The sequence below is a fragment of the Molossus molossus genome, unplaced genomic scaffold (genome assembly GCF_014108415.1).
Source record: "Molossus molossus isolate mMolMol1 unplaced genomic scaffold, mMolMol1.p scaffold_m16_p_21, whole genome shotgun sequence".
NCBI classification, from domain to species: domain Eukaryota; kingdom Metazoa; phylum Chordata; class Mammalia; order Chiroptera; family Molossidae; genus Molossus; species Molossus molossus.
This window is the reverse complement of record NW_023425357.1, coordinates 18019004-18157444: the sequence shown is the minus strand read 5'-3', so window position 1 is coordinate 18157444 and position 138441 is coordinate 18019004. Positions and strand designations below refer to the sequence as shown.

The window sequence follows — 138441 nt, the reverse complement described above, 5'->3', positions numbered from 1 at the left end:
GTCAGAGGTCCAGACCCCGGCTCTGCTCCATGGGTCATTCACTCTCCCAAATTACTGAGGACCCCTCAGGGCTTTTGTTGATGTGGGTTATATCTATCAATATTTATTATATTAGAAATTAAAACTAAGGCTTTAAAAACATTTATGTATTAAGTCATTAAAAATAGCAATAATAAACCCTTAACACTTTTTTAAAATCCTCATCTGCGGATATTTTTCCATTTATTTTCAGACAGAATGTGAAGGAGAGAGAGAGAGAGAGAAACATCACTGTGAGAGAGACACATCGAATGGTTGCTTCCCACATGACCCCAACCAGGGCCAGGGACCCGACCGCAACCAAGGTTCATGCCCTTGACTGGAATTGAACCCGTGACTCTTTGGTCCATGGGCCGATGCTCTAACTGCTGAACCAAACTGGCCAGGGACCATAACATATATTTTTTAAATGAAAACGGAATGCTGCTCCAACCAACTGAGCCACGCTGGCTGGGAATCCAAGACAAAAATTTTAGTGAAAAGAGGGGCATTCTTTTATTTTTTGCCAACCCCTTTAATGTCTGACCTCATAGGAGACAGCTGGATTCTCCCAGCTGCTCTCTGTCACAGCCCCTGACTGTGATGAGCTGATCTGGTCAAAGCATCTGAAAAAAATCTGGCCTCACACAGGGAAGTAGCTGAAAAGGGAAGGAGTATCTCAATAGCCTCTCCAGATAATTAGAAAATTCTTCTTGGATAAGTTTATGAAAAGTTTTGACCTCATGAGCCCACTTTGTGAACCGCTCAACTGTACATACGTGCTTCTGCATTTACAGACACAATCTGTGAGTGTAGCAGACATTTGTGGTACTTCACCCCCGTTCCCTCGGTAAGAATCGGAGGGTCACATGTAGGCAGTTTTCCTCCATTCAAACAGCTTTCCAGGTCTCTCTGCCTAAAGGTGGAGCAGCCCAGACATGCAGAGTGGGCACGAAGGGCTGGCTGAGACCCCTGGAGCGGCCCTCACCCAGTGAGGACAGGGTCTGTACAAACACCCAGCCTCCTTGGTCCCAGGTGGGATGAAGCCGAGTGTTCCACAGCGTCTTCCGGAGAAGCCTGAGGAAACGGAGCCCCAGCCATCCTCAGCGGTCGTTCTCAGCAATCGCCTGCTCAGGATCACACCCTGTATGGGTTCCTTCCCTGTGTCACTTCTCCAGTCCCTACTTTCTGGGACCATCTCCCAACTAATTGATTTGCCCCCAGATTCTTGAGTCAGGGTCTGCTTCTGGGGGAGTGCAAATGAACACTGAGTTCTTCCTGTGTGTATATTTCACAGTAAGGACACCTCAATGAATGCTCTCTAAAACTACAGATTCTCTAATTAGGGCTGAGCCCAGTGCGGTGGCCACAGGGACACAGTGAGGAGCGACTGCAGATGTCCAGGTGGGAGAGGACATTGGCTGGGACCAGGGTGTAGCAACAGAACAAGTGAGAAGCACCAGATTTAGGTGCTTAGGTACTAGGTCTTTAGGTACAGCTGCTTATTGATGCAAGACCGAATCCAGGGCTGAGGAATACTGCAAGAAAAGCAAACTAGAGACCATGGCAGTCCTCTGGGCCAAACTGTGAGTCAACAGTTTAGCTCATCCTACAGCTGCTGAATGCCAACTATATGCCAGACCCAGAACGGGCCATGATGGCAAAGAAATGAAGCTGACAGGCCTTTCCCGGAGCTGTAGGGGAAAGACCCAGGCTGCTGCAGTCTAGGATGGGAACCACCTGGATAGGCAGATGGGCTCTGGCTCGGCCCGGGGGGAGTGGCCCAGCCAGGTGGGGACTAAGTCTGAGCCTTAGCCCTGATACCTGCGGGCTGTGTGGCCTGAAACAAGTGGCTCAACCTCTCTGGCCTCGATTTCCTCATCCATGAAATGGGTGCATTTGTAGCATCCACATCCGAAAGTGGCTTTTGTGAATCAAGCATTCACGGCTTGGCGGTTAGCATTCCGTGCTTGAATGCCTTCTCCTGGAACTTCATCGACAGAGCTCACTGCTTCCCCGCTGGACAGCTCCTCCTGCAGTGTGACCAGGATCTTGCTCCATCAAGAGGCGAGGCCGATGTTCCCTCCGCTGGAGCCTGGGCAGACCTTTGCAACCCTTTCAACCTGCAGGAGGGTCAGAAGTGGAACTGCGTTCGTAAAAGGGGGTACAGCCTGGTTGGTCTCATGGTAGTGGATTATCAGAACCCATTAACATTAGTGTCGCTGAAGTTGATATACAACCCCCCCAAAATTAAATTGCATTGGTTTAAGAAAAAGGGATGGGGGGCCCTGGCCGGTTTGGTTCAGCGGTTAGAGCATTGGCCTGCGGTCCAGAGAGACCCAGGTTCAGTTCCCGCTAGGGGCATGTACCTTGGTTGCAGTCTGTCCCTGGCCCTGGTTGGGTCATGCGGGTGGCAACAACACGATGTGTCCCTTTCACGTCGATGTTTCTCTCTCTCTCTCTCTCTCCCTCACACTCTATTTGAACAAAAAATGGAAAAATGTCCTCGGGTGAGGATATTAAAAAAAAAAAAAAAAAAAGGATGGGGAGAGCCCAGGCTGGATGGTTCAGTTGATTAGAGCGTTGTCCTGATATGCCAAGGTAGCAGGTTCGATCTCCTGTCAGGGTACATACAAGAATCAACCAATAGCCTGGGCCAGTTTGGCGCCATGGTTAGAGTGTCGGCCCACGGACCGAAGAGTCTCGGGTTTGATTCCTGTCAAGGGCACATATCTCGGTTGTGGTTCAGTCCCTGGTCCTGGTTGGAATCATGCAGGGGGCAACCAATCGATGTTTCTCTCTCTCTCCCTTTCACTCTGTCTGAAGATAAATGAAAAAATATCCTCGGGTGAGGATTAAAAAAAAGAAGAATTGCCCTGGCTGGTTTGGCTCAGCGGTTAGAGCATCGGCCTGCGGACCAGAGAGTCCTGGGTTTGGTTCCCGCTAAGGGCATGTACCTCGGTTGCAGTTTGTCCCCGGCCCCTGTTGGGGTTGTGTGGGTGGCAACCAGTCGATGTGTCTCTCTCACATCGATGTTTCTCTCTCTCTCTCCCTCCCTCTCTCCCTCCTGCTCTATCTGAAGATAAATGCAAAAACGTCCTTGGGTGAGGATAAAAAAAATCAACCAATAAATGCATTAAAAAAGTGGAATAAATTGATCTTTCTCTCTTAAATCAATCATAAAAAACAAATAAAAATTTAAATGTTGGGGGGGCGGGTATGGCCTGCAGGCTCTCTCATTGTTCCACCTGAGGTAGCCCAGAGGGTGCTACCCTGAGGGTGCCATGCTGAAGACCAGGAGGAGAGACCCAAAGGAGAGAGGAACCCACACAGTTCCCATTCTTCCAGCCAGGAGCTGGACTCTTCCTGTGTGCCACACACGTGAGGGAGGGAGCCTTCTAGGCATCTCCAGCCTCAGTCACCATCTGACTGCAGCGACATGAGACCCTGAGTCAGAACCACCCAGCCAAGCCTCTCCTGAATTTCTGACTCACAGAAACCATGTGAGATAACACATGATTATTTTAAGCTGCTAAGTTTGGGGCAATTTGTTATGCAGCAGTAGAGAACCAGTGTGCCTTCTTTGGGGCCATATATTCAGCACACATTTGGGTGCCTGCTATGTGCCAGAAATAAGTTAAATCAAAGCACAGCCCTGATTCTTCATTCATTGGTTTAATATTTTCTACTAGGTGTTGGCACTATGGAGTAAAACTATACTCCTCTCTGTTTCTGGAGACACACATGGTGGAAGATGGTATCCTACTCCATCTCATTTTCCTAAAAAAAAAATTCTTATTGATTTTCAAGAGAGAGAGAGAGGAAGGGAGAGAAAAAAAATTATTTGTTGTTCTACTTATTATGCATTCATTGGTTGATTCTTTTTTTTAATGTTTTTACTGATTTTTTTTTTAGAGAGGAAGGGAGAGAGGGATAGAGACATCGATGTGAGAGAGAAAAAATGATCGACTGCCTCCTGCACGCCCCCTACTGGGGATCGAGCCAACAACCCAGGCATGTGCTCTGACCTGGAATTGAACTGGGATCTCTCAGTCCATGGGAGGACACTCAGTCCACTGAGCCACACAAGCCAGGCTATTGGTTGAATCTTGCATGTGCCCTGACCGGAGATTGAACCCGAAACCTTGGCATATCAAGATGATGTTCTAACCAACAGATCTACCCAGCCAGGCCTCTTCTCACTAAAAAAAAAAAATTTTTTTTCTTTATTGATTTTAGAGAGAGAGGGAGAGGGAGAGAGAGATAGAAACATGGATGAGAGCGAACATCAATTGGCCACCTCCTACATGCCCCCCACTGGGATTGGGCCCACAACCTGGGCATGTGCCCTGACCGGGAATCAAACCGGTGACCTCTTGGTGCATGGAATGACGCTCAACCAGTGAGCCGCACTGGCTGGGCTCCATATCACTTTTTAAAACAATGTATTTTTATTTATTTATTTTTTTCTTTTAGAGAGAGAGGGAGAAGGAGAGCAAGACAAATCAATGAGAGAGAAACATCAATCAGCTGCCTCTTGCACACCCCTTACTGGGGATTGAGCCTGCAACCCAGGCATGTGCCCTGACCAGGACTCAACCAGTGACCTCTTGGTGCAAGGGACAATGCTCAACCAACTAGGCTACATCGGCCACAGTCCATCTCACTTCTTGAAGTTGTAGGAGAGAGAGGGGTGATTCCAGCTCTAGAATCTCAGGTTCCAGGAGAGAATCTGATTGGCTGGCTTCACACCTCTCATCCAATCAGTTGTGACCGTGAAGCTAGGGTCACACAGTTCATATTCCATCATTGCTGGGCTGACAATTTTCTGATGCACTGCCCCCCGAGGGCTTACTCCCTAAAGATAACATTAAAAATGTGTAACAGGCCGTGACCTGATAGCTCAGTTACTTAGAGCATCATCTTTTTTGTGTGTGTGTGTGGTATGTGCCCCTAGCGGGAACTGAACCCAGGACTCTCTGGTTCACAGGCCAACGTTCAAGTGCTGAGCCAAACTGGCCAGGGCAGAGAGTTTTTTTTTTTTCAATGGGAGGTAGAGGAACTCCCAGAGCTTGGGGTCAGGACATCAAACCCCTGCAAGTCTTGGGAACAAGGGACCTTCCAGGCTAGCTCAGAGGCTGCAAGTATCACTGTCTTCCCAAATTTTGCCCCTTCATAAGCCACGCCCACATTAACTACTTCTCAGTAATGAGCGACTAAAGTTTAGTCCTCTGGGCTGTGAATGCCAGCTCATCCCCCTTCCCAGGAGTCCAGCCAGTGCTCAGCACTGCTCCACCCCCACAGGTTGAAGACTCCAGAGCATCATCTTGATACACCAAAATTTTTGGTTTGATCCCTGGTCAGGGCTCATACAAGAGTCAACCAATGAATGCATAAATAAGAACAACAAACAAGTCCCCCCCCCTTCTAAAATCAATTTTTAAAAAAATCAAATTTTAAACAGTGTAACAGTGGCCCAGCCAGACCCTATGCCAGGGCATGGATACTGACCATAGCACTGGAGAGGGTCCTGAGGCCCCTGTTGTATGGAATGCCCCCTTCCTACTGGCTGGTTGTGAGGGGTCAATGCAGACCACACTGTTTAAGTCCCCCAGCTACCACATGGGACAGACTCATTTTACAATCATGTTCTGGACTCTACAAGACCCCTCTGGATTCAGCTCATCCCTAGAGCCATTGGTGGTTGCTAGGGCCCACCTCTGCCTTTAGGCTCCTGCCCCGAGTCTGGACAAAATGATAGCAATGCTGTGCATGACTCTTTCCCCGTACGGTGGATATGCCTGGCACTGCATGCCTAAGTCACACTGCTTCGTGGCGGCCAGGTGGGAAGGGAGCCCCCTCCTGAGGTGGTCTCCTGGATTCTCACAACCCTGGGACCTGCCTCCAGCCCCTTCACACACAACCGGACGACATGAGCCCAGGACAGCACTCTGTGATTCCACCACTCTGTGGGTGGGCAGGTGGCAAGACAAATGAAATGTTGGTGGACCCTGCTCAGCGTTTTGGAGGCCCTGGGGAGGCCTACTGGCTGCATCCTGACCATCAACTTATCTTCAGAGGGTAGGGGCTGGGCCAAACTGCCAGCAGCCAAATATTGACAAGGCACTTGTGGTTAGATCCAGCTGCCACTACTTTTTCAAGACCAGGTGCTTCTTTATTTTCTAAATGTGAAACAGAGTGGGGAAACACCATGTTCCTGGGAGAGAAGATAACTCCCTCTCTCCTGATGAGCAGCTGTGAGCCAAAAGTTTAGGCTCCCAGTTCTAGAATCCTGCAAACTTTCCCTCTTGGGCGCCCAGCAGGCTTAAATTTGAAGTGCTCCCCTATGAATCAAGTCAATTCCTGCCTCCAACCCCCAACCACTGTTTTAAGAAATACAATTTAAGTGGTGGCCCACAGCATACATACCAAAACAAAACAATAACAAAAATGTAGCTTTAAATATATTGGCTGCAACCTTCCACATTGATTCTTGTCCTGCTAATAATTTGCTACTGGATGTTTACAAAGTAAGGGTCTAGTTGCTGGCTCCTCTTATATATCTGGGAAACTCAATGCTTCACCCACCTGTTGCACCAACCCCCAACTTTCTCACTCTTGTCATTTTGCAAGCACTGATGGCATCATCTGACGTTTCTGTTTCTTTAACCTTTTTTTATAGGCACAATTCATGCTCTTTACAGAACACCTGCAAAAGTAAAGCCCTTCTCTCAGCCTTCACCCCCTCCCAAAGACAACCCTTGTGGTTTCTTTTTCTCCCAGATCTGCAGACCCACTTTAGGACTGGAGGAACAGCATTTTTCTGTGATGGGAATCACACCGGCATTGAGCCTTGCTTATCTGGCTGGCATCAGGCGCTCAAGTTTTCCAGATAACCTAAGCATCAGGTTCTAAGACCTAAGACTTCTTTTCAACTCAGCTATTTTGAAAGCAACTCTTAAAAAAAAAAATTGAGATATGAGTCACATCACGACGTCCACCCATTTAGAAAGTAGTATCTGTATTATTTCTCCACAACATCTTTCTTCCTGAGGCGTACTCTCCCCCCACGTTCTCTCCGGTTGTGGGGGACAAGTCGCCCACGACCTGGGCCTGGCTCCTTGTTTGGAGTAGGGGGAGCCCAGGCCCCTGGTTGTGCTACGGGTGCTCTGAGGCCGGGACCGACCCCACTATGTGCGAAGCTAGGTCACGTGCACAGCCAGGTGACAGCGCAGTTGCCTAGTCCAGCGCCCCTGCCCAGAGCAGTTACTGGTTTAGTGCACTGTATTTTATTTCATTATCTTTATTCCTCACCTGAGGATATTTTTCTACTTATCAGATGAGTGGGAGGGAGGGAGAGACAGAAAAATCGATAGGATAGAGCCACATCGACAGGTTGCCCCCCGCAGGGACCCCAGGGCCCACCAGGGCCAGGACAGATACGTGCCTTTGACGAGAATGGAACCCGCGACTCATTGGTCCGCGAGCCGAAGCTTTAACCGCTGAGCCAAAGGGGCCAGGGCCTTGTTTTATTGCACTGTAATTAAAGATAAGCTGTAAATAGCGTAGCATTTTTCGTTAAACACACTGTGTCGCTTTCCAGCACTGCACCGGCTTGGTGCCCACGCAGACCCCACGAAGGCCCTGAAACTGAACAGAAACCGCAAATACCTCCAAACCCTGGAGAGGGCCTCGCTGCGACGCATGCGTGCGGCCGGCCAGCCTGGGAGCACCAGCGCGCATGTGCCTGGGCGCGTCCATTTCCTATCCCCCCCCACGCCGATGGTTCCGCCTGCGGAGGGGGCGGGGCCACGCGTGGCGCGAAAATCGCCCTACTTCCGTCCGCTACCAGGTTCCCAAAGGTGAGCAGGTTCCCGCTGCTCGGCTCCAGCTTCTCCTGGGCTTCAGCCTCGCCATGGCGCAGCGCCGCCTCACCGACTTCTTCGCGCGGCGTCGCCCTGGACTCCGCGCCGCGTCGACGAGGGCCAAGCCGACCTGGCGCACCCCGAGTCCCGCCAAGCCCGCGCCCCGCGTCTCGGCTCCCACCTCGGGCGGCAGCCGCAAGCGCGCCCGCCCGCCCTCCGAGCCCGCGTGCGACGAGCCCTCGCGCCGCAAGCCCGCGCCGCCCGCGCGCAGGAGGTTGAAACTGCAAGCTGATGCGGTGAGGGTGCGGGGCGGCCGGGGCTGGGCGGGGCGGGGGCAGGCTAGGGAGGGCTTGTGCAGAGACCCGCCTCGGCGGGAGGACACAGACCTGGGGGCTGGTTGCAGAGGGTACACAGGCCCCAAGGGGGAGAACTGGGCGGAGGGAACCGGCTGAGAGTCATTGCAGGAGCTAAGTCTGAGCTGCCAGGTCGGCGTCCTCTGGCCACCGTAAGGATTCAGCGTGGAGAGGACTTGCATTGAGAGGGAAGAAGCTTTGCGCAGGTGGAGGGGAGTCCGTGAAACTGACTGATGCTGGGGGCCGGCCAGAGCTGGGTGTGCTGGTAAATGCCAGGCCCATCTGCAAGGCTGGATTAGGGGGGGAAGCCTTGGTAACTGTCCTGAGAAGAACGAACAGGTGGTGGGCCAGGCCCCTCTCTTAGTGGGGTGCTTCCAAGAGGCTGGACTGAATGCAACAGAAAACCCTCTTTTTGTAAAGTCAGTACACTACAGGGTCTTGTCATCTGTTCACCTTTGGGGCCCTTTTCTCCAGGTCCCAGGCCCTGGCTCCCCAGCTGCGTCTGGCTCTCTGGAGTACCCCTCTCCAAGCAAGAAGACAAAGAAGGCCACCCTCTCAGCAGGTCAGCCGCCCGGATTGGCACCCGAGGAGGACAAGGTGAGGAGGCTGGATCAGGGGTTTGGGAGGGGGATATGGGGTTGAATGGGCTGGTTGACAGCACTCTGTGTCTACAGGTTCCCACGAAAGTTACCTTCTCTGAACTCAAGTCATGTCTGCAGCGAGCCCGGGAGCTGGGGGCCCGGGTCCAGGAGCTGAGAGCAAGTGCTCAGAGGAATGATGAGGAGGAATCAAGTGTACGGGAGGAAAAGGGGTCATGGTGAGTTTTAGGTGGGTGGTCAGGCACCCTAGGAAAGGGTAGGCTGGTGGGAGGCCTGGTACGGGCAGGGCTGGGGCTGATCTATCAGGGAGCTAGCACAGTCGTTAGAGCACTCAGATCTCAGTGCCAATCACTAGCTCTTCACCCTCCATCTGAAAGAGGGTGCCAGTTCCTGCCTCACTGGCCCTTAATGAATTTCAAATGGTATCGACAACCAGTAGTTATTGGGTATCTGTTTTCAGTCTTCGTGTTCATTCTCCTCCGGTCCTGTGGGTGTCATGTGCCTCTTGAAGATAAGGAAACCAGAGCTGGGGGTGGCCAGGGACCTCCCTGGGTCATGGGGCAGGACATGGCAGAGCTGGGCGTACAAGAAATTTGTAAACTGGTATGCAGTATGCCATGGGGGCAATTTTGCAAGCCCCAGTTCTGGGGTATCCCCAGCTGCTTTGCCAGCCATTGGGTCCTAGAGGGAGTGTGGGTTTGATGGGCTTCTTTGAACGCCTGATTTCCTCCCTGGCAGTGGAGAGAAGGTACCTGCCTATCAGCGCTTCCATGCCCTGGCCCAGCCAGGGCCTCCTGGCCTTGTGCTGCCCTACAAGTACCAGGTGTTGGCTGAGATGTTCCGCAGCATGGACACCATCGTGGGCATGCTCTACAACCGCTCGGAGACTGTGACCTTTGCCAAGGTCAAGCAGGGAGTACAGGACATGATGCGCAAGTGAGCAGGGTGCCTTGGAGGGTGTGGGCCTTGTTCTGCATTGGAAGCAGACCGCCTCTCTGACCCCTGGCACCCTTATCCCATAGGCGCTTTGAGGAGCGCAACGTGGGCCAGATCAAAACAGTGTATCCTACTTCCTACCGCTTCCGCCAGGAGCGCAATGTCCCCACCTTCAGGGATGGTGTCAAGAGGTCCGATTACCAGCTCACCATTGAACCGCTGTTGGACCAGGGTGAGTGTGCTGTGGCTGAGTCCACACATCTCTGAGCCTTGGTTTCCCCACCTGTGACGCTGCAGTTTGGAGCACGGGTGTGAGGCATTGGGCACTGGTCCCCTCGTCTGAGAACTGTGTTATGGGGCTTGGTGACTGGGTGGTTCTGGCCCAGGGGCTCAGGCTTGGACTCTCCCTGCAGAAGTTGGTAACATGGGCCCCCAGCTCACAGCCTCACACCTCCTGCAGCGGCGACAGGTCTTCAGCCAGAACCTGGTGGAGCGCGTCCGGGAGCACCACAGGGTGAGCCGACAACCCCAAGATGACTAGCTCAGTCCTTGTTGTATGAGGTGTCTCCTGTGCTAGGCCTTGTGCTTTGTCCCCTTCTTCAGTGCTTATCGCCACAGCCTTGTCTTAACCAGAAGGAAATGGGCCCTCTTGAGAGGCTGTGTTCTAGAGTTCTCCTTTTAAACCACTTACCTAAACTGGCTGTCATCTCATATGGATGAGGTGGGCATGGGCTGGATGGGGTTTCTGGTCTCTGTGGGGACTCTGGCCCTGGATTCCAGGTGAGGGGGTTCTACCCTGAACACAGGATCGAGGAGCTCAGGGGTGCAGCCTCAAGCCTTGGGAGGCTTGTGATAACTACAGTGGGTCCTCTACTTGTGCCTGAGGGTGCTTGGACAGCCCTGCTCCACTCCAGCCAGATGTGCCCAGGGTCATCAGGTGCCTTCCTTTCTTGGACAGGTCTTCCTGGCCTCCCTGAATCCCCCCATGGTGGTGCCAGAGGACCGACTGACACGTTGGCACCCCCGCTTCAACGTGGATGAAGTACCTGACATCGAGCCTGCTGAGCTGCCTCAGCCACCCACCACGGAGAAGCTGGCCACTGCTCAGGACGTGCTGGCCCGAGCCCGAAGCCTGATGTCACCCAAGGTGAGGCTGGCCTCGTCTCTCAGGGAAGGTAGCCCGACTCCAAGCGTGGCCATGGCCTCGTGGGTAGTGGTATGTACCCTCCCTCTGTTCAGAGCACCACCCGCTGGCGGGCTTTACCCAGAGGTGCCCAGCACAGGCCTCTGATGTGCTGGGGTGAACTTGGGCTGGACATACAGGGGCCTCCTGGGCAGGAGGGTGTCCATGCAAATGGGATGTGAAGGGCCTCCCCTGTGGCTGTGCCAGGGGAAACTTCTGACCTCTCCTCTCTGACCTGCCCCAGATGGAGAAGGCGCTGAGTGACTTAGCCCTGCGCACAGCGGAGCCCAGCAGCCTTGGGTCCTCCAGCTTGGTATTGCCAGCCACCCCTCCGGCCACTCCACCTGCTCCCCTGAAGGGGGTGTCCCAGGACCTGCTGGAGCGGGTGAGTGTTTGGGGTCCAGGGATGGGGTAGAGTGGGGCAAGCTGTCTACTGACCACTCCCCATGCCAACTGCAGATCCGGGCCAAGGAGGTGCAGAAGCAGCTGGCACAGATGACGCGGCGCCCAGAACAGGAGCAGAGGTTGCAGCGGCTCGAGCGGCTGCCTGAGCTGGCCCGGGTGCTGCGTAGCATCTTTGTGTCTGAGCGCAAGCCAGCACTGACCATGGAGGTGGCCTGTGCCAGGATGGTGGGCAGCTACCGCACGGCCATGAGCCCAGGTGCGGGCAGGGGCCACAGACACTCCTTATGTCCGAGTCCCAGATGAGGGTGGGCACCATGAATTTGCACCCTTCTCCACACCTGCTTGTGTGCATTGGGTGGGCACAGCGCTCCTGAGGCCAGCCGAGTCTCCACCCGGCCCCTTTAACCGTGCAGTCTTTTGAGGCTGTCTCCCTCACAAACCTGGCATTTGCCCTTGTAATCCCTCAATTGTCCTTGTCCCATGGGACCACCCTGTCCTGTCACTATTTATTACTTTGCTTCTGGGCACGTGGATTTGTCCAGCCTTGGGGGTGGAAGAGGGCGCAGGCAGGGGCTGAAACTTGGGGGCAAGCCCCCACCTCACAAGGCCCCTTTTTCTACAGAGGAGATGGAGAAGCATGTTCAGCTCCTCTCTGAGCTGCTGCCCGACTGGCTCAGCCTCCACCGCATCCGCACTGACACCTATGTGAAGCTGGACAAGGCTGCTGACCTGGCAGGTGTCACTGCACAGCTGGCCCGCCTTGCTCGTGCTGAGGAGGTGCTGTGAGCCTGATGACTGCACCAACACACAAATATGGGCCCAAGGCCCCGGCCTGGTCCACTGTGTTGTTTTATTAAGAGCGTGATGCACTTTGCTCTCCCAGCTGCACTGGGCTCTGGCTACAGGGCCTGGGGGGAATTCTCTGGCCATTGTGGGTGGTAAACCCACCTCATACAGCATGTTGTCATTAAACTGATTTCTCTTAGCCAGGCCAGTGTGGCTCAGTGGTTGAGCATCGACCCATGCACCAAGAGGTCGCTGGTTCGATTCCTGGTCAGGGAACATTGCCCAGGTTGTGGGCCAAACCCCCAATGGGGGGCGTGCAGGAGGTGCCAATCGATGTTCTCTCTCATTGATGTTCCTATCTCTCCCTCTTCCTTCCTCTAAAATCAATAAAGGAAAACAAAACTTATTTCTCTTAGATTTGTCTTTGCTGCACAGGAGGTGTGTGCTGGTGGGGTGATTTTTTCTGCCAGCATGGATTTGGGCTGTGTAGTTGGCAGAATTACCTCCCCCCCACACACAGGGATCTTGAGAGTTGATCCTATATTACCTGGTGGGCCCAGTGCCATCGCAGCAGAGGTTGGAGGATGGGGCTATGAGCCAAGGAATGGAGGACCAGCCCTGTCTTCACTTTGGTTTTTAGGCTAGTTGGCCCTCTATCTGCCAATCAACTGACCCAAGCAAAGGGGAAAAGTTATGTTGTTGTGCACTACTAGTTGGGCCCAGGATGGTTGCTTTGTACTGAACATTTATAGACTAGTAATTATTCCCTAAATAATACAACTATTTACATAGTGCTAAGTATTATAAACATAAAGTATACAGGAGGATGTGCAGAGATTATGCCAGCTTATGTAAGGGACCTGAGCATCTTCATATCTTGTTACTGGGGAGAGTATCCTAGAACAAATACCCATGTGGACACAGAGGGACAACCAGAAGATAAAGTTTTAAACCACTATGTTTGCGTCTTCTGACATAGCAGCAATGGGAAACCACACCATTTTGGGCAGCACCCGCTTCCTAAGTCTGTCTGCTCCTCCACCAGAGAACCACAGGTGGTTAAAAATGCTCTGAATGCATGCCACACACCCCCAGGCCAGCCATGGGGCCCCTGCACTACCCCCTCCCCTTGGTCCTAAGGCCCAGATGCCACCCTGGACACGTGAAGAAACACCACTCTAGCAAGTTGATTATTCATGTTCTTATTTCACTGTAAATGAACCTGAGCAGCTTGGGCTTGGCTTTGCCCTGGGCTACCGACTTCAGGCCTTTGCACTTCCAGAACCTGCAGGAAGGTCCCTGTGGATAAGTCACTCAACCACAGAAATGGATAGAAAAGTCCAGGTGGGCAGCGAGTTCTCCCTGGCAGCCAACGGAGATCACTGTAGCCACTGAAGCCGGACTTCTCCTCTTTCTAGTTGGGTGGGGCAGGGTTATCGAGGTCACTCATACTGCAGGAGGGAGAAAAAGGGCACAGCCCCCAGCCTCTCCCGGCCCTTCAGCGAGGTCAGCTCCACTAAGCTCACGCATTCCAACACCTCGGCTCGCAGCTGGTCCAGCAGCTCACAGGCTGCACGCATGGTTCCTGGTGGAAGTGGAGGGGAGAAGGGAGCAGAGTGAGCCCCCGTGCCACCCAGAGGGTTGGGGGAGGAAGGAGATGGCAGTGCAACAGGCTCCCATTGGCTAGCAGGCAAATGAGTCAAGGACCTAATCCACTTCTCACATAGCAAGGCCCTTCCACCCTCACAAACTCCCCCAGTACCAAGCCCTCTGTTGGGGGAAACCCTCACCACCAGTGGCCAGCAGATCATCCACGACTACCACCTTCTGCCCTGGCTCCAGGGCATCTCTTTGGATTTCCAGGCCAGCCTGTGGATGGGAAAGAGCACGTGGTTGGCATATATCTGAGAACAGCCTTGGTGTGCAGGGCCCAGGAGCTGGCAAGGGGCTGCCACCTGGGCCCCAGTTTCAACACTCCTGGTTGTGTGAGCCTGGCCCAGTGTCTCAGCCTCTGAGCATCCACATCCACTCCAACCATGGCAGCCGCCCCCAGCCCTCTCACCTTCCCATATTCCAATGTGTAGGAGGTGGACACAGTGGGGCCCGGCAGCTTTCCTTGCTTTCGGATGAGCACGAAGCCCAAGCCAAGTTCCTGGGCCAGGGAGGGACCAAACAGAAAGCCTCGAGAGTCTAGGCCTGTTGGTGAGAGCTGGAGTGTTGGGAGACAGCCGTGTGGCACAGTAGAATGGGGATTCCCATGGGTCAGGGCTGGATAATGACAAATAATCACTACAAACACACGGTGCCTTGTTGATGCCAGCTAAAAGGCCAATGACATCCGTCTACCGAGGGAACGCTGACGTACCATGCGTAGGGACTTGGGTGCTGAAGGGTGGAGGTTAGAACCTGGGACCAAGGACAAAGTACATTCTACACGGTTGAGTAAGTAAATAACCCGGTAGTGTCAGGGAAGTCACCTGACCTCTTTCCAAAGATCAGCTGTCTGTCTCACTGGGCTGATAGTAACTATGAGACATGTTCAGCACAGTGCTCTTGTCTTTAAAATCAGCGTCTGCCCCAGGAGCTTCTCCAGCGGTAGAGGCAGGGACAGGAAATGTGGTGAAGAAGGAATACTCTGAAAGAATACTCTGGGGGACACACCCCACTGAAGAGGGGAACAGCACTGCCGCCCTCCAAGCGGTGGGGGGGAGGGGATCAATGGGAGGGTCAGGGGGTGGGGCTCTCACAGGGAGACAAGACCCCAAGGTAATAATCCCTGATCTCTGCTAGCCTTCTGGAAGCCCCGCCTTGGGTCAAGGGCCTGGCACTCGGCGGGCGCTCCAGACAAGCCTGTAGAAAGGGAACTAGAAGGCTTGCCCGGCTCAGTGGATTCTGGTCGGACACTCCCCGGCGCTGGAGACCAGGAACCGGGTAGGGCTTGGGCTGCCCTCAGCCCCACAGCCGGAAAAGCAGTACCACCCAGCAGAAGACATTCCCCAGGCCGCTGGCGGAGCCTTTCACCCCGCTCAGGGCTGCAAAGCAGGGGGCGGCGGGCAGAGCCTTACGGCCCACGCTAGAGTTATCAACCAAGCACCGTGCAGCTGGGTCCCCTGAAGTGCCCCCACCGAAGGACCTCTCCCAAGCGGGGGTGGAGCCGTCCTTCCTCCCGCTGCCTGACTCGGGAAAGGAAGCTCCCCCAATCTGCCTCCTGGGCCTGGCCGGACCCCGTGACCCCCTCCACCTCACGACCCCGAGGCGGCAGGGCCCCCTCGCCCCGGACCCTCCACTCGCCCGCGATGTAGTCGATCTTGCCGCCGTGGGTCTTCTTCAGGTGGTTCGCCAGGAGGCTGATGGAAGCGCGGAAGGAGACGGGGTCCTTCAGGAGGGGCGAGATGTCCCTGGCGCGCAAGCACAGGCCGGGTGACTCCGGGGTCGAGTCTCGGCGTGGGCGTGGCGGTTCCCAGGGGCAGAGCCCCCAGGCACCCCGACGGCACCACTCTCCGCGCGGGACAACGCCCCAGGCCAGCGGGTCCCAACGCCCAGCGGGGCCCTCGAGTCGCCCGGCCCCATGTGGCCTGCCCGCGCCCGCCCGCGTGCGCACCTGAACAGCACGCCCGGGGTGGGGAAGTCCGGGAAGCTGCGGATGCGCCGCGCCACCAGCTGCAGCTGGGGGTCCGCCATTGCTACACCCGCACGTGCCCGCGGGTGGGCCAGCTCGGCGGCCCGCGCCTGCGCGGGGACACGCCTGGGGGCGGGGCGTCTGCGTGGCGGGAAGACGGGCGGGACGCCGGGGGCGGGGCTGGGCGGCCCCTGGAGCAAGTCCCGTATTTCATCGAATGTTAGGTGCGGTCGATTTTAAGACGCCTGCTTATTTTTTTGTACCCTGAACATACACGTCTCCGCCACAGGGACGGTCGCGTGGGGCCGAGGTGCGAGTCAAGGTCGATGGAATATAGTGTCTGCGCAGGACCGGCCGGGTTTTGGGGGAGATCTTCGCGCGGTGTTGTTCCGCCCCAGGGCGCCTGGCAGGTCCTCAGGAAAGCTTTGGCTGGGACCTCCCAGGCCGTGGGCGGTGCGTGCTGGCCCCGCCAGTCCCTGGCACGCCCTGTCTTGCCGCAGCTTCCCCCATCTTCCTGACACCCCGGGGGGGTGTCTCCGCTGAGCTCCTGCTGCACCGTGCCAGGGGTTGGACACACAAGAGCAAGCGGACACGCGCGCAGACACGTGCGGGCGCGGCCCTCCCCTCCAGGAACTTTCGGGGTGAATGAGGACGTGAGCAAGGAGGTTCCGAGTAGGAGTGCAGTGCAGTAGCTGGAGGGGAGGGCCAGAGTTGGGGGGCAGGTTCAGGGAGGACCAGGGAGCTTGCGATGGCCTGGCTAGGAGAGGGGTCGAACCAGAGGAGGAAGCCTGGGCATATGGTGCTTGGCTTGGAGTGGAGGTTTGCAGAGGGAGGAAGCCCCTCTCAGCCTTTCTTGACTGGGACGCGGGGAGGAGGGCGGCTGGAATGCTTGGCCTGGCTGGAGGCCACCTTGAGAGCACAGCCACTTGTGTTTGTGGAGGAAGCTGAGGGGGACACTCCACTGCAGCCCCCCACCAGGGTACCCAGGAGGGACAACTTACCCCAAACATAAACTCATTTTATTTGTAAAAAATGTTTTTATTGATTTTTTTTTTTAGAGAGAGAGGAAAGGAGAGTGAGAGAGAGAGATGGAAACATCTATGATGAGAGAAACATCAGGATCGCCTCCTGCACAGCCCCTACTGGATTCCTTGACCAGGAATCCAACCCATGACCACTGAGCCACAGCAGCCGGGCTATAAACTCATTCTAAAATACAAGAGCTAAAATGCCTGTTACTTTATTCTAAAACCGTTTTTTCTTAATTTCCCAACTTCCAGCAATAGAGCTTTGGCAAGATAATCGCGGTTGACGTGAAGAAAACCCCTCAGTGGAGGAAGTGCCCCATGCCTTCCTGGGCAAGGACCTTGGAGTCCTCGCTTGGTTGCTCAGGCTCTGATTTGGGCCAGTGAAAGGGCTCTTCATGCTTTGCCACACCAGGTGCCAAGGGGAGGAGGGTGGCTGGGATGGCTGTGAGGTGCAGACATCATGTGCTAGGGTTAGGGGTGTAGATCCCTAAGAAAAGTGGAAAACTGAGGATGCTGACGTCCTCATGTCCCAGAGAAGCAGCAGCATTAGCTGTCCCCACTGGAGTTGGGGGGATTGGCTATGGAGGATCCAGGTCAGGGAGGCCCTCTGCCTCCTTCCCCTTCCATGTGGTGTGCAGGGAGGTGGGGCCGGGGTGTCCCCTCTGTGCAGTACCAAGGGGCTCAACACAGGATTGGCACAGCCTCTGCTGATACTGGGGCTGAAGGCATCCGTGGCGAGTCACACCCTCCAGCCCTGGGATGGAGGCCAGGCCCTGAACAAGGCCAGTCTGCAGATGGTAAGAGCCAAGTGGGAGGATGAGACAGGTGGGAGGACTGAGACCTGCACGCGGGGCTGACGAGGACCTCAGGCTCAAGGCAGCAGTATCAGGTGGGCTGAGAAGAGGGCTGAGGAGTGACTCCGGGGCCAGGTGGTATAGCCTTGCAGGTCGTGCTGCTGCCTGCAGGTGACATCCCTCTGCTGGTGGGCAGGACACAGGGCAGTTGAAGCTCTTCCAACGCGGGAGCGAGACCCTTCCTACCCCCAGGCAGGTGCAGGGCCAGTGAGAGGGCCTGGGCCTGGTCTAGGCCTGAGCGGGTGCTAGTGGGGCCAGGAGCACTTCTCAGGAACAGACTCTGGAGGCGTCAGACACTTCCCTAACTTTTCACAGCCCGGAGGCGCCCAGTTCTGGAAAATGAAAATTCAGAAAAAGAATGTGCTGTTATTCTAAACACTTCTGTACTCAGCAGTTTCTAGACTCCTCCCCTGCCCAGGCCCTGGCCTGAGCCCTCTGGTATCTGAGGGGACCATTTGCTAACTGCCCCAATCCCCTGGCCATGTTCCAAGTAGAGCAAACGTCAAGGCCTGCACACGCCCCGCTGTGATAGAGAGCAGCTCCACACTCCAGCGAGGGCGGACAGGCTTCACATCTCTCACCATTTCCCAGGGAGAGAGAGAGAAACATCTCTGTGAGAGAGACACATTGATTGGTAGCCTCCCACACAACCCTGACCAGGGCTGGGGACCAAACTGAGGTACATGCCCTTAACCAGAATCGAACCTGAGACTGTTTGGTCCGCAGGCCAACGCTCTAACCGGTGAGCCAAACCTGCCAGGGCGAGCTGGCCTGTTTCAGTGCAGCCCTAGCCCAGCTGTGTAATGAATGTGCATACTTCCTTTATGTGGCCGTTTTTCCTGGCAACAGAAAGGGAGACCCATGACCCTAAACCAAAACCTTCCTGTTTTTGCCATGTTCCTCTAATATCCAGGGGGTGTCTCTGTGCCACAGTCGGGAGACTCAGAATCACTTGGGGGGCAGGACCTGGGACAGGAAAGCCCTCTCCCACCCTGGCTGCCCGTGTCAGGAGGGTCTGGCCACCTGTGTCTGGCAGGTTTCGATAAGGAAGCTGTTTTGTTCCCAATCTTTGAGACTAAGCAGAGAGAGCAGCAAGTGCCTACAGAACAGATTCTGGGTCCAGCCTGTGAGTCTGGGGGTTCAGGAAGGCCAGTGCCTTGGGTGTCTGATGCTCAGCAGGACAGCCAACTACTGCTCGAGGTCCGCAGTGGGTCTGATCTTGTCAGACAGACTAGAGGACACCACACTGAGTCCTCACCTGGGCTAACCTGGAAGTTCAGGGAGCCCGGAGGTGAGCTGGGGTCTGGAAGGGGGGTGTCCAGGGCTGAGCTGGGGGCTGGATGTACAGGGGCCAGGGCTCAGCCTGAAGGAGGGGCCAAGAACTGAGAGTGGAACCTTTCCTCCATCCAGGGATTGAGGGGCCAGGGGTATGGAGAAGAGTAGGGGACCCCTCAGGCTTTGCACGCACTCACACATACCCACATGTGCTCACACACATGTAATGCACACACCTATCCAGTGACTGCTCACTTTAAGTCCAGAAGCTGAGCCACACTGTTCCTGCCTGACTTCAGTGCGGGGTCCCCCACTTTCTCCAATTCCAGGCGTGGCCAGGCTGCAGCAGTTCCCACAGGGCCCAGGAGATGGCAGCAGTGCCCTGGCCAGGTCAGCCGCCTCCCCCCTCCTCCCGTCGCTAAGACTGTCTTCTCAAAGAAGCTGGGGCTCTGCCTGCACCCATGCAGCAGTCACCAATGGGAGATGGCGTGCTGGGGGCGAGGACAGCATCCCTTTCACAGAAGAACGAGCCAGGGCATGCAGACCCCACAGCACTCCTGGTCCTGGGGACGTCCCCCACAGGAATGGCATCCTCCCCGCACGGACAACCACGTACGCGGAAACCACTCACCATGACTGCCTGGTTGCACACATTGAGCTGGGGCTGCCCGGGGACTAGGGCCTCCTGGTGCTGCTGAACAACCGGGGTGATCCTGCGAAGGGCGCTCAGGTACTCAGTGCTGGCAAAGCTAAGGTGAGAGAGCATCAGGTCACCGAGGTGAGGACACCCAGGCAGGCTGGCAGGCCCGGATGTGTTGCTCTCAGGCGTGGCTGGCCTTGCTGCGACTGCCCGTCTCGGGCCGTCTGCACGTCACCCCCAGGTCAGCCCTGCTCCTCAGGCCTCCACTCCCCCACACACAGCCCCTAAGCCATTCAGAGCAGGTCTCGGCACGGACAACCACGTGTGTGGACACCATTTACCATGACTGCAGTTTTGGGACAGGCTTCTTGAAATGAGCACAGGTGGGAAACCCCAGGAGGCCCTGCACTCAGCCCTGAATAGTTCTGGTCCAGGCGGCGGCTCCAGGGTCTTCTTGCCCAGACCTGTGCCCCCTAAGTGACCCTGGGCAGGTCACGTCCCCACCCAGGTCCCAGCCTCCTCTTCTGGAACCCACACATGAGGAGCTGTGGGGCTTGTGAGTAGGGGTGTGGGTAGGTGCCCAAGGGGGGCCTCCAGCTGGGGCAGTGACCCTGAACACTGCAGTACCCCCAAATAGACACAACACGGACCTAAGGGGGCACTCCCAGGTGGGTGTGTCCGCACATCTCTGCTCTGAGCAGCAGCCCCATGACCTCACATTCCGGGGAACGCGGGGCAGTGGTGCCATCAGGCCACTCTCCAGTGAGCTGCAGGGGCAGGACCTGTACCAAGCCTCTTCCACCGCAGCCAGCGCACTGCGTCAGCCTTCCTGTGCACATCTGAGTCTGAGAAGCCACCCCGTGTGGGCGGGTTATCAAGACTCAGCCACCATCTCTGCCCTGAGGAGCCACCACGAGGGAACCCGAGCCTGGGAGCCTGCGTCTGCTCCAGCTGTGGAAGAATCAGCAAGATGAGCCGAAGGCCTGGCGGCTGTGGGGCGGGACTGCGCCCTGACCACAGTCTGCCTATAAAGAAGCCGTGCTGGAAAGCACTGGGGGGGGCTATTTCACCCCTGGGATCGGCTCTCCACATCCTCACAGTTCCGGGCCTCTGAGCTCGAGAAAGCTCCAGTAAAGCGAGGTGCCGCTGAGGAAGCCCCCAGGGCTCCCCGACAGGGTGGAGAGGCCCCATCCAACCCGCACTGGGAGGAGCTCGGTCATGCCCAGCAGGCAGCTGCCCTGTTGAGGGCCTCGGGGGTCTTTCCGGGTTGGTGGTGCTGCTCTTCATAGAAGAGGGTGGCCACGCAGAGAGGCTCCCATGCACCCCACGCCTAGACTGTTACCCTTCACTGAGGCCATTCCTGAAGGCAGCTTGGGGCAGGGGTCATGTCTGTTGCTGGGGCACACGGAGTGGGGAGACAAACGGGACCTGGGGGCACCTGGGAAGGAAAGGCCACGACACACGCCCATGTGGGGAAACTGCGGCACAGGTCCCAGAGCCCTGGCGGAGGGGAGGCCCCGCCCTGCCCTTCCTGCCTGCATGCACCTCCCAGCGTCCACACGGTGCACGCCCCCAGAAACTCGGCACGTTGGCATGTGCTGGAACTGGCTGGGCCTGGCCAGTGTGTCCTCCGAGCTTCAAGGCCTCCTTGTGCCCTGCTCACCTGAGGGGGTACCTCTCTCCTGGGTCTCGTCCCAGGTGGAAGATGAGGGGCAGCTTCGTGTGCTCCTCCTGCGTGTGGGTGGTGACTCCGGAGACGTTCTGTCCGGGGCAGAAATCAATGCCCTGCAAACGAGAGGCAGGGAAACGGGTGAGCTGCTGCTGCAAGGCTGGCCGGTCCGTCTGGAATGAGCCCGAGCAGCCCAGGCCCGAGCAGCCAGGGGATGGGGGCCCATGGGATGGAGCCTTCCCCAGAGCCGCTGAGCAGTATGCCCCGTGTACTGCCCCCTCATTGTTTTGGAATCCCCCCTTTTGGGAGGGATTAATAAAAATAATCTTTAATTATTTTAGCTCATCTCAGATCTCGGCGGCCTCTAACTCCTAGAGCAGTGATTTTCAGCCTTCATCTTCTCATGGCACACATAAACCAACTACTAAAATTCTGTGGCACACCAAAAATATATATTTTGCCAATCTGACAAAAAAAAATTGGTATAATTTTGATTCAGTCACACCGGACGGCTATTACTGATGTGACAGACACATCGATGCTTCTCTCTCTCCCCCTCCCCTCCCCTCCCCTCCCTTCCTTCCACTCTCTCAGAAAAGCAATGGGACAAAAAACAAACAAAAAAAACCACCATTCTAGAGCAAAGCTTGTCACCACTGTATCCACCTCATGGCTCAGCAGTCCCTCAGACTCCTTCACTGGTGGGGCGGGACCATAGGCCTCAAAGCTAGAGATGTACAGGGACAGGAATGGCCCACAGGTGACCCCAGATGCCCAAGTTAACAGGCAGGGACCCTAAAATGACAACAGTTAATATGTTCAAGAGAACAGAAAAAGCTGGAGAGGGCAGATGACACCGGGCTCCCCGGAGGCTCAGGTGAGGCACCCGCAGCCCAGGTGCGGGCCCGCTCCAGAGGCCCTCTGCCTCCTGGCTCCCGCATGGTGCAGCCTCTGGTGCACGGCCGGGATGGCTCCTGTGTCCAGGTCCTGGGGCTCCCTTGAATCTGAGGCCTGAAGGCTGTCCCTGGGGCTCTCTGACGGGAAGAGGAAAAGTCCCCTGCCATCTCCAGGTGGGACTGGGTGAGGCCAAGGGTCCAGTCCTGAGGCACTGGTGACCCCTGGGCCCGGAAAGTGGCTTGACACCAGTCTCCAGCCAACACGGCACTGTTGACAGGTCTGCAGAGGTGGCCACGATCCACGCATGGTAACTAACTGAGAGGCTTTCTGTGAGCGACAGTACCCTGTGGCGGGCAACCATTTCCAACACCCATCTGTCTATAATGGACAGCTGGTCAGTGGAGCAGCTAATATTCTGTTTTCAATCAAACAGGGAAGTTAGGAGCCCATGAAATTCCATGTATCTGCACTGAGCAGTCAATTCCCGGGTGAGTCAGGGGCTGCGGTCTGAACGGTGGAGGGCAGCCAGCAGTGGACCTGCTGGGCTCCGAGGGCGGCCCCTGGAGCTTCCGGGAGCGGAACTACAGAGCAAACACGGATTAACGGTGGGGAAAAGGAACACATTCAGCATAAAAATGTGAGCGGTTAATGGAGAAGCATCTAAGTCTAGACAGAAGACACATTATAATATGGATGCCAATCAAAGAAGTGGTTTAATTAAGATCCCACAATTAATACAGGATTTCTCTCTGACAACTGTCGACTGAGTGAGGCCTCACCCTGGGGGCCTCCCAGCTGAGCCAGCCTCCCCTGCCCCTCGGGGCCAGGGAACCTGCAGGTCACAGCACTGCCTTTCTGGGGGGTGGGAAGGGAGGAGGGGACGAGTGTGCCCTCGGGACTGCATCTGGAAATGCAGGTCATACACGTACCCCCCTCCGGCCTCTTACCAGGGCCTCAGGCAGCCCCCGCAGTGGGCTTGTCTAGGACAGTGGCATCAGGTCGGACAGGCGAGGATGCTTACTCCCTCCACCGCCACCATCCAACAGTCCTGAGTGGACGGAAGACCTGGGCTTGGGTTGGTCTGTCACCACACAAGCTCCACCTCCTGTCACCACACGAGATGCCCCAGGACAAGCATACAACCAGGAAGCTAGTAAGGTCCACTCGGGTGTCCCCCACGAACCTAGGGACCACAGGCAGGCACACCCACAGCTGTGTCGTACCCCAGGCCTCTCCCTCAGGACGGGCTGCTGGGCCACGTGGCCTCTGAACAAAGCTGTCGCTAATGTGTTAATCATTTGGCAGGGACTAGAGGAGGAGCAGTCTCCTTGGTACTCAGGGGAGCTGTTGATGGCCACGGGGTCCTTTAGAACTTCATGTACCCCGTTTATTGATCCCTGGAGGGAGAAGGGCCATTAGAACGACAGTGCCTCTGTCCCCCGCAAATGCACCGTGGTGCGGTGAACCCACAGCCCGATCCTGTGTCCACCAGCCGCCCTCCTGGGCAGGGCCTCCTCATGTCTGCACACGCCGGAGAAAGTTCTGTGCTTCTCCTCTCAAGGAGACAAAAGCAAACCAGCCAGGTGCTCCCACAGACAGCCCTTAGCAAACAGAAGTGCGTCCTGCTGGGGACTGTGGTGGGGGGTGTGCAAGAGCTGGGGGCAGTGTCCCGGCTGCGCTGAGGTGGCCTCTCCTGGCTCCCTCACCCCACTGCGAACATGGCCGGGTCGGGACAGGCTGTGGAGGTACTGGACTTTCTGGGTACTCTTTCTGGAAAGCTCTCCCAGCCCTTCGGAGTTCTGGGCGGGTGGAAGCTGGGCTGCGTCTCACTTGGGTCGGGGCTGCCTGGACCCTGCCCGAAAGGCTTTGAGAGCTCACGGGGCAGGAAGCCACAGGGAGGCCCAAGGGGCAGCTCCCAGACCAGCCATACCTGCCAGCGGGGCCTCCCAGACTCTCAAGCAGCCAATAAGGGGGGCCCAGAGGCCGGGGGTGAGGGGAGCTGTGGTGTGATTAGGAGGGGCAGGGAGGGGGAATGAGGCCACACGGCTGCTCCTTAGGGTCCCCACACTGCCAGATTCTGGGTCCCTTTTGGGTGCTCCTACAGCTTCTCAGCCCCTGGGCATCTAAAGGGGCCAGCCAGGCGTGGCCCTGCCTGTCAGGGGACAGGGACAGGAGCTGGTGGCCAGGAGCCAGCAGGGCCGAGTGGGGGTGGGGAGACAAGAGCGCAGGCCAGGGGACGTGGCTGCTGTGCTGCTCACCGAGGTTCCGGAGGGCCAGGCTGGGGGCTGTTGTCACAGAGTCTGAGAGGCCCTCAGGCCCTCAGTTCAGAGGGCAGAAGAGACGCCAAGGCTCTCTTGGTCCAGCCGAGCCCGCCCAATGCCAGATGCGTGCTTCGGCCCCGAGTCGGGGACGTTCACAGGTGCCGGGCCACGTGGAGGAAGCACACGCTGTCCTTAGTTCTGCCCACGTGCCTTCATCTGCACGGCACCCGGTCCAGGCACTGCATGCCACCCACCCGACCCAGGACCAGACCTGGGACCCATAAATCTGCAACCTGCATCCCAAGTGGTGCAGAGTGTTCCAGTACTTAGATGTTTCATTAACGTAAACTGCTTTTCCTACCAATTAAGGCACATTAGCAGGCTTTTCTCGTGTCTAAAGACCTAGACACTCCGCCCTGGCCGGTTTGGCTCAGCGGTTAGAGTGCTGACCTGCGGTCCAGAGAGACCTGGGTTCGGTTCCCGCTAAGGGCGCGTACCATGGTTGCAGTTTGTCCGTGGCCCTGGTTGGGTCGTGCGGGAGGCAGCCACTTAATGTGGCCCTTTCACGTTGATGTTTCTCTCTCTCTCTCTCTTCCTCTCTCCCTCCTACTCTATGTGAACAAAAAAAGGAAAAATGTCCTCGGGTGAGGATAAAAAAAAAAGACCTAGACACTCCAGCAGGGTGGGGGGTAGGAGGAGGCAGCCTTGGGAGAAGGCAAAGGCAGGCAGGATAGGCGGTGGACAGCACGTGTCGTGAGGGGCAGCAAGAATCCAAGACCAGGAGCTGAGAACTCTGGGGCCCAGCAGGTATGTGGCATTTCACCCCAAAGCCCTTGGGGCGGACACTGGGATGCAGACACTACACTAGCCCTTTAGAGGCGCCACAGAGGGGGACAGCAAGAGGGGGTGGAGGAAGCCAACCTGGGTTCACCTGGGCCCTGAGGTGTCTGGTCTGGATCTGGGTCCGAGCCTGTCTCGAGGCCTCCTTTCCCCAGGCTCTGGGTGGCCTGAGAGAGGGTGGGAGCCCAGGATCCCAAGGGGCTGTCCTTGTAGCTATACATGGCGCCCCAAATACTTCTTTATTTATTTTTTGTTAATCCTCACCCAAACTTATTTTTAATTGATTTTTAGAGAGAGTGGAAGGAAGGGATGGGGGTGGGGAGAGAAACATCCATGTAAGAGAGACTCATGGATGAGTTGCCTCCCACAGGTGCCCTGCTTGGGGCCAACGATCGAACCTGCAACCCAGGTTCATGCCCTTGACTGGGAATTGAACCCGTGACCCTTTGGTGTGCAGGCTGACGCTCTAACCACTGAGAATACCAGCCAGGACCCCCAAATTCTTCTTACCACAGATACACACACAAATGGCAGAAATCACGAGATCACGTGGCTGTCACCACACCACTCCACAGAAGCCTCCTGCCGGCCTTCTCTGCCCAGATGCGGCCTCCTGACGGACAGGGTGTGGGGAGTGTCAAGTCCACAGCCCCAAGGCCCCTTACCTGTCTGAACTCCTCCCAGGAATTGGTCCAGGTCCAGAAGTGGGCCTTGTACTGGCCGAGGGTGACTGCCATCAGTGTGTTGCCACGGTAATAGAATATCGGCCTGTTGGGGAAGGAGCAGGAGGGTCAGGTGCCGTGAGGGGCTTGCAGGCACAGGGTGAGGGCTGAGATTTTACAGAAATGACCGTGCTGAAGTCACATGGGTCCCTGAGGCTGCAGGGGGAGGTCAGGGTTGGCTGCCTGAAGTCTTGGCTTTGGGAGGCCGGTGCAGAAGGAAGCAGGAGCAGATGGCCTCCTGCGGCTCTGGTCCCACTGAGGGGCAACAGCTCACTGAGGCTAACGCCTCAGGCACCTTCCCTCCCCCCACAGTAAACAGGTTCTTGCATCAGGTTTCGAGAGAGAAAAAAATAAGCAATATCAAAAAACAAAAAAGAACACAAGCCTATCTAATCCCTGCTTTAAACCCAAAATGAATAGCCGGTCTCAAGCTGAAGAGAGACTGACTCTGGACACGAAGCATTCTGGTGCAGAGGTGGAAGGCAGGGTATGGCCAGTCTACAGAGGTTTGGGGCAGCCGGAGACTCCGGCAGAGGGTTGTCCCCTCTTTGCTTCCGTGGTCAAGGCAGAAGCAATGAAGCCCACAGGGAGGGTGCATTTCATGCCAGAAGGTCCCAGAGGTCTTGCCTCCCTCTGCCCCGAGCCAGCTGGGTGAGGAGAGCTCACTGTCATCAGCTCTGGCTCCATCACTAGTCAGCTGGTGCCGGGAGGCTGGGCAGGGGTGAGCACCGGGCTAGAACTCACCTGTCCATCAGCCGGCCCTGCAGCATGGCGGGGAGGAGGTCAAGGCCATCGATCACCCTGTCGCTGGGTAGCTCCAGGCCCGCGAGGGACAGGCTGGTGGTAAAGAGGTCCATGATACTGCCCAGCTGGTGGCTCACCTGAAATGGACATGGGTGGACACCTGCTAAGAACACCCTGCCTTGACCAGGTGATGGCCAGGGTCCAGGCCCCTGGGTGTACGTCCTGCCGTTCCAATCCCTTCTCACTTTTCTTTGTTTTGTTATTCCTCACCAGAGGATATTTTTCCATTTGTTTTTAGATGGAGTGGAAGGAAGAGAGGGAGAGGGAGAGAGAGAGAGAAAGAAACATGGATGTAAGAGAGACACATCCACTGGATGCCTCCTGCATGACCTTGACTTGGACCAGGGGTCGAACCCGCAACCCAGGTATGGGCCCTTGACTGGGAATCGAACCTGAGACCCTTCATCCATGGGCCAACGCTCTAACCACTGAGCAAAACCGGCCAGGGCTCACTTTTTTTAGGACAAAAAGAAAAAGAAAAAGAAAAAGAAATCCAGATACTTTAGCCCTCTGGAAGAATAAACGAAGAGAGATTGCGGTGCTGGGTGGGGGTGGTGTGGGAAAGAGCAGATATCTGAAGCCCTCATATCAGCACAGAACAGCTGGGCGCACTCATGGAAGATGCTCTTTTTGAAAAATAGACACTCTCAACGTGCACGTAATGCCCTTAAGGAAATGCAATTTGTCTGCCACGGCCCGTGGCAGGAAGTCACCGAGGCTGTTATCAGCACTTTCAAGACTTAACTCTGAATCAAAGACTACAATTAATAAAGTCACCCCGCCAGGCGTGAAGGGGAGAGCTAAATATTTGAAACTGGTTGGACAAATGGCAGGGTGTTTTAAAATAAAATCCTCTCGTAGTTATCACAGGGTGCAGGCCTGATAGCCCCATCTAATTCAATTTCAGTGTGCGCCACGAAACACGGTGCAGGGGGGCGGCTGGGCAGCTCCCTGCGATGTCCCCCTCCAGGGAGCAGGGCCCAGGGGGCAGGGGGCAGGGAGCCAGCAGGCAAGGCGCAGAGGATCCCAAAGGCTGCAGCTTCCCAAAGGCAGAGTGGGTGGGGAAAGGGGTCTTTGGAGAGAGGGGCAGTGGGGGGAGTTGTGTGTGGGGGGGTGGGCTCCACATCCCACACCCCACACCTGGGAGTCTGCCCCAGCTCTGCCACCTGCTGGCTGGGAGGTACTGACAAGAGACTGCCTCTCACTGGGCTGCAGTTGCTGACATGTAGACTGGGGTGGTGATGGCGATGACAGGCTCTCTGGGGTTCTCCCCACTGACCCGGCTCTCGCCCCCAGATCGAGTTCAGGAGTGAAAGAACTGGGTGGGCTCTGGATGAGGCCCCGATTTCCTTTATACAGAGAAGGGAAATCAGGTTGTCAATCAGCTGACCTTGAAACAGATGATTCTGGGTCCCTGGATGGGCCCAGAGTAAACACAGGGTCCTAACACTGGAAGAGGGACAGGAGGGCCAGTCAGGGTGACGGGGTGACACCTGAACGGCCACTGCCGGCCTGGACGGAGGGAAGGAGGGACTGAGGGCCGAGAAGCCTGAAAAGACAAGGAACGGGTTCTCCCCAGAGCCTCCGGGAGGAACCAGCCCCGCAACACCTGCTTTTGGCCCGGAGCAGGTGCTGGGCTTCCAGCGTCCAGACTGAGAGAACAAAGTGCGAGGTCCCAGCTCTTGGAGTGGTGGTTGTTTCCGAAGCCACAGGACTCAGAGGCCCCTGAAGGCACTGCTGTGAGGGCTGAGCTGACACCAGCCTGCAAACAGTGTTTTCTGGAGAAGCTCATTACAAGGGGAAAGACCAGTTGAGACAGTGACTCACATGCCTACAAACATTAGTCTCGACCCCTGGAGAGTCTTTCGACCAAGGTGCCCAGTTAGAGAAGACCCTACGTTCTCAGCGGAGGGGGTGGGAAGAGTGAGGGCTCTGCAGAGCAGGACACACACCTTGTCCAGCAAGAGGACTGGGCCACCCAGCCCTGTGGTTTGCACCCAAGTACTATACACAGATCCCAACCACATAGTCAAGCGGTTGTTGTCTCTGGGAGTGTGTCCACAGAACAGTGGCCTGGGAGATGCACTTTGGAGAAAAGTTTCCATGGCCAAACAAGATTTTGAAACAACTTGCTCTATGCCCCTTCCAGAAGTTCGCTATACACATGAGCATACTAAAGGCTCTGACAAGTCCTGCAGGAACCAGTTCCACTCAGTGGCACTCAGGACTGCCACGTTAATTAGCCACAGACACCTCCTCCTCCCACAGCAGCTACTAACACCCCGTGTCATGTCCATGGGGACTGTTCCAGTGCCCACCCCACGCATCCTGCACTCACCAGCTGCCTCCCTCAAGAGGGGCCCTGTTTGGAGAAGAGCAGCGAGTGGAGGGAGCAGGTCTCCACATGCCAGGATGGCCTCAGACCTTACCACGGCCAACCTCTGACTCACCTGGCCTGCAGGGATGCGCCCGGGCCACCACACAATCGCAGGCTCCCTCATCCCACCTTCAAATGTGGTCTGCTTCCCGCACAGAAAGGGGCCATTACTGCCTCCTGGGGGAGGGGGGAGAGTTGTTGCCCATCAGCTGTCTCTATTCTGAGTCACCAGAGTGACACACGCCCTACGGGGGCATTGCCTGTGCCTGTCCCCCACCCAGCCATTCAAAGGTGACTCTGCTGATACACTGGGGCATAGAGACAGACCACCATGGAAGGGAAGGACCAGCCACGAGGGCAGGACGCCTTGAGACGGCTCTGACTCAGGCAACACCCTGAATGCCCTGGTGGTAACATCATGCCCTGTTTTTTTGTCCTAAAATGAAGAGCAGCTTCTCAGAGACAGAGAACATGGCCACTCTGTTAGCATGAGATGCAGACGCTCTTTGAGCAGAGCCATGGAGCATCCCGACGGCAGGTCACTGCACTCCCCGCCGCTTTGTAGGCACAGCCTTTTTTTTTAAATCCTCACCCGAGGACATTTTTGCATTTATCTTCAGATAGAGCGGGAGGGAGAGAAGGAGGAAGAGAGAGAGAAACATCAATGTGAGAGAGGCACATCAACTGGTTGCCACCCACACGACCCCAACCAGGGCCGGGGACAAACTGCAACCGAGGTACGTGCCCTTAGCGGGAACCGAACCCGGGTCTCTCTGGTCTGCAGGCCGATGCTCTAACCGCTGAGCCAAACCAGCCAGGGCAGTACAGCCTTTCTTAAACGTGAGTGTCTGCGAGTGGCCATGTGTTTGGGGTTGGGGAGTCTGGCTAAAATGCCCAGGCGGGTGCCCCATCGTGGACGGGACAGATTCATTTCTGACAAGCCCTGCTGGGAGCAGGTGGTCCCTAAACCATGCCGGGGGGAGTGTCAGAGGGCAGAGCCCCCAGCCGTGGCTGGCTGGATGTCCCGCCGGCTCCCTAAACACAGGATGAGTCCTGAGGACAAACAGGGCACTGCTGCTGCTGCATGAACTGCCCGGGGCTCTCCTGAGGCCCCCTGAACACGGAGGTGACAAAACAGAGCAATGCTTTTCTCACAGGAAGCCCCGCAGCTTGTCCCCACACTGGTACCTGAATGCCACCTCCACGCGTCAGCACGGGCAGGCCCCAAACAGCAGTGACGCCGTGTAGGGACAACACAGGAGTGCAGACAGACTCCCAGTCACCTGGGGGAGTGCAGGGACAGTGAGGAGCTGCACCACGCTGAGGACAGGCTCCTCCCGGGAAGGTGGGCGCTCAGGGTGCTGCGGAGCCCACTCCTTTCTCCTGTTTTGCAGGCTGGGCGGTGGGTGCACGAATTTCTACCTCACTGTCATTTGTATTCTTTTAGGGATGCACACCATGCTTCTGTCCACGTGAACTGTTCCAGAACGCAGAAACAGAGACTAGGGTGGTTGAGCTCAAGCCTGGGCTTGGAGGTTGGCGTTTCCAGCAACGCTGAGCTGTTAGGGGCGGGCTCTCCTGAGCCGGCAGTTGGGGCCAGCAGCGACATCCATATTCAGCGGGCCTTGGGCCTTTGCTGGGGGACAGGGGTTCACCCTTTCTCCAGGACTGTCAGCTGTACGAAGACAAAGCCCCTCCAAAAGGAGGGCTGGGCCGATGGATGGCACCACACAGCACCCTTGGAGCCCTGACCAGCTCCAATAGGGTTCCTGCTTTGCTTGAGCCAGCTGTGCTGTTCCCGTCACTTGAAATTCCGAAGCCCCCGCAGCCCCTGACCTCAGGTCCCCCAGGGCCTCCCCATGCAGGCCTGTCCCACAGGGCTTCCTGCTGTCCTGGGCCTTCCCTCCAGAGCTGAGGGACTCATGGCCCTGCTGGGGCCCCAGCATTTTTTAAGAAACATAAACTCAGTCCTGGCCGGTGTGGCTCAGTGGGTTGGAGCATCATCCTGAGCACCAAAAGGTGGCGGGTTCGATTCCTGGTCGGGACACATGCAGGAGGCAACCAATCGATGTTTCTTACGTTGATGTTTCTCTCTCATTTCCTCTCTATATTCAATAAAAGTTGTTAAAAAAAAAATCAGAAGTTATGCAGCACTAGGGTGAAACTCTTACCGGACCATGAGACACCGGGTGCAGCAGCTCTCCCTCCACGAGCTGGAAATCAGGGCTCGCTGGAGGACCTGGGTCGTGGCCCTCAGGAGGCCTGCAGGCCCGGCTCGGGGACAGAGGCACAGAGCTGGTTTGGAGGATGTGGGGCTCCCTCGCTGCACCAGGGCCTCTGGGTGTTCCCCCGTAGCCAGCCCTGCAGGGGTGGGGCTCAGTCCTTCCTTCCTGGATACCACTGCTCATGAGTCCTTGGTGAGGGAGCTTTGGGGGGAAGGAAGGCCTGGGCATGGCTGCCAGGGAGGCTGGGAAAAGTGTCCCCCCTGCATTTTTAGCTCTGGGGAGACGGTCATTGCCACCACCATGAAGGGAGGCTCCCTAACCTCAGAAGAAGGTGCAAATGTGGCTGGTCAGACACGTGGCACGGTCACCACGCTGTGCCTACGTTTAGAATAAGAACGCTGGTGGACGTCAGCGCTTTGGAGGGGAAAGCCCCGAAGCCACCTCACTCAGCTCCTCACTGTGCAGGAGGCTGCAGTGACCTGTTCCCAGGGCCAGTCAGTGGCAGAGCCAGGACAGAATAAAGGTCCTGGCCTTGGTCTCTGTCCTCCCCCACTGAACTCTCCCCTGACCAGACACCTCCAGGGGAGCCGGAACAACAAACCGTTCCGCAGAGGGGCAGCAGGCAGTCCCCGTCTCACACTGACACACCCTTCCTGGGCCAGGAGAGTGCGTCACAGACGTGCGTGTTGGTGGGCAGCCCCACCAGTCTTGTGTGTGACCAGGCCCAAGCCAAGTCCACAGAAATGCTCTCAGGTCTCCTCATACCTGTTCCTATGGATGGGGCCCAAGGAGGAGAGTGGACATCTCCATCACTGCAGGGGGTTCCCTGGGGGACAGTGGACATCTCCCCAGGGCTGGGGCCCCTGGGCTGAAACCCCTGTATACTCTGCCTCAGGGGTGGCTGAGGGGACCCTGAGTGACTCTCAGGGGGCCAGCATTCGAGTGCAGCCTTGTCTGATGACCCTTCAAATACCTGCCTTGTCTGGGAGCAGAAATGAGGGCAGCTCCATTGTCAGATGTGAAGAAAACAAAGGTGTTCTCTGTCATCTTTAGGTCCTGGAGAAGGTCCAGGATTTTCCCCACACTGTCATCGATCTCTCGGACGGCGTCCCCATACCTACGGGAAAGAGGGGACATTCCCCAGGTGGCCAGGGCATCAGTGTGGTCGAGCAGCAGTTAAACCGTAACTTCAGGGACAGTCAGTTCACAGAGGCAGAGGAGGAAAGTCCCAGTTCCCGGCTCATGGAGGACCGTGCTGGCCACCCTGCCGGAACACTCCTCCTGCTAAGCCTGGGCTGAGGGTGGCTGCAGAGGCACAGATGCTGCGACCTCTTTCTACAGTCGGTAATTAAAAACAGAACGGTACTGAGTGCCCTGTCCCTGGAGGTAATCAAGCACAGCTGAACCTCCCCTGGGGGGGGTCTACGTCTCTATGATCAAGGACTCACCGCCCTCGCTGACTGGTGCCTAAGAAAGGCCTGGAAGCATAAACAGGTGCGTGGGTGGCGTCGATGGCCCAGTAGAGAAAGAAGGGGCGCTGAGCTGCCTGTTGCTTCTTAATGAAAATCAGGGCTTCCTGAGGAGAAGAGCACACCATCTGCCCCCGCCCGGAGGCGGGCTCCCCGCCCCACAGCCTGCCCGGCCTGGGCTTCCCTTACCTGTAAGTAGATCTGGGTCAGGTTGGCTTCTCCCGTTTTGGGATTAATTGGAAATTCTTCGTAAAATCTGGATGAACAGATCCGGGCAGAAATCAGATTTCAGGTAAAGAAAGCCTCTTCTCCATGATTCCGAAGGCAAAGTCATGAGCCTCATTTAAAAGGATTGTGGGGCCCTGGCCGGTGTGGCTCAGCGGTTAGAGCGTCGGCCCGCGGACCACAGAGTCCCAGGTTCGGTTCCTGCCGAGGGCACGTATCTTGGTTGCAGTTTGTCCCCGGCACCGTTTGGGGTCGTGTGGGTAGCGGCCAGTCGATGTGTCTCTCTCTCATCGATGTTTCTCTCTCTCTTCCTCCTGCTCTATCTAAAGATAAATGTAAAAATGTCCTCAGATGAGGATAAAAAAAAATAAAAATAAAAAATAAATGAATAAATACAAGGACTGAGGGAATGTTCAGTTTATAAGCGATGGAAATTGGAGGCTCACACTGCTCCTGGGGTAATGGTCTCCCCAAAGACAAGGTGTTGCTGAGTCTGGGTGCCACCATCACCACTTGGGAGAAGGATGGGGCACTGCGTAAGGACGGGGAAGGATGGGGGGCACTGCATAAGGACGGGAAAGGGTGGGGGCACTGCGTAAGGACAGGGAAGGGTGGGGGGGCACTGCGTAAGGACGGGGAAGGGTGGGGGCACTGCGTAAGGACGGGGAAGGATGGGGGGGCACTGCGTAAGGACAGGGAAGGGTGGGCACTGCGTAAGGACAGGGAAGGGTGGGGGGGCACTGCGTAAGGACGGGGAAGGATGGGGGGCACTGCGTAAGGACGGGGAAGGATGGGGGGCACTGCGTAAGGACGGGGAAGGATGGGGGGGCACTGCGTAAGGACGGGGAAGGATGGGGGCACTGCGTAAGGACGGGGAAGGGTGGGCACTGCGTAAGGACGGGGAAGGATGGGGGGGCACTGCGTAAGGACGGGGAAGGATGGGGCACTGCGTAAGGACGGGGAAGGGTGGGCACTGCGTAAGGACGGGGAAGGGTGGGCACTGCGTAAGGACGGGGAAGGATGGGGGGCACTGCATAAGGACGGGGAAGGGTGGGGGCACTGCGTAAGGACGGGGAAGGATGGGGAGCACTGCATAAGGACGGGGAAGGATGGGGGGCACTGCGTAAGGACGGGGAAGGATGGGGGCACTGCGTAAGGACGGGGAAGGATGGGGCACTGCGTAAGGACGGGAAGGATGGGGGGCACTGCGTAAGGACGGGGAAGGATGGGGGCACTGCGTAAGGACGGGGAAGGATGGGGGCATGCGTAAGGACGGGGGAGGACTGGGGGATGGTAAGGACGGGGAAGGATGGGGGCACTGCGTAAGGACGGGGAAGGGTGGGGGCACTGCGTAAGGACGGGGGAGTGTGGGGGGGCACTGCGTAAGGACGGGAAAGGGTGGGGGGCACTGCGTAAGGACGGGGGAGTGTGGGGGCACTGCGTAAGGACGGGGAAGGATGGGGGGGCACTGCGTAAGGACGGGGAAGGATGGGGGGCACTGCGTAAGGACGGGAAAGGGTGGGGGGCACTGCGTAAGGACGGGGAAGGATGGGGGCACTGCGTAAGGACGGGGAAGGGTGGGGGGCACTGCGTAAGGACGGGGAAGGGTGGGGGCACTGCGTAAGGACGGGGAAGGGTGGGGGCACTGCGTAAGGACGGGGAAGGGTGGGGGCACTGTGTAAGGACGGGGAAGGGTGGGGGGCACTGCGTAAGGACGGGGAAGGGTGGGGGCACTGCGTAAGGACGGGGAAGACAGCGAGAGAGAAGGCAATAGGCGGATCCCAGTTACTTAGGGTTGGAGTGACCACTACTGAGTGAGTTTTCTTTTTTGAGGCGACGGGCGTGTTCTGAAACCAGGGATGGGTGCACACACTGTGGATGTGCTAGAAAGCACTGAACTTGAAACAAATGGGCGAACTGTCTCGTGTGTGAATTCCTTACTAAAGTTACTATTCAAAAAGGCAACGGGCCCTGACCAGTTTGGCTCAGCGATAGAGCTCAGCATGTGGACCCACGAGCTGCGGGTTTCATTCCGGCCAAGGGCATGTGCCTCGGTTGCAGTTCGTCCCCAGCCCTGGTCAGGGTGGTGTGAGAGACAACCAGTTGACGTGTTCAATGTTTCTCTCTCTTTCCCTCCCACTCTGTCTGAAGATAAATAGAAAAATATCCTCGGGTGAGGATTAAAAAAAATAAAATAAAAAAGGCAATGGGTTGGTCCAGCTTCTTGGTCCACTGATAGATAATGAGGACCAACCAAACAGTTTAGTAATAAAAAAGGAAGAAAGATTAAGCCAAACAAAACTCAAGAGAGACCAGGGCCCTGCCTGGCGTGGCCACACTGAAGGCACCCCGTTACCAGGATGTGGCAGAACCGGGGCAATCCCGGGGCACCCGCCCTTCAGACGATGATTTGCTCTCGGCAGGCTCGCAGGTAGGGTCCCCCCCCAGCATATCCTCTGTGACGAGGCCGATTTCCTCAACATCTAGTGTGCAGCCAGCAAGCAACCTGGTGCCGGCAGGTGGTCTCTGAGGCTGGAGCCCAGGGCCTGCCCGAGGACTGCGTGGGCCTGAGCCCGGAAACCACGTGGATGGCTGCCGTGGGAACACGCCTTGGTCTGGAAAGCATCTTTGGATCTCATCCTATTTTCTAAAAAGGTGAGAGACCCCTAGGTGTGGCTCCAGTGGTAGCCTAGGCCATGGGTGGGACAACCTGCCGCCAAGGCGGGCCCAGCAGGCCGGAACACCAGTGCGGGGGGCAGGTGCTTCCAGCAACCCCGTCCAGCTCCCGGCAGCCCCAGCGGGCAAGGGCTTGGCTCGGCACCCAAGGGCGAGCAGGGAAGGGACCGTTACCTGCCGACCATCTCCCAGTCCCGGTACACAGGGATGTTGGGCCTGGCCTTGTTGTCATAAGGTCCAAAGTGACAGTTGGGGGATCCAAACCACTCATCGAATCCGTGCTTCAGGGGGTGGAACTGAGGCCTGTGGCCCAGATGCCTAGAAACAGGAACCCAGGACACTTCAGGGAGTCCCACATGGGGACACCCTGAAGTTCCAAGCAGCAGCGCTCTGTCACCTTCACAGAACATTTAATGAAACAAACGCCCCCCAGCCTCCAAAGTGTGCTAAGCCCGGGCACAGAAAGACCCTGCCCTCAAGGAGATGGCAGGACCACCTGCCCTCCCCCAGCTCCGCGGCCAGGCTACAGCTAAGGGTCAGCCTGGGACAGTGCCAGGACCAGCTTGTGCTGCTCACCAACTCAGGGCCTTGGCCAGAAATGGGAATGGGTATGACTAGAAGGAAACACAGCAATGTGTCCACAGGGCACCCACCGCCAAGTGTTCAGAAGCCCAGGTGCTCTGCTTGGAGCGGAGGGGCCGTCTGCAAGCTCCGGCCACTCACTGCACGTGCCACGCAAAGCTGAGAGCGCCTCCTGCCGGGCTGTGGCCTGCTTTCCTGTCCCCACATGCCCTCTCCCCTTGGGGGCACCTAACATTAGGTCTTCTTGCCAACGGGAGGTACTGACACGCTCCCACGGGAATCGGGTCCCAGCGGTCCTTGAGCACGGCCCTACTTGTTCTTTGGAATACAGGGCTAACAGTCAGTCCTGGGCTCCGGCCCCCGTGCAACAAGACAGCTCCACCCTGGAAAGCGGATGAGTTTGCTAGGGTTTTGTTTGCAGAAAGCCTCTCGCAGTGACGTGTGTTTGGAAAGCCATGTCTCTGTGGCGGAGGGTCCTGCTTGTGGGCAGGCCCCATCCTGGCCGCTCAGGGGCCCTGCAATGGGCCACGCAAATCCAGGTACCTGTGAGCTCACTGCACCATTCACTCAGTCACTCAGAGGACACTATGTGTGGCAGCAAGGGAGGCTGGGCCAGATGTAGAACCGAGCCAGCCAGCATCTGAGTCTGGGCGGCAGTTAGTGCATCTCTTGGGGCCTCAGTTCCCCACTGCTGCTTCTAAAATGCTCTGCCTCCAGATGGCTGCCTGGCACCCACCTCGGCCTCTCTAGCCTCTGCCAGGTGCATGTGTCAGCTCTGTGCTTGTGCTTCCTGTTTGTGACTCATGCCTTCTCTGGGCTGCTGCTAAATGCCCAGTCATTTCTCAGCACCTCACTCCAGCGCTGGCTGTGTGGGACTCTTACGTATCCACATCCGCTGGCTCCAACGATCTTTGCTTAACAGAAGCACCAGCCAAAGTCCTCCTCGTGTTAAGATGTCAATTCAAAGTGCTTATTCCAAAACAGTAGCGAGGCCAGCCCGACCCAGAGGCGAACTGCATCACATCACAGCCCCCCGGGACTCGGGGCAGATGGAGCTGTCACAGGATCCAGGTTCCTCCACCCCAAGCCTTGGTCAGGCTGAGGAAATCCAGATCCATGGTGCTGGGGCCCAGAGCCGCGAGGTCGGGGCAGTCACAACCATGCCAGCCAACACCCCCCACTGAGACCAGGATCTCCACCGGGCTGAGAGGCTGAGCCCTCCACCCCAGGCCTCCCAGAGCCAGGCCTTGCTGTGCTCACAGACGCCCTGACCCTGGCTCATCCACCAGCACTGTGTCCACCTCCCCAAGTTCACCCAGAGGCTGCTTCTCTGGGCCCTGCCAGACTCCTCCTTCTGCATTTGTGTTCGCCTCTCTCCCCAGGCAGTGACTAAGAATGGGAGGCCGCTGGACCCAAGGCAGAGCTGCCAGGTCGGGCACAGAATTCCGGTCATCCGGGGCTCTTCCTCCTGCCAGCGCAGCCCTGACATGGCTCCGCAGGCCTCACAGCCGGCCTCTGCCAGTTCTCTGGGCCTTCCCGGCAATGCTTCGCATTATGCAGGCAACGAGGGCTCCCTCGGCCCAACGCACCCCCACCAGCTCTGCGCTGCAGCCACTGCCGCCTCTGAGCCCATCCATCTGGCAGGCAGCTCCCAACTTGTCTCAAGAGGGAGAAAGCATTCATTAGGCAGCCTCCAGACCGCCCGTTTCTGTGGACCTCCCATCCCTGTGACTGTCAATGTGCAAAGAGCAGCAGTTCCCAAGTGGCACCGAGAAGGCATTCATCCTTGAGGAAGCAGTGCTGGTGAGTGCCAGAGCAGTTAAAGGCAGAGGGTCCACAGGGTGCCGAAGGAGTGACAATTAGGGATGAAAAGTCATGGAAGGCTTCCTGTAGGAAGGGGGCTCACAGTTCTCCAAAGGCCCCAAAACCTAGAAAAGGAAAGAGGACGTCTGACCTTTACACCAACCCACTTAGGTACCCTCAGGCAGGAGGAGACAGAAATCGCTTAATGAGCTTAAAACAGCACAAACCGCGTGCGCGGTAACGTGACCTCCTACAATTATGATCATCTGATCCCAGTGACTCCACACTGCATGACTGCATGACTACTCTCGACCTCCTGGTTGCTGCTGCTGCTTCTGCTTGTTCTTCTTCTTTTTCAGTTATCAATGTTTTTTATTCTAGGGTATTATCAAATATATATTATAAAATACTTATGAAAAACATAGGAACACCTCTGCACCCACACCAGTCTTGACACGGCTTCTTCTGTATCTCCTTAGTTACAGGACGTCTGTTCAGCTACACTTCAGGCGGTTTTCAATGACGGCCGTTCTGTAGTTCAGTTGTAAGTTGACGTGGTTGTGGGAGGAGGTGAGCACCACGCTGACCCAGTCTGCCATGTTGACCACTGGCTGCTGCTTCACTTCCCCCGCAGACGAGCCCCAGTACTTGCTGACCTAGTGTGCTGTCTGTGACAGAGCTGCCTGCGACACCCCGCCCCCTCCACCCCGGGGAGCACAGGGGAGGACGGAGAGAAGGGGCAGGTGGCTGGGATATGCAATATTCGAGGAGAACAATGGGTTCACAGCCAACACCCCAGCCTGGGGACAGGAGTTCCCAGCAGCACAGCCATCCCAGCTTTTAAAGAAATGCTTCGGGCCTGGCCGATTTGGCTCAGCGGTTGGAGTGTCCACCTGTGGTCCTGAGAGACCCGGGTTCGGTTCCCGCTAAGGGCATGTACCTCGGTTACAGTTTGTCCCCGGCCCTGGTTGGTCGTGCGGGTGGCAGCCACTCGATGTGTCCCTTTCACATCGATGTTTCCCTCTCTCTCTCTTCCTCTCTCTCCCTCCCACTTTATCTGTACAAAAAATGGAAAAATGTCCTCGGGTGAGGATAAAAAAAAAAAAAAAAAAGAAATGCTTCGGATATCTAACTGGACGTGGGAGTCAGACTCTCCGTCTCACCCAAGATGTTTTCCCTGTTTGGAAATGCTTAGCAATGACCCTGTGTGGATGCGCCCAGCCAGGCAAGGGTCAGGACTCACCACTTGCCCACGATCTTGCTGACGTAGCCGGCCCGCTTCAGCAGTGCAGGCAGGAGGAGCTCAGTGTCCGGGATGCCGCCCACCACCTCCTGAGGCGTATAGGCTGGAAGAGGACCACAGCGTGTGAACCACACGGAGTAGGCTGTGCTGCTGAAGGGAACGGATTTGAACACTGGCCCTTGTCAATGGTGAAGAGCTGGCTCTGCTGCACAGGCCTTTGGGGGGTCTTCCAGGCACAGTGCTGGGCGGGGACAAACAGGACAGACTGTGCCCCCCCAGAGGGGTTGGGACTATCAGGCAGAGCCCCAGGCTCCCACCCCCTCTGCTCGTTTGCCCAGGGGTCATCTGATGCCATGAAAGTGCTGCAATCTGCTTCAAAGTGGCATGTTGTAACCCAAACAGAGCCCTGGACCTTGGGCAGCGAGTGCTGCCCCAGATTAGGAAGGTCCTATGTGAGAACGAGTGACAGATGCCCTCCCTTGCCCCCCGGTCCTCAGCGGCCCAGAGCCCCGGCGCAGCCCAAGTACACACGCACCGTTCCTGGCCTGCGCATTGGTGGTGTAGAAGCCGTTGCGGATGGGCAGACGTCCGGTGAGCAGGGCCGCCCTGGCTGCGCGGAAATGACAAACAGAATCATGATGAGAGCACAGCACGTGTCAGGCCTGTGGCCAGCGCTGCGGAGCTTCTGAGTCCCCCACCAGCTCCCAGAATTCAGTGAGCCCACCACCCCTGTACTGACTGGCTCAGAGGCAGGTTACCTGGGAGCTCTGGCCAGGCCCTGCAGCTCAGCGCCCACCAGCCCCCCAGTGCCTCTGCCCAGCTCCCAGGACGCTGAGATGTGGGGTCCACATGGTCCCCCCAGGATTCCTTCTCTTGCTCAAGGTCAGCATTTATGTAGAAGCCCCCCAGCAGCAGTGATTCTCCTGGACGGGAGGAACAGGCTGCCCACCCTGTGACCCCGGCTCCATCCCCTCCGTGGAGAACCACGTCCCAGCCAAGCACGTCTGAACAAGCCACGGTCCTCAGCGCCTGGAAATCAGCGTTGCCACATGCAGCCACTTTGGCCTCCGAGATCCTCACACTGGACAAGCCCTCAGTGACCTGCGGCCCCACCCCCCACAGAGCACGGCGCCCAATGTGCCAGGGAGCCAACAGAAAGGCCACATGCCCGCAAGACCCCTTGGACTTCAAGGAAATGTGGTGATGCTGCCGCCTTTGTCAGGGCGGCCTGCTCCCCGCGCCACGCCCACCGCGCCCTGTGCCTGCTCTCCCTTGCTGTGTCCACCTCCCCTGCCTACTCCCTGGGCCCGTGGGCCAGCCCTGACTTACATGGTGAGCACAGGGGGCTGGCCGTATAGAAATTTGGGAAAAGCATGCCCTGGGCGGCCATCCGGTCCAAATTCGGGGTCTCTCTGGAAGGCTCTCCATATACTCCCAGGTCACCCCACCCCATCTGCAGGAAAAAGCATAGAGAGGTGGGTTAAACCTCCTGTCTTTGAAGCCCATGCCACAGAGCTCCCCCCACGATACAATGCCTGGCTGGGGCACTGGGAGCATGGGCAGCAGCTGAGTTTCGGGGCTCACCTCCGCCCTCATAAGTGTGTCGTGCAGATTGAGACTGAACATCAAGTGGAATGCTCCCCACAAAGTTGAATGGAGTGTGGCTAAGTGACCCAGCTGTACACTACTGAAACGTACACCCCGTAGAACTCCACACAGCCAGAGCCCCGTGGTTCATGATGGCCCAAAGGGAACACTCCGAAGACGCTGGGCTGATTATGCAGACGTTTCAGAGTTGGGCCGGTGATCTCATGAAGAGATCCGGAGGCTCTGGGTTGGTTTTACGTGGATGGCTGTTCATGCAGATTTGCTCAGGCTGGTCCCAGTTAGGTCTGTGGTCTAACTGTAATTATTAATGCCCTTCTCTGCATTATAGGGTGTCCAACCACCCTTCCCATAAGGGTGGCGCTGCCTCTGGTGAGATCCGGCCGCCGTGCGTGCCCCAGGCATGGCCTTCCTCCTCGTTCTCATCTCCGAGTTTTAGGCTGTTGGTGACACACTGGGGGCCTTTGCCTCTGGACTGTGCTGCCTGCTCTCAAAGGCCCTTGTGGCCTGAGGATTCTGGTTTTGGCCCTTTTAGCTTTGGATGTCTTTGGAGATGGTTTATTTTGAAGTCAATGAAATGGCTTTTCCATTTGGTAACAACAGAAACTAAAATGAAATATGTACCTGAGGAGAGGTGCGCCGGCAGAAGAGAAGAAGGTGGGGTGCTCTTGGGCGGAGGAGGGGCAACGTGCCTGAGTCCACCAAGGCACCACAGGAATTTTGCACGTCCAGGGACACAGTCTACGTGCCCAGGTTGTGGGCTTGGGCAGGAAAGCATCCTCGGTAGCATCTGCTGACTTAGCAGGAGCCCCAGCGCAGGCCGAGATGGCACAGCTTGCTTGAGGCCTGGCCTGGAGAAGGCTCCCAGGCTGTGCGCTCGAGGCTCCTTCTTGCTCCCACACCTACACCACCTCGTGGGTGGATCTGTCCTCATAGGGACAAATGGGCTGCTGTCCGTCTAGGCAGAGCAAGTCCCGGGTCGGAGAAACGAGAGAGGCAGAGGGGCTGGTCACATGGCATCCTTTGCCTGGCACCCACCAAAGTTCCAGCTGCCCAGGAGGAAGGCAGGTGCTCAATATAAATCATGTTTATACAAACAATGTAGGCGCAGAGCCCTTCCTATTGGGGAATGGTGGCCCACTGTGTTAACTCTTGTCTGCTCAATACCATTCTATGATTACTTGTTAATCAGCTCTCTTAGCTACAAAAATAGAAATATCAACATCCACCTTGCAGTTATTAGAGAATAAATGAAACAGTTTCACACACAGTGTTCAGTATCTTTTTCCCTCTTCAACATGACCACCCCCATTCACAGGGAATGAAAGCCAGCGAGACGCCAGGACTTAGTCTTCTTTCTGCCCTCGACCTTTCTTTCACTTAGAATCTCAAGACTTTGGAGCAATGCAAGCATCCCTCACTGCTGGCCACAAGGGATGGTTATAAAGACGCACATGCGCTGAAGAACTTCCCAGGGTCGTGCAGCTTGACTTTAAACTTCCTCAGTAGTCAGAGTGGTTTTTCTTACTACTCTTTTACAGACAAGGCACCCAGATGCAAACAGTGCTAGGCCCTTGGGAGCAGGAGCGGCCTTGGGCCCAGGTGGGCTGGAACACCCCCACAGGGAGCTCTGTGCCCACCGACCCTGGCTTCATCAGCCTTAGAGAACAGAGCTGAGTCAAGTCCACTGAAGAAACGGTTTTCAACATCTTTTAAACTCATTCAGTGCGTGTCTACTGGGGCCTGACCTGGGTCTGAGGACGCACTGGGGAATAAGGAGGCAGATGCCGTCCCTACCCTCACCAGGTGTGTCATACAAAGTGCTGAGGTCTCTGAAAAACCTCAGCATATTGTTCACGGATTCCAAAGAAACAACCTGGAAAACTGGCTGTGAAATACATGACTTTATCAGGACTTATGTGTGCACCGGTGGGGGCTGACCGGTGAGGTTTACTGCCTTACTGGCTGCCACAGATGAAGTTGAACCTTGAACCACTAAGTCCCACCCGGCCTACGGACGGGCTGCATGGGTGTGGGTGTGTGTGTATGTGGCCAGTGCTACTGTCACCCAGACTTTCCCGACACAAGGTTTTACATAGAAAACCGAGAAAAGCTGGGCATGCAGGGGGAGGGTGAAGGCACTGTGTGAGATCAAAACACTAGCTGTTTTCTTGACTGAGGAGCTGGCCAGGCTCCCAAAGTCTCAGTCTGCTTACTGATAGCCTTCACTGTGTCTCCCACAGGGTGGGAGGGGGAGCTGGAGCCTGGGAAGGGGCCCATGTTCCCATTTACCACACAAGGTGCCACCCTGGCTGAAAGGGTGTGCTCACCTACTCCATCCTGCTCCCTGACTGGATCTCTGGGGTGAGGGGAAGGGCGGGGCATTGGCCCAAGGCCTCAGTTGCAAAGGCCAGCAGACCCCTCCCCAGCCCATGAGCCTGGCTCAGGGGTACAAACTGAGTCTTCATGGTAGTTCGCCCTCCCACTGGGCCTGCTGACCATAAGGGCAGGTGAGGACACAGAGCAACAGGTTTCTAGATCCTGCTGCCTGAAGCCACGGCTGTCCCAGCCTGTCTAGTCAGGACAGTTTGGTTTCCAATTTTGCTTAAGTCACTTTGCATACATTCTCTGTTATGTGCTTGACTTATTCATGTTTGCTGACCAGGACAAAGGTCTTTCAGACTTCTCGGTTTCAGCTGCCAGAGAACCCGAAAGCCACAAAAAGGAACCTGCACTGGAGAGGCCCAGCCCTGGGGCTCCTGGTTACTCTTCCAGTTCCTGCTACCCCACCCGGGGCACCCAAGCAGGGAGGCTCCCCACGTCAGCTCCCCGTCAAGTAAAAATACTCCCTGTGTTGGTCGTGCTCCACCACTCAGAACCTCCAGGGCCTAAAGTGACGCTTCCAACAGAAATACACGGGAGCCACCTGTATAAGTGAACTTTCTGGTAGCCTCATTAAAAAAGGCAAAAAGAAACAGATGAATGAAGGCTAACTTATTTTATTTAACTCAATGCAGGCACACCTCATGTTACTGCACTTTGCTTTATTGTGCTTCAGAGGCGTTTCTTTCTTTTTTCTTTTTTAACAAACCGAAGGCAAGACTCTCCACCAACAAAAAGATCATGACTCGCTTTATTGCAATACTTGCTCTGTTGCTGTGGTCTGGAACCACACCTGCAGTCTCTGCAGTATGCACGTACATCCAAAATATTATCATTTCAGTAAACCTGCACTAAACCAGGGGGCACGTGACTTGCTTCACACTCCCACTGGCCCCCCGGAGAGAAGGGGACGGGGCGGAAACCTGAAGTACAGAGCACTCAGCTGGAGACTCACCATTCCAAAGAGGCTGCTTGAGCAAGCCTTGACAGGGACCCCAGCTCGGAGAAGACTGACTACTGAAACAAAAAGTAAGTACTTCCACGCTGGCCGGTGTGGCTCAGTTGGTTGGGCATCATCCTATGCACCGGAAGGTAGCTGGTTTGATTCCCGGATTGGGCATATGCCTAGGTTTCAGGCCTAATCCCTGGTAGGGATTGTGTAGGAGGCAGCCAATCATTGTTTCTCGATGTCTCGATCTCTCTCTCTCAAAATCAATAAAAATATTTTTAAAAGCAAGCAATTTACCCAGCCGGTGTGGCTCAGTGGTCGAGCGTGGACCCTTGCGCCAAGAGGTCACCGGTTTGATTCCTGGTCAGGGCACATGCCCAGGCTGAGGGCCAAATCTCCAGTGAGGGACATGCAGGAGGTGGCCAATTGATGTTCTCTCTCATCGATGTTTCTATCTCTCTCTCTAAAATCAATAAAGAAAAAAAATTAAAAAAAAATAAAATATGGTGGCATCAACTGCTAGCTCCAGGTGGTGGGTGTGCATGTGTTTATTAAAAAAAATAAAATAAAATAAGGCAAGCAATTCCAAGTAGGAAGCAGTTTCCCTACTGGCCACGAGGATGGAGCAGCTGAGGGGCTGCAGAGCCAGCTTTGGAAGCAGTCATCATCTGAATGAGTTGGTGAGACTAAAAAGCATGTCCAGTGTTACCTCTGGGTGGCGGAATTACGAATGGGTTTTTATGATCTTTGCAGGCTTATCTGAATGTTGTTCATTTTTCATAATAAAAAGTCATTATTGTAATAAAAAATTATTAAGTGAGATTTTTTTAAACATTCTTTTTCCTGTACTGCGTCTTCAAAATCTGAGTGTATTTTACACAGCACCTCTCAATTTCGACCAGCCCGGACTCTCCAACAGCCATGTGAGGCTCCTGGCCTTGGTCCAAAGGCTCCTGTGAGCATCTCTGCTGGCCTTTTAGTGAACCTTGAGCTATATTTACTCACAACACTTCTGACACCAAATGTGGGGGGATTTCCATACCAGACACTTCTCCAACTTTCCAGACACCAGCTGAGAGTCCAACAATTCAGTCCAGTTCTGACACTATCTGCCTGGAGCTAGCCTCAGACCCCACAGGTCAAGGGCTCAGTTCCTCGAGACTCCTCCCCTTCAGCCAGCCACAAGTCTCGGGGCTCCTGGACTTCTGACCAACCTGCTATAAGTTGGGGGTACAGACCTGCTCAAGTTCCATAATTTGCTAGAACAACTCACAGAACTCAGGAAAGTGCTTAATTTCCTATTACAAATTATAAAGGATACGACTCAGGAAGAGGCGCCCTGGCTAAGGTATGGTTGAGGGGCATGGAGCTCCCCACTCTCTTCCCCTCCTCCTTGTGTTCCTGTTGTTTAGGTTTATTTTTTATTTTTCAAAGGAGGTCTCCTTACATGGGCACAATTGATTGAATCATCCACCTCTGGTGATGGAGCTCAATCTCCAGCCATTCACTCTTCCGTCCCCGGAGGTCAGGGCCGTGCTGAAAGCTTCAACCCCTTAATCACACCTAGGCCTTCTGAGGACCTCATCCTGAAGCTCCCAGGGCCCCAGACATCTGATTCATTAGCACACCACAGACACCGCTTTCACTGCAAGGGTTTTAGGAGCCGCAGGCCAGGACACTGTCTTTTATCATACTACAGGACCTGACATCACTGCCTGCCCTCTGCCCTCCCTCAGTCCTCACATCATGGTCAGGAGAGCTGGACAGAGAGGAGACAAGGCTCTAGGAGCGTCAGTAACTTGTCCAGGCTCAGGAAAGTAGCATCGCCAACCCAGGTTTGTCTGCATCCCTACTTTACCCCAAAGCCTCACGATTCACAATGATTAATTTCAGAATTTCCATTTCACTCCGGAAAGGAGCACAAGAGACAGAGTTGCAAACGGCCAAGTGAACCACTCGGCTTCCATACAGGGACCGGGCTATCTTGCTACTCTCCAAAGGGTTGGCCCACAAGTGTGACCTTGCACCTGGGGCCGCACACACACCTGACAGGGGACATTATTCTACTTCAGGTAAAGACCTGGCCTTTGATTAGAATTCTCAACAGGGCCAAAGGAGCCTGCCCAGGTGGACGCGGACAGCAGGGCAGGTGCAGAGGAACTGAGTTTCTAGGCAGGCAGAGACAGGCTTCGTCAGCTTATCACCCCCTTCCCTGCCCCCGGGAGCACTGGATGGGAGGGCAGGGCTGAGCAGGGGCTGCCACGGAGCTGGTCCTCACCTGGCCAGGGCGGCAGCTGGTCTGGGCTGCCCGTCCACCCTTCCAGAGCGGGAGGGGCAAGAAAAGGGAACAATGCAGGCGGGATCTTCTCCCAGTCTGGACCCGACTACCTCGCTTCCGCTTCGACCCCGTGCGGCTGCAGCCCCCACCCCGGCTGACCGCCCTCACGGCTGCTTCCCCCCGGGACTTCCCCACCTACCGTCGCCCCATGCGCAGCGCTCCCCGGGAGCCCGGCCCGTACTCACGTCGTCCATGAGCAGGAGTAGGATATTGGGGGTCTGCGGGGTGCCACTGGCCCCCAGCTCCGCTGCACTCAGCACCAGCAGCAGCAGCCGCCGCCGCCACCTCATCGCCGCAGCAACCGCCGCCATGGCAACCGTGCGGAGCGCTGCCAAGTCCGGGCCAGCGGCAGGCACCCCAAGGGCTGCTTTTCCGGCAGAGCGGCGGGGCGGGGCCGTCCCGGCCGGCGGAGCGACGTAGGTGGGGCCAAGCCGGCGTGACAGAAGGGGCGGGGCCAGGGCGGCCGCGTGATTGGCTGGGGGTCACGTGACGTGCCCGGCCGGGCCTCCCAAGATGGCGGTGTGTGTGGCGGTGATCGCTAAGGAGGTGCGTACGCGGGAGCGGTCGGTACCCCTGTCCAGCTCCCGCCCTCGCTCTCCGCCTTCCCACGTCCCTGCGCCCAGGGCCCCGGAGGGACAAGCCCGCCGGCTTCGCGGAGCGGACGGCGTCGGGGCGGTTCCGGGGAGGTTCCGCCCACCCCTACTTCTGCAGCTGCGCGAGCGTCGTCCCCCGGCGTCCACACGCCCGGCCCTCCTCTCCCGCCTGGGCCCCGGGTACCCGGCCCACCCGGCCCACCCCTCCGCACCCACCTTGCTCCCGAGTCGGCCGCCCGCTCCAGCATCCTGCCGCACCGCGCACTCCCAGCCACGCCGTCGCCCACTCGGACGAGCGACCCCCCCCACAGCAGTCACCGTGCTGCTGAAAACCCATCCGGCCGTGTCCCGCTCCCGTCTGACCTCTCTCCCGCGCCTTCTCGTGGCCCGAGGCTGCTGTCCGAATAACCTGGTCGCCTCGCCCCTTCCACATGCCGCTGCCCCCCGCCGCTCCAGCCCAGCGGAACTGCAGCGCTCGACAGGCTCAGCGCTCACCTGCCCTGTGCACCTGGCCCTCCTCTCCCCTACCCGCCTTTCCCGTCCCCTTCGCCGGCCACTGCAGGTGTCCCTGCCTCGGGAAAGCCGTTTCTGAGTCCTGACGCTGAACCGGCTAGCTGTCCACATGCTCTGTTACATGGCCTTCTGTGCCCTCTCTGAGACCAGGCTTCGGAGGCCTTGCAGCCTTGAAGCTCCTGAGCGCTGGCTGCCTGCTCAGCACGTGCGGCAACACCTTATGTATTTGTTGGTGGATTTGTTGCCTGTCTCCACCCGATGTCAGCCCCGTTCGAGTAGGGACAGTGGAGTGTTTATTGCATCTGGGCAGTGCCAGGAGAGGGACAGAAGCCGTGAATTGTGACCGGAGGGAGCCCGGAGAAGATGCTGTGAACTCCGGGATTGAGACCGTGCAGAGAGGGAGGGAGGTTTGAGCCAAGCCTTGAAAGGTTTAGTGAGAGGGCAGACCAGTGCCTCTGCCAAGGTTGAAAAGGTCGCAGGAGGTGGTGTATCAGGAAACAGCCAGTATTAGGGGGCCAGGGGGAGAGCATGTGCTGGGGCTGGGCCCCACACAGAAGGTAAATGACCTGTCCAGGTTGACAGGGTTAGTTGTTAGGCGTGCTCAAACCTATTTTTGTGAGCCATCTTTTTTTTTCTGCCCACCCTAGGGATGCACCTTTGTAGACATTATGTAAACCTTCTCAGATGAGATTGGGTCCCCTGAAGGCAGTGCCCACAGCTGTCTGGAAAATTAACCAATGGGCTTTAGAGGATGAGAATGTGTTCCCGTGGCTAGCTGGCACTTGGCAGGTCCTCCACCTCAAGTGCTCTGGCCTTGTTTTCCTCACCGGTGCACACAGGGTAGAGTCACATCACTTCATTTGCTGTCATCCTCTCTTGCAGAATTACCCTCTTTACATACGCAGTATCCCCACGGAGAATGAGCTGAAATTTCACTACATGGTGCACACGTCCCTGGACGTGGTAGATGAGAAGATCTCTGCAATGGGGAAGGCGCTGGTGGACCAGAGGGAGCTCTACCTGGGTCTGCTGTACCCCACGGAGGACTACAAGGTGTATCCTTCACACGCAGCAGGGCCTGTCAGTGGGCTTCCCCCCAAAGGGTTTTAATACAGGGATTGCATCTGTAACTGTGCGGTGTATTGTAGGATCAGATAACCTCGAAAGGCATTTTGTACCATCATGTGAACAGAAAAAAAGGCGAGGGCTTTCAGCCTGGGGGTAATTAGGGCAGCTTGAGGCTCATTGAGACCTTGCCCTTTTTTCCTTTAATTAGGAGGATAATGTGGGAAAAGCCAGGTTTGAACTACCCAGAGAATTATGACAGCCTATCTGTCCCTTATCAGGTTTATAAAAGAGCTGAGGAAGCGCCTGCTTTATGCCTTTAAGGATTTTTTTCTCAGCAGGGCCACCACCTCTGAGCAAGGAATGATCAGTTCACTCCTTTCACTATCAGGCCCAGCCCCGTACAAGTCACTGTAAAATCTTGACCACTCTCATGGGGCAAATGGCTTGAAACCCATGGAGTTGAAAATGTTCCCACAAGCAGTGATGGAGCTTGCCCATAGTGATGCTTGCCCAGGAACCAATGTTCTACAAGATCAAGTGGCCTTTAGAGGTGTGGACACCGCAGACAGGATTTGCCCTCTGTGAAATGTCTAGTTTTTCAGTTAACACTACCAGGCTAAACATTAATCCATGAGGAGGGCAAGACCTGGGCAGGGCAGCCCTGGAGTTTGAATCAGGATAGGGCTTAACTTTCTGCCCTTTGCTTCTCTAGTAAACACCAGAAGCTGCCTCAAAGAAGTGTACATTCACACCCAGTGTGGTCCCCCTGGCTTTGCAAGACAGGCCTAGCCTGGGGCACTTCCTGTGATGCAAGGTCTGTCATGTTTCTCCAACGTGGCTTTGGAGCTGGGAGCATGCACAGATGGCCCTCTGCTCTCACTCTCCACAGTGAGGCTGTGTTTCACGCTGCCACAGAGTCCCCGTGTTGACAGTGTGTTCCCTAACCAGCTGTGCAGATACGGCTACGTGACCAACTCCAAGGTGAAGTTTGTTATGGTGGTGGATTCCTCCAACACGGCTCTTCGAGACAACGAGATTCGCAGTGTACGTGCAGGGGTCTGTAAGCTGTGCCTGGGGCCATTTGTTTTCCTCTTACCACTTGGCTTTAAAACGTTGAAAGGCAAAAAATATGGCAGTGATCATGTATACATGTGAATTAAAAGTGTGGGTTCTTGTTTCAGATGTTCCGGAAGCTGCACAACTCCTACACAGATGTGATGTGTAACCCCTTCTATAACCCAGGGGACCGCATTCAGTCCAGGTGGGCCACCTACTCTCAGGCTTGCTACCTTCATTTGTAGGCCCTGCTTTGCTTAAAGACAGTGATTTTGAAAAGAGGGGAGGGAAGGTCTTTTTAAGCAATGGACACTGTTCTCCTAAGGCAGCAATTTGAAGCAGCAGAACCCTGTTTTTTCAAACAAAACTCTCACACCAATTTCCAACATATAAAACAGAAGGGAATGGGGGGAGCAGAGCTTGCCCATTTGGTTTCCCACATGTGCCCAGCAGGTACTGGGGGCTATCACAGAACCTAGTGAGGGCCCAGGCAAATAAACAGATGCCTTCTGGGGAAACATTCTGTTGCTGCCTAATTCTGTCTTTGATACTGAACTTGGATGATGAGGAAATTGGATTGCAGATATTTTCAAATAGCTTCAAATAAACAGTCCTTTATTTATTTATTTATTTATTTATTTATTTATTATCCTCACCCGAGGACATTTTTCCATATTTTGTTCAGATAGAGTGGGAGGGAGGGAGAGAGAGAAACATCGACATGAAAGGGACACATCGAGTGGTTGCCACCCACACAACCCAACCTGGGCCAGGGACAAACAGCAACCGAGATACGTGCCCTTAGCGGGGACCGAACCTGGGTCTCTCTGGACCGCAGGCCAACGCTCTAACCACTGAGCCAAACTGGCCAGGGCCAAATAAACAGTCTTTTAATATCAGAATGTCATGAAGTTGCTCTGTAAAGAAGCATTTACACACTCCAAGCCTGTTCCTGGGAATTCCCTACATTTCTCGGAGGGGCTTCCTGAGGGGCTTCTTGTAGCCGCAGGTGACCTGAGCCAGGCCCTTCCTGTGGCGCCTTCTCTCAGCTGTGATACTATGTTTTGGGTCGTCTTGGGACACGGGGAGAAGCCAGTGCTGTTCTGTAGAACCCTGTGTCCTGGGCAGTGACAAGCACTGTTCTCGCTGCACTGCAGCCCTCCGTGCCCATGCTACAGCTCCTCCATCCCCGCCCGGAAACCCAGTGGGCAGGACCTCCGGAGATCTGAAGGAAGTGGGAGGCAGGAGACTTGGAGTCTCATTGCCAGGATGGCAGGAAACACAGGTCCCGGCCTCTCAGCCAAGTTTACTTACCTGGATGTTAGAGACTGACTCCGGAGTGGGGTGGGATACAGGCCGTGCCGGAGAGCCTGGCTCTTCTCTGAGATGGTCTGTTTCTGCTTGCAGGGCCTTCGATGGCATGGTGACATCTATGATGATCCAGGTCTGTTGAGTGAGAACATTGCTGCCTGTTGATTGAAGAGAAGTGTTTTGTACATAACCATATTGTGTAGATGTGTATTTATTATCATTTACCTCTTCCCGAGTGTCACAGACGTGCCACGTAGGGGCAAGGCCTGGTGCGGTGCACGTCAACCAGAATTGTCGTTTTCCTTGTGTCTGCAGAGGGATTAACTATAGAAAGTTTAACGTAGGACATTTCAGGGATAGGGCCAGAGGTCAGGGACCAGACAGCAGAGAGACGTTGTTCCCACAGGCACGAAGGGGCGTGGGAGCTGGGTGGCAGAAGCCCACAGAACTTGGGCCCTGGAGAGGCTGTGGCCATGGGGCAGCCAAAGAGGCTTTAGAGGGACTTGTGGGCCAGCCGCTCTGCTCCACCAGCTGCTCATGTGGCGCCCTCCAGTGGTTGACCAGGTGGGGTGCTGTGGAGGGCCTCTTTTTGGTCTTGCATCCAGTCTGACATCTGGACTCGGCCTAACCTTGGGAGGCAGCCCTTATGAGATCCAGCCACTTTGTGTGACTGCAGTGTCTCACCTGTGGCTCTTGCTTTGTTAGTGCACAGCGTTTCCAGAGGACTGAGGGCCAGAGGGGTTGGGCGACGAGTCACCTGCTGTTCCCGAGGCCCAAGGGCAAGCTACCTTGGGGTGAGGGGGGCTTACATTTGAGGAGCAGCTGATGTAATTGGAAGTCTGCATTCTGCTTCCCCAGAGCCTTGCTCAGCCAAGTCCAGAGGACAGTCCTAATGGTTGATGTGTCAGCCTCTGCGGGAGTCAGGTAGCCCAGGTTCCAAGGCCCTTTGCTGCTGTGACTGCGAAGTAGGAAAGGCGACAAGGACCTGCTGGGTCTGAGCCCCACCCGCATAGTCTGCTCCAAATTGTATCCAGCACATGCAACTGGTGGCTGGCTTCCCTGAGTCAGTGCCCCGAGACAGTCGTGAGTCCTTCCCTCCCACCCTCAGGCACTGGGGAGAGGGTCTCTGACCAGGAGGAAGGTGGCTCAGATCCCTCTGGGGAATGGGGAAGGTGTAACACCGGCCAGCCTGGGGCTGGAACTGGAGATGAACTTTGCACCCCTTTGGATTTCCTTCCCTTCTAAGGAGCACATGATTGGCTTTTAAAAATCATACAGAAGTAAAAAAAAAAAAAACCAAAAAACAGCTAAGAATGTGTGATAAAAACAAGTCTCAGTCCCCCTCTCCCACCTCACCACAGGTGGAATTGAAAGGCCTAGAGTAGGACTGAGAAGCATCAAGCAGGCGTTGGTTGCCATGCCAGTGGACCATAGGCCCCCCTCACAGGGTTTCTTCCCTGCAGTCCATGGTTGAGGTTTTTAAAAAATTTTTTTCTTTATTGTTTGGAGACAGAGGAAGGGAGAGAGAAAGAGAGAAACATCAATGGCTGCCTCTTGCATGTCCCCCACTGGGGACTTGGCCCACAACATGGGCATGTGCCCTGACCAGGAATCGAACTGGCGGCCTCTTGGTGCATGGGTCGACGCTCAACCACTGAGCCACACCAGCCGGGCCATGGTGGAGGTTTTAACAGTGATGTCTCTTGTCTGAGTAGCGGCTCTGGTAGGGGCTGCAAGTTGCTGACCCGGTATCCATTCTCCCTTGCTTCCTTACTAACGTCCCCAGTGTTATTGAGGACAATCGACTGGACAAAAGATATTTTCTACTTTTTATAGTACACAAAGATAGGTGGTTGTGGCATGTAAGTGAATGGTGTTGGAAGGGACTTTCAGGAAAGATACTTTGAAAGGGGGTTCACTTGGCAGATGGAGTACCCTTCCTTCATCTTTTCCCTTCTTCCTGCCTAGAACTTGAATGTGATGGCTGGAGCTCTTGCAGCCATCTTGAGAGCATGATAAGATTTACCCCCTAACATCCCCTGACAGGGAGCAAAAAGCTAGCAGGAGCCTGGGTCTTTGCTGACATACCAGGTCTGGACCGCTTGTATTCAGCAATTTTTTTGTGTGAAAAAAATAAACCCTTGTTGAAGCCATTGCTATTTGGGTTTTTCTATATTTGCAACTGGCCAACCCACAAATGCTTTCTACTTTAGGGAGTTTTCACACATTGTTAGGTAGCATGCCATTTTAAGCCTGGGGAAATCAAGGGTTAGAAGTAATCTGCGTCTTTGTTCTGCCAGCAGAACTGTCAGATGGTAGTTTCATGTTATCTTTTTATATCTCTATACAGGAGGTGGCCTCACTGAGGGCCACCTGCCCGCCTAACCCCTGCCACCCCAGGGCTGAGCCCCTCTGGTGCAGCTCCGAGTTAGCCCTTGGCTATCATTCCAGGTGATCTCTTCAGCTAAAGTTCACCGTCAGCAGTCATTCTTCCCTTGGGCACCAGTGCCTCTCCCTCTCCTTCCTCCTGCCCCAGACCAGACAGGGACCAGGGGAGCCGTGTGTCTGGGCTCTCTCCAGGCACAGCCACTCGGGTCTGCTCAGTGGCTCACTGCTCAGAGTCCTTGCCACCCATGTGGCAGTCACATCCCAGAGTGCTTTCCATCCTTCCTGCACCTTAGCCTGCTCAGGCCTGACATCCACAGGAAAGGAGGGACTCCTGGGCCCCCTCTGTCCTCGAAGTGGCCACACAGAAAGGATCAAGAACATGCTTCTAAAGAGGAACTATCTACTTGGGTAGAAGACTGTCAGCAGGACCTTAACAGAAAAGCCAACACGCGTGATGTGTGATCAAGACCCAAGAAGATTCCCCTTTCTGAGGTCTAAGGTGCTGAGCGGCAGGAGCTGGTGTGTCTGCCAGGTGCTACTAAACTGCAGCTCGGGAACACGTCTGGTGGCATGTCTCACCTGCACCCCCACTGCGTGTGGTCCTGACCACACAAATCCCTGACCACGCTGGCTCTGCCCCGAGCCTCTGGGTGACCTGGGCAAGGTCGCTGACAGACCTCCCACCCACCTGTTCACTGGAGGGGAGGAGCTTACAGCAGTAGAACTTTGCTCTCAGTTCTGGAGGCCAGAGTGTCAGCAGATTGGTTCTCTCCGGCACTTCTGAGGGAGGGTCCGCTTCAGACTTCTCTCCAGCATCTGGTGGCTGCCAGTGATCCCTGGGGCTCCTTGGCTTGTAGACACATCGCCCCAACTTCTGCCTCCGTGTCCACATTATCTTACTCGTGTCTGTCTCAGAAATCCAGTGTGTGTCACTGGATGTAGGGCCCACTTAGATGATCCAAGATGATCTCATTTTGAGACCTTTAACTTAAACACATCTGCGAAGACCCCCTTTCCAAATAAGGTCACATTAATAGGTTCTGATCAGGATGTGGACACATTTTTGGGGAGGCCATCATTTACCCCACTATAAGGGCCAACTTTGACCCCAGGTCACAAGGTACATGTGAACCTGGCCTGGGGGAAGAAATCAAAGACACTTAAGGGTGGAGAGCCAACAGGGGGCCCACCCTCCCCCGTCTTTGCTGGTGCTAGAGAATGGGGACCAGGGACAGACAGGGACCAACCCACCCATGGATTGTAGCACAAAGCATCTCTGAAGCTTAAGGAACTGATAAATAAGCATAACAACAGAGAGGCGTTAGTTCTTTAACGCTTTTCCCCCCAGCTCTGAATGCAGTCAGGACAGAGAACATACTGTGTCTTCAAGGAGAAAGTCAGGTGTGTCCGCTTCAGAGAGGACAGCGGTCAGGGTACCTAGTAAGCATAGAAAACTCCCTCTGCTTCTTGAACTGATGAGGGCCAGTCTTGTGCTGAGTCCTCACAGGTGAGGACACAGAGAAGCAGGTGTCTGGGTCACTCGCTATGGGAGGAGCATGGGAGGCCACCAGACCTGGGTGAAGACAAAATTAGCTACTGCTTTCCCTGTGGTATGGGGGCTGATGCGACCCTGGAAGCCCCAACACTGCCTATTGGCTGTTAGCGGTGAAGTGGGGTAGAGATGGGTCCTGGCCCCACAGCCACATCCTACCCATCACCTGCTTTCTCTGGAGAGTCTGCACCCGAGAAACAGTGAACGTGTGTCCAAGAGATGAACAAAAGAAGGTCTGTTGTCATGTGCTTTTATTATTTTTTTAATCCTCACCTGAGGATATCTTTCTATTTATCTTCAGATACAGTGGGAGGGAGGGAGGGAGAGAAACATCAATGCGAGATAGACACATCGACTGGTTGCCTCCCGCACGACCCTGACCAGGGCTGGGGACGAACTGCAACTGAGGTACATGCCCTTGACCAGAATCGAACACGTGACTCATTGGTCTGCGGGCCGATGCTCTACTGCGGAGCCAAACTGGCCAGGGTTGTCATGTGCTTTTAAAAATTATTCAAATTTAACCTGGCTGGTGTGGCTCAGTGGACTGAGCGTCGTCTCATCGACTGAGAGGTCTCGGTTCAGTTCCTGGTCAGGGCACAAGCCTGGGTTGTGGGCTTGATCCCCAGTAGCGGGTGTGCAAGAGGCAGCAGATCGATGTTTCTCACATCAATGTTTCTCTCCCTCTCTACAAAAAAAATCAATAAAAGCATATTTAAAAAAATTATTCAAATGTAATAATTTATGCTTTACCTTTAAGACACTCATTTCTAGCCCTGGCCGGTTTGGCTCAGCGGTTGGAGCATTGGCCTGCGGACCAGAGAGTCTCAGGTTTGGTTCCCGCTAGGGGCACATACCAAGAAAAAAAAAAAAAAGACACTCCTTTCTACTTTTCTGTCAAAGGAGTTAGTTGACTAGCCCTGACTATGCCAACTCTGAGCTGACTCAGCACTGCCTGGGTCTCGAAGTTTGCTCAGTGCCCTCCGCAGCTCCAAGGAGCATTCTCCCCCCACACCCACACTTGCTTTGTGACTTGTGGCTTTAGCTGTGGGGTCTGGGCCACTGTGCGTGGCCCTGGTGGGCCGTCTGCCTGCCTGAATGAAGGGGGGCAGGGCTGTTTCTTCTGGATGTGGAGGCAGCTCTCCACTGACCCCGAATTTCTCTGGCCTCATGTTCTCTCCCCCCCGCACTGTTCCCTGCCAGCCTGCTATATGACCCCACATCACCCCAGGTCCGTGCCCTGGAGTAAATAGTCCCATGTGGAGCACAGCTGTCTGTTCCTGACCCACCCCACTCAAAATCAGGTTCTCCTGCAGCAGTGGGTACCGTGGTAAGACTTCATGCCCCTGTGCGGAGAGGATGGGCCGAGTGCCCACCCAGGGCCTGGCCAACCCCGGCCTCACCCTTCCCACCTGCACTTTCACCTGGCCACCCTCGTGGCTGGAGCGGGCCACCGTGGGGCCTACTGCTGTGGGAGAAGGGGCCCGGCTCCTGGGTGTCCCTGCAGGCCCCCTGGGTCTGTGAAGCTGATCCTGGTAATTGGTCCTTTGGGGCAGCACCTGGAGCCGAAGAGCCCTGCTCTCACACCCTCCTCCATGGGAAGCTTAGATCCCTTCCCCAGGGCAGATCCCAGGACGAAAACTCTCTCCAGGAACCTTCCTGGGTCTCTTGGCTGGAGGCTCATAGGTGGTGTGCGCAGGCCCCAGAGCCCACCAGACCCTGTGGCACCCAGGGCACGGGGCTTCCCAAGGCATCAAACCCAACCTTGTTCTCAATCTCAAGATCCCCACTTAGTTCTAAACTATCCAGACACAGCTGTGGTCACGGGATGTGTCCCTGTTGAGCCAACATCTCTTCCTTCATGGAGGGGAGTCTCCCCAGTGCCACACCCAAGACAAACCCTTTGGGGTCTGAGGTCCCTCTACCCCTTCCCTGCTGCCCAGCAGGTATGCCAAGCTGCTGGGAGATTGCAGAAGGGTCAGTCTGGGCAGCGTGTCCCCCTCCCTGTGCATCTGCCTCCCTGTGCCTAATGGGTTAATGTAGAGAAGCTCCGAGCAGAGCCCAAACCCCCAGTGCCCGCACCTCAAGGTGCCCGGGTGACTCACGGGGTTCACGCACCTTGGTGACCCGTCCTCGGAAGATGCTGTCGTCCAGCTCCACAGCAGCCGCCTGGCGCTCGCTCTCAGTAGCCAGCTCTATGTAGGCTTTGCTGGCGTGAAATGAGTGCTACAAGGGCCCACCCCAGGCCACTCATGCTGGGCAGTACCCTGGGGCACCCAGACCCCTCCCCGAGGCCCTTCACTGACCCTTTGGGGTGTCCAGAGAACTCGTCCCACAGGATGGTGACCTGCTGGACTTCCCCACAGATGCTGAAGTGGCCCCCAGCTCCTCAGCAGCGACTCCGTGGTGCACCTGACACAGCATGGCCTGGTGTGGGGCTCCTGCTGCATGATTTCCTGGGAGCGGGGTTGACTGGAGCCCAGGGCATGGGAGGTAGCCGAGGCCTCTGCCCCCACCCTTGTTGGAGGTGGACTGGAGACTGAGATGAACATCCCCTACGTGTTAGGGGTCAACCTCCCTGTGCAAAAGAGTATATGGCTCCCCCAACCATCTGAGGATATTTCTTCATTGTTTCTTAGATAGAGTGGAAGGAAGGAAGAGAGGGAGAGAGAGAAAGAAACACACATCACTTGGTTGCCTCCCACACAACCCCAACTAGGGCATGACCAGGGCAGGGGATCGAACCTGCAACCCAGGCATGTACCCTTGACTGGGAATCAAACCTGAGACCGCAGGGCAATGCTCTAACCACTGAGCATGGTGAGTGTATGGCTTGTTTTTTTTTTAAATCCTCACCCATTCAGGTAGAGTGGGGAAGGGGGGGGGGAGAGAAACATCGATGTGTCTATATCGACTGGTTGTCACCCACACGACCTCAGCCGGGGCCGGGGCCAGGGCCAAACTGCAACCGAGGTACATGCCCTTAGCGGGAACCAAACCCAGGACTTCTGGTCCGCAGGCCGACGCTCTAACCGCTGAGCCAAACTGGCCAGGGCGAGTGTATGGCTTTTTAAAGTGGAATTTGTTGCCAATGATTAACCATCTGGGAGGTTTCATGTGGAAATCCCGACCCCCAGCTCACGCTTGAATCAGAACACTTGACAACAGGCCCCCCGGCCCTCCCCACCCCTTCAGACCCGCCCTCCTGCTTCTCCTGTCAGGTGTGTGGCTTTCAGTTTGCCCCCATGTGTCCCTTCCTTTAATCCTCACAGCCAGGAGGAGGCAGCAGATCTGTAGGGGCCCCCGAAAGACCCCAGCTCACCCCCCCTCTGCACTCACGCTGCCCATGTAGATGATCTGGGGTCCACTCCCACTTTCCACAGGGGTCCCAGGGCAGGGGCAGCCTGCAGAGAGAGCAGCCTCAGACGGGTGGGCTGGGGTCTGGGCAGCTGCTAAGGGCAGCGCCTCATGTTCATGGCTCGTTCCTCACCGCCGGGGAGCGAGGTCAGCCCCTGGGCCTGTTCTAGGAGGATGCACTGTGGCCCATCAGGCCCACACTCCTTGTGAGCTGGTGCCGTCTCAGCCCATCCTCACTTACAGAGGAGGGGGAGGTCCCAGAACCACATGCCCAAGGACTCGGGGGCCTGCCCACCCACCCAGGGAAGGGTTCTGCCTGGCCTGCCGGCTCCTACCTATCTCAGGACTCGGCGGATGCTGGGCCAGCGCAGACCTCGCTGCCTCCTTTCTTCCCACCTGGCCCTGCGCCCTGGGCAGTTCTGGCCCCTGGGCCTGCTCCATGGCCCATGGCTTCAGTTTGATGGCCTGAACCCCAAGGCAGAACACCCCCAGGCTCCTCTTCAGAGAGGGCAGAGGGAGGCAGACCTGACCGCAGTGGCCTTCAGGGCTGGCGACCCGTCAGGGACATGCTGGGGCTTCTCCAAGGGGAATGGGAAGGCCATGTGGACCTGGGCCACGGAGAAGCCCCTGCAATCCTCCCCCAACACACAAAGGCCCCTTCAGGCCAGAGAGGCCACCCTGTTCCCTCCAGCCTGTGCAGGCATGGTCACCCCACTACCCTCTTCTAGGCAGAGACAGCGGCCCTCTCACTCTAGGTCAGAGCTGCAGTAGTTCATTTCCTGCCCCCCTTCCCCCCCAGGGTGCCCGAGGTCCCTGGCCAGCCCCCACCTGATGCTCCAAGCAGCTTTGATTCACGGGCTGTTACCTGGTCAGGTGCTTGGTGCTCAGCCAGGTCCTTGGCCAGGTCCTTCCTCTCCAGGAGAAAACAGAGGGAAGCCGGAATCGTCCTCTGCTTTCCCAGTCTCCTCCTCTTCCTTTCTGTCCCCACACTCTAGCGACAGAGGGGTCTTCTCAGTCCAGCTCCAGGCCCCCAGCCTTGGGCCTGGGGGGTCCCAGGAAGTCCTCTGGAGCCAGGTCTCAGTTGGAGGTGGAAAGAGAGCATGGTGTCTGGCCGGTGTGGCTCAGTGGTTGAGCGCCGACCCATGCACCAAGAGGTCGCCAGTTGGATTCCTGGTCAGGACACACGCCCAGGTTGTGGGCCTGATCCCCAGTGGGGGGCGTGCAGGAGGCGGCCAGTCGATGTTCTCTCTCATCGATGTTTCTATCTCTCTCTCCCTCTTACTTCCTCTCTCCCTAAAATCAAAGGAAAAAAAAGAGAGAGAGAGAGAGAGAGCACAGCTACAGAAAGGCTGCATGGTGGTGAAGGGGGCAGGCAAGGCCTCCAGCTTCCGCACCAGCGCCTCCTGGCGCCCTCTTTGGGGTTTAAGCCCTCTGCTCCCACTAAGCACTTCAAAGGCCTCCAGCTGCAGCCAAGCTTCCAGCGCAGGCTTCTGGGCCCTGAGGAGTCAAAGCCGTGGGTGCCTGTCCCTGTCCCCTCCTTACTCAGGGGGGCAGGCATCCCTAGCACACTGGAGGGGGAGAGAGGCGTGTAGCTGAGGTGGGGCCCCGGACAGCCTGCCCCACGTCAGCTCAGCCAGGCTTCGAGGCCTGAGCTAGGGGCAGTGACAACCCAGGAAGCTCACTGGAGTCGCCAGTTACGTGCCTAGATCAGTGTTATACCTCTAGGTCTAGGCCGCCGTTACGATGACCCAGACGTGAACACGTGATCGGAGTGCACCGCAGGAGGAAGGATGGTGTATGGGTTCAGAGCAGGCTTCCTCTCTGAGGAGGTGGCATTTGAGCCAGCCTCGACGGACCGGGTCAGGGAGAGCCAGGGTCAAGGATGGCCTGGGCAGAGGGAACAGCTTGAGCAAAGGCCTGGAGGGGTGAGGATGGGGTGGTTGCCCAAGGGTCAGAGGTCTACTTCTGTCCCTTCTCCTGACCCACCCACCCACCCCCATGGACCCTCCCCTCCCTCAGCTTTGAGGTGGGAGCCACTGAAATGAAGCCAGAATCCTGCTCTGGCTACAGGACACGATGGTTGAATTGTGCGCAGGTCAGGCAGCGGGCGTGGGGACCTGACGACTTTACACAGCCTGCTTCTGCGTGAGGGCAGCTGCGGACCCGTGTCCCTGTGTGCCCTGCCCTCCTCCGTCTGTCCTCAGCCGGCTCAGTCTTGGTGGAGCTCCTGTTGTAGCTTTTCTGTCCTCCGGGCATTTTTACGGGAGACCCCTCTGGCGTGTTTGCCTAACCCAGGCCATAGCTGGTAGGTCCAAGGTGGGCCAGCTGGGGTCTCTTCCCTGGGAACTTGGAACTGGGGGGCAGAGTTGCAGGCTGCAATGGAGCTGAGCTGTGAGCTTGGAGCTGGGGCACAGTCCTCCCCCGGGAGGCCGTGGGTGTAAGGGGACGAGGCAAGTGTCCTGGAAGTGGGGACACTTCCCACCCCAGTCCTGGGAAGCTGCAGGCCTGCCTCTGCCTGCCTCCCCCTTCCCTTACTTCACCTGGTTTTGTTCTCAGTTCTATTGAGGCTGAGCTGCAGACTGCCTGGTGTCCCCGTGGGCCCGAGGGAAGGTGGTCTCCAGGAGAGTCGCACGGCCCCCCGTCGGCTGTGGTCCTGTGTGCGGCCTTCCAGCTCCAATGCAGGTCCTTCTCGCCTCTCCCGTTTCAGGCTCCACACAGCTGCCCGCACTTACATGTGCATGACTCCAGGGGGCACTACGGCCACTGTACTGCTGCTTCCAGGGAGCCTCCTTGATTGTTCCTCCTCCTCCTGTGGCTACTGCGCCTGGGCCTCGCCCCTCTGTCTGTCCCGTGTAAGTTACGCATCCCCAGGTCTCCCCTGGCAGCCAAGAGGGTTCAAGGGCAGCGTCTGTGTCTGCACTGAGGACAGGGCCTCGGCCCAAGGCTGGCTGGACAAGGCTGGAAGTGCAGCCGCCGCCTGTCTTTCTCCCCTGACACAAGGCAGTTGGTCCCCTCTCTCCTGTGGGTCTGAGGCCCCACAGAGGGCCTCTGGTCAGGGCCCTTCCCGCTACCTCCACGTGGGAGGCAGGACACCATGGTGCCGTGTCCAAGCTGAGAGCCGCTGGACTCGGGCCCGGCCCCCGGCAGCCTCCCTCTGAGCTCAGACTCTGCAATGGAAAAACGCGGTCATCCCACTCTGTGCCGAGATTGCTGACACACCAGGCCCGGCTGGGGCTCCCGCCAGCCGCCTGGTGTGGGGACAGCCTCGCCCCCACACTGGCCTTTCCAATGATGCCTTTCAAAATACAACATGTTCCAAGCCTGGGCCCGAGTATTAATAACATCCCTCCCCCAGGGGCCGCCCGTGAACCAGGAGTCCCGACTCTGGATGGGACCGGCCATCGGATCCGAGTCACCGTGGGGGACACCCCGGCTCCTTGGCATCAAGGTGTCCCTTCCTTCACTCTCAGGGTCTTGTGGGTGGGGTCATGCCCGGCACTGCCACAGGAGTGGGGCCCATGAAGCCATGGGTATCATTCGGGGTCCAAGGTCATCGGGCTCACCTTGAGGACACAACCTTTGAAAGTTCACCATACGGGAGGCTGGGCGGGGACTAAACAGGGGGCCCTCTGCCCACGTCCCATGCACACTCCAACTTACGTCACACGGTTGTTTATGCACGGGGGGCAGGGCCTTGCCTCTCGGTCTCGGAGCTGAGAGCGCCCCGACACATGTTTGGTGAAGAACGTGTGAAACGGGGCTTAGCCGGAGTCGCTTGGAACTCAAGGAGAGACAGAGCCATGATGGCCAATGCTGGCTTTATTACACGACACAGAGGTGACCGATGTGACCCAAACTGCAACGTCTTACAGCGTCAGGTCAAACAGAGGACATCAGAGGACACGCGACCGGGACAGCATGCCACGGATCCTACACAGGAAAACGACCCGACACTCACGGTCCGACTCCTTTTGGGGAATTTAAAACATAAAAAGCAAAAGGAGGAGGAGGAGGTGGAAAATCAATGTGTTCCCCACGAGGTTGTGTGAGGCTGTGCCCTAGCCCCATTCCCACGGCCCGAACCCCTCGGCCTGCGAAGGAGGCAGTGGGTGAGCTGGTGGCTGGCCCGCCTGGACCCCTTGTCCAGGTGGGGAGCAAGGGCACACAACGCCTTCCTTCTCATATTTAAAAACCAGGCTCCAGTTTGAGTCCTAACATTGCGTTCCTGCTAGCAGGGCCTTGGAGGTGGCACCGCAGGGGCCGGATTGAGGCAAAAGGAGCGGAAGCAGGCAAGATGGTGTTTTCTGGAACTTCGGGGACCAGTACAGGTTGCTGTCCCAGACACCCAGCTCCCCCAGGCCTTATCCGGGAAGTGCCCAGAGAGCAGAGCGGTCCTCAGAGCCCAGCTCCCGCATCCCTCTGCCCTCCTCCTCCTCCTCCCCCGTCAGCAGAGCCACATCCAGGACCTCGATCCCAGCCCCATTTCTGGAAAATGCCCCATGTGGCGTGGGAGCTGTAGGCCCGCGGAAACGGGCCGCTGGGGCGGGGAGAGCTGGGCAGGGGCCTCTCCTGGACCTCTAGGTTCCCAGGGCACCGACCATCAGCCAAACGCAGCCAGGGTGGGGCCTGTCCCTGCATCACTCAGAGCTCTGAGCTGTCCAGGACCCCAGGACGGACACAGGAGTGGGACAGTGGGACCCTGAGCGCCCTGGAAGAGAGGCTCCAGGGACTGGTGTCGGAGGGGGGCCAGCATTGGTTCTTTCTTCCCCTCCCCCTCCTTTCCCGAGGACACTTCCTTGGGGCAGTGACCCCTGGAAGCAGAGGAGAGGGCAGCCCCATGGCACCATGTCAGGGTTTTGCCAGGGAAGGTGCTTACCCTGACTGGTGGCTCTGGTCACAGGGTCCCTGAGTAGGTGTGTGGGCCACCTCCCAGCTCACACTCCTAGCCCACGGCCACCACACTTGCCAGGTGGGCCCAGGCTGGCCAGAGCTGCTGCTAGGACATTGGTCTGCCCGTAACGCCTGCAATAGAACCCTCTCTGTCTCTGGGACAGTGGCTGGAAGGGATGGCCAGGCCACAGGCAGGTTCTGTTAGGGCAGCGAAGGTCATGTGAGGATCCAAAGCACCCTCAAAGCTTTGGGGTACGGAGGGGGCTGGTGGTGCGACTCTGAGTTCAGGGGCTGGGTGGATAGGCTGAGGCATGGCTGTGAGGGAGCATGGATGGACAGACACATGAGTGGTGTGTATAGACAGGGGCAAGTGGTGGAGAGACAGGCGGATGGGTTAAAGGATGGATGGGGGAGGCGGGATCAAGTGTCAGGACGGAGTAATGGACGGAGAGATGGATGGATGAGTAGATAGATGGGCAGTCATATGAACAAATGGGTGAGTCGGTGGGTGGATGGGTGAATAGATGGCCAGACAGACGACTGGGTTGGTCAAAAGGAAGAACTGATGAGAGAAGAGAATCAATAAATAATTGTAGATGGGCTGAGAGGATAAAGGCTGGACATGCTACTAGCTGGAGTGGGCTGGGACAGGCAAGATGGGTGGATGACAGAGACCAGGCTTTGGTGTCATTTTGGGGATATATTTGGAACAATTGGCGAACAGGAGAAAGGGCCCAAGCCGATCCCGCTCCACCATGTTGTTGGGATGAAAACAAAACCGACACCTCCCTGCCCCTCTCCTGTCCATCTCCCTCTGCCATTGAACCTTTTGGGGCCCTGATGAGTAACCCCACTTGCCAAGTCCACAGGGCAGCCTCCTCTTGGGAGGCCAGCTTCCCTTGTCCTACAGCTCTTATCGCCTGGACCTGAGCTTTTCTCTTTGCCCTGGAAACACCCAAGGCTTCCCTGTGTCCTGCTGAGCCTGGGGATGGGGACCCTCTCTGCTCAGATGAGGTCTGGGGTTCGCCAGCCTGTCCATGGAATGGGAGGCACTGGTCTTCGCCAACAGAATACCCCTCAGACACCACCTGGGGATGGTGACATCCTCTGGGCAAGACCAGCCTGGGTCCAGGGCAGGACGGAAAATAAGGAGACGAGAGGAGGGGATGGGAAAGGTTGAGGGTCACACACCGGGGCACTTTCCCATGGGGGTGAAAGAGAGGGGCTCGAGGTGTCAGCGTGGATCCTGTCTTGCCCATGGGCTGCGGGCTCTGGCCGCTGCCTTCCTGTCATAGTTTTGGCCTCAGGACGGGAGAGGTATTTTGGTTTGATTTGCAGGGAAGGAGGCTCTTCAAGCAGCTGCATCTCACAGCTTTTGGGTCACCTGCATGGGGGTGGCCTGCAGAGAGGAGACCCTGGCACGCCACACCCCAGGTCCATGGTCTGTGAGCTCAGGAGGTACCAGGGCAGGACGACCTCTGAGCAGAGAGCAGGAGGCCAGATTCCCTTTGTGTAAGAAAGGGAGGGACCCCAGGTATGACACGGGGGCTGTATGGACACTCGGGTTTAGTGCCACTAGGCCAACTCCTAAAGCACAAGCTCTGAGCTCCCCCAGAGCCTCTGATTCCATGTTTGGTTGTGAGGTCTTTGGCCACACAGGGCCTCAGCACAGTGATGGACAGAACCAGCTCCGGAAGCAAAGCCCTGGGCGGGCGCCGCAGGAGAAGCTGCCTCCTCTGGCTGACAGTCTTCACCAGGTCATCCCCCACCGCCCATTCTGGGCCTGCCTTCCTCACCTTCAGCCCGCCTAGCTGCCGTGCCCTGACCTGAGGATGCTCTCGGCCCGCGGGGGCTGTCCGTGGGCCTGTGGTCGGCCCTCATGGTGGGTTTCTGCAGCCACACCCGTGGTGGCTTCTGGGTACATGGGATCTGGATGTGAGAAACACACCAGGAAACTTTTCACAGATGGCTTGAGAGCATCCTCTGCCCAATAGCTGGGGTGGGAGGGGCTGCCCCATCTCAGGCCCTCAGCCCATGGTCCAGCCCTGAGGGTTGGTCTGGCCTGGACGTTGCTCGTGTCCCTGGCATACCTGCTTGTCCCCAAAGGGGGACCATGCAAAGGGAAGGGGAACAGAGGCCTGCAGGCAAACCTGTGAGTCTCTAAGGCGAGGGGCTCCCCCACGACCTGCCTCAGACCAGCGGCCTCATCCCCAAGTCCAGACAGCAGGGCTGTGAGTAGTCAGAGCCTTGGCCCCCCTCTGCCAGACCCCCAGTGTGCCCAGGGCAGACACTCCTCAGACACCCCGTTCAGCAGCACCAGAGTCCAAAGTGCCTGCCTCCAAGGGGAGGCCAACCCATTTCACCTCACCTCGGAAACCGCTGTTCTAACAGGTCCCCCACTGACAAGAGAGAAACAGCAGGCTGGGAGCATGCCAGGCGGGGCTCTGCTGCCTGGGGAGCCCCCATCCCAGACGGGTGCTCGCTTCCCTGAAATCCACCAACGCAAACCTCCGCGAGCCTGACGGACCCACTCACCAGGCACCAGGGACGGCGGCTGGAGGGGAACCTTTCTGGAGGATAACACAGATCTATCTTGGACTTAGGTCTATTTCAGAATTAGGTTTCCACCGTCAGGTGTGGCTTGGGATGGCACCTGGTCTGTGGCAACCAGATGAAATCCATCTTTTCAATACGCAAAGAATGAATTCTCACAACTGAAAAAAGAAGGAAAAGAAAAATAACAGTAATCCAACACACCCATTGCTCCTCGTAGGACCACAGTTCAGCTTTCTTTGAAAACCGATTTTCTACACTTCGACATACTTCTGCGGTTTCTCTTAATTTTTTTTTTTTATTTGGCAAACATCTCTTCTTTATTATCATCATGAATATCATTATTTGGACCTCTGCAAGGACTATATACATTCACATTAACGTACACTATTGACTTCTTGCCTCTCGGTGGGGCCCCCCCAGGAACCCCGGTTTCAGTAGCTGGTCACTCTCCGTATTGCACTCCAGTCCTGGGAACTTCTCACAGCGATGCAAGAAAATACCAGATCATGGACCACGCTGCTGTCTGTTCTCCATTCAGAACAGGTGAGCATTTCCTTACTCCTTTATTTCCTCCTTGAGATCGCTTGGGGGACAGGCGTGGGGGAGGGAGGACGGCGCTCGAGTGAGGGGGCGTCCCCTCGGGGTCAGCTGGACAGAAACATGAGGTTATACACAGCTGACTACGTCTCCAGAGGATGCTCAGAGGGCGGACTGTCCTTGTTTGTAGTTTTTTTTTTTCTTTTTTCTCTTTTTCTGCAAAAGTGTGAAGAAGAGCAGGTGGAGGGGACCCTGGGGGAGGGTGGCGACGAGGCAGAGACGCGTTGGGCGGGGTGGCACGGAGGAGGGGAGAAGAGGTAGAGGAGGAAACACGGAGAAGCAGTCGCTGTAGGCGCTGTTGCTGTCTCCTCGTGCTCTGAAAAGCACTCAAGAATCAACCCGAAAGATTGTCACAGTTTTGTTTCAGAACTATGCTCTCTCTGGGAAGGACACGTTAGCACTTTTTTTTTCCCACAAGTGGAAGAAATGAAATGTGATGAAAATTCACAGAGGGCATGAGGACAGACGGAGGTCTCTTCCTCTGCACACGTGTTGCGCGTGGCGAGGTGTGCCCCGTGCGCACACGCAGACACCCTCGCGCGCGGGTGGGGGCAGAGGGGCTTCGAGACCCACCGCCCAGTGCCCAGCACAGGCGCTGCCGTCTAGTCAAAACAGAGACACAAGTTGCTTCTTTTTGGGCAAAAACCCTCCACACCCCAATATCCCAAACTCTGGAAACAGAATCAAAAGAAAAGACCGACATCTGAACGAACCCAAGAGTGGAGTAAAACAGTGAAAAAAATACTTTGGCAGTGACAAACGAATTTTGGATTTTTGACTTCTCGTGTTTGCTTTTTGGGTTTCCTTTGGAGCAGAGGTGTGTGCGGCATCCTTGGCTGGCTAGCTGGCAAGGTAGTTTACAGGTATGCTTCCTTTACTTTTTTAAAAAAACTTTTTGGATTTCTACTTAAAGCCAAAGAGTTTGACATTAAAGGGAAAAAAACCAAAAAACCAAAAAACAAAACATCTGAAACCAAAAATGCTTCTTGGGTCAGAAACTGAAGTCTTTCTCACTATCTTCACCGAACCGGCCACGTACCCCTGGGGTAGTTTCGGTGACGCAGAGGCTCAGATCTCCGGCTAGAAAAGAACAGTTTTCTTTTTCCCTTTTTAATCAGAAAGGGGGGGAAAAAACCCCACAGTTTTCTTTGTCCATTTCTGAGTAGCTCTTTTGCCATAAAAATCCCCCAAAATTCTTCACTGAAAATATAAGCCACCAAACAATTAGGTTTTTCATTAGAGAGAAAGTGTGTGAAAGTCATCAAGACAGAAAGAGGAGGGAGGGGGAGGGGGGAGAGACAGAGGAAGGGCAGTGGACAGTGGACGAGCTGGTGGTGCCCCAGCCCGGTCCGCGCCGTTGTCTAAAGCTCGGTGGGAGGTTCTGAGGATGCTTGAAGAAGAGGTTGTCGCGTGAGACCGTCAGGTAGCTGAGGAAGTTGCGTTGAATGCAGTTTCTGTTGGTTCTGTGTTTTCTTTTGGAGAGAAGCAGTAGCAGCAGTGACTCCAATGGTCAGGCTCCCAGGGCCGGGGGAAGCCTCCGGCGGCGGCTGGGGCTGGGCGGGGTTGGTGGGCGCATGTCCGTGGGCCGAGCAGCGGGTCTGGCAGGGGTCAGCGGGGCGCGGCGTCCAGCGGGCCAGGGGAGCCAGGGCGAGAGGGCCCCGTGGAGCCAGCTTCGCTGGGGCTCGCGGCACCTGTGGGCAGGCAGGGGCCCAGGCTGGTGGTGGCGTCGGGCTGTCCGGGGACCGGGTCGGCCACCACGGCCGAGGGGCCCTGCAGGCTCTGACCGCACACGTGGTGGTGCTTCTCCCAGTCCTTGTGCTGGCAGAAGGAGCCGCAGTAGCGGGCTGCATTGCAGCCGCTGCACGTCTCGCTGGCCTTGCGCCCACAGTTCCAGCAGCTCTGGATTGGGTGGAGGAGATGGTCAGGGTGGGCCACTCCAAATCCCCACAGTACCCAGCCCGGCTGCAGAACGGGAAAGACACCCTCCAACCAAGCTGGCTTAGACCCCGCCAGGGTGTCACGTGAGACAGAAAGACCTCCAAGTGCTACAGCTGGTGGTGACCATTAGCAAACACGGCCCCTCGGCTGAGACATTTTGGGGGACCGGGCATCACACAACTCTAGCCCACCCCGGATGGGTTCATGCTGGGCTTCCAGGGAGCCACAGCCCCTTCCCTCTCTTTTCGGAAACCCTCCCGCCCCGCCAGGGCTCCAGTGCTGAATGTAGGGGCCCTGGCGGAACAGACCGCCACGCTCCAATGTGGGGTGCATGGCAGGCCTGCCTCGGTCATGTCCTTCCCCTACCACTGGGCTTCTGCTCCCTTTCTGTGGAACAAACATAACCCAGCCAGCCACGTGGGTAGGTGGGCAGGCACGCTGGTGGGCAAGGAAGTCAAACCTGCCCTGGGGAAGGACCCAGGTGCCCATTTAACCTTCAAAGCCTCTTGGACCCCGACACCTCCTGCGGTCCCTGGCTCACCCTGCTCGGCCACACTGGTCTGCAGTCCTCACTCTGCCAGACGTGCCCAGCCCCCACCCAGCCTCTGTCCCTGCTGCTCCCTCCTGGGATGACACTGCTCCCTGATTCCGGCGTGCTGGCTCACTTCCTCCAGGACTGCTCAGACTGCAGGGAGCCCTGCCTGGCGCCCCGCCCTCCTTCCTACACAGATGCACAGCCTGAAATGCTCCAGGCTTCACATCCGAACACCAGCGTGGTAGCCGTCTCACACCCTTCCCGCATGCACACATGTGCCAGGAGCCGAGGACGTGCTCTAGAAGCCACGGGGGGCGGTCTTTGCTCCCTCCTCTGGCCTCCTGCTTTCACCGGTTAGAGAGAACATGAGCTTGGGTGTCAGCAAACCTGGCTGCAAATGCAGGAACTGCCACTTCCTGGGGAACCTACCTCCCCTCTGGAGCCCTCAGTTCCCACCTGTCCAATGAGAACAGCCACAGGGCCCACCTCGCCAGGCCACGCGGGGATGCCCGGGAGGCAAAGAGCCCTGGACATGGACGTGGGGCGGGGTGCGGGGTGCGGGGTGGGTACCTACCTCACTGGAGTCTTCCTGCTGGTTGATGACAGTGAGGGCATCCTCCGAGGCCTGCCGCCTGGCCTCGGCCAGGGCCCGCTCCATCTTGGCACGCTCTGTGCTGATGAGTTCATGGGCCTTCCGCTCGGCGTCTGACACCGCCTTCTGCAGCTCAGACATCGCCTGCCGCTTGACCTCGTTCACCGCCTCCTCTGCAAAGGACACGTGGCCACGGTCACATGGGCCAGCCTGGCCAGGTCTCGGGGCCTCCTGTCCGTAACCCTGGGGGCCGGGCTTGTGCATCACGGACCACATGCATCCCTGCATGGGTGTGCAAGCGTTGTCATGAGCTTCTCCTGCAGTGTTCTCCAGCTCCAGCAGGCAGCGGCAGATTCGATGCAGGAGGCCTGAGGAGCACCCTAGAACCTGCATTCCTAACAAGTGCCGACGGCCGCCGCCGCCGCTGCTCTCGGCACCCACTTTGAGAACCACCGCTGTATTCCGCCCCACAGACCGTCTGCCTTCCCCTGCGGCCCATCCAGATGCAGTCCAGGGCACGCCTGGTCCGGGGCTCTGCCTTATGATTGCCCACCCAAACCGTCTGTTACTCCTCCACACCTGCCGCCTCTGCCTCTGCAGGTCCGAGGACTAAGCACACTGTTCTAGCGGTGGCCAGTCATCTGCCCAGACCGCATCCTGCCCTCTGACACCGGGAACGATACGGACCCCACCCCAGGAAGCCACCCCCATGGCCGTTTGGGCCTGCCTCAGTTTACCTGGCTGTTCTTGCCGCATAGTGCGGAGGAGTCTGGGTGAGATTCAAGGGGCAGAGATGGCCCTCAAGCCTTCTGCCTGTGTTTGAACACTGTGTACATACGGGGCTGCTGGCAATGCCAACTGCAGCCCCTGAACCCCATGTCACCAACGAGCTCCACATGGCTGTCACCAAGGTTCCCATGAGGCCCCACTGTGGGCCAGACGGAGGCGAAGGGGACGGCAAAGAGAAATGAGGACCCCGTCTTCCTGTCCAGGCCTGCCCCCTGCCTCGATGTAGGCAGCTGCCGCCTGTCGGCCCTTCAGCCTCCGACCCTGAACTGAGACCCTCCACTCTCGCTGCTTTCAAGATTCTGCCTCCTTCTGAGTCACAGTTCACACCGGATCTACCCACAAATCAAAACATACCTGGGGACCCACCTCTTCTCTGCACCGCCACCAACCCCCAGCACCCGCCTCTCCCCCTCTCTCTCGCTGCCTACGGGCTCCAGCTCCCGCCCAGCCCCTCCTCAAAGTCTGTCCCCACCATGCAGTGAATGTCCTCCACAGCATCCCTGTTGCCACGCTCAACACAAGGCCCAGAAGGCCACATGGAGTTCCAGCTCCACGTGCCTCTCCCGTAGGCGCGCGTATCTGTCCACGCTCCTGTGCGTGCTGGCCTGGGCTCTGCCTGCTTTACCGAGCATGGTGTTCCCTGGCAGGTGATGGGCGCCAATCGTCCTACCCTGGATACTAAGCGCACTGGGACCCCTCCATAAGCCCCCTACCAGACAAGCTCCTTGCAGACACAGAGGGCAGGAGGGTCTGGGTCTGCGGCCCCCCAGCTTCTTCCCCCACCGTCCCCACTCACCAGCCTTCCTCCAGATCTCCTCGGGCATGTAACTGGAGAGGGTCCTGGGCATGAACTCCCGGTGCACGTCTGAAACACAGGGGCTGGCGTCACACCCGGGACGAGGCCACAGGGCCACAGGATGGGTGCGTTCTTGGCGGGGGTGCCGAGGTACCCATGGTGGAAACACTGCATCCGTGCTGGGCTGGGGGCAGGGCAGCATCATGATGGGGGAAGCTCTGGACCTGATGGACCTTACATTCAGTGGGGAGCTGGGCCCATCCTGAGCCTCTTGGTTTCCATGGTCACCATCCAGGGGATGAGGGGGGACCCACAGGCCACTGGAACTGAGTCTGGGCTTCCTAGTGGGTCCAGGGCTCTGCACTGTCACCTCCCCCTCGAGCCTCTGTCCTCTCCCCCACTTGCAGCTCAGCCTGCTCAGTGTGTTGGCACCACTGGAACTGAGTCCGGCTTTCTGGTTGGTCAGGCAGTGTCTTTGTGCAGAGCAAAAAGGTACCTCTTTTTCGAGTGGCATTGTACTGCAGAGTGTGTGTGAGCTCTGCTGGCCTGGGTTCTGGGTGCCCCCCCCATCACCCTGCAGAGCCCCTGCACCCCTGCGCTCTCTGCATCACTCCCTCCGTCCTCCCACCCCCACGCTCACCGAGCTGAGACCCCTCTGCTCCTGTCGAGCTGCCGAGGGGCCGGGTGGCGGTGGTCGAGGGGCCCTTCTTGGTGTCCTCAGTATCGCTGTAGCGCCGCACCCAGTGGTTGAGCTCCTCGCGGTCCGCCTCCTGGCACCGGCGCAGCACGGTGAGTGACCGCCGTGTCTTCTCGGCCATGTCCATGATGCAGTTCAGGAGCTGCGGGCGGCGGGCAGCCTCAGCACGTACGGCCCTTTGCCCACACCCTGGGCCTTGGCCAGCCCGCTGTCCATGAAGTTTGGCCATGGGGGGCTTAAGGCAGGGCCTTCACGTGGGGCCCTCCTTGCAAACCTTGAGGTGTGGGCTGCTCCACAGAGCAGATGTGGCCAGCACCACTCTCGGGACCACACCTTCTGCCTTGGCTTTCCCCCCAAAAGGAAGCAGGGGTGAGGATGAACCTGGAAATAGTGCTGAAGGTGTCCCACCCCCACAACAAGTCACCTTCTTCCGGGAGACCCTCTGAAGGGGCAGAGAAGGGAAGGCTCTGAGGGGCTGACTGGAGTGGGGGGCGCTGAGGCGGGTGCCCCCCACCCCATGCTCTCAGGCCCCACTCTTCCCAAGGCCTTGCCCCATGCTCCCCAAGGCCCCAGCCCGTGCCCCCCGGTGGGCAGAGCCAAGGGGAGCCCACCTGAGCCCTGTCCCTGCAGCCCACAGCTGGGAGAGCCCCTGGAGGAGCTGTGGCACCTGTCCCGTGGCCTGGACACTCACGTTGTTGAGGTGCTTCCACTCCTCAGCCCACTCGCGCTCTGTGAGCCTGTGGTCGATCACTTCCTCTGGCCGTGACGCGTGGACCACTGCCGGAGGAGAGTGCATGCTCAGGCCCACCCCACGCTCCCCTGGCTCCACCCCGTGCTTCCTCCTCGGGGCACCCAGAGGCTGTGCCCACCTGGGTAAGATGGACAGGGTGAAGGACACTCCGCACTGACCGTCTGCCCGCTGCCCCGAGGGAGGTCAGCTTCTACTCAGGGAGCTTGAGAGTAAAAATCCGCGTCCCATCCCTTGCTCTGGCTTTGGCCACTCCCCCCACCTCCAAATCCACTGTTCTCACTGTCCTGCCCTCTGCTGCCAAGCAAAGCCTCAGCTCTGGGGCCTCACCACTGCGCGGGAGCCCTCGAGGCCTGTGTCAACTGCCCGGCTCCCGCTCAAGCTGCATCACCTCCTCCAGCCCCTGGACTCCTATGCATCCATCAAAGCCCAGCTTGCAGGCCCTTCCTCCTCAGTAGCCCTGGGCCCTCAGGATTCCTTAAGCCTCGTGTTATCTCTGGTTGTTTGGTAATTACAGGTGCTTCCTTGTTTATTCCTGGCAGCCCCCACTCCAATAGGTGGTGTCAGTTCACAGGATTGGACTGGCATGTCCCATTCTATGTCCCCTGGGCTGAGCGGTGGCCCAGCAAGTACTCCAGCTTCTCTGCTGGGTCTTGAGTGAGCCGGTCTAACTGTGGTCTCCTGGGAGACAGGGGAGGTCAGACAGTAGTCCTGACAATCATTCCCCATGGGACCTGGGACCCTCATTTTGCCTCTCCAGGCCTCAGTTTCCCTACCCTGTGTGGGAAGACTTTCTGGAGGCACGTTGGTGGGGAGCCTGGTACAAGCAGCTCTGTGCCAAGTGCTTTCCACCTTTCCTCCCACACTGACCTCACAGGAGGCCCTGCGGTCATCGGCAGTGTAAGGAGAACTGGGGCTGCTTAAGGGGACGAGTCTGCCCAAGGTCACCCAAGGTCAGCCTGAGCAGAGCCGTGCCTTCAGCCATTGGCCGGTATGGCTCCGGGGACTGAAACAATGGGGTGCTCTTCCCTCTGTCAGAAACAAACCTGCCGTGAGCTGCAGCATGAGTGAAGCTCAGTGTCTGCCTGTCCCCACCATGCTTCTCCGAGCAAGTGCCCCCACCCCGCTGTGTGGGGCGCCCCCGCCTGGGTTGGGTGATGCAGTGCCCATGAATGCTTTTGGGCTGAGGTCTCTCTAGTTAGGCCTTCTTCAGCTCCTAAGGGTCTTCTGGCCCCACAAACGCAAATGTCTCCCCAAACTGCAGAAGGGGTAGGAGGTAGCAGCCACAATCCGCTGTCCACAGCCCTGCCCTGTTGCCTACGGAGCCAGGGCCTTCGCCAACGCCCCAACCAAAATAGTGGCTGAGATCTGCTCGACAGCTGGCATCTATTTTTATATTAGCAGAAGCGGGTGGGAATAGCACCTGCTGACCTGGCCAGAGGGAGCCAGACGCTGTCACCTGCTGCCTGGGCCGGGGCCCTGGAAGCTTCCGCAGGGTGGGGGCGAGGAGACAGCCTTGTATGGAGCGAGGCCTCTACTGACCCTGCCTCCAGGCCCCCGTCTCAGGGGCTGCTGTTTCTAGGCTGTCCCTCAATACAATGGGGGGCCCTTGGAGTAGGGGCTGGTCCTGTTCATCTCTTTGTCCCCTGCAGCTGGTCAGTGGTCAGGCAGATGTAGCTAGAAGACTCTGGGCATGTCCATTATGCTCTCTGGGTCTCAGTCTCTTCATCTGTGATATGGGTGTGCTAACTTATCACACATTTGTCAGAACATATCAGGGCCCACTTAAGAACTGAGTAAAGGACATAATGCCAACAAGAGGTAAGTTCTCTACCTTAGACTTGTTGCCACTATTACCAATAATACCTGGGCCCTACAGACCCTGCTCTGCACCCGGTTAACTCCCTTGGCCCTTATACGACCCCGAGGGGTGAGACTCCTGTTAGAGCCAGCCAACAGAGGAGGAAACCGAGGCATGGAGGTCATGTGACCTGCCCAAGGGCATATTGGGGGAATGACTGGAGCGCAGAGGAAAAGGCAGTCCTGAGCCCTTGGTCCTCCCAGCGCCCACGCTCTTACGAACTTGGTGTTTTGGTGTTCATTTTCATCCCGCCCCAGGAGCAAGATGGGCATGTGCGGTCCACGGGGCTCCGTAGAGCTCTCGAGTCTTAGGGGGTGTCCGCTGTCCCTCAGGGCCCCCAGCAATGCTGCAGGGGGGCCTTGCGGGCAGGGGCATAGCTCCTGTGACCTGGGGACCCCACATGCCAGAACTGCCCACAAGCAGGTTCTTCCTGGCTGCCCTGTGCGTCCCACCTGTGATCATGTGACTTGTAGGAACTACACAGCCGGTCATTCAGATGACCCAAATCTCTCTCTCGTATATGGTCTTCATCCGTTCTCAAAACACTTGGAATTTCCTAAGTGTAGGCAGTGATAAAGGTGTCTTTTGTAAGTGTTACTGAGGTGACTTTGGAACAGGATCAGGGCTAGTTGCTCAAAGAACCAACCATATGAGTAGAGGGTTGAACTTCTAGTTCACCCGTGACCTCCAGGGTGGGGAGAGGGCGGCTGGAGGTCGAATCAATTGCCAATGGCCAATGATTTAATCAATCATGCCTAGATAATGATGCCTTCATTAAATCTCAAGAGAAGGCTTGGAGAACTTCCAGGTGGATGAACACAGAGATTTGGAGAGCGTGATGCACTCAGACAGGGCAGGGAAACTCCTCACCCCGTCCCCATACTTTGCCCTATGCATCTGCTCCATCTGGCTGTTCCTGAGTTACAGCCGCTTACAATACACAGGTGATCTAGTCCTCAAAGGTTTCTCTGAGTCTGTGAGCCATTCTAGCAAGTTAATTGAACCCAAGGTAGCGGTTGTGGGAACCTCTGGTTTATAGTCAGTTGGTCGGAAGCACAAGTGACCACCTGGACTCATGACTGGCATCCGAAGAGTGTGGGCAGTTTTGTGGGACTGGACCCTTAACCTATGGGTCCCAATGCTATCTCCATGAAGAGTGAGTCAGAATCGAGTTCAACTGTTCGGACACTGTGCGGGTATCCAAGAACTGCTTGGTATTGTGTGGGAAGCACCCCCCCCACCCCGATGTGGAAATAGGGTCCAGGAACCTAATTTATTGCCCTCCCTTTGCCCCAGCTGCAGAGCCTAGTGACCTCCCTTTTCTGTTCTCTGTAAGGCAGCGGTTCTCAACCTGTGGGGCGCAACCCCTTTGGGGGTCGAATGACCCTTTCACAGGGGTCGCCGAAGACCACAGGGGCCAGAAACCGAGACACGGCTCCTCTATCCGTCTCCAGGTGGGTCCGCCCACATGCAGATACGCCCACATACTACATGAGGACCTGTATTAAAGGGTCGCGGCATTAGGAAGGTTGAGAACCACTGCTCTAAGGAGAGGAACCCACCTGTACAGGGGCCAAGGACAACTGAAGGGTGTCTGCCCAGCAGATGACCAGAGCCCCTCAAATTGAGTGGCTCTAGGTCCCCAGGCCCTATACCTATCTGCACCTGCCTCAGTCCAGCAGGGACCCCAGAACAGGCACATCCACAGTCATGCCCCTGGGAGGGAAGGGACCTCTTGGGCCCTGAGGGTGAGGATGTTGAACTTCCCCCCCAGATAAAGGTCCAGGAAAGATGGCTCTCCCCTCAGAGGCTTCCTGTCATAGCCTAGACAGGGTGGGGATCCCCTCTGGGCCCTGGGGCCAGTTCCCCGCTCAAATCTTTTCTCTACACCCATTTCCTCTGCGTCTGCTGGACAGACCATGCACACAATAGCTCTTGAACGCCTCCCCCCCGCACAGGTGTACGTGTGCTCCTACTAACACGCACACCTGGGCCACGTGCAGCCCCTACCCCCAAAACACTGCTCACTGAGTTGCCGATGGCGCTCCCGAAGCTCCCGGGGGTCAGGGTGGCGGTAGGGGTCACGGGAGTGGTGGGCCAAAGCCATGTCCTCCAGGCGGTAGTGTGGCGGCGTGGGGTGGGGCAGCCCGTTGCTGGGGCTGTAGCGCTGGGCGGGGCTCAGGGTGCACGGCCGTTTGCTGAGGGGGTCAGGGTGCAGCGGGTCGCGGTCTGACCCATTCTCTTTGGTCCTGGCTCAGAGAGCGGGCAGGAAGTCAGTGGTCGTGGGACAGGAGCCGTGGTTAGAGGTCCGAGCAGGAGGGGAGAGAGGGAAGAGGTGGTGGGCAGAGAGAGAGCAGGGGGAGACAGATTAGACCAGTCTTCTGGGGCCCAGCCTTGGTTCCTGCCCCTGGTGTGCAGGGTCTGGGGCCCGGTGGTCACGAGGCCTGCCCCTCTGTCGAGAGACACCCTCTCCTGGCAGCAGGACAAGCATCCGTCTCTGTGACCCAGCAGTGAGGGCCAGCCCATGGGCCTGGGTACCTCAGGCTCCTGGACACTTGGGGTCCATGTCTAGCACAGACGTGCTAGAATCGCCACAGAATTCCCTCCAGAGAGACTCCCCTCCTGCTTATCCCCCCGATCTCCCAGGGGGACATCTGAGTCCTCAGGAGACCCCACCACAGCCTGCCAGGGCAGCCTCTCCGCGGTGCAGCCTGTGCAGCGGCCTGCAGGTCGGGCTGAACTTGACCAGCTCGCTGGCTCGCTCGCTGCGGGCAGTAGCCCTGACCCACATTCTCTCAGCACTGGAACTAGGGCGCCTGTGGAACTGGGAACCGGAGTCCACGCTAGTCCCTCCACACCTCCCTCCCCAGCCACAGGAAGCCCCCGAGGTACCTGTCGGGTGTCCCCCTCTTGCCGTTCTCATTGACTTCCAGCAGGAGCTCCGAGGAGTCAATGGGGGAAGAGGCGTTGGCATCCAGCAGGAGCTGCTCGTGCTGGGCCAGGTACTGGGCAGGGGTCTGCTTGGCCAGGCGGGCGCAGTGCAGGAGTTCCCGCTGCAGCAAGGGCAGGTTTGCCTTTTGGGGGAGAGAGAGGAGGCTCGGACTCACTGGTGATGGAGGTCAGGGCACAAGGATGCAGCTTTGCTCCGACCCCAGGCAGGGAGGCCGACAGCCAGCCTCCCTGTGTGACTTTGGGCAAGTTGCATAACCTCTCTGGGCACCAGGTTCCTCCACCACAACCTGGGTATGAGGGCAGGAAGGGAGGCTTAGGCAGCAGTGTGGCCCCACCACCCCAGGGCACACAGGGATTTGGGGTACAGTGGGATCTGAGCCCAGATCCTGGTCTCCCAGGCTGGGGCTTTTCCACGTCACTGAGTCCCCTCCATGGCTGCATCTGGAGAAGGTGAGGAGGGATCCTGAGACCACGGTCCCCTGCCTGCGCCCTGTGGGAGCAGGCACCAGGAGACCCACTGTGGGCAGAAGGAAACAAGGGCTCTAAGAGAGGACGCGGACAGCCCCGCGCACAGCCAACTACAGACGGAGGAGCTGGGAGGACCCCCGCGCGTCTGCTCTAACCCCAGGGTGCGGATGGGAAGCCCCTGCACAGCCCTGCGTGAAGCTTGGCGTTTGGGCTGCGCCCATGAGCCTGCCAGTACCACTCTGTGCTGTCAGTCACTGGCTGTGGCTGTCCCGCCACGGTCCTTACAACCACCAGGGATGGACGGCGTGACTGGCTCCACATTGATGGGTAAGGACACCAGGGCACGGGGGGTCAGCACAGGATTCAATGCGGGTCCCACCTGTAGCAACCATGGGTGACAGCTGTGCCCTCCTGCCGTGCCCATACCCTGGCTCCAGGACCTCCCAGAATGCACTGCAGGGCAACAAGCGGGCTTCTCGTGTGCCTTCGGCAGAGTCTCCCCAGAGCCACTGTGGCGGGGGCTGGGGGGTGGGCTGGGGGGCGGGGGGAGGGCAGGCTGGATGGAGGCCCAGCAGCAGGCCACTTGGGAGAGCCAGAGTTCTAAGTATTTGTAAATAATTACAATTCCCCAACTTTCTCATGGTGTTTCAAAGCTGCCACACAAGCCTCTCCTGCCTCTGCCTCCCCAGAAGCCATTAGCACACCCGGACCCAATCAAGCAGCCGAGGAGGTTTCGTCAAGCTGCGCCGGCTGCCAGGCCTGTTTTCCTATTTGGATAGCTGAACGGGGGCCAGCCTGCCATCTGTCGAACATGTTAGGAGCATGAGCTGGGAAAGGAGGTCCCGGGAGGTCTGAAGACGCCAAACATCCTCCTCTCCCTTGCCGGCCCCTCCTCTCTCCTGAGCAGCCTCCCTCTGGCTGGCCCGGCTGGGCAGGACCGCTCGGGCACCGGCTGGTCTGGTCGCTGTTGGGGTGGTAGAAACATCTGGATTCTTGGCCGGCTGGGGCCAGCTGGGAGCCGGGCTCTGGGTGGAGGCTGGCTGGGCGGGGCAGCCTCCTCCAGCTTCTGGAAAGCCCGGCCAGTCGGCCACGCACAGCCTTGGGCTCAGGAGAGGGTGCAGGGACCCAGGGTCCTTGGGGAGAGACGATGGAGAGCTGCATCTCATAATTCCCCCAGTGAGCAGTCCCCTCGTGTCCCCAAAGGCCCAGGTGCCAGAGAAGCCACTTTGATGCCGGATAGACCAAACTGGCGGCAAAAACCCTCTCTGGACCTCCACTCCACGGTCTGAATGAAGGTTCTGACACTGCAGAAAAGCCTGGAACTGCTCTCTTCACAGCTGGGGACTCTGGCCAGAGGGAAATCAGTGTTTGCAAAAACAACAATTGCCATACCGGTGTGGCTCAGTGGACTGAGAGGTCCCGGTTCGATTCCCGGTCAGGGCATGTGTCTGGCTTACCAGCTCGGTCCCCAGTGGGGGTCGTGCAGGAGGCAGCCGATCAATGTTTCTCTCTCACAGTGATGTATCTCTCTCTCTCTCCCTTCCCCTTGCTCTAAAAAAAATCAATGAAAACATTTAAAAACAAACAAACAAAATGCCAGGCTGCGTGGCTCAGTGGTTGAGCATCGACCCATGCAGCAACAGGTCGCTGGTTCGATTCCCAGTCAGGGCATATGCCCAGGTTGTGGGCCCGATCCCCAGTGGGGGGCGTGCAGGAGGTGGCCAGTCGATGTTCTCTCTCATCAATGTTTCTCTCTCTCTCTCCCTCTCCTTTCCTCTCTCTCTAAAAAGAAAAAAACAAACAAAAAAATAAACCACAACAGTGTTAGCTGATCTGACGTCTCCCACTTAACGAGGTTTTATGATGCGTCTGCTGCTTCACCAAGCACTCCATCTAAGACCCACACAGACTGCATGGCTGTGGCCAGCTCACCCTGCTCTGCTGTGTGACCTTGGGCAAGTCACTGAACTCCTTTGACTTTTGCTTCATCTGCAACTGGAGCTGTGAAAAGCACCTGCTCCTCCCGTCCTGAGTATGATGAGCTCCTGAGAGCTTCTTATGAATTAACTCATCCATCCCAGCCCCTGTGAGGTAGGCTGTCACATCCCGGGGGATGGGGAGCGGACGGAGGCCGGAGTCTTTCAGAAGCCCATTGTTGGAGCTGGGGTTTGAGCCAGGTGGCTGCCTGGGCTCATTCTCAGCCTCAGTTCCTGCCTCTCTGCAGTATGACAGCCCCAAGGGCCCTTCTGTGCGGGTATATCACCGCTGCCCATACAGTGGGCCTGGGGCACCATCGTGCCGCAAAGGTCACAGAGGAGGTGGCACAGTGGGCTGGGCAGGGGGCACTCCTGCTGGGATCCCCCACAATGCCCTGCATTCTACAGCTGCCAGAGCTCCTACAACAAGGAGGGTAGGGGCTGCTTCCCAGGCAGGACCACGGGCCAGGCTGGATGGGGCTTTGTCATCGAGCCCTGGCAACAGAGCCACTACACCGCAGGAGCTGCATGTCAGTGAGAGGAATGGACTCTGTGTCCTTGACGGTCCTGTTGACTGAGGGCCCTGGGTGGGATCCCAGGCCCTCGGCACCGCAGGCAGGCCCCCCACCCTATAGAAAGAGCAATCTAAGCACAAAAGCCCTAATAGCACGTGAGAACCGCTGTAGGCAGAGGGGAAACTGAGGCAGAGAGGTACCTCAGAAGGCAGTGCTAGGCTGGGCATGTCCTGTCCAGTGCCTCATTGAGGTGTGTCTGGGAGGATGCCGGGGTGCAAGGTGCAGGGGGCAGTGGGCAAGGCCTGGCTGGGGCGGGCAGGGGACGAGGATACGGGCCCTACCCCTGCTCCGCAGATAAACAAGGGCAGCTGACGCGGGCGGGCTGGACATGTGCTGTAAATATTTGATCCGACAGAATAAGCAGGCGCACTGTGTCCCCAAAGACGGGGAGCGGTGGAGTCAGCAGTAAGTTGAAAGGAGGAGAGAGAAGGGAAGGGCTCCTAATGAATTGCAAATGACTGCCAGATGGGCCCAAACCCTGCTCCATGCCAGCAGCCGCTTTGTCGCCAGCTCAGGAGTGTGAGCACAGTGGGGTGTGGGCGGAAGGGCAGGCGGGAGGGAGGAGGAAGTAGATGTGGGGACACGACGTGGGGTCCCCTTGGCAAGGGACCGCAGGGGACAAGGTGCGGGTCTGGGGCACACCCTGTGAAGGCAGGGGTGTCTGGAGTCTGATGAATCCAGGTTCCAGCCTTGGCTCCATCTCTCCACCAGTGGGGGAGACCTCAGGGCCTCAGTTTCCCCACCTGTTAATCAGGAACTGTGCCTGTGCCGCCCCTCCTCACAGGGCTGCTGGGGGTCAGCAGGGGCGGTATCGAAAGCGTGTCGCAAAGCATGTCTGCAGAACATTTTTAAATCCCCAGATGACGAAAGCCAAGTCTTCGCGTGCACTGCGTCATGCAATCTCCCCGACAGCCTGAGAATGATTCCCATTTCACAGTTGCAGAAACTGAGGCACAGAGGGGTGAACCAGCCAGGCCCAGGCCAACAGGGGCTCGGTTGCAGGGGCAGGGCTCAAACCTGGGAGCATCTGGTCTGGTCTGTCCTCAGACCCTCTGGAAGGCAGGGCCTGGCCATGCAGTGAGCAGCTCAGAGGCCTGGGAAACGAGAGCCCCAGGGAGGCCAGCAACGCTCAGTTGGGGCATCTCCCAAGTGAGCCCCAGGAAACCCTGACCTCAGGAGGGTCACGGGGTCAAATACATTTGGGAATTCTTTCATCCTGGCCACCCTGGGAGGCAGGTGACCCTTGTTTAGGGGACTGAAGACCCTGAGAAGTACCACAGTGAAGACTGTTCTGACATCATGTAGGCCTGTGCTTGTCCTTTTAAAAACCCCAGTTCTGATTCAGTGGGTCTGGGCCAAGCCCAGGAACCTACATTGCTCAGAAGCTCTTGGTGCTGCTGCCGCCAGACACCAGCTATTCCCGCTGAGAAGCCCTGGTCCGTTGTTGATCTGCCATGTTTGATACACGACCTTTTTTTTTTTTTTACATCTGACAGCATTCATTTATCCACCTTTCCACCGACACAACCACTCACCATCTGTCTGTCCACCCACCTGTCCCTCCATCTGTCTACTATCCCTTTTCCCCTTACTCTGTTCCAGCTACACAGCCCCCTCCCTGTCCCTCAAACACAGTCCTTCTTCAGGGACTTCGCACATGCTTGGAAGGCAGGCTCTGTGGCCTGATACCCACCAGGATCCCCTCCTCCCCTCCACCGCCCTCTCGTGTGCCACCTTGTGTCACCCATCACAGAATCTATAGCCACTGCTGGTTGGCTGTCTCCCTTCCTACCAGGCCACAGGCTCCAGAAGAGACTGTGTCTACTTTGCTCACAGCTATATCCCTAAGCCTGGCACAGTACCTGGCACATAGTAGGTGCTCAAAAAAATGGCTGTCCAGTAGACGAGTGCCTTTGGCCCATGATAACAGGACTGATGGGGAGCTCTATCTAAGGGCACAGGGTTTGGTGGCCGACTGATCCGGGCTGGCTACTAGTCAGAGCTGTTCCCGGGGTACTGAGGGGCTGAGCATAGTGCCTGGCCAGGGCCAGCAGGGAATGAACTTGGGGCTCCTGGGGGAGGCCTCGGCGCGAGGGAGCAGGGTTTGCTGTTACCTTCAGGAAAGGGATGACGAATGGACGCAGTGGGAAGTTGGTGGCTTCCTGGAGCTTGGAATGAAACTCCTCAATGGTCAGTGTCGAGTTCTGAGGGGAGAAAGCATCACGCATCAGCCCAAGCCCCGTCCACCCAGCCCGGAGAGGGCAGGAGGCCCGGGGGCTGGGCACGGCCCCGTGTCCCCACCCAGCAGACACATGTCCTCTGTGATGGCGTGGCCCGACTCACCACAAGCCCCAGCACAAGCGTGCGGACGCGCTCCCCGATCTCCGGGGAGATGTCGCTGCCGAACTGCTGCAGGGTGGTGAGGAAGCGCTTGAGTTTGCTGAGCTGCCGGGCCCCGCAGGCGGGGGGCAGGTGCTGTGTGGACAGTGAGGCCGTGGACGAGGTGGCCGGGCCGTTGCTGAAGCCATTGGGCGTGGATGGGGTGCCGTTGATGGCCGTTGGCGAGTGGCTGCTGCCGTTCATTACTGTGGGGGGAGGGGGGTGTGAGCACAGCAGAGAGCTGAGAACCGCACAGAGTCACAGGGGTGCAGGGGGGCACCAGTGCCCTCATGGATGTGTACACTGGGGCTTGGAAAGTGCAGCCTCGCCCCAGGTCCTCAGTGGGCGGGGGCTGCTTGGCCAGACGATTCACACCCCAGGGGGACACGGGGCCTGCACCCATCTCCAGCCTGGCTGTTAAGTGTCCACTGCGAACAGACAGGGGCTTCTCCACGATCAGGGATCTGCTAGTCCACTTCCACTCTTCTCAGGAGAGGTCACTCATCCCCCCTGAGGGACTGGTGAGCCCTCCTCCACCCCGACAGCCCTGAGAGATTCCCACTCCCAAACAGGTGCTGTTACCCACAGAAGGGCCCCAGTGCCTGAGCTGACGGGGCCCGGGACATGCAGGGTTGGATCCTGGTGGGAGCTGCTGGCTGGCGCTGCCGCACAGGCAGCCACTGTGTGCACGTGCGGAGGACCACACGTTCCCTACGGGACCCGCGTGAACACACGGCAGGGGCCTCCGGGGCAGCATGTTAGTTACCCAGGCCCTGGGGATAGCGTCCCAGGGCTGGCAGAGACCGTGGTGCTGTGAAATGGTCCTGGGCAGGACCTCCCCCCTCAGCTCGGGTGACAGAGCCTTCACTCTGGAGGCTAGGCAGCCCTCTGTGCCGACCACCTGCACCCCAGTCTCCTAGCCTCAGAAACCCTCGTGGTGACCACGAGGTCAAAGGTCACAGGCTCCCAGGGCCTTTGGTAAGGTGGAGTGGCCCGGGGCGGGGGTGGGCTGGGGAAGCAGGACACCTGAGGCCGCTCACACTTTGCATCCTCGGCGGCCACACAGGCACCTGCTCCAGGGACTCATGCACATCCTTGCACTCAGCCCTCGCACGCTCATCCGCTCATCCGCCTGCTGCCTCATCCTGCTCCTGTGGGCACTCCTGGCACGGGGGTTGGGAGCGGGTGTCCTGCCCGAGGCCCCATCCTGCCTGGACCACCTTAGACATGGGTCTGGCCTCAGTTTCTCCATGCAAACGGCCCTTGGCCCAAACCAGGGGTGGGGCTGCTCCCGTCCACAGGTGCCTGCCTGGCCCCTCTGCTCCAGGCTTCCCTGGCTTACAGAGCCCAGGTTGTCCTCCACCACCGGGGAGCTGGAAATGCTTGACCTTGATTGCGTTGACATGTGGGTGACCACTCATCAATACTGTCCCCCACGTAGCAGAGGTTGGAAACCACTGACTAACACCAGGGTTGACGCAAGAACGTGTGCCGCCTCCCTCGTGGGGGGATGGACGTGTGCAGGAATGGTCGCCCGGCGCCCTGCTCCTGGGGCTCCAGACCGTCTCAGCACAGCCTTCCCTCCCCTCGAGAGGGAGACACACGTTGGAACCTGTTTGCCTCCCTGGTCTGGATGATCTCAGAAGCACCTCTGGGCCCTACCAGTGACACACCGGCTCTGGAAGCCCCGCAGGAGAGGTGTGCCCCACTCGGGCCTTCCCTCCTGCTCTGGGATGAAAAGTGAACTCCAGACACCGAGCAAAGGCATCATCCAGAGGACCCTTGCACAGACCAGAAGACCCCGTGGTTGCGCGAATTTTCTGTCTCACCAGCAAGCTCCAGCCAACCCCACGGCAGACCCTGACACACACACGCACACACACACACACACACCCTGATCAAGACTGATGACAGCCTCTGGCTGTCACTCCAGCCGGGCCAGGAGATGGCCCACTGCCACAGGAGACCTCTCCACAGCGGGGGGCTCATTCCATGTGGCAGGGTTGGGCTATCACCTGGGGTCTGGACCTTCCAGAGGCTTCTAAGACATGTGGCCGTCCATGCTGCCTGGGTCCCCCCGGCCCCTGGCCCAGCCTGGGCCTGGCCTCCCTGCAGCTCCCTTACCAGCCTGCCCTCGGAGCCTGGGTCCTCCCGGAGGCCTGCTTGCCCTCGCTGGCCCGTGTTCCCTCCCTCGGGCTGCCGGGCAGTCTCAGCAGCTTGCTAAAGAGACGCCGAAAATAACCGCCGGCCACAAGTGCTTTCATTCCACAACAGGTGTGTTACTAAGTTAGACTGCACACGTGTCCCCGGCTGAGGTTTGGGGGCACACACTAGCACCCCCGCAGCTCCCCAGCCCCAGGCCTGGGCGGGGGTCAGGCTGGGATGATGAACCAACAAACAGCCCCTCTCTCTGCTGCAGGGGCAGCCCCGGGGCTGGGAATCCGTCCTGAGCGCTGCAGCTCAGCGGATGAGCTGGACACGAGCGTGAGGCCAGGCATCACAGAATAATGGCCACGAGGACCGTGCATCGCAGAACATAAATAATGCACAACCATTATGTCACCTCTGCTTGGAGCCCAGAGCTGCGCGGCAGCCATGCCTGGGCTGTGCAGCCCGACTGGTGCGCAGGGGGTGCCTGTCCTGACGCTGGGTGACAAACACTGAGCATCGCTCCACAAACACTTCCTGCTATGGACACTGGCTGTGGCCTGAGCACTTGGACGGAAATGTCCACTAGTGACCAACGTCCACTGAGCACCCAGTGTGTGCCAGGCTTGCGCTGACGCCACTAGCAGCATCTGATGACTTCTAGGTGGGGAAACTGAGGCAAGACCACCCCACTGGAAAGAGGAGGAGCTGGGACTTGATCCCGGCGGGGTTCTGCCCTTGAGACACCTCGCTACAGAGGTGCACTGACATTCCACCTTCTCACAACTCGGGGATCTGCCATATTCATCCTGTTCGGTGGACGGGGAAAAAGGAACACAGAGAGGGTGTCTACCTGCCTAACATCACACAGCTTGTGAGGAGCAGGGCTGGGGTGTGACTGTGGGTCTGAGGACTGCTCTGCTCCCTTGGACCTCACGGACAGGCAGATGCAGCAGTGCACTGTGCGGGCAAGGGGGGCCACGGGCAAGGCCTTCTCAGGGCAGAGGGTGTGGGTGACGACCTCCCGGGAGGCCTGTGGTTTTTGTTATTTTACTTACAAAGACAGACCATAGACCATTTTAAGCAGCCATGAAAACGGCCGTGGGGCAGAGACATCGCAGGCCCGTCCTCTCGATCTGTAAGCAAAATAAGAAAAACACTCTGTGAGGCAAGGGGCCGCGGGCAGGTGGCTCTGCCCTGTGGGGTGTCTGCAGTTGGCCCCTCCCCCTCTGCTTCAGGACAGCAGTTTTGGGGATTGGGACTGTCACCGCCTTAGGCCAGTCATTCCCTTCTTTAGGCCTCAGTTTTTCTCTGTAAAATGATGGGGCTTGATCGTGGAATCTCTCAGGGACGTTTCTGGCAGGACCTTGTAGGGTCCCATAAGAATTTTGGCATCGCTATCTGCCTGAGCGGGACACCTGGTTTTTAAAAAGTTCTCTTTCTGGAAGGTGCCTGGGGACCCCACTCAGCACCATCCTCAAGAGACCTGGAGCCTGGAGCTGACTTGTGAATCTGGGCTTGGGCCTCTCCGCCAAGAAACAACCCAATGGTGGTTCCAAAATGAAGCCCAAGCTGCTGTGAGAGAAGGGAGCACCAAACAGGAAGGGAGATTTGATTTGTCTGAGCTGGAGTTAGTGAGTGGAAGCCACAAGGAGACAAGATGTACTGCTGTAATCAGAGAGTGAGCCTCCCGTCATGGGGGTAATCAAGGGCAGGATGGAATGTTGGCCCTTTGAGGGTCCTCCCAGCTGCAGAGTAGCTCCTTACATTCCTTCCCAGAGATCTCTCAGCCCTCCTGCTCACCTCCCTGGCCACACCACAGTTTCAACTCCAAAATAAATTTGTGCCCAGGACAGTCACTGGGTAGGAAAACCACAACCCTCAAGCCCTGGTTCAAGGTCAGCCTCTGGTCAGCTGGCTCACAGGCTGGACCTGGGGAAGCTGGGGAAGCTCTTGGCAGGAATCTGCCGCTGAGCAGAGGCTCTGTCCATTCAGGCTGCCACCAGCCAGGTGCAGGACGTGGTTAACCACACCGCTTTCAGGGAATTCTTCGGTAGGGAACAAATCTGAGGCCACCTAGAGGTGGCCTGACACCCAGATATATGGCCCCAGCAGCCCAAGGAAACTAAAGCGTCAGCTTAGAAAAGAACCACTTGTCTCCTATGACCTCTGTGCTCTAAATAGAGCCAGGACCTCGAATCCAGGAGCGTGAGCCCACAGTGGTGGGGGTGCACAAGGATGGGAGGGGGGAAGGGGAGACTCCCGAGCCACACACAGGGCTGCCGCCCGCACGCACATCTGGTCACAGACCTCCTGAAAGCACACGGGGGTGGTGTCAGCTGACCTTAGCTCTGTCCCCAACCTGAAACATCTGGCCCTCAGACCACTGCTTTCTGGAACAGGGGCTCCTGGACCAAGAAGAAAAGCAGGCTGAGGGAGACGTACGCACCCATAAGGGTCAGGACAACAGTCTGCTGGTTTCTCCTGCTTGGAAATGAACACAGGTGGGTCGTCACTTTAGGTGGTGGCCTAAGGTCTTTTTTCTAGGAAGCTGCTGCTGCCCTGTCATGAGTAAGTCCTTTTCTGCTTGGCTGAGGTAGAGGCTGTGAAGTTAGACACACGAGCCTCCCCTCTCTACCTCTGGGGCCCCGATGGGTGGCAATGCTGAGCAGACGGAGATGCTGCCTGCGTTTCAGTCCGCGGTGAGGACTGACTCTCCTGGAAGAGAAGGAGGGGTGACCAGGCGGCCAGTGGCCACGCAGAATGACGTGTGGGAGAAAGCCAAGCCTCTGGCCCCCACTAGTGTGGCGGATACAGGCAGACGAGACCTCTGGGCTGAGAACCATGGAGTGAGAGACCTGCTGCCTTGGGGCCGTCCTGGTGCAGGAGGCAGGGCTGGGGACCCGTCCTCGTCTCTGTCATGCATGGGGACCCCGGCTCAGACCGGTAGAAAGGGGCAGGAGCTGGAACCTTCTGTGCCAGGTGAAGGTGCAGGGAGGGGTTGATCACTAAACTCCTACCATGTGCTGGGATGTCCCTACCTTCAGGCGGCCACATGTGGCAGCAGGTGGTGTCACCCCGTATGTCAAACTAAGGCTCGGAGGGTCAGGAGACTGGCTTAAGCCAACATCCTACAAACAAAAAGCCAATGCCTTTTTCCTGAGGGAGGCCCGGTCACGAAGAAGCTGGGGCCGGCCTCGGGTGGCAGAACCAGTTCCCTGTGTGTCCAGGGGTGAAGAGATGCAGCCCGGGCCCTGTGGTCCACCCCAGGCTCTGGACAGAGCTCTGGGCCCTGGCTGGAGGCAGCAGCTCCTACTTCTTAGCCCAGTGGGGACCAGGAGCCACAGGCTAAGGAGTTTGAGGCTCCTGCCACACTGGAGAGTCTTCATTTGGGTTCCAAAGCCTGGGGAAGGGTCCTAGGGTGTGGGGCTTCTGGCCTCTGAACCTAGGGGTGGGGGCGGCACACGGGTTCTCTCCATTGCCCACCGGAAGCCCTTAGGACACACTGCTCGGCCCCTGGCCTTGGGGTCAGGGGACCCCATCCCCAACACCGGCCCAAGCCTGAGGGTTTCCTTCCCAACTGTTCAGACCCAAAGTCACCGAGTCCCCAGCTTGTGTAAGGAACAGGACTCCAGCAGTGGTGGTGGGCTCCGGAGGACCCAGAGCCACCATGAGTGCCGAGACACTCAACCTGGACGTGCCCAGGGCTGGCGAGACACTGCCTGAGGGTCTGCTGCTGGCAGCTGAGGCCCTGCTGAGCCCCGTCTCTGGCCAACCCACACCCCCCACTGAGGCCTGGCTGCAGAACCCCGGGATCTGAGCCAGCGCGCGCTCCGCGCCGGCCAGAGCCCCCTCCGACGGGCTCTCCAGCAGGGTGCAGGCCTGACGAATTCACCCCGACCCTCTCCGAGTTCCAAATACAACAGCCAGCTTTGCTGGAACGCTCGCAATATGCCGGCCACTGGGTGAGAACTTCTTTTAACTCACTTGTCTTCACAGCAGCCTGGTGAGGCAGGGGCTACGGCCAGACCTGCCTTACAGATGAGGAACGCCAGGCCCAGAGAAGTCAAGTAGCTTGCCCGAGGGCACACAGCTACAAAGCGGAAGAGCTGGGATTTGGACCGCAAGGCTTGGCCTCTGAGCCACGATGGGATCCTCCTCTCAAGGGCCCAAGGGTGGGTGTTTAGGGGTTCAGGGCGGGGGGACCGTAGCATTGGCTCTAGTAGCATGAAATGAGGTTGGGTGCCTCAGACAACTTCCAGGGCCCCAGAGACCTCTCTGCTCTGCCCCTTGGGTGCCCGGCCCTGGAGTTACTCACTTGTGTGGGGCGTGAAGGAGGAGTGCCGTGTGGTGCCCTGGGACGCAGAGGGTGGAGGGGGTGGCATGCTGGGGGGCGTGGACCGGGGCTGTGTCTTCACCTCCGCGGGGGAGTCAGGCATCGCTGCAGCCTTCTTCTCCTTCCTGTCCCCTGCTGGGGAAGGGGGGGTGGGGGGAGAAAAAGAGAAAACCAGTGAAGCAGGCTAGAGGGGAGGGGTCAGCACCTCCACAGCCCCACCTAGTGCCTGGCCAAGCTGACCCCCAGACAGTAGCTGGGGACCCAGGTGGGGGATACCCACCTGGACCCAAGATGGCTCCTGTTTCTCCCCACAAAGCCAGATCCAGTCCCAAGGCCTGGCCAATCCCAGATAAGCCCCAGGTGTGTTCACAGGTGGCTGATATCCCATCCACCTGGGACCATAGGGTGGGTTTGGGGTGGCCCATTTCAGGTAGGCTGGAGGGTGCAGCTGCAAGAGCCTGGGCTGGCCAGAATGGGGCGGGGATCCTCCCTGGGGTGGGGTGGGGGCTCTGGCCCTGCAGACCAGGGAGTCGGGCAGCACCCACTGAGGCAACCTCCACCAGCACCTCCTGAGGGGCCTATTCAGACGCACATGCCTACCTCCCCCCATTTCTGACTAAGCAGGTGTGGGGTGGGCCTGAGAATCTGTGTTTCCATCAGTGTCCCAGGGTAAGCCTACAGTGGCTTGGGGTCCCATTCAGGTTGGTCTGGGAGGGGGGGTCTTCCAGGAGGCACTGGGTGGCAGGAATCTCTTTTTAACCATCTCCTGGCCCTGAGCAATTCCTGAGAGCAGCCAGGCTGGAGACATGGTCAATATCGGGCTGTTCTAGACCTGGCGCCACAAAGCAGGACCTAGAGGAAAGGCCCCTGATTGAACCTGACCAGCCTCACACACCTGGGCCTTCTTTGCAGGTGGAGGGGGGAGAACATGGGCCTCCCCCTAAGGGTCAGCCAGGGCCCTGGTAGGACACAAGACGTGGGAGCGGTGGCCAGGATTTCAGGTGGCCCAGCTGCTCGGGCGGTGGAGCTGGGCGTTCTCGACCTGTTACACGGAAGTGCAGCCCACCCTGCCCTGCGCTCGTCTTGCTAACGCAGGTGGGGTCTCCCCCAGGGCCAGGGGATAGCGAGGCAGAACCACTGTCGAGCGCAATACCCCTTAGCAGTCACTATGTGATTACAGTTCTTCCCCCCTCTGCTCTCCCCCAGTCTCCCCCCACCCCAAGGGCCCCCCATGATCAGGGCAGATGCTTAGACACTCACGTGTGTGTGGGGTGGCCTGCCTCTGGGGATGGTGATTAATAACGCTGACAAGTGCCATTTACCATTATCTCATGCTCAATACTGTGCAAACCTCCCTTCATCTCCCCCTGCCTCCCCTTCACGGAGGAGACGCCCACCTGTCCGCAGCACTGGGAGGGGCTCTCAGCCCTCCACACTCCACGGCCCTGCGGGGGGAGAGTGAAACCCCTTCCCTGCTGGGCCCCATGGGGGGAAGCAGCCAGAATCAGCAGCCACCCAGCCGCGCAGCACCTGCTGTCCACTCAGCTGCAGCCGCTGGCCTCCCTCCCATCGGGCACCCTGCTCCCCCTTCCCCACAGCCAGCCTGTCAGGAGGCTGATGGCTGGGCACACGTGCATCACAGCTGTGGGGCCCGTCAACACCATGCCTGGCTGCAGGGCCGGTGGCCAGTCCCCGGTGACAACCAAAGAAGGCAAGCGTGGCTGGCCGCCGTGGGCCTTGGGCCACCTCTAAGGGTGCAGGCTGTCCTGGCCAGCCCTTCATCTGACCAGGCCACCCCAGGGCAGGCGGTGCCACCAGGATGCTTGGAAGGGTGTTTCGGATGCCAACCTGGGACACGGGACTCAGGGCCTGTTCTGATTTCCCAAAGCCCTTCCACACTGGGGCTTGGCAGGAGCCTGAGAGATGGAACAGACCAGAAAAGCAGACACAGGAAAACCCCACTGGGGAGAAGTGGGAGGACCCTGCCAGGGCCACCTCAATGAACGGACATTCCTTACACGGTGCGTGTAACCTCAGTGGTTAGGGAGAGGCAGAGCAAGGGTCCAGGCAGAACCAGCTCGACACGTCACACTATCTCCACAGCCCCTGAGAAACGGGCTCTGGATACACTCATCCCTCGAAGCCTGCTGGACTGGAGGATGGAGCAGGCAGAGCCCCACTGGAGCAGGAAAGGAAAGGGGGCAGGCCCAAGGCCATCCATGTAGGAGGCAGGTCTTGCTCTCGGCACTGGACAGTCATCATTCCCTTTATTCTCACCAAACCCTGTTTTGCAGGCACAGAGAGGTACAGTAATTTGCCCAAGGGCACACAGCAAGTATGGGTGCATCCCTGCAGAGTCACATGGGTCTGCAGGGTTTCAAAGCCTTGATTGTCACCAAACAGGCACCCTGCTCCTTTTATTTTTTCATTTTATTTAAAAAAAATTTTTTTTTCTTTATTGATTTTAGAGAGAGAGGAAGTGAGAAGGAGAGAGAGATAAAAACATCGATGAGAGAGAACATCAACTGGCCGCCTCCTGCATGACCCCCACTGGGGAATCAGGCCCACAACCTGGGCGTGTGTCCTGACTGGGAATCGAACCGGCGACCTCTTGGTGCATGGGTCCACGCTCAACCACTGAGCCACACCGGCCGGACTACCCTTCTCCTTTTAGAAGAGGCATCAAGTCTGGGATTCAAACCCAGGTTGACTGAGACTGCAGGGTGGGGCACCTCTGTTGTCCCACCTCCCACCTGGATCACAGGTGTACCATATGGGACCTCATGAGTCTTTCTTGAATCTTGCTTGAGCCCTGGTTCTATTCCCTTCTGGCTATGTGACCTAGGGCAAGTCACCTCACCTCTCTGAACCTCTCTACTCTTCTATAAGGGGGTGATGGCGAGCACCTTCCACCGGGCAGCTGGGAGGTCAGATGAGATCAGGCGAAGGGTCTGCACAGTGAGCACTCAGCGAATTTGGCAGATTTATAGAGCAACTCATGCCTGGGTCCCTGCTCTCAAGCACCGAGGAGAGGTGGTGTGGAGATGGTGAGGAACAGCATTTGTGGTCAAGGAACAGAGAATGCAAAGGCCAGAGGTGAGAGTGTCCGGGGCCTCTAGTTGTGCAGAAAATCGGGACGGAAGGTCAGCTGGGGCCAGCTGGCGAGTGCAGACTGACTGCCTGGCAGTGGGAGCCACGGAAGGCTCTGCACAGCAGCTGGGGCAGGACTTGGTGTGCACACTGTTTCTCTGGCCTAAATCCCTTCGGCAGCTCCCATGCACAGGGATGGACCAGGCCTCGCCAGGCTTGTGTGGCCTGAGGGCAAATGCAGGAGCCTTTCTAGGCTCCAAGAAGCCACTAGACAGGCAGCCCGTTCTCCCAGTGCTGGCTTCCTGCCCCGCCCCCTTCAAGGCCTCCTGCTGAGCAAAGGCTGCTCCTGGACGCCCCAGGCCCACTGGGAGGCTCAGACCCCCAGCAGCTCTCATAGGACCTCCCTGCCCACGGTAGCCAAGTGCAGGGACAACCAGGAGGGACCCTGTGCTCATAACCCAGTGAGGCCAGGAGCTGGTCAGGGCCTGGGGGGGAATGAGGAGTGCAGGGGAAGGGCCCCACTGTTGGATGCTGGGTGCCAGCGAGGGGATACAGTCCGCTTCCTACCGAGGCTGCCGAGGGTACCAGCATGAGTCGGCTCAGATGCTGCCGAGGTACCAGCAAGTCCAGACCACCACCCAGACACCTGGGCCAGCCCCATGAGACACGCTTCCCCTCCCTCCTCCTCCTCCCCCCTCTCGGTCCCCCCACCCTCCAGCGTCCACTCTCAGGCGTCCTCAGACCCAGGCGGAGCTAGGCCCGTGCCCTGCGTGTCCACCCAGCATCTCGGTGAATGCTCACAGCCTCCCAGAAAGCACTGTCAGGACCCAGGCACTGGCTCCTGAAGGTCGCATCAGACCCCTGAGCGGGCACTGTCCCCTGTGCCCACCAGGCTTCTGTTTCCCCGGCTTCCATTCTGGGGTCATCTTGGTGCTCTCAGTACCCATGAACCCTCAACCCCAAAGTGGGGCTCTCTACGAACATGCCCCATTTTTAGGGCGCCCTGATTCGGCAGGTCTGGGGTAGGGCCCAGGCAGCTGGATGTATGTCTTAACTTTTTTCTCGTAAGATGAACATGTAACAGCTGCCTCCGTGCAGGGCTCACCAGGTGTCCCGCACGCATCAGCTCACCCACCTCTCAGCTCAGTAGAAGCAAAGCAACCCCAGCACTGCTTTTATGAGGGAGCCCATATTCCAGCTGCGGGCCCCACTGTACCTTCACAGCACGCGGCAGACCCCACTATCAGGCCCACTGTAGCTGGGGAAACAGGCTCAGAGAGGGCAAGGGACTTGCTCAGGGTCTCAGAGCCTGACAGCAGGGCCTGGGCCCCGGGCGTCCATAGCCCCTCCAGCTCCCTCGCAGCACAGTCACTGGGGAGACTGGAAAGGTCAATTACCAGGCCAGCTGGGCTCAGACCCAGTGCCGCTTGGACGCCACGTGGGCCAACCGGAGCACGGAAAGTGCAGCCACCTGGGGTTTGGGGTTGGGGCAGGAGGTCCATCACTGCTCTGAGTCAGTGCGTGGTTTCCCAGGTGGCCCGACTCTGGACAGGTGAGCACAAGGCCCGTCCTCCCCAGTGCATGGGGCTCTCTCCGGATCTCCGAGCACCCGGGAAGGAGAAATGAGACCCAGCCACCAGGGTCCCCCGCCTCTCCCAGCCCTGTCCGCAGCCTGGGGGCAAAGCCAGTGTTGGTGACAGCCCCAGGACCCTGGCTGACACGGGCACCCTGGTTCTTTCTTTCTAGATGTCCTGTCAGGCCAGCTGTGCAAGTGTAGACACCTGCCTTAGTGAGACGAGGGTCAACCTTGCAGGAGCTCGGAGCCTTGTCACCTGACACTAGGGGTCCCGTCAGCCCTCCTGAGGTCCTGCACCGTGTCACAGACAGAATAGGGGCCCCTTACCCTGTGGTCCCGGTTCAGAGGTGGGCAGTTGGGAGGCGAGGGGCCCACAGCACCAGGGAGCCCCAACATGCACAGACAGGGACATTCACTCTGTCTCGGGACTGGTCAGCTGACTTGTGTAGCCTTTGCACAACCCTTGGAGGCAGAGGGTGCCCCTCTCCGTCTTACACACGGGGAAGCCGAGGCACAGAGAGGCTCGGGGACCTGCCTAGCTCACACAGCTGACATGGACCTGGTGTCTCACCCACCTGCCCACCATGCCCGCTGCTCAAGGTGCCTTTCCTCTCTCAGTTGCTCATCTTCTGTCTGTCTGTCCCCCACCCCCCACAGCGGCTTTCTTTGTTGTCTTTCCCACCATGGATCCTCAGGGGATGGGGGCCTACTGGCCGCTGAGTGGCCGGTGTCCTGATATCAGTCTGAGTGTGCAGGAGCTGATTCACAAGGTCCTGGTGAGCCAGAGGGGAGGGGAGACAGCGGCGCCCTGTGCTCTCCGGCCCCTGGGATCTGGGCTTCCTCCTCCAGCCCCACTTTGAGGGCTCCCCACCCCCCCGCCGGGCTGCTCCCAGCACTAAAGAACATTCCCAGACCCCGTGCGCCCAGGGCTCGTGGGACACCCTGTGTCTTTCCCAGACGGCGTATCCAGTTCCCAGCTAAATGTCACTAATCCATCGACAGAGGAAGCAGCTCTCCAAGGCCAGGCAGAGTCGGTGGGAAAGAACACGGAATGTGCCGGAACAAGCCACCCCATCCATCACTGTCTGTGTCTGCCGATGGTTCCCAGCCCACACGGCCTGGCTGAGAACTGGCCACAGACCAGGGCTCCCAGCCCTGGGTTCTAGAACCCTCTGAAGGAGGACCTGCTAGCATCAGCACAGCTCAGTTTCCTAGCTCCGTCCTCCTTGAACCCACACTGCTGCCGAAATAATAAGCCCCTGCTTTGATACCTATAGTCCGATTTCTGTTGATACCTCATTCGACCCTCACAAAAGCTATGAGATATAGGAAGGTGGCAGGTCACGACAGGTAACCTGCTGCAGGGTCTCTGCCCCAACAGGTACTGACGGGTAACAACAGGTAATCTCAGCTGTTGCTGCCTCAGGCCCTTTGCACAGGTACTGACAGGTAACAAAGCCAGCCCCCTGCATGAACCACCTCATCTTGTCCCACAGCAAGCCTATGAGGTGAGCAGATGAGGGAACGGAAGGTACAGGGTGGGGAAGACTTGAAGCCAGGCTGTCTGGCCCCAGAGGCCACTCTTTTTGGGGGTCTTGGGACAAACTCCCATGTGGAAACTGAACATGTACTGCTCCTGGGGCCTGGCTGTCCTGGGGTGGATGCAGCTCCACCCTAGACCCCTTTCTGGGACCTGACCTGCAGGCAGGGGTTGCTGAGGTCTGTGGGAGGGGCCCTGAAGGTTTCAGCCCCCCATCAAGTTCCCGGCATAACAAAGAGGCTGGTCTCAGAAGTATTGAGTGTATGAGCAGAAGGCTTTTCCAGGGCGCCAGGCAAGCAGGGAGCTTGGGGTGGGGGCCCTGCACCTGAGGAAGAACACGCGGAACAGCGGGCTTGGCGGGGACTCTGGGCATGCTGCCTCCAGCCTCAGTTTCCACATCGGCAGGCAGGGGTAAGGAGAGAGCACCGAACGTGCACGAAACAGCCACTGGCGGTCTCGCCCACGTGAGGAACAAAGGAAACCAACGCTGGAACAGTTGTCCAACTACGTCCTTTTACATCTCGCAGATGCTGCATCTTCTCTGTAGAGAAAGTGCAGACAAATGAAAGAGAAAGAGCCCCCCTGCGAGGCTGTCTGGCCAAGACCCCCCTCCCCACAGCCTCCACAACCAGGTGAGACTGACGAGCCGTAGCCACCGTACCCCTATCCCCCCCATCCTGAAAGGTGACAGTTCCGCAGGTACCCGGGTAGGGGGCAGAGCCAGGAACTGGGCACCAGTCTCCGAATTCCCAGCTTCTGCCTCTATGGGCAGCAGGCCACCACCTGAAACTCCTGCCAAGGTAAACCCGCCGCTTCACTTGCTTGGGAACCAGAGTGGTAAGCACCCTCAAAGGCACGTTTCCTAAGACGGGTAAAGATGGCTGGCTGCCTTGCACCTCAGCGGGTGCCCTGGGAGCCCACATGGTCCTTTGTGACTGGCTGCCCCTCTGCCCTCACCTCCCACACTCCCCCCTTGCGTGCTGAGCTGCGCCTGCCTCAGGCCTTGGCCCTGGCCTCCCCATTGCCAAGAGTCCCTTTCCCTGGGGACCCGGAGGTCTGCTTGCATGTTCCATGACTTTGCCCAAATGCAAAACCGAGCCCAGGACAGCACCAGGCACACAGCAGGTGTTCCATAAACACAGCTGAATTATGGCCAAGAGGATCCAGGTGACAGTCCATCAGCAGGAGATTGTTCCAGGCTTCTCGACCCCACAGGCGTCCTTGTAGCAGATGTGAGGTCTGACCCCCCTGCCTCAAAGTCCACTCCTAAATACTGCCACCTCCCCAGCTGTGTGGCAACGTCCTGACCCAGGTGGGCATCTGGGGTCGGAGGTCAGGGGTCCATCCGAGACCACAGCTCAGTGAGGCTGCCTGGCTGAGTGTGACTCCTAGACACTGCTGTGCCCTGCCAGGACTGTCGCCCATTTGGGGGCCCACTGTTCATTCACAGACCTCCTATTACAATGGCCCTGGGCCCCTTCTAATTAGAAGTAACCCCTGACCCCGCTATAAGCCTGTCACCAAACTCATGGAAGAGACAGAAAGCGTGAGTGTGTTTGAGAAGTCAGGCCAAGCAGTACAGTGAGTTCACACATGCGCCAGGGTGTCCCTCGTGGGCAGCACCTGCTAGAAGACCTAACAGAGCTCGTGGTGCCGGAGCAGCGCAGTGAGCACCGCGTGCCAGGTTGGGGGCGGCCATCGGGGAGCGGCGAGCAGTTCTGGGAGGGGTGGAGCCAGGTCCCCCGGTTTACGGAACAGTCCCCCCGAGTGCTCGGGGTCCACGGGTCCCTCTGTATCCACATGACGGGTGGATGTTCTATCTGGCTCACTCGGTCCCAGGCAGGCTCTCTGGCCTCACAACCGTGGGTCATTGGAAGCTGAGAGACAGGGTGGTGCAGGGACGTTCTTTCATCGAAGGGCCATGCCAGGAGGGCCCCACCACTGGGAAGACCCCAAGCACCCTGTACGGGCTGCTGTGCGGGGCCCGGAGAGGCTGCACTACCAGTCCCCGGAGTGGCTGGAATTCAAGATGCAAACAGGGGTGCGGTGAGGGTGGGTGCAGATCCCTCTCGTGGAGGAGGGGGCATTTGAACCTCCAGACCTTTGCTTAGACAGCTCTGGCCTCTAGAGCGCCCACCTTCCTCCCCTCAAGGCCTTCCTAAAGGGTGGGTGGGGGCTTCTCTCTGGGCCCTCTGGTCCACCCACAGCTCCTGGAGCCTGGGGGGTCTCAATTAAGCCACGTGATCTCCCCACTGAGAGCAAACTTCTTGGCGGGGGTGGGGCACCCTGACTCTTCTGGACTTTCTTGATGGGAATAAACAGAGGAAAAAGTTAGACCAGACCCCTAGGCAGCAGCCATGTCTCAGAGGGGTCTGTGACCAAAGATGACAGGGGGCTCCCAGGCTGGGGCAGTGGTGAAGGGATGTGGAGGGGCTGCCTGTGTTCAGGGCAAACCCAGGACACTGGTGCCCCCTACAGCCAGATGGGCGGGTCTGACCTGAGGGACCCACCGCCCACCCTCCATCCCCCAAGGCCAATGTCAGGGGGACACTCATCTTTGATCCCAACCTCAGCAAAGCAGGGGATTTTGGGGGTGGCGCAGCCTAATGAGTCCCAGGCGCTGGAACTTGAGTCGCTTCCCACATCTGGTTTCTATTAAGGCCTCCACCACCCGATGAATAAGTAATAATATAAAAACACAAGGATTAGTATTTTCCCTTCCAATGGACCAGGCGGGCCTTCTGCCCGGCCCTTCCCAGTCCTTGGAGCCTGACGGGGTGGGCTGTCCCTCTGCCTGCCCCAGCCCTTCCCACAACACAGCACTGAGCCACCCCCGGGGCCTGGCTCCAGGGACCCGACCCCCAGGCCCGTGGGTGATGACTGCAGGTCACCATGGCAACAGCGTTGGCCCAAGCGTCAGGAAACCTGGGTCCCCATCCCGCTCTGTGACCAACCACGGTGAACTTGGGGAAATTACCCCAGCTTGCCTCTGAGCCTCAGCTGACCCACTGGTAAAGTGGGGCCCATAACGCTGCTTCTTGGGGTGTGGTGGTCTTAGACAAGGAACCCAGAAGGGCTTCATGAACTGGAAACCACATGGCTCTGGCCATCAGGGGCAGGTTCCGCTTGGCCTTCCTCCTCACCCACCTCAGTCTCTCGGCCGCAACGCCAGCGGCTTTTCCACTCTGGGCCTGAGTTCTCGCTGTAGAATGGGGATGGGAAGAGACCCCACCCCACAGAGCAAAGGAAGGGCCAATGCGCTGATACACAGAATGCGTCCAGCATGCACAAGGCACAGAGGACCCTGCTGTGGGGTCCCAGAAGGAAGGGTCTGTCCTTTGCACATGTGCACAACTTCGATTTTACATAGTCTCTCTTTTTTTTTATCCTCACCTGAGGACAGTTTTGCATTTATCTTCAGACAGAGCGGGAGGGAGAGAGGGAGAGAGAGAAACATCGACACGAGAGAGACTCATCAACTGGTTGCCACCCACACGACCCCATCCGGGTCCAGGGACAGACTGCAACTGAGGTACGTGCCCTTAGTGGGAACCGAACCCGGGTCTCTCCGGTCCGCGGGCCGATGCTCTAACTGCTGAGCCAAACCGGCCAGGGCCATAGTCTCTCTTTTATTTTATTTTATTTATTTTTTATCCTCACCTGAGGACATTTTTGCATTTTTTTGTTCAGACAGAGCGGGAGGGAGAGAGAGGAAGAGAGAGAGAGAGAAACATCGATGTGAATGGACACATCGAGTGGTTGCCACCCGCACGACCAACCAGGGCCGGGGACAAACTGCAACCGAGGTACATGCCCTTAGCGGGAACCGAACCCGGGTCTCTCTGTACCGCAGGCTGACGCTCTAACCGCTGAGCCAAACTGGCCAGGGCCATAGTCTCTCTTTTAAAATCTGAAAGAAACCCCTCTCTCATTCAACTCTCCTGATAAAGCCCTGAGGTGTTAAGGCCCCGAGTTATAGATGAGGAAACCAAGACACAAATCAGTGATGCCCCATGTCACACGGCCATCCCACAGCAGACCCCATGTGTCCAGCTCAAAGGGTGACACCCCCATGTGGGGGCAGAGCTTGCCTCTCACTGTGGATGTGCTCGGAGCCTGCCCAGAGGGGTGACAGCTTCTGCCCAATGGTAAGAGAGCCCACAGGAGAATGTCCCAGGGGCACAGTGAAGCCCCTCGCAGCTACAGGGGGGACACTCTGCAGGGGCGGGGCTGCCTCGCCATCATAAGCAGGAGTCCGTGACATCTGTCAGTGGTGAAGGAGCCAGGATGCCTGGGTGGGAAGGTCCCTTCTACCTTTGAGATGCTAAAAACTGGGCCAGATCCAATCTCACCAGAATTCCCCTCCTATTGGGCCCACCACCCCTTCGAAACGGAAAAGGCACAACCCTACACACCTATAAAAGCCTGGGGCTCATCAAAGAAGCTGGGAAAATGGGGCAAAAGTGATGGGTGACAGGTGGACCGAGCGGACCCGCCACACTTCCCGTGTCTGTGTGCTATAGTGGCTCCTGCCCAGCAGGCGCTCTGGCCCGGCTCGGAGCCGCTGCACCTGCCGGGATGCTTCCCCAGCATCTTCGCAAGGCTGTCTCCTCATTATTCAGGGCTAGGCTCCAACGTCTCTCCTCAGAGCAGCCTGCCCGGCTCGCCCGAGTCAGAGCTGCCCCACCCGTGCTTCCTGCTACGCCACCCATTTTATCCGCTTCGGGGCACTTGTCAGCACCTGTAATCAATCACTGGCTATGTTGGTCCTCGTGTCCACTGCCTGTCTTCCCAATGACACGGTCTTGCTTTCTGTGCACTGGCTCCAGGCAGAGCCCAGAACAGTCGCCTGACACTCAGTAGGTGCTCCGTGAAAGCTTGTTGGCGGACCACTGAAGAGTGTGCGTCCCACAATGCCCTCTGCTGCTCTGGACCCATCCGTGCACATTTGAGAGCTCGTCTCACTGTGGCTTGGGTCAAGACCTGTGTCCCTGCCAGGGGCCCCTGCAAGCAGCTCCCCCATGTATAAGTGGGAAGGATACCCACCCCTTCATGTGTATCTGAGGACCCAGGAGCTGTTTGGAGCCCATCCCCCAGCAATGGAGCTTGGTTATGGCCACTAAGATCCCTCCACCTGTGAGGAGGAGGCATCGCAAAGTGGCCTCAATTCTTTGCTCTTCCTGCCCATGCGCCTTGCAATGTGACTGCAGCCCTACCCTCCAGAGACAGAGTTGCTTCCTGCCCTTGGATCAGCTGGCCCTGGGACACTGTGCGGCCAATAGAATGTGGTGGAAGTGATGTCAGCCAACTATGAGCCTGGACACACAGAGGCTGGAGGGTGAGACATGCAAGGGGCAGTTGGCCCAGTTGGCTGAGCTGAGGCCCCATTCGTGGGGGGGATCCAATCCCAATTGACAGAGCTGCTGATCAGAAATCCACAGCTGACCACAGTCCCCAGAGCAAGCCCAGCCAGCACCAGAACTACTGCAATGAGCCTGCCTAAACTGCCACCCCAAATAGCACCATGAGCCAGATAACGGTGGTTGTTTTAAGCCACTATGTTTTGGGGGTGGTTTGTTACACAGCAGCAGCTAACTGATATATTTTGGTATTTAGAATGACGACATATTGGAGCTGGAAGGGAGCTTAGAGACCAACCCATCAGAACACACAGATAGCAAACTGAAGTTGAATCAGGGCCTCCTGCCTCTTGGCTCCCCGCTCCTCCTGTGGTGGTGGCTTGGCCTGGACAAGCAAATCCACCTTAGGGATCATGTTCGAAGGACACCATCAGGATGCCTGCCAGCAGTTACCTACAAGGAAGTTCACCACAGCATTGTTCAAGAGAGTGAAAAATGGAACAAATAAGATGATCCCAATAGAAGCCATGTTAAATAAACTCTCTGGTCAATGCCATACTACAGAGTCTTCAAAATTATCTGTAGGTAAATTCACCTTGGAAACTTTTTCTGTGTCTACTAGCCTGAACTATCACACACCCCACGGCATAGTGGTTTTACTCCTAGGCCCAGAACCAACAGATGTGCAAACACATGTAAGGTAGCAGCAAGAAATAAGTGTTTATCAGCCACCTTGTCACAAAGGCCCAAAGAGAAGCCATCCAAATGCCCATCAAGGGTTAAAGGGTCACGAGCCATGGCAGATCCACATGGTGGAATACTATATAGCAAGGAAAAAGGACATGTAAAACCACATGCACCAACATGGATGCATTTCACAAATATGTAGCTGAGTGGTTGACACCAGACCCCAAAGAGCACATGTCATTTAGCACATGCTATTTCCATCTGTATGAAGTTCAGAAACAGGCAAACTGGTCTGTGGTGTCAGAGTCAGGATGACGGTTCCTCTGACTAAGGGTGACTGGGAGGGGATCAGGGCCTGGGGGCAGGGCAGGTAAAGTTTGTTATCTAAAACACTTTATGAAGTTCAAGCTGCACACTTTTCTGTGTGTGCGTGTGTGTGTGTGTGTGATTATTTCAAATACCCACTTACCAGCAAAAATGATACCATGATGGATAGAATACTATCTAATTATATGGAAAAGTGACCCATGAGTGAAAATCAAAAGAGGTGACAAAAGCATGTAATTCCGTCGTATATGCACAGAAAAACGACAAGAAATGAACTGTGACCTTGGTTCCTGGTTAGAAAGTGTGTCAGAGCCATTATGTTCTTGCTGGTGTCTTCGAGAAGAGTCTGGGGTTTTGGCTGGGCCGACTGACTGCTGATGCCCCAGCCCACTGGACATGAGCCCCGTGGGTGGTTCTGGAGTCCGGTCTGCTGCGGCATTCTGGCACTGAGCGAAGAGTTAAAGGTGGGGGAGGGTGGAGAGCTCAAAGAGCTGGAATGAAAACCTTCCCTGCTCTCCAAAGGGCGGCAAACACGATCCAGATGTCAGGCCTGCTCACCCTGTAGCTAGCACACAAAGGAAGCACATTCCTCACCCAGCTGCTGGGGCTGAGAGCCACGGGGGGAGGCACCCCGACATCTGGGCCCCTGCTGCAGAAAGGGGGGGCTGCCAGGCTGGGGGCGGGGCAGCGAAAGTAGGGGACGTCCTCCTCTCCCAGCACCAGCCCTGGCACCCCGGAGTCCCCGTTCATCCTCCCACATACATTGCCACCAAGGGGAAGTGGCCCATCTGCAGACTGGTGCACCTCGCTGACTGTGAATGGCTATGACAGAGAATGTGGTGGTGTGGCTGCCTGGGTGGGTAGGCACAGGGGGTGTAGGTATATATAGAGAGATAAGTGGGTAAGTAGGAGACAGAAGGACAGATAGGTAAATGGATGGGTTGGTGGGTGGATGATGGATTGGATGGATGATGGGTGGGTGGATGGATATATGATGGGTGGATGGATGGAGGAATGGGTGGATACATTTCTGAACGGATGGATGGGTGGATGTGTGGGTGGATGATGGCTTGATGGATAGATGGTGGGTAGGTGGGTGGTTGGATGGGTAGGTGGATAGACAGAGGAGTAGATGTGTGGATGAGGAGATGGACGGTGGTCTGACCCTAGTGTGATAGAGGCGAGTCCCTCCCCAGGGGCTCAAAGGTGGGGGTGGGGGTGGAGAGAGGCTACTACACAGTTGTGCAGTGGTGGGAAGAGCCCACTTTGGGACAAACCCGAGATCAGCTCCTGACCTCGTCTGTTAGGTGGCCATGGGCAAGCCTCCTTGCTTCTCCAAGCTTTGGTCTCCTTGTCTGTACACTGTGGATGATGGTGTGAGGATTCAGTAAGAGCCTGTTAAGTGAACACCCCACAACTGCTTTGCACTCACGTGCGCGCACACACACACACACACACTCTCCCACACAGCTAGCTAGGACATGTTGGTTGAGGGCTGGGGACTCCAGGAGAGTGCTCCATCTTGCTCGGGGGGATTCAGCAAAAGCCTTGGAGTAAAGGACACCTACACTGAGATTTGAACAGAAGAAGAATCCAATGATAGTTTGTCCCCCACCATGGGCTGCGACAGAGGGACAGCATATGTAGAGCATGAGTGTGTGTATGTGTGCGTGTGTGTGTGTGGTGTCTGCTTGTGCATTTCCTATAGGGCGGGGGTGTGACTCCAAGAAAGGTTGCAAGACAGCCCTGGGGTAGTTAAAAGGTGATCTAACACACACACAGTATCTCTAGGAGGAGGCAGACACTGCGCCTGGGAAGAAGAGGGACGCTTCTCTCCGCAGTCCCTTCTAACCCTCTTGAACCACGTCCTGGATTTCGTTCCGAAGTGCTCGCTGCCCACCAGCACGGTGCACCCGCCACCCAAGAAGGAGACAGTAACAACAGATAACAGGTGGATAACTACAACCCGTCCTATAAGTTAGTAAACACACATTAATGCAGCTTACTTATTTTAAAAGAGGAACTGAGGAAATCTAAGCTACTCATGGGGCCATGGAGGTGCGTCTGGGTCTGCCCCCTGAGCTCAAGTGGGAAGTCCTAGAGACAGCCGCAGGCACACCCTGGGCCAGGGTTCAAATGTCAGAGAAGCTTCCAGAAGAGGTGATGTTGTGGCTGGGTCCTGACGGCTGTCAAGTGCGCACACCTGAAGAAAGGCTGAGGGGAAGGGCATCTCCAGCAGAGGGCACAGCTCAGCCAAAGGCACAGCACAAACTAGAAGTATCAGGAACAAACTAGAAGTATCAAGTTCTGTCCACAGGTGAGGGGGGAGGGGCAGGGAGGTGGAGGGAGGGGCAGGGAGGCCAGGGGGGACGGTCCAGCTGGTCGGCGCTGTGCTGGGGCTGGAACCAAGACGAGCCACACGGATTTCCCTTTGCCGGCAATGAGGCGCCACTTAGGCTTAACCAATTCCCAAAATGTTTTCATTGTTTAAAAAACGTGCAAATTGGCTGCATATCACCTTGAACTCCCCAGAGAAACGCTGCCAAATTTTAAAATAATGCCGTTCCTATGAATGCTAAATAATAATTAGGGGCTGGAGGTTTCTCCTGTACGCGTTTCTCCTCCATGCCAGGGGGTCCTCCTGCCGGCCGCGGAAGGGCCGCCCTCATGACCTGTGCGGGTCCCGTTCACCGGTGACGTGTACCCGTGCACCACAAACATCGGTGGGGGGTCCCAAGGACACAGCAACTTTTCTGAGCATCCTGTCCTCCCCTGAAGGGTGGGGACACAATCCCTTGATGACAGGGCCTGAGGGACAGCGAAAGCCCTCAAATAAAAGCGGCTGAAATGGGATTTTAGAAATAACCTCCTGGGCAAGGCAGGGATGTGACAAGGCAGTTTGGGCTGGTTTTGTCCCCAGGGTCATCCCTAACCTTTTACTTCTCCACATTCTTTTTTTTTTTTATCCTCACCCGAGGACATTTTTGCATTTCTCTTCAGATAGAGCAGGAGAGAGACAGGGGGAAAGAGAGAGAGAAACATCAACGTGAGAGAGACACATCGAGTGGCTGCCACCCACATAACCCCAACTGGGGCCGGGGACAAACTGCAACCGAGGTATGCGCCCTTAGCGGGAACCGAACCCTGGTCTCTCTGGTCCACGGGCCGATGCTCTAACCGCTGAGCCAAACCGGCCAGGGCCCCCTCCACGTTCTTAAGGATGACCTGCGGGCTGGTGTGACTGATATTCGGCAAGAGTCGGCCCCATGTGGCAGTGTCCTGAGGCCTCCCCACAGGGAGCACCCTGCAGATCGAGCACCTGAAAAGGGGCAGGCCTGGGGTTCTCTTTCACCCTCACCCGGAGGGGTACGCACACCCAGCTGCCTCTCTGTGACCTCTCAGTTATCAGACACTGAAGGCACGACCCGGGCCCTGACCCCAAACACCAGGGACAGAGCCAGACCCACGGAAAGACCCTACCACTTCGGGGCCTAGGCCCCACCGCCCTGTTATCACAAGTGGTCCTCCTGCCTCCCCGTCATGGGGGCTGCTGGGAAAGCTCACGCTTCCATTGGCAGAAACGGGTGAAGGCAGGAGCACAGGCCCTCCAGGGGACCAGCCCTCGCTGGGGGCTTTTCAGCTAAGTCATTATTGAGGTCAAAGCTCACCACATGGAGCCCATTACTGTCCTCACTTCCCAGAGCCCAGAGAGGTCCCGATCCTCACTGAAGTCACACAGGACTGGTACAGGGCTTGAGTTCCCACGGACACCACAGGCACCGCCGGCCCTAGCATGCGGCTCGCCTCTGCTGAGATCCACGGCTGCAGTGATCTATGATTTAACGCCAGCAGCGCGGGAGAGGTCTGGAGTCAGAGTGGCCTCATACCGCCTCTGGGGTGGCTGCTGCTGACTCTTCGGGTCTTCTCAGCTTGGAGCTCTGGAGCACTACCTTCCCAGGGCTTTTCTCTCTGGTGGGTTCCAGAACGTTCCATCTGCTTGCCCCAGGGACCATCAAAACGTCCCAGAAATTCCAATTGTATGTCACCCAAAGGGCACTGCCCAGGCTCCCCCGCTGCAGGTGGTGCCGAGTCTCAGGAGCACCCACATCCCCAGCTTCTGGGGCAGAGTGTTCGCTGTGTACCTTGGGCCACACTGCTCACCTGTGTCACCTCTCACAAGATACCCACCATTTACCCTACTCTTAGAGAGGTCAGCAACATGTCCTGGCCAGGACTGCCACCGTCGCATCGGAAAAACCCTCTCCTGGCCACGCTCCCCCAGCAGAGAAAGAGACATGGGGCGAGCAAAAGGGCCCCCGCTCTGCCAGTCCTCAGACCCGGCGTCACCTCTGTTGACCGTTCTCACGGATCCTTCCAGATACCTCTGTGCAGATACAATCCTGTGTGTGTTTACCTTTAAGAAAAGGCAAACAAAGGTGCCTACAAGTCAGACGCCTCTGTTATCAGCATTTCCCTGGCTTGACGTGTCTCTTCCAGGCGGTCTGGAGGCTGTGCTCGGTGTCCTCACCTGCATGACAGGGGTCATTCTCTCTTCCCTTGAGTGTTAACAGGAGAATCGGAGTAACTGCACATGCAACGATCCCCGCTGCAGCCAGGCACACAGCGAGGGCCGAATGAGTGCCCATCGACCAAGGGCAACTCCCTGGGCACTGGCTTCCTCCAGGGCCCTCCTCGGAGCTCTCCACGCAGAGGGGCTCGGCTGTCCTACCCCGGAACTCAGGTGGTGAAAGGGATGGAGCCTGCACAGACAGGGCAGGCCAGGCCCCAGGCCCTCCGTGCTCACTCAGCACATAGACACCTGATACACCTCCTTGGCCACAGCGAAGCTCTGAGCCGGTGCGGACTGAGTGTCTGACGGTGTTTGTGTGGCAGGCAGTCAGACAGACATGAGCAGAACAAGGATGCTGGGCCAGGTACAGAAGGTCACCAGGGCAGAAAGCCTCGGGCGCCTAGCAACGGGCAAAACTGGGAAAACAAGGACCTGACCTCCAGGGTGACCTTTCCTCCCTTAGCATATCCCTGGTCATGTGGTTTGGACCTTCCCCTGACCTTTCCTTCCCTGGCATGTTGCTACTGGTGCAGGTCAGACCCCCTTAGAAGGGGAACAAACAAGGGAGCCGGAGAACAGCCCTTACGCATTAAGCCCCCAGGGCAATGACGTTCTGACCCACATCAATACGTCCAGGCCTCAGTTTCAGCTCCAGGCCCAGCAAAACGGCAAAACCAGACAAATGATGCCATTGCCGACCTCAGGACCAGATGTATGACTAATGACCCCTGCCCTCTACCCCCTCAGTAGAGACCATGACACTGGAAGGACACACTTGGAAAACTGATGAATATTCTATTGGGAACCTCCTCTGAGACCTCCAGATAAATACCCTCAAAACGGAGGACCCAGCAAGGCCCTCTATGGAGCATGCCCACGCCGTTCCCCACCCACTCACCCCAGGTGCATTCTCCTTTATTGATTTGAGAGAGAGAGAGGAAAGGAGAGAGAGAGAGAGAGATAGAAACATCGATGAGAGAGAACACTGATTGGCCGCCTCCTGCATGCCCCCCACTGGGGATCTGGCCCACAACCTGGGCACGTGCCCTGACCGGGAATCAAACCGGCGACCTCTTGGTGCATGGGTCGACGCTCAACCACTGAGCCACACCGACCAGACAGGGCCCTTCTTTGCCTCTATAACCTGTCTCCTGGGCCTATTTCTTCCACGGCTCACTTCTTCTATCTCTGTGACTTTCTAAATTAACTTTGTCTTATAGTTTGAGTCTTGACACTGAATTCTTTCTTAGCCAGAACTCAAGTACCGAGGTTGCTGAACCGAGGCCCGGTCGGACTCCACTGGTCTAACAACTGGTGCCGTTTCTGCCACCAACAGGTGTTCTAGGCCTGCACTATGCATCGTGGTCACCACGAGCAACGTGGCCATGTGCGAGATGGAAAAACATAGTGACAACTGCAGGTGTGGCAACACCAAACCACCAAAACTGCGGTGGAAAAAGGAAGCCTTCCCCTTCCCACCCAGAAGGGCACCGAACTTGGCAGGACAGGGGCCCTGCCCTTCCCCAGCCCTGCTGGCGTCCCCACAACCTGGGAACAACACCTCCTTTCTCTGAATTTAAGAAAAACAGCCTCCTCTGGAAGCAAAGCTTTTAAACAGATGTTTCCTCTTGGCCTGAACCACCCACACCTCCCCCAGCCGGGCCTCCCCTCCAGGCGGGGCCAGCTCGGCTCTCCTGCGAGGCAAGGCGCAGGGGAGACCACATGATTTCAGTTCTTTTTCAGAAGGGGGAGGAAAATATTAAAAAAACGTGTTTTACAAGCCTGCCTTTGCCATTGTTTATGTAAACAGGTAAATTGTTTCCTGCCTCAATTAAAAACATCTGCCACATAAATGAATACCAATTAACTCATCCTGTTTTTAATTACTCTGTTAATTACACGCAGGCAGCAGAAAGGATGGCTGGAGTAGAGAAGCCGAGTGCCATCCCTCCCCCCCCAGCTTGGCAAGGATCCTGAATGTGTCTGGCTCCTGGAGGATGAGGGTGGCAGGGAGGTGGTGGCACCGAGCCAGCCAGGATTCCCCGAATCGGGACTGCCGCCGGGGCCCCTCCTGCTAGGGTCCTCCTGCGCAGAGGGCCAGTGGTCAAGGGTGTCCTGTGTCCTGGCTCACGCCAGGGAGGGTGGAGCCCCGCTCTTGGATGCCCTTTCTGCCCCGCCTCTTCCTGCCCCTCAGCCTCCTCCAGCCCCAAGACTCCACCTTTAGGCCCTGTTGTCACTGGAGAGGAAGGAGGGACCTTAAGGGTGTCCCACTTATGTCCTGGACACATTTTGTTCGGGCAGGAAGGCAGCTGGAGGGACGGAGCCTGGATCTCACCCAGGAAGGCCTGCCTCAGAGGAGAGGGAGCAGAGTCTCCCCTGAAGAGCACCGCGACTCAGTGAGCACCTGCTGAGTGCCCAGAGCCTTGCACGTGGCTGCAGGCCTCCCGGGAAGCATCCTTATCCACCCCCCCCTCGCCGGCCTGTCATGTGGCTTCTCCTTCCCCTCAGACTTCACTGGGTTTGCAATGTCACAGCCTCTTCTGCTGCTTCCCCGTCAGCCAGCCCGGGGGCATGCAGGAGGTGCTCAGCACATGCTCACTAAGTGGAACAGGCAACCTCACCCATGAACCCTCCCTGAGGACACGTCATTATTCCCACTTATGCAGAGGCCAGGAGGGTCACGTCACCCGTGCCTGCTGGAGCAGGGCTTGAACTGCAATTCCAGGGCTTGTCATCTATATCACAGTGGGCTAAACGCACGTGCCCACATTGTCCCAGGGAGTCAGGTATGGGATGGACCCTCGAGTCTGCAAGTCAGACAGATCCTAGGGGACCACACTTTGGGCAGTGGGGCTCCACATCCACGCCCCAGGTCTCCCCTTCCAGAGGCCTCTCCCAGTCCCAGGATCGTACATCCTGCCTCCCACAGGCACGTGTGGTTGTCGGACACTCTCCCCATCTTTGCCCTCAGGTTTCCACGGCTAATAGGCGCTGAAATGATCAGAGCTGGCTGGGGCTCAGAGCCCATCCAACCAGAGGAGCTAATAGGTTTTCGCTCGGATGCAAGTCCGATCGAACAGGGCACCAGAGCTGCTCTGGAAGAAGGATGCTGCCTCAGGCAGGCTCAAAGAAAAGGAGTGTGTGATCAATTAGTGATGTCTGCCACCACCAAGCGCGTGGGCAGAGATCGATTAGCCATGTCTGCCACAGGCATCAGATTAACAGCATGAAAAGGCACCCACACATTGGCGCATTAAGATCTAGTCCACCCCTCACTTTGCAGATGGAAAACGTGAGGCTCACGGTGTTCTAACAGTCTGCTTCTTCAACTACCTGTGGGTGTCTGCTCAGGGGGCCATCTGTGCCCTCTCTGAGGGATGGGTCAACCATACACAAATGAACAGGCCAGAGTCCATCCCACACCTGTCCCCTGGGCAAATCCCTTCCACAGACTGCTTGCATCCCTTAGACACCAGCTGCGAGTCCCCACCTGAAATCTTCTCCTGATGTTGCAGTGAGGAGAGGGAACAGCCAATGCTAAGTGGCCAACAAAAGATCAACTCATTGAATCCTCCCAACAGCCCTGTGAGATCATTCTGTTACGTAACGGATGAAAAAGGAAAACATCTTACACTCCCATCTTACAGATGGGACAACCAAGGCACAGAGAGGTGAAGTAACTGCCCAAGGCACACAGCTGGGGAGGCCAGAGTGGGGTTCTTACCCAGTCAGTGCAGCTCCGCAGGGACCCCAGCTGGAGCTCACACCACTGCCTGGACCCACTGTGGTCTCTCCAAACATCCAGTCTTCCCAATTTGGCAAATGGGGAGAGAGGGACCTCGAGGAGCCTCATAACATGCCCCTGACGATGTGGACTGGCTGCAGACTGGTGAGGGGTGGGCGTGACTTTTGGGTTTGAAGTCAGGTGTCCATTCACTGTCTGGCCAGTGGGTACCTTTGCATGGCTGGGCTTGAATTCTCCTCGTGAAATGGGGGGACCCTCACCCTCTGCCTTGAAGCGTGGATAGGAGGATTATAGGGCTTCCTACAGGCCTCTCTGCTCCCTGCCTGCCTCCCCTTCTAGGCAGGACACCGAGCTGAATTCCTGCATGTTGCCTGGTGGTTTCCTGAGCCGCGGTGGGCACACCCTACCCGTGGCTGCGCCCTGAGACCTACATGGGGCGGGAGCCTAGTTCAGACCTTCTGCAATGCACATTTCCTTTCAACACCCACCGGCCACCGTAAGGGTCGGGGACATTTCTCTGGGGCCTTTTAACCAATTTGAACAGTAAAGCAACCTAATAGCAGTCAAGTCATCAAGGGGGGGGGGGCTCCCCAGCAGCACATCGGGGCCCTGGGCCTGTTGGAGCAGGAGTCCTGGGCCGGCTCCCCCTGCCCCCCGACAAAGCCAGAGCCGTGTCCATGCCCAGGAGGCTCTGTGAGGAGAAGCCAGGAAGCAGAACCCACCCCAAGGCCTGTCCTTTGGGTGAGAGACACCCCCTGGCAGTCCCACAGCCCTGGGTGGTCCAGGCCTCAGGGAGGCCTCCGCACTTGCAGGGAGGAGCCCAGAGAGCTCACTGGTTGGGACTTCAGATTGGAGATGGCTGCAGGGAAACCTGCAAGGATCTCGGACCCAGCAGCTCCCTCGCCTGGGATCTGAGTACCAAGGGGTCAAGGGCCAGGCAGGGGCTCATGGGGGTGGACCCAGAGTCAAGGGCTGGGCTCCACCCCCGAGAGGTCACGTCTGCTGTGGAGAGGCCACATCGCCAGGTTTGAACCCCAGTGACCTTGGGCCAAGACTTCACCTCTCTGCGTGAATGACCCCACGCAGGGAATCACCTGTTGAATGAATGAATGAGGGGTGGCTGACCTCACTGAACCCTGAAGGTGGGGCCTCCTCCCACCCAGCTAGACATTTCTCATTCAAAGTCGAAGAAGGATGTTTTCCATCCCCTCAAGGGTGACATGGACAGAGGGACAGTCCTGGGGGGGGACCAGAAGCCACTGGTCAGTGAGTGCTCACTGTGGTCAAGCCCGGGGCTCAGAGTCCACACACTATACCAGCCCTTAGGCAGAATCTCGGGGCGGATTCCAAGGGGCAGAGCGAGGGCAGGTGCCTGCCTGGGGGCACACAGTGGGGCCTCACCCACGAGCCCTCACCTCCCTGGCCCCAGAACAACAGGCCGGGTCCCCAACAGCAGAGGGTCTGTTTCCAGCCCTGCCTGAGCCCCCTCCCCCTAGTCTTGGGAAGGTGCCAGGCAGGCAGATGGGCCTGGCGCTGGTGCAGCCGGGGTGGCAGCTGCTCTGGGGGAGAAGAGCGAGGAGCCAGGCTCCACTGCCTTCCTCCCGAGTGCGGAACCTTCTGGATGTTTTGACTCTTCCTACCAAATGGTCTCAGAACCTCCATGAGATGCGGGGTGGGGTCCTGCTGAGTCAAAACAGCGCTCAGGAGGTTCTGTGGGGGGTGAGGGGACCGTCCTCATGCTCTTCTCATCCCAAGGCGAGAAGCTTGGAGACTGGTGGAAGGTGCCATTCCCATTTCTCAGCAGGGAAAACTGAGGCTTTGAGAGGGTAGGGACGTGCCTGAGGCCACACCGCCGGCTCCAGGGTTTCCCCGCTGAAGCCTAACAGGTTGGGCCAGGGGATGTCTGTGAGCCTCTGTGGTACCTGCAGAATGGGGCCGTGCATTTTTCTGGGGGCTCCAGAGCTGCATCAACTTCTTGGGGCCACTGTACCCTCATTTCCAGTACGGTCTTCCTGAGTCTGGGAAGTGGGAAGACCCTGACTGCTGTCAGGCTGCGGGGTGCACACCCTCCCCCCTGGGTAGTGTGAACATTTCCCTACGGCTGTTCCTAAGGGAGAGGCGGACAGCGGGCCAAGACAAGGCTCTCCGTCATCTCCAAGGTGTCCCCACACCTGGCCTGCGCCTGCCGGCAGGTCCCTCCGCACGGCGGAAGGAGCGTCCCCGGCTGCAGAACGGTCTCCGCCGAGGCGCGTGCTCCGGAGCAGTTGCGGGGCTCACTCTCCCTGGAACTCAGACGTGACTCACCAACGGAACCCAGCTTCTGGAAGCTGGCGCGCGTGGGTTCCATCAGAGTGACAGGCTCAGTGCTGAGCAGTGAGGAGCAGATCAGGGTTACTCTGGCTCCTAAAAGAGATAAAGAATCCCTCCGCGATGCCAAGCTGGACAGACCTCTCCATCTTCTGACCGACGCCACGAAGTGCAGGTTTCAGGAGACAAGCGGCCATCCCTCCACCTCCTCCCGCGTGGCAGTGGTCACCAGGCCAAGCTGTGGGAAATGTTTTGACACGGAGGTTCGCCACGTGTCCTATCAACACAGGTGACCTGTGGTCAGCCAAGAGCTTCATTTAGGAAGAATGTGGGTGAGCCCTGAACCTGCCAGCCACGCGTGGAGCTGAAGACGAGCCAGTGGACTGTTCCTGGTGCCCGGGGAGGCCTCCCCGCGGGCTCCCACAGAGAGGGGTTCGGTGACTCTGAAGGGTCTCCACGGGCCCGTGAGCTGGGGATGCCATCGGGAGGCCTGGAGGCCCAACTGTGAGTGGGAATCTGGCTCAGGGGCAAATGGGTCACTGCCGAGTAGTTATCAGGGTGGTGCGTCAGAGAGATCCCACAGGCTGATAGGACAAAGCCAGGCTCAGGGAAACGCTGTCTTTTCCTGCTTTCGTGTTCACACCACCACCTCTGGCTACACAAAGCCCACAGCGCCCACAGCGCGGCTCCCATGCCGGCCTTTGTCACCTCCCTGCCCTCCTCCCAGCACCTTCCCACCCACAGGGCCCCTTGGCCGGTCCTCAGACCTGGCCAGAAAGGCTGTGTCCTGATGGCGGCCTGGTCCCCTCCCCTTCCAGGCCTCAGCTCACCGTCACTATCAGGCAGGCGTGACCCGACAGGACAGTGTCCTCCCACCGAGCCTGCGACCCTCCCGGGGCCCTCGGTGGCGAGATCGCTGGTCTCCTTCGTTCACTATCTGCCTCTCTCCAGAGGAGCAGCCCCTCGAGGGCAGGGGTCTGCCTGCTTGATTCTGGGGCAGCGCCCATGTGGTTACTGGTGAAAGGAGTCAGCATGCACCTGAACCAGTGACACTGTAACGAGAGACCTGTCTCACGACATGTCACCCAGCTCCACGCAGTGACTCCCACCCCTGGGTCAGCCTCCTGGGCCTCATTCAGGGAGGAGACAACAGCTGGAAACTGAGGCCACTGAGGCCCACCCTCCGGACACCCCACCACCAGGCATGGTCAGAGGAAGAGGAAAGGACCGAATTTCTGCTGCACATTGAGAGCTGCTCTGTCTTCCGATCTGGAGAGAAATGAAAAATAATTCTCCTGTGTACTCTGGCCAGGACCTGGGTACTCCAGCCTTCCCCATGTCCAGACAGGCTGGGGAAGGGGAGGGTCTATCCGTCCTTCTCCAGGGACCTCCCCACGGGTCTCCTGCCCTGTGTGGGGTCAGACCGGGGTGTCCGGGGGGACAGCAGCTGCGTCAGCTGATGGGGGCCACACGGCCAGCACCCGATCCTGGTTCCACATCTGACAGCTTCCATACTTCTTTGGGCGTCTCCCTGCAGGAGGTGGGCTCTGGTGCCCTCCCACCCACACCACATGGACTCCTTATGTATGAGGAGTCCCGTCCTGGGTGGCCAGGGGGAGGGGCCACATGGAGGTGCTCTGTCAACAGCCACCTACCTGGCACCAACACCGGCCCAGGACACCCTACATAGCTGGGCCTTCTGTGCCAGTAACCCCAACGGCCAAGGCCAGCAGCCAAGGCTCCAGACACCCCGAGGCAGAGACACAGTGTCCCCACCAGGCCCTGCCCAAACCCCTGACCCGAGCACCCCGGAGCACAGAGTGTGCACGGTTGTTCACACTGCGCTTGGGGCGGACTGACCAGCCGCAGGCGGAACTGGACGGCTGCTCTGCACAAGCGCCCAGGCCTGTTCTAGTGAATGTTTCTGGCATCACTTGGTGCGGGGAGGTGCTCTCTCCTGTCGCGGAGCGAGGACTGGCCTGAACTGAACCCCTGAGAAACATCTGTTGGGGCGTGAACAATGTCAGGTGTATAGACTGCCCAGGTTGACCCTAAGCTGCTTCCTTGCATGGCCCCCACGCAGGCAAGTCTCAGTGACTCTGGCGCTGGGGAGCAGACTTGGTGACGAGATAACTGTTGGTGGAATCAAATACAGTGACAGCTTGCAGGCAGACGAGCTGCTGTTCAAACAAGCCTCTCTAAGCACCCGGCGAGGGCGTCCCCACCAGCCAGGGACCCTGGGCAGCAGCGCCTGTGAGCTGCAGCGGGGGGCTCCCAGGTGGGACACGTTCCTGTTCCTCGGGGCCTCCTGCATACAGTGTTCTGGGGGGGGGGGGTAGGGAACACACAGATGAAAGTCCTGCCCTCCCAGAATTGACCTGCCAGGAGGGCGTCATTGGGGTGTGCAGGGGAAAAGGCACAGCTCAGGGAGAGTGGGGGTGCTGTGGAGAAACAGCAGGGGCAGGGCTCTCACTGAAAGGGGATCCCTGAGAGCCCTGATGGAGGGCAGGTGGGAGCCAGGCAGGTGTCAGGGAGAGCGCCCTGAAGGCAGAGGAGCTGCCACTGCAAAGGCCCTGGGGTGGGAACGTGCCGGTATGATTAGGAAACAGCAAGAATGGTGGATTTCAGTGTATAACTGGGGGCAGGGTCGTGTGGCCTCAGAGCTTCTGTGACAATTTAGTCTGTCCCTGGAGCGGCCACATCGGACTGGCACCCCTCTGGCTGCCATGTGAGGACCCCAAGCTACTTCCCAAATGAGGGGCAAGGAGAGAAGCTGGGAGACCAGACGCAGAAGCTTGTTCATGCCGTGAAGGTTAGACGCAGGTGCTGGGGAGATTCAGTAACTGTTTATGGAACCAAATACAGTGACAGCTTGCAGGCAGACGAGCTGCGGCTGTTCAAACAATCCTCTCCAAGCACCCGGGGAGGGCGTCCCCACCAGCTGGTGACCCTGGGCGACTTGGCTCACCACCCCAGGCCACAATGTGGTCACCTGTGAAAAGAAGATGGCCCTGGCCACCCTGACAGGCTCGAGGGGAAGCATGGGCAACCAGGGCAGGTGGCTCTTCCTCATTCGTCCCTTGGAACCCAGTGGACACCGAGGTAAACCTTGAGTGACCACATGACCCAGCAACGCCTCTCAGTGTTATGCCTAAGAGAACGGAAAACACGTCCACGTGAAAACCTGCACATGCGTGTTCCATGCACCATCGCCGAAAGGTCGAGACAACCCAGATGCCCATCAGCTGATGACGGACACACAACACGCGCCTCCCCATGCAACCATACATCATTCGGTCATTAAAAAGCAGCGAGGTGCCGACACGTGACAACATGGACAAATCTCGAAAACATGCCACTGAGTGAAAGAAGTCAGTCACAAAAGGCCACGGAGTGTAGGAGTCTATTTACGTGACATGTCCAGAACAGGCCAATCCATTGGGATGGAAAGATTACTGGCTGCCAGGAGCTGGAGGGAGGGAAATGGGGAATGAACACAAATGGGTATGAGGTCTCTTTTTGGGGCGATGACAAATTTTGGGAACTAGACGGTGGCGACGGTTTCACAACACTGTGACTGTGCTCAATGCCACTGAATTGCACACCTAAAAACGGTTAAAATGGTGGAATGGAGGTTCCTCAAACACTCAAAATAGAACGACCATATGTCTCAGCAATTCCACTTCTGAAGACATACCAGAGAAGTAAAAGCAGGATTGTGAAGAGAGCTTTGTACACCCATGTTCACAGCAGCATAATTCACAAGCGCCAAAGGGTGGACCAACTCAAGTGTCCACTGACGGAAGAAGGGATAAACCAGAGGTGGTCTCTCCAGATAACATTCAGCCTTCAAGAGGAAGGGAATTCTGATAACAGGTGACAGCAAGGATGAACCTTGGGGACATGATGCTCATGGAGATGAGCCAGTCACAAAACGACAAATACTACATGATTCCACTCCGGTGAGGTCCCCAGAGGAGTTGAATTCACAGAGATAGAAAGTAAGCCGGTGGGTGACAGGGGCTGGCGGGCGGGGTGGGGACAGAGTTTCAGTTTGGGAAGGTACACTCTGTGAGTGGATGGTGGTGAGGGCGCACAGCAGCGAGAACGTACGTAATGTCGCTAAGCTGTACACGTCACAGTGGTTAAGACGGTACATTTTCTGTTCTGTGTATTCTAGCACAACTGTAAAATCCCCCGTGGGGACTGAGGCCAGGCAGGCTGGGACCGCTCTGCCCCTCCCTCTAGGAGCCCGTCCGTGTTATTAACAGCACCAGCTCGGTGTGAGGGACACTGGTGTGAGAGGGCCAGGTGGCCTTCCTCCCCGGGCGGCGCTGACGTGGGGAGGCCACAGCCTCCCTGCCCAGGCTCACTGCTCTTCTCCACCTGGGGACTGAGCGTGGGCAGGGAGGGGCTGGTGGACCAGGAATGAGGAGGGCAGGCCAGGCCCTGGCAGGCTGGTGATGTGGGGGCCTTATTATCTCTGCCTCAAAACACCCCCATATATGCAGGCATGCCCTTAGGGGGCCAGGAGGGGCCCGACGGGAGGGTCTGATGGGGCTGAAGGCCACTGTGATGTGAGGAGCACCACGCAGGAAAGGAGTTGGGGGCACCTGCAGGACCTGAGGCTCTAGCAGAACCCGATGAAAGCCCTCCGTACATGTGACATGAAGATAAGTCAAATCCAGGACGTCACAGTCACCCCCTCAGCCTCGACGCCCCAGGGCCAGCCTAAGCTCGACTCAGAAAGGGAAATCGAGTCACCCTGACCAGCCTGTGCCAGGTGCTGTGGAGGGCGCCTCTGCATGATTGTTGAAATTCCAACCGGAAGTTTCACGTGGAGAAGCTAAAGCCAGAAAAATGCCCAAGTGAAGGGCTAGCATGCAGGCTGGTTTAGGATTTGGGCATCTGACACCCCAAACTAGGCTCTCCCATGACAAATCCATGCAGATGCAGAGTGACAGGCATCCTAGGACAATGGTGTAGGTATACAGTAACAGGCATCATGAAACAGTCCATGTAGGTGTGTGGTGACAGGCATCCCGGGGACAGTCCACGTTGATGTATTGTGACAGGCGTCCTAGAGACTGTGTATGTTGTAGTCACAGGCATCCCGGGGACAGTCCATGTTGATGTGTAGTGACAGGCGTCCTAGAGACAGTCTATGTGTATGTGTAGTGACAGGTGTCCTAGAGACAGTCCACATGTGTGTAGTCACAGGCATCCTGGGGACAGCCCATGTAGCTCTGTAGTGACAGGCATCTTGGGACTGTCCATGTAGGTGGTAGTGACAGGTGTCCTGGAGACAATCCATGTGTTTATGTAGTGACCAGCATTCTGGAAACTGTCCATGTAGAAGGTAGTGACAGGCATTCTGGGACATTCCACGTAGGTGTATAGTGACAGACGACCTGGGACAGTCCATGTGGGTGTGTAGTGACAGGCATCTGGGGATAAAGTTCTATCTCTGAACTTTGCTGGTCCCTTCAGTAAACGCTGATGTCAATCTCTGGGGTATGGGGCCCTGGGTGGGGCAAGTCTGTTCTGACTTCTGTGCTATTCCCACCTGAGCTCCAGTCATACTTAGACAAAGTTCCCATGTTGTCACAGCACAGCTAGGCTGGGGAGAGCAGGTGGGGACGGAAACCTGGCATGCACGCCTCACTGTTATCAGTTCTGGCCATCTAGGTTGGCATGGGCTCTCCTACGAAGGCCCAAGGCAGTCAGGTGGAGGTCACACTTCCTTCTTCTGCCTGGTTTTCACACTCACACACACACGATATGCTCACACTAACACACACATCCATGTGCACAGTCACACACACAAGGGCTCCTGAGACCATGTGACGGTCCAGCCACAGTCCACAGAGGGAGCTGCTGTCCTTCTGGCAAGGGGCCAGTGCCTTGGACCCCCAAGGCCTGGTGAAAAGTCACCACCAGCTATTTGGGGACCCGGTGTGGCAAAAACAAAGAGGCTCTGGACTTAGATAACTGAGTTCCTGAGTGAGAATCCCACCTCTGCACCAAGTAGCTATGGGGAGTGATGATCCCAGCCTCAGTTTTCTCTGTGTGAAATGGGAAGAGAATGAAGCTTGTGTCCCCAGGTGGCACAGAGCAGAGACCTTGGCTCTGCGCTTGCTGTGTCTTCACGCGTGGGGAGGTAGGTCAGCAGGCGCACAGGATGACACAGGTGCAGGGAGAGTAACCCCCTCCCCAGGGCTGGCTGGGAAGGAGAAACAGGGTTGGAACGCAGAGCCGTCTGATGCCCCACCCACCAGTGAACCCCAGGACAGCACTGGCTCTCCCCCTAGAGAAGGGATGAGACAGCCACATCCACCAGCCCATTACCACATGCCAGACACACGTGGCTCTTTCGGACCTTATCACAACCTGAGGAGACAGGAGCCCTATGACTGCATTTTGCTTTTGAAACCAAAGCTACAGAGAGAGTGAGTGATTTGCTGACGGTCACACAGCCACTAGGAGGGGAATCAGGGTTCAAATCTAGCCAGTGGGACTCAGAGAAGCCAGCACGAGGCCCCTCCCCCCCACTGCCTCAGAAAATGGGGCAGGGGCTCCCAGAGCTGGGCACAGAGCTATGGCCGCCTCCGGTTCTGAAGAACCCCCTTGCCTCTCTACACCTCCCCCTCCCTGCCTGTAAGAGGGGCCCACGGCAGGTGGAGGACTTCCCTTTCCTGGCTGCCCCCAGGTCAGGACCATGGAGCGAGAGCTTCCTGGTGAGTCCCACAGGTCACCCAGGGCCATCAGGGCACGCGTTCTCCTGCCCTGCCCCCGAGAGGTCCGGGAGCATCTTGTCTTGCCCATTCTCCTCCTGCCCTGCCCCCACTGTGGACTTTTCTCTGCTCAAGTAAACAGAAGAATGTCCCAGTGCCCGGACATCCTCCCTAAACCTCCTCCTGCCACGTCCACCACACTCCAGCTGGCCTCAGGGGCCGCCTGGGTGGCTCTAAGCCTCAGACTCTGGGAGGCCGACAGTGTGTGTGGACAGTGAACAGGATGGATGCAGGCGGCTGAGAGTGTGTGGCTGAGCAGCAGAGGGGGCGCTGGCGCCTTGGCGAAGAGACATCTTCCTTATTACGCATCTTTGTTTTCCTTCCAGTGACATCTGGCTCACCGTGAGGTCCCACGAATTACGAAAAGCAGAAGTCTTAACTTCTGTTTTATTGCTGCAGGAAACCGTGCTGCAAAGAGCACAGCGGGAAGCGCGTTCTGGTTCTCGCACGTCTGAGGCTCCAGCCCAACCCTGCGCCCTGCACCCCGGGTCTGGCTGTGAACTCAGAAGTGGGAACCAGGCACCAATTATTTATCACTTTCATCATCATAAGTTTCCATCCCGAACGCCAGGTCTCTGCCTGGGTCTTTCCACTGATGCTGTAAGGGCGGCTTCCACTCCAGGAATTTGTTTCCAGACAGCAGAGCCCTGCTTGCATTAGTGTTCTTGGCTGAAGGCGGCCCTCAGAGGCGCTTGGGGGCTGGGCCTTCTCCCGCAGCCCCTGCCCTCCACTCGGCCTTATCAGGGCCTCATGTAAAGCGGGTGTGTGTGTGTGTGTGTGTGTGTGTGTGTCATGTAAAGCCGGGGTGTGTGTGTGTGTGTGTGTGTGTGTGTCATGTAAAGCGGGTGTGTGTGTGTGTGTGTGTGTGTGTGTGTGTGTCCCAGCCTCAGGGAACCATCCAAGTAGAAACAGGCCTGCTCTTTTTGCCCAAAAGCCTGAGGGCATGACCCTAGGAAATGATCTGGAGGTGTGGTTCACTGATCCAAACAGTCCTGAGGAGACCGAGAGTCACAAGCACAAGCCAGAATATGCCAGGGAGCAACGGATTTCTTGTAATACACAGGGTGGTGCCCACCCAGCCCGGCAGGGACCTGGGAGACCCAATCTCCCAGAAGCTGTGACAGTCCAGAAAAGAGCCCCCAGCGAGCCTCGACCCTCAAAGGCCGCACCCACCAATCACGAGTCCCCAGAGGCCTCCTGTCCCTCCCTCAGACGACATCCAGCCGTGGGAGCACATCGGATCACCAGGGGCTCGTGCCTGTGGGCCCAACACTGGTCCTCAGGATTCCAAACTTGGGAGAAAGCTCCAGGGGCCTGGCCAACCTCCACATGACGGGGGCAGCAGTGTGGCGCCTGCCCGCCTGCCTGCCCCTGGTGAACCTCTCTGGGCCTCAGCATCCCCATCCGGAAAATGGTACAGCAAGAGTGCCCACCTTCAGGGCTGTTATGAGGTCACGAGAAAGAAAGCATGCCAGCACACAACCTAGCACAGTGTGAGGTTTTGTTGGTACTGCATTATTACTGCTCTACCCCCTGCCTGGCATGACACAGGTGTTCACTCACTGTTTGCTCAGTGAATGAGCAGTAGGTGACAGACACTTCCCCGGGCCAGTTCTGTGCAATCATGGCAAGGCCATACTCTTGCATGTACAAGTGACAGAGTTCAGGTCACCTCCCTCCTCCCAGGCCTGGGAGGTGACCCCCGCTGCCCAGACATGGATTCCTATCAACGTGATGCTATGTTTGGACGCCTGTTATACTAGCCAGACAACGTCCAGTGGCTTCTAGAGGGCTTTGAACAATAATGATCCCTTCCCAGCTCTGGCTTGATCTGGGAACAGCTGGGATGGGGCTGCCCTTGGGCACTGTGACCCAGACAGGGCAGAGGTGTTCTTCCTCCCCCCACCTCAGGTGTCCCTGTTATCAGTTACAGCTGTGCCTCAGGTGCCTGAGGCGAGTCCAGGTGAGAGTTCCGACATCTGAGGCATTAACCCCTGTCGGCACCAAGCAGTCAGCCACCTGTCCCCACAGGTGTAGGAGGAATGCTGACAGGAAGGCCAGGGACGAGGGCAGAAGGGCCTCGGGCAAAGGGAGGCCAGCGCAGGGGCTGGAGCCAGAAGCCAGGTGGCTGCTTTCAAGCAGTGTGGGGAAGGGGGGGGCAGTCAGAACCCAGACTCCCCTCCTGAGCCTGATGGGCCTGCACTTCTCTGGGTATTTGTGAAACAGGGAAGGTTCCACCAGCCTCACAGGTGTCACGCAGACTCAGACAGGGAGTGTGAGTGCTGAGCAGGGCTTGGCCAACAGTAACTGCTCAATGAGGCACTGACACTTGGGCTGCTCTTACTGGGGAGGGACACAGGCGCAGCTGAGTGCAGGAGGCAACGAGCAGGATTCAGCTGCCCCTCGACGCTAGTCCCTCCCTGAGAGCTCCATTAATTAAGCACCTACTGTGTGCAGCTCTTCACCATTCCCAGGGAAATGGGTCACAGAGACTCTCCTTCCCTGTTCTGTAGTCCTAACACACACGTGTGCACACGCACATACGGACTGGGTAGGTTATTCAGATCAGCTGGATTTAACCACCATCCTGAGTATCCTGGTACCTTGGAAGGCTGAGAATGAATTAGATGACCCCCAAATGCAACCCCCTCATGGAACCACAGGGGAGGGGGCGGTCAGCCAGGAGCCCCAGGAAGGTTTTAGGCAGTGGGGAAAAGCTTTACACCCTCCCCAAGCCCGCCCCCCCCCCCCCCTCACTCGCAGCTGGCTGGTCCTCCGAGAGGTGGCAGCCCTGCTGGCTTGAATCTTTCGGATTAGTGACCCAGCCTTCCGGCGTCTCCAGATCCTTGCGTAGGAAGGAAAATTAATTTCTTCCAGTCATGCAGAAATGAAAATATGTGGAGCCAAATCAGAGAGATTTCCTGGAGGTGGTAACTCAATTATGCAGATAACCCGGTGACAGAGGAAGAGTGTGTGGACCCAAAAGGGCTGGTGGGTGGCCTGAGGCAGCCCCAGAGTGTCCTAGAGGGAGACATCTTGCTGAAATCCTTCAGCCCACCAGCCCTAGCTGGGCTTGTGAGCAAGAGGGTGCCAGGCACGTGACTGCCCCTTCCTCTCATCACACACAGATCAAGGTACTACCAGAGAGCCGGATCCCCCCAGAAAATTGGTCCTAATGTGATATTCTCCCGCCCTGAGTCTGTCTAGCTCTTGGGGAGCATGGAATGCCACATCTGTCCCCACTGCTCAAGCTTGTCTTCTTTCTCTCCTTTTTTCTCTCAACATTTAAGAGTGGCCTGGCAACATAGCTCCCCAGACAGCGTGGCTCGTTAGGCATGGCAGTGCTGGCTGTGCAGAACAGAACACCTCCTGGGCCCAAGTGAGTTTCTGGGTTCCCCCATCCAGAAGGGCAGGGTGGGAGTGGGGCAGATGACACAGCTTGACCCCAGTGCATGTCAGAGCACCAGCTCTCTATAAAGAAACGTGCCCAGGAACTGTGGGCAGGAACTTCCTGCCCCTGTGTCTACTGCAGAAAGGATACCAGGGGCCACCTTATATCCGGGACAGGTGAGGGTGGGACCCTCTCGGGCCCAGCCCACCTTTCTCCCAGGTTTCAACCTTAAGAAGTTTCTCGAACCTTGTAGCAACTTGCAAGAGCAATGCTAGATTGCAGAACAGCTACCCCCCTTTGTCCCCAGTCAACCCCTGTCCTCTGAGGGTGGCCGCCCTGGGAACCTCCTGTTTCTGGGTCTACGGGAGGAAACACACGCCCAGTTAGACATAATGAAGCAGTATCCTGGCTGCAGGGTCAAAGACAGGGCCTGACAATTATTCAGATCACTCTACATAGGCGTATAAAGTCTCCTCTATTCTCAAAGGAAATATTTTTGTCCTCTGGAAAGGCCTCGGCCCTAATGGTAGGAAATACAGTTTTTTGGGGGTGGGGGAAGACAAGGGTCCCCACATCTACAGGGGTCTGCCCACTGCTCTGTGGCTCCCAGGCCCAGCACACACACAGTTCCCAGGGGCCAGAAGGAGGGACAGCCGGGGGCTGTGTGTTCAGAACCCAGTGGCTCACAGTGTGGCTTGCCACCGGCCGGCCCCACTGCCTTCTGCTTCACGTAAGCCCATCTAGGGCTGAATTTCCAGCCATCTGTCCCTCCACATCGGCTCACACCTCCCTCCCTGCGGTTCCCACAGCCTGGCTCCCAGCCTGCCCTACTCGCAGATGGACGGTTCCCAAAGGGTGTGAGCATAATCACTGCCACAGGGCTGCACCGGAGGCACCACGCGGCTGTCAGGACCCCAGGAAAGCTTTCAAGCTCCCCTCCCCAATCATCCAGAGTGGAGCAGGCCACCCTGGGGGTGTCTGAGAAGACTTCACCCCAAGACCACCTAACTCCTGACCACCACTCTCCTGAATAGCAGGGCCAGGAACCAAAACAAGAGGGGGAGGGGCTCAAGAGAGCTTTGACCACCCTGCCCAGCCAGGCCACTGGCACCTCCATCTCTCCTAGGGTCAACCTCTGGGCCCCCTCCCAGTCCCCTGTCACCTGGCCCAGGGCCTTTGTCAGGAAGCCTAGATACGCCAGTCCTGTGGATCCCCACCCTCCAAACGCAGTTCCCACCTTAAGTTTGACCACATCCCCAGACAGGTCAAGCTCTCAGTTCACCTGGGAAAGGGGGGGGGGGGAGGCTTCAGTCCAAGTGGGTGGGTGCTGAGTGGGCTGGCCCCACCCTGCTGTGGGCTCCAACTTTGCAAAGTGGGAAGGGGGTGCCAGGGGCCGCCCTGCATTCGGCGCGGCTGGAAGAAGACCCCGGGACTGCAGCCGCCAAGTCAAGGTGACAGCGGAGGCGGCGCACGGGACGGACGGGGCACTTACGGTCCGGAGGTCCGGCGGACGGAGGCGGTCGCACTCTAGCGACCTGGCTCCCGAAGTGGCTTTCCCTTCGAACTCGGTCCCCGCCTCCGTAACTTGGGGGCGATCCGCGCTCCGTCTTCTCCCGCCGCGTCAGACTCAGGCGCGCGGCGGGGCCGGGGCGCGAGGGGCGGCCGCCTGGGCCATGCCCGGGCTCGGCTCCGGCCGCTCGCTCCGCCCTCCCGGCTGCCCGCGCGGGAACAAAGCGCGAGCGCCGCCCCGGGCGGTCTCTGGCCTCCGCGGCCCGCGCCCGGTCCAGCCGCCGCGCCTTTGGCTCGCGGGCGCCCGGCTCCGGCTGTCGCGCGCTCGCCCGAGTGTCTCACGGGGCCCCGCGGCCCCCGCCCCGCGCGCTCCGCCTCCGCCTCCTGCCCCCCGCCGCCGCCGCTGCGCCACCTGCCTCCCTCTCGGCGCCCATCGCGCTCGGCTCCGCCCCGGGGCGCCGGCCGCGGGAGAGGGGCCCGGGCTCCGAGCGGGGCCGGCTCGGGAGAGGGGCTCCGCCCGCCGCCGCCCCCGTCCCCGCCCTGGGGCAGACGCGGACCCTAGGGAGCGCCCTGGCAACTCCGTCGGGGGCTCTGGGGGGCACGCCGGCGGCCCTGAGTGTGTGCAAGTGTGGGGGCTGATCCGGCGGGTGGGAGTGGGGTGTGTGTGCAGTTGCGCCGGGAGCCGGGGTGGGAGGGGAGCGCGGAGTCCGGGGGGGAGAGCGGGCCGCGGTGGAGAGAGAGAGGGATGCGCGCCGCTCGGTAGCAGGGGGTGCCCGCGAGGGTAGCACTGGGTGCCGTGGAGTGGGGGACGCCGAGTGAATGTGCGAGAGCGCGGGGTGTCGTGGCGGGGCGCGGGGTGCTCTAGGGGGGCGCGGGGGTCTTGGGGGTAGCAGTGTGGACTCCGTGCAGGTAGCGCAGGTGCTGTGCGTGGCGGGCCCCACGCTCGTGCCCACCCTCGCTGGCTCCGCAGGCCGCGCTCCGCGCGGGCGGGCAGAGGCCTGGAGCTGAGCGCGTCGCGGCACACACCCACCTCTAGCCGTCAGTGGCCACCCGCCTCGCAGTTTTAGGAGTCGCGGCGTCTGGCACCCGGGCGGGAGGCGAGCGGCAGGCGCCCCTCCTCCGGCCGCCGGCCCGCCCGCCGCGTGGCCCGGGAAGGGCCGGGTCGCCTCCGCACTCGGCCGGCAGGGGGCGCCCCTCCCTCTCCTGCCCGCCCGGGTCCGCTTGCCCCGCGCGTGGGATCCCGGAGTTAGCCAAGGCGAAAATGCTGGAAGCACAAGATCCCGCGCTCTTGGGCCTCTGCGGCCCCGGCAACTACACGTGCTTTGCGCTCATTTGCATATCATTCATTGACTGCCAACCCGAAGAAATGCCCCAGGCTGCTGCGGAGACCTGTCACCCAACTTTGCTCCTCTTCCCCGCTATACCCCCACCTCCTCATCCCCACCTGCTTCACTTTTTTTTTTCTGAAGTGCTTTGTGGCATATCTGATGCATTTGCCCAGTTAGTACATTTTAGTAAAATCGATGTTTTTTTCTTTCCTCCTTCCCCAGCCCACACTTAATTTCTTAGAGGCAAGCTGGGGTCCCAGGGTCAAGGTCTTAGGAGACACAGGGGCCAGAACTTCAGAAAAGCAGGGCTCTGATTTGCATCGCATTTAGCATAAATCTGCATGTGAAGGTCCAAGGTCCCCAATTCTCAAGTACAAAAATTCACGGAGATGTGCCAAAAAATGCTTCTCTTCTTCTAGGTTTACTCCAGGGGCCTGTTTCTCCCTAACCCTTGGCCTCTGGACTGAGCTCTGCCCACCAGAGCTGGGCTGGGTGGAAGAAGCCACCAGGGACACAGCCCGAGAGGCTCTGAGAGAGGGGAGGACTGACCGCTCCTGCCCCATTCTCCTGTGTCCACCTCCAGGGGCACTGGGCAGGGGTCTGCTCCGCTGAGTGACCAAGTAGCCACATGCCCCCCGACTCAGTCCCTTGACCTCTTGGGTAAGAGGAGGTATGGTGACTGGTTTAATTGTAACACAAATGTCTGGCGTCTGCTGTTTCCCTGGCTTTCAGAATGTGCTTTAATGTGGGCATTTTCAGTCATTGCAGAAGAACACCCATTTCACAGAATAAAGCGGATCTAAAAGTGGCAGTCATGTTGCTTAAGCCACAGACTTTATGCACTAATATTTATTGATACTGACTCCTTTGTTTCATAGACTCTGAGCTAGCATTGATTTTAAAATGCACCAGTATTTTATATGCCACTGAGAAATGAGAACATGTTCTGCGTTATAGTCCTGAGGTGCCTCTGGATTTCAGAAATGTTAACATGCAAAAAAGTGGGCCAGGTGGGGCGATGAGCAGTAAACAGACATCCTGAAGCAGCCTCAAGGGGCTCCCAGCTGGGTAGGGAGGTAAGCACCTCCCAAACAACCACTGAATTCACATGGAGCATTAGCTGAACCTGGACCCAGCTTGGGCCTGGGGTCCCCTGCAACTCATCCCCTACAAACAACACTTCATTGTCCCAGTCCTTTGTGCTAAGTTAACAATTGCAGTGTCACTCATTGACGCGGAGTACTGAAAACCGTCTGAGACCTGACAGATCCCGAAACACTGAGAATAACACTGATAGTCAGAGACCATGCTCTGGACCCTGTGTTAATCTGAAAGGCTCCCTTGTCCCGGCCTGAGGGAACTATGGCTGGTGGGAAGAAGGAAGCAGCAGAGGTATTGCTTCTTCCTGTGCTGTACCTGGGGACGGGGTCAGATTGACAGCCAGTCCAGCCCTGACACATCACAATCTCAGAGTCACGACTGGAGCTATCAGCATGGAGGAGGCAGGCACTGAGCTGGGCACCATCTCTGCATTTTCCCACTTCTCACCCACCTGCCAGGCAGATGCTACCGAAACCCCCATTTTACAGGTAGAGGGACTGTGGCTCCGACAGGTTGCACAACTTAGCCACAGCTACACAGCCCACACAAGTGGAGGTTGAATACCCATGCTGGCCTCTCACCCTCTTGGTCTCTCTGTTGCCTACCATGGATTGGTTTCTCACATCACAACTCCTGGGCACTGGAACATGACACATAAAAAGAAGAAAACCCATCCCTTCCCCAAAGACATATGCAGCCTGGTGAGCAAGGCAATACTCACCTACCAGGAGACCCAATTATGGGCAAGTCAGTGCCAAGGTGAGGCATCGCCCTAGAGTACTGGACAGAGGGGCACAGAGCAGGAGGGTGGCAGCAGAGATCAATGGCATTGGGTCTGAGTGCCTGTTTGCACCCCCGATGTGCCAGTGTCTATAGAGGCAGGAGTCCAAGTCACCTAAAAGGAACCGCCTTCCTGTCTTGCCCAGCCAGGTGGCTCAATTGGTTGGAGCGTTGTCCCATACTCCAAAAAGGGTTGCAGGTTCGATTCCCAGTCAGGGCACACACCTAGGTTTCAGATTCAATCCTGGCCAGGGCACGTACGGGGGAGGCCATCGATTGATATTTCTCTCCTTTCCTCCCTCCCTCCCACCATTCTCTCTAAAATCAATAAACATATCCTTGGGCGAGGTTTAAAAAAAAAAAAAAAGAAAACCACCTTCCCATCTTTCTGGGTTTCAGCCTCCCCAGGTGAAGCCAACTTTCCACCAGCATCTAGCCCTGGAGAGGGAACTTGGGAACTTCTGCCCTGCCAAAGACACTATTAAGAGAATGAAAAGAAACTACAGACTGGGAGAAAATGTTTGCAAAACACGCCTCTGATAAAAGACTGTTATCTAAAATATATAAAGAACTCTTAAAACTCAGCAATAAGAAAACAAAGGAGCCAATTAGAAAATGGGCCAAAGATCTGAGCAGACACCTCACCAAAGAAGAAGCACAGATGGCAAATAAGCACATGAAAAGATGCTCAGCATCATCTGTCATCAGAGAAAGGCAAATTAAAATGAGATATCACTACACACCTTTCAGAATCGCCAAAATCCAGAACACTAATAACACCAGAGGCTGTTGAGGATGCGGAGAAACAGGAACTTGCATTCCCTGCTGGTGGGATACAAAACAGTGCAGCCACTTTGGAAGACGGTTTGGCAGTTTCTTTCAAAATGAAACATGTTCCCACCATCTGATTCAGCAATCACGTTGCTTGGTTTTTATCCAAAGAGTTGAAAACTGATGTTTACACACAAATCTGCACACGGGTGTTGATTGACCAAACTTGGAAGAAACTGAAAAGTCCTTCGAAAGGTGAAGTGATAAACAAATGGTGGTCCATCCAGACAATGGGATCTTATTTGTGAATAAGATAAAAAAAAAAAAAAAAAAGCTATCAAAGCCATGAAAAGACCTGGAGGAAACTTAAGTGCATATTGCAAGTAGAGAAGCCAGCCTGAAAAAGCTGCACACCGTATGATTCCAACTCGAGCACATTCTGGAACAGGCAACACTTACGGAGACAGTAAAAAGATCAGTGGTTGGCCCTGGCCTGTGTGGCTCAATGGTTGGTGCGTCGGCCTGCGCACTAAGGGGGTCTCCTTGATCTCTGGTCAAGGGCACCTCCTGGATTGCAGGTTTGATCCCTGGCCCCAGTTGGGGTATGAGGCGGAGGGCAACCGATCCATGTATCTCTCTCAGGTCGATGTTTCTTTCCCTCTCCCCCTCCCACTCTCTCTCAAAATCAATGGAACAAATATCCTTGGGTAAGGATTTAAAAAAAAAAAAAGATCAGTGGTTGCCAGGGATTGTGGGAAAGGAGGAATGAATAGATGGAGCTCAGAGGGTGTTTAACTGTAATGGTGGATACGTGTCATTGTACATTTGTCCAAACCCACAGAATGGACACCAAAAGTGAACCCTCGTGTGCACCATGGACTTTAGTTAATAATAATGCATCAGTATTGGCTCATGAATTGTAACAAATTGTCACACCAGTGAACGATGTTAATAATAGAGGGAACGGAGGGGATGGCGATATTTGGGAACTCCCCATGATTTTTGCTCAATTTTCCTATAAACCCAACACTACTCTAAAAAAACAAATTATATTAATTTTAAAAAGCAGCAGACCAAAGAAAACAGAGATACCAATGACATTTTAAAGGTTAGGTGCAGCCCTGGCCGGTTTGGCTCAGCAGTTAGAGTGTTGGCCTGCGGTCTGGAGAGACCCGGGTTCAGTTCCTGCTAAGGGCGTGTACCTCGGCTGCAGTTTGTCCCTGGTCCTGGTTGGGTCGTGTGGGTGGCAACCACTCGATGTGTCCCTTTCACGTCGATGTTTCTCTCTCTCCCTCCCACTCCATCTGAACAAAATATCGAAAAATGTCCTCGGGTGAGGATAAAATAAAAAAATAAAAAAATAAAAATAAAGGCTATGTGCAGTTGGAAAAACATACATGAATAGCCTCTTTGACACCTGACTTTTCCACCATCACCTTCTCTCTTTCTCTCTTTTAGTTAGAATGGAGGGGGGGGAGGGAGAGAGAGAGAGAGACAGAGAGAGAAACATCAATGTGAGAGAGTCACATCTATTGGTTGCCGGGGATCAAACCACAACTGAGGCATGTGCCCTTGACCGGGAATTGAACCCGAGACTCCCTGGTCCCTGGACCGATGCTCTAACTGCTGAGCCAGATGGGCCAGGGCTCCTTTTTCTCTTAATGCACATTCCCATTTCACCCAGCAGAATTTTATCCTTATTTTCAGTTTGACAGTCACACAGAACTATGTAAATAAATTCGAATATCGAGATTAGAACATTTTCTTGTGTTAAAATGTGTCTTCTGGGTTGGGTTATCATTATGACCATTAATAGTATGCCACTGATAGAAACAATGTGAACTTGGTATACATCTGAGAATTGTTAGACGGAAAAGTGTATTTTTATTGAAAATACCCCTTCTACAATGAGGGATGAGGCAGGGCGTGTTTCAGTAGTTAGTCTATTCGCTAGAAGACAGGGTTGGGATTAATTCCATTGCTATTGTGGGCTTTTAATGTGAAAGCCCGAGAACCCTCAATCCCATAAATAGATCGGGATGAATCCTGAAAGGCAGCTGTGCCCTGGTGACACCCCTGTGGCCTCCTTCTGACAGTTACATGCTCTGAACCACATGGTCACTGGTCATAAAAATGATTTTGAATGACTATCAGCTGACAAGTCCACAGTCCCCCTTCAGTGTTGTTGCAAGCAAAGCCTGGAAATCGCCCGAGTTGCTAACAGATGTGTTTGCTACAATAGGGGCGACGGGGGTGAGGCATCATGGCTAGACCTAGGCCTTCTTTTGGGAAATGAGAGAGGAGTAACTATATACAGGACGCTGGGAAAAGGGGTAATGCTCAGGCTCAAGTGTGTGTGTGTGTGTGTGTGTGTGTGTGTGTGGCGTCCTGTCCTGGCCACCGGGTGTGGACATCAGATTCCAGGGCGTTGAGTCGACTATGAAGGGAAAGAAACCTAAAGCAGAGGAAGTCCTGGCTCTAGCCAGGAAGCTGCCTGCCCTCAGGAGCATCTCTTGTCTTTCTCCCCCAGCCCCTTGCCCAAGACTGACCCAACCAGGATCCAGGGAATGGCCCCTTATGGAGAAGGGGAGGTTCACCCAGAGCCCAGGCAAAGGCGCACAGGGAAGGCAGAGCTGGAGGGCCGCGGGATCAGCCTGTCCACCTGGCGCCAGGGCAGAGGCATAAAGGTGTGCAGGCAGGTGCACTGGGCAACAGGCAGGAAAGGCAGGTGTAGCAGCATGAGGGACCTCAACACTTTCCTCCGTGCACACAAAGGTGGCCCTGCCTGTCAACAAGACACCCGCTGTGAGACTCATCTGCAATGCCTTCTTGGGGTATCCACGAGGAACCCTGCTTGCCCAGGCCCTGGCCCACCACCCCACTCTGCGCTGTCTCCTTCTTCTTGCTTGCAAGCACAAGCCCCGGCTGGTTTAGGTCTCCATTTCGCCTACTCCAGCCACTCCAGGACTCCACCCAGCCCTGGATCCAGCCTGGCCAACTCCCACCCTTCCGCCTGTTCACAAAGAAGCTCATTTCTCTGCTGGTGAGTAGCTCAAATGTGGACATGTGATCCAACCTCAGCCAATAAGATGTAAGGGGAGGGGCTTCTGGGACTTCCCTGGCTCCCCCATGCAGGGAGGTATCAGCAGTCTCTTGAACTGCTGTGTCTGGAGGTGACCCTGAGCTTGCTGCTGCTCTGTGGCTACCACCCTGACGATGGTGCTGACATTGGGGAGGACACAGATGGACAGAAAGGATGGGGTTCCTCAGAGCATTGGTCAATCTGCTGAATCGACCAAACTTGAAACCCACCCTACTTCTCAACGCGCTCCTCTGATAATAAATTTACTTTTCTTCAATATAGTTTTAGCTTAGGTTTGTTTCTTGCAACCAAAAGCCTCCTGACATTATGCCTTTCTTGCTCTCAGTCACCTGAGGCCTGCTTTGAGTTACTGTTCATCATCCTTGATGCACAGAGTCTCCAACTTTAATATGGAGCAGAACTACCTGGAGCGACCGAAGGGGAGACTCTGGGACGAGGGTGGCAAGTGCTCAGGGGCAACGTTTAAGGAGGCACCAAAGAACTCAGTGTTTGAGCTAAATCACATTTTAACCCAATACCGAAAAAAATTAGAATCAATGCAAAAATCCATGATAAGCAAAATATAAAAACATTAATTGCAGACAGGATTTCCAGTACAGATTTCTCCCTCTGGGTGAGGCTCCCACACGGAGAGCTTAGCCCTGCCAACTCCTTCTTCTGGGATGAGATTAAAGGGCAGGCAGGGCCAAGAACCTGCCTCTTACAATCAGTCAGCGGTCTGCCTTTTCCTGCAGGTGATTCTGCGTGGTCGAAGACCGCATCTTGGGAAAGAGGGCCCCAAAGCATGTCTCAAGCCATTCACGGGCAGGTGCTTCCTCCTTATCACAGCAGCCCTGCAGGTGAGCTTAAACTTCCACCTGGATTCTGAGAATGGGTGACAGGCTCCAGGAGGTGAAATGCCTTGTCCAGGGGCAGGGGGCAAATCAATGGCTGAGCACTGTCGTCCTTGGTTCCCCCAGAGGTGGACACGGAGGAAGCCAGTAGGTGCCTAGTGGGGGCCTCCAGGAGGCCCAGACAGAGGAGTGGGAGACCAGAGGAAGGTAGCTCACTCCCCTAGGGCTGCTAGAATTCCATCTTCTGGGCATCCCGGGGAACCCTAGAAAGGCCCTCGGAGCCATCACCAGAGGAGGATATTTATGCAGCAGCTCCTGTCCCTTCGGGGTGAGGGCTGCCCAGACTCTCAATCTCCCTTGTGTCCTCCTATGCGGTGACCAAGGACAGCCATAAAGGAGGGCCAGGGGCAGGTGGCCAGAGGGTGTATGCAGAAGTGGGGGCATGGTGTGTGGGTGGGGTACAGGGACAGCTAGCACTAGCAGTGCCTGGACAGACCCCTGCCACACCAGACCCCTGACTCCTCCGTGGGGCTCCCTCTATGTAACTCAGCGTGCCTCAGAATGCTGCAGTCCTGGGAAAGGCTTCTGGGTTCCCAACCATTTGATTCCGGGTCATTTGTTTTTAGGTATGTCGAAGCTTTAGTTAGGAACATAAAATAAAGAATCAGGATGGTGGTCACGTTGAGAGGATTGTGAAGTCAAGTTCTCCTGGCAAAGTCATTAATTATTGTGTGTGCAAAGCAGGCAGCTAAAATCCCAGTTCCAGGCTGAGCCAAAGGCAGCGGCCAGCCAGGCAGCCTCGGAGAAGGAGCTTTCTCGTGCAGGGCAGCCGCCTGCTGTCTCCCACGTGTGCAGGTGTGCGGGTCAGTGCTTTCAAACACCCTTTCCTTCAAACTCTGGAACAAGCCCCACGGCAAGTTACAAACAGATAAGGAACTGAGGCCCAGGAGACCCAGGACTTGTGGGGAGGTGGCAATGCTGGAATGGAGGCAACTCTGCCTGGGGCTGAAGCCCACACCTCCTTATGCAGCGCTGCTGCCCACCCTACCCTGCTCCTTCCTCCTGTTACCTGGCCAGCCACCCCTGCTACCCGCTGGCTTGCCTGTCTACCAGCCCGTCCACACTGTGGGTGACAGTCACAGGAAGGAGGCCATGGAAGGGTGGCCCATCTCCCTTCCGGATTGCAAAAAGGAACCAAGCATGAGTGGCTAAGGAGGACGCAGTTCCCAAGGGCGGGCGCCGCTGCAGAAGGGTTGGACGACCCAGGTGTAGCGTCAGCTGCAGTGCCCAGCACAGCCCCAGGCTGTCACCTGCAGGACCAGCCTGCCACCCCTGCACGCCTGGTGGTGTCTTTTCCCCTGGATCTCCAGAGGGGTTCTGGATAAAGCTAGAGAAGGAAGGTTTTCACAGACTTAGCACCTTGTCAGTGCTGAATCACAAGGTGTAGCAAAACACTGAACCTCACTGGTTCAAAGGACCATGGGCTAAATAATCAGATAGTGTTTCTCGCCTATAGAAAAGGCCAGCTTTAAAAATGAAGCTATCCAGTGTGGGCGGTGGTGCAGGTCAACGGGCTGCAGAGATGTTCACTGGTAATAGTTCCCCACCGAGCATCTGGGCAATAGTTATCAAGAGCTGTCCAGTGATCCAGCCATTTCTAGGCTCAGATTTATCTACAGAGGATGCATATTATATAAACAGCACTATGGCACAATGAAAGTTAGACAGGATGCAGATGTCCACCTGAAAGCTGTAGTTCGATCAATTCTAGTACCTTGTGTGGAATACCAAACCTCTCTTTTACAAGGGAGGGCGCAGCAGGGTATGCTCATGTTCGTTCTCTCATGAGATGAAGGGTAAGGAACACATCAGTGTGGAGGTAGGGGCCTTGGAAGGTTCAGCATCGGGAGGGAATATATATATATATATATATAATTTTTTTTTTTCCCTAGAAAGCAGCACTATTATTTCTGTGGCAAGAGGCAGTCTCGCTGGGAAGCAGCCTCATTCACTTATTCGTGCTTTGTCTCCTTCACTCTCCCAACCTGGTTGGAGGTAAGTTTCTGAAGCTCTCTAAGCCTCCGTGTGCTTATAAGATGGGAATCGCAATTGCTGACTAGCTCCCACATTTGTGGGGTGGCCCAAAGATGAGCTCCGAGTTCTCGCTCATCTTTTTTGTTCAATTTCAGATGAGAACCAGGCTAAGCAGTGGGAAAGTTTCTGCAGGAAAATCGGCCACTGTGCACATGTAAAAGGAAGTGTCCACGGGACCCAGGTGGCATTTAAAACCCCAGGAGAGGCGAGTACTCTCCGCCAGATGCTGTCAGGACAACGCATCGTTCCATTTCGGAGGGAAAAAAACAACCACATATATTCCTCATTTCACTTGGAAAAATAAATTCCACGTGTGTTAAAGAATAAAATGTGAAAATCAAACCAGTAAAAGTATTAGAAGAAAACACGAGGCAGCATATACCATTCATTTATAATAAAGAAAACCCAGAAACCTGGAGAAAAAAGATGGATAGACTTGGCTACATAAGCATTAAAATTGTATACAAAAGAGGCCACAAATAATCCTAAAAAGTAGGGAGTAGGCTGGGAGAGGATATTAGCAACATGCAAAACAAAAGACTAATAGCACTGTGTACAAAAATTGCTACAAAGAAGTAAAAAAAAAAAAATAAACATTTAAGATAAAAATGAGCAAAGTATATGAAGAGGTATCTCCCACAAGAAGAAATACAAAAGAAACAATATACTTTCACTTTTAGGATTGTTCTCCCAAACTTCCCTTGAGAACCAGCGATTAGAGTTGGATCACATTTCCCTGGGTCTGATATAAAACAATACGAGTAGTTACTGGTTCTGGTGTTGGAACATCGCCTGCCTATGTTTCCCCCAGGGCCTTTGCACAGGCCGAGTTACAACCAGGAAAACCCTCCTTGTCCTCGCTGCAGCCTCAGAGAGGCCAGGGGCCCTCTCGTTGGGCTGGACTCTCAATGACGATTTGTTTACTGACTGCGTAACCTCATTTAATCTCCATGTAACTCTCTGAGAGGCATCGCTATTCTCATTTTGTTTTATTTTCACCTTTTCCTCTGAACTGCACATTTAGATTTTGCTATAAATATTTTTTTGTTTTATTTTTACTTTTTAAAAAAAAATCCTCACCCAAGGATACTTTCACATTTATCTTCAGACCAAGTAGGAGAAAGTGAGAGAGAGAAAGAAACATCGATGTGAGAGGGACACATTGACTGGTTACCACCCACCGGCATGACCCCAACTGGGGCTGGGGACAAACTCGCAATGGAGGTACGTGCCCTTGGCCAGAATCAAAGCCGGGACTCTCTGGTACACAGGCTGACGCTCTAGCCATGGCTATTTTCACTTTTTTAAATAAGAAAAAAAAAAAAGCAGCTAGTTTTTTGTTTTGTTTTGTTTTTTATCCTCACCCAAGGACATTTTTTGATATTTTGTTCAGATAGAGAGAGAGAGAGAGAGAAAAACATCGACATGAAAGGGACACATCGAGTGGCTGCCACCCACACGGACCCAACCAGGACCGGGGACAAACTGCAACCGAGGTACATGCCCTTAGCGGGAACTGAACCGGGTCTCTCCAGACTGCAGGCCGACGCTCTAACCGCTGAGCCAAACCGGCCAGGGCAAAAAAAGCAGCTAGTTTTGAAGGCGCACTTGCAGGATGTGATCGACCAGTGCCAGGCCTGGACTTCGCTGCCCTGCTCAGGTCCCAGGCCTCAGGGCTCAGGCCAATCTCCGCAGATGCAGCCATTGGGCCAAGAAGAGGGCACGTGATCCAAGCTGGGCCAATGACAATACTTCTCTGGAATTTTTTTTTTTGATCGAGAACAGAGGAGCAGTTCTCGAGAGGTTTGTCTGGAGCTGCCTGGGTGGTCTGTTGGGAGAGAGCAGGGAGGGTCTGCCCTGAGCACCCTGGCTAGACCTGGGGTGCCCTGAGGCAGCCCCATCCTGCCCTTCCTGGAGCCAGTTACTTGAGCCAACACTTTTCGGGTCCTGGGTCCTACCTGCACTCCCCTGAGTGAGGGGGCTGGGGGTGTTCTGTCACCTGCCACCACGCTTCCTGACTCAGACCACCTCACCCCAAGGCTCCTGCGGGGAGGTGGTTTGTGCTCCCCCCTGTGGTAGGCAGCCCTGCTGTGCCCACGAGCGCCGAGCCGGAGCTGCTGCAGGCAGCTGAGCTCAGGCAGTGTGAGCAATAAGAGCAGGCCCGCCTGCTGCGGTGCCAAGGTGGAAGAGGTCCATTTTTCAGCCTGAGACCTGGGCAGGCCTAGGATGGATGGTCTCCCAGTCCACATACATCTCCCTCTCTGACAGGGCTGTTTGTTATCTCTTGAGCCGGGATGCCCTCCAGTCCTTCCGCAGGACACCTGGAGAGCTTGCCACAAGACGAATCTGATCCTGTCACTCCACCCGAGATAAAGTCCTCCGCCTCCCTGAGCTCCAGCGCGGCCCCTCCGAGCCTTACGCAGCTGCCTCTGAAACATCCCCACCGCTCGCTCCTCCCAGGGCTGCTGAGAAGCCCTCCTGCCCACCGCCACCGCCACCACCACCGCCAGCCCAGTGGCAGCGACTCCCGGGTTCTCCCAGGAGCGGGGGAGCCCTGATGCTATGGCTCTGGCTTGCTGCCCCCACTGTGTTCTGGGGTCCAAAGAATCCAGGACCCACCAAGGATACTTTTCAGACCACCTTGCTGTGTTTGCTGTTGAATGTGTGGCTGAGGGAATGAGTGGTCATCCTTACCCACAAAGAAAAACCCACCTGTTCCTCATTTGTCCCTTAAATATTTCCACCAAAGCCCCAGGGGCAACGACAGCGAATGAGGAACTAGAGCAGGAGTGTGCGCTGGTGGTGGGCTCCCCTATTCTCTGGGGACCCTCAACAAGACACAGAGAAGGAAAGATGCCGCCGCGCTGCCCGGGCTCTGAGGGGAGGGGGGAGGGGACTTGCCATCCTGGGGAAGAGACCCCTGAGATTGTCAGGTAAAACCACTGATTTTACGAAAGGGGAAGCTGAGCCTCGGAGGAAAGTTGTGTTCAAGCCAGGGCTCTCTGCTCCCTCCACCTGATCCCTGTGTCTCAACTCTATCAGGAGAGCCACTGCGGGGGTCTGTGGGGGGGGGGTATGGGACCCCCAAAGGCCTTTTCTTACTGAGAGGCCCCAACTTGTTCAGGGGAACAGGAGCTCCTCCAGCAGAGGGTGTGACTGCTGTCCCTTGCTTTCCCACCCACTCGTCTGCTTTCCAGGTGCCCAGAAAGGCTGTGTTTTAACAAGAGACTGGCTAAGAATGGCAAAGGCCCCTCTTCCCCTTCTCCTTGCCCTGCCCGGGCACCTGTGAGGTGAAGGGTGGCAGGAAAGACCAGAAACAAGCCCTGGGGCCCCCAAGTCAGACACGCCTGGCGCATGAACCGCCGCACCTATTTCTGCCTACACTGCTGGCAGCCAGCACGGGCATCAGTGAAATGAATGAGTTCATGAAGAGCTGATTCAGTGCGCCCAGCATCCTCCCAGAAAGACGAGCCATGGATCCTGCCCTTGAGACACTGCATTCAGTGGCTGACAGATTTCTAGAAACGCCTGGAAGGGAGAGAGCATCTGGGCAGGATCTGAACACAGGGCAGGCGGGGGAGCTCCTGGCAGGGACGGCCCTGGCACAGGGGCTCGCCTGGGGAGCAGGGAAAGGACGCTGATGGGGTGACTTTCTTGGTTCTGAAGCTGTGGGTGAAAGATGGCAAAGCACCTTTCGTTGCTAATCTGTGCCTAGAGATTAGAATGTCTGCCTATTAAAGTCATAATTTACTCCTGGGAAAATAAACATTGGGGTTTGTTTTGCTGTGACTAAGTCTCATGAATCTTAGCAGCATAAAGTCTCTGGGTTCCCTGGAGGGGACCAGCTCCCACCCTCGCTCTAACCTTTGGACCTCCTGGGGCCCAGTACCTCTCCAAACCTCAATCTCCGTGTGTCACACAGGGAGATGGGCACCCTCTCATCTGCTCCTAACAGCATGCAGACAGCACCTGGGGAGAGATGTACGGTTTGGGGTGCCTGGATTGCATGGTGTCCCTCTTCTTCTGGAAATAGACCTGCCTTCTGGCCACAGGGTGGGCCCCTGACCAGACAGGGCCCTTAGGAGGACACCTGTATTCTGGGCTCCTCCAGGCTGGCTAGCAACACCTGGATCCTTCCTGGGGTCAGATACTGAGCATGGAAGAGAAGCTTTTCTTTGGCTGGTTGTGAAGCCAGGGCGATTATGCCTGGGCAGCCCGTGGTGCCTGCCTGTCCTG

General features: G+C 57.0%; 5 protein-coding genes across 5 annotated transcripts; 2 read left to right on the top strand and 3 right to left on the bottom strand.

Moving 5' to 3' along the window:
* Positions 1 to 7933: 7933 nt before the first annotated feature.
* On the top strand, positions 7934 to 12414 carry CDT1 (chromatin licensing and DNA replication factor 1). Its single transcript, XM_036275114.1, has 11 exons — positions 7934 to 8157; positions 8369 to 8501; positions 8711 to 8833; positions 8911 to 9053; positions 9574 to 9771; positions 9858 to 10003; positions 10185 to 10285; positions 10730 to 10918; positions 11199 to 11339; positions 11414 to 11615; positions 11982 to 12414. The coding sequence occupies exons 1-11, from the start codon at positions 7934 to 7936 to the stop codon at positions 12143 to 12145; spliced, it is 1764 nt and encodes a 587-aa protein (XP_036131007.1). The 3' UTR covers positions 12146 to 12414.
* A 918-nt stretch (positions 12415 to 13332) lies between these two features.
* APRT (adenine phosphoribosyltransferase) lies at positions 13333 to 15859 on the bottom strand. Its single transcript, XM_036275137.1, has 5 exons — positions 15747 to 15859; positions 15437 to 15543; positions 14208 to 14341; positions 13936 to 14014; positions 13333 to 13730 (listed from the first exon to the last, which is right to left on the bottom strand). Exons 1-5 carry the CDS (start codon positions 15824 to 15826, stop codon positions 13588 to 13590), a joined length of 543 nt encoding a protein of 180 aa, XP_036131030.1. The 5' UTR covers positions 15827 to 15859; the 3' UTR covers positions 13333 to 13587.
* Positions 15860 to 17701: 1842 nt separating this feature from the next.
* GALNS (galactosamine (N-acetyl)-6-sulfatase) lies at positions 17702 to 46996 on the bottom strand. The gene is made up of 14 exons (XM_036275947.1): positions 46814 to 46996; positions 40684 to 40807; positions 39890 to 39964; positions 39355 to 39457; positions 35901 to 36044; positions 33015 to 33081; positions 32805 to 32932; positions 32334 to 32473; positions 29205 to 29308; positions 26695 to 26831; positions 25894 to 25996; positions 21225 to 21346; positions 19553 to 19670; positions 17702 to 17978 (listed from the first exon to the last, which is right to left on the bottom strand). Exons 1-14 carry the CDS (start codon positions 46937 to 46939, stop codon positions 17892 to 17894), a joined length of 1578 nt encoding a protein of 525 aa, XP_036131840.1. The 5' UTR covers positions 46940 to 46996; the 3' UTR covers positions 17702 to 17891.
* Positions 46997 to 47085: 89 nt separating this feature from the next.
* On the top strand, positions 47086 to 51359 carry TRAPPC2L (trafficking protein particle complex 2 like). Its single transcript, XM_036275816.1, has 5 exons — positions 47086 to 47174; positions 48617 to 48789; positions 49759 to 49846; positions 49984 to 50063; positions 51266 to 51359. Exons 1-5 carry the CDS (start codon positions 47142 to 47144, stop codon positions 51309 to 51311), a joined length of 420 nt encoding a protein of 139 aa, XP_036131709.1. The 5' UTR covers positions 47086 to 47141; the 3' UTR covers positions 51312 to 51359.
* A 16503-nt stretch (positions 51360 to 67862) lies between these two features.
* Positions 67863 to 128469, bottom strand: CBFA2T3 (CBFA2/RUNX1 partner transcriptional co-repressor 3). The gene is made up of 13 exons (XM_036276033.1): positions 128148 to 128469; positions 112499 to 112778; positions 89282 to 89434; positions 86022 to 86099; positions 82780 to 83021; positions 82551 to 82640; positions 77358 to 77539; positions 76494 to 76714; positions 72548 to 72633; positions 71800 to 71998; positions 71160 to 71228; positions 69557 to 69747; positions 67863 to 68408 (listed from the first exon to the last, which is right to left on the bottom strand). Exons 2-13 carry the CDS (start codon positions 112539 to 112541, stop codon positions 68118 to 68120), a joined length of 1845 nt encoding a protein of 614 aa, XP_036131926.1. The 5' UTR covers positions 112542 to 112778; positions 128148 to 128469; the 3' UTR covers positions 67863 to 68117.
* Between the last annotated feature and the right edge of the window lie 9972 nt (positions 128470 to 138441).

What these genes read in the sequence shown, in the direction of transcription:
- GALNS (XM_036275947.1), bottom strand. Translation starts at nt 46,939, where the DNA reads ATGGCGGCGGTTGCTGCGGCGATGAGGTGGCGGCGGCGGCTGCTGCTG. An exon ending in AGCAAGATCGTGGGCAAGTG is followed by an intron (nt 36,045 to 39,354) that starts GTGAGTCCTGAC and finishes TCCTGTTTCTAG; the next exon opens with GCATCTGGGCCACAGGCCTC. An exon ending in GGCGCATCCCTGCAGGCCAG is followed by an intron (nt 26,832 to 29,204) that starts GTGAGTCAGAGG and finishes TGTCCATTTCAG; the next exon opens with GTGAGCCACCAGCTGGGCAG.
- CBFA2T3 (XM_036276033.1), bottom strand. Translation starts at nt 112,541, where the DNA reads ATGGAACCCACGCGCGCCAGCTTCCAGAAGCTGGGTTCCGTTG. An exon ending in CTCCTTCACGCCCCACACAA is followed by an intron (nt 86,100 to 89,281) that starts GTGAGTAACTCC and finishes TTTTGCTTACAG; the next exon opens with ATCGAGAGGACGGGCCTGCG. An exon ending in AGCAGAGGGGTCTCAGCTCG is followed by an intron (nt 71,229 to 71,799) that starts GTGAGCGTGGGG and finishes CCTGTGTTTCAG; the next exon opens with ACGTGCACCGGGAGTTCATG.
- CDT1 (XM_036275114.1), top strand. Translation starts at nt 7,934, where the DNA reads ATGGCGCAGCGCCGCCTCACCGACTTCTTCGCGCGGCGTCGCCCTGGA. An exon ending in GCGCCGCCCGCGCGCAGGAG is followed by an intron (nt 8,158 to 8,368) that starts GTTGAAACTGCA and finishes CTGAGCTGCCAG; the next exon opens with GTCGGCGTCCTCTGGCCACC. An exon ending in CCCAGGACCTGCTGGAGCGG is followed by an intron (nt 11,340 to 11,413) that starts GTGAGTGTTTGG and finishes TGCCAACTGCAG; the next exon opens with ATCCGGGCCAAGGAGGTGCA.
- TRAPPC2L (XM_036275816.1), top strand. Translation starts at nt 47,142, where the DNA reads ATGGCGGTGTGTGTGGCGGTGATCGCTAAGGAG. An exon ending in CCCACGGAGGACTACAAGGT is followed by an intron (nt 48,790 to 49,758) that starts GTATCCTTCACA and finishes CCAGCTGTGCAG; the next exon opens with ATACGGCTACGTGACCAACT. An exon ending in GGGGACCGCATTCAGTCCAG is followed by an intron (nt 50,064 to 51,265) that starts GTGGGCCACCTA and finishes TTCTGCTTGCAG; the next exon opens with GGCCTTCGATGGCATGGTGA.
- APRT (XM_036275137.1), bottom strand. Translation starts at nt 15,826, where the DNA reads ATGGCGGACCCCCAGCTGCAGCTGGTGGCGCGGCGCATCCGCAGCTTC. An exon ending in ACCCCGGGCGTGCTGTTCAG is followed by an intron (nt 15,544 to 15,746) that starts GTGCGCACGCGG and finishes CTTGCGCGCCAG; the next exon opens with GGACATCTCGCCCCTCCTGA. An exon ending in CAAGATCGACTACATCGCGG is followed by an intron (nt 14,342 to 15,436) that starts GCGAGTGGAGGG and finishes TCTCACCAACAG; the next exon opens with GCCTAGACTCTCGAGGCTTT.